Source organism: Primulina eburnea, unplaced genomic scaffold (assembly GCF_022965805.1).
Source record: "Primulina eburnea isolate SZY01 unplaced genomic scaffold, ASM2296580v1 ctg1459_ERROPOS7100000, whole genome shotgun sequence".
Classification (NCBI taxonomy): Eukaryota; Viridiplantae; Streptophyta; class Magnoliopsida; order Lamiales; family Gesneriaceae; genus Primulina; species Primulina eburnea.
Window position 1 is genome coordinate 151,662 of NW_027330988.1, and position 144,179 is coordinate 295,840.

General features: G+C 37.6%; 8 protein-coding genes and 2 long non-coding RNA genes across 14 annotated transcripts; 3 read left to right on the top strand and 7 right to left on the bottom strand.

The window, feature by feature from the left end:
- Positions 1-415: 415 nt before the first annotated feature.
- On the bottom strand, positions 416-60,363 carry LOC140820795 (callose synthase 10-like). Of its 2 annotated transcripts, XM_073181131.1 has the most exons (51): positions 59,926-60,359; positions 55,517-55,614; positions 55,126-55,289; positions 54,123-54,246; positions 53,842-53,952; positions 53,153-53,278; positions 49,267-49,356; positions 49,038-49,135; positions 48,836-48,953; positions 48,360-48,488; positions 47,014-47,090; positions 46,809-46,890; positions 46,583-46,675; positions 46,378-46,480; positions 46,141-46,264; positions 45,872-46,058; positions 45,741-45,793; positions 41,548-41,608; positions 41,371-41,452; positions 34,404-34,453; positions 32,678-32,764; positions 32,526-32,611; positions 32,404-32,431; positions 15,832-15,929; positions 15,658-15,739; positions 15,395-15,555; positions 15,185-15,305; positions 14,349-14,446; positions 14,187-14,277; positions 13,945-14,105; positions 13,747-13,856; positions 13,446-13,577; positions 13,251-13,319; positions 13,001-13,172; positions 12,260-12,377; positions 11,536-11,655; positions 10,956-11,071; positions 10,758-10,841; positions 7,989-8,101; positions 7,300-7,352; positions 7,045-7,221; positions 6,901-6,948; positions 3,920-4,078; positions 3,470-3,583; positions 3,303-3,391; positions 2,990-3,148; positions 2,729-2,831; positions 2,284-2,403; positions 1,657-1,707; positions 1,380-1,562; positions 416-846 (listed from the first exon to the last, which is right to left on the bottom strand). In XM_073181131.1, the coding sequence occupies exons 1-51, from the start codon at positions 60,131-60,133 to the stop codon at positions 601-603; spliced, it is 5,727 nt and encodes a 1,908-aa protein (XP_073037232.1). In that variant the 5' UTR covers positions 60,134-60,359; the 3' UTR covers positions 416-600. The 2 variants fall into 2 exon arrangements, 1 of the variants encoding a protein (XP_073037232.1); XR_012115586.1 differs by lacking the exons at positions 416-846; positions 1,380-1,562; positions 1,657-1,707; positions 2,284-2,403; positions 2,729-2,831 and having other exon boundaries at positions 3,009-3,148; positions 3,233-3,391; positions 59,926-60,363.
- Positions 60,364-64,365: 4,002 nt separating this feature from the next.
- On the top strand, positions 64,366-71,538 carry LOC140820796 (uncharacterized). The gene is made up of 13 exons (XM_073181133.1): positions 64,366-64,580; positions 64,759-64,787; positions 64,887-64,989; positions 65,332-65,503; positions 66,359-66,544; positions 66,976-67,136; positions 67,220-67,496; positions 67,824-68,038; positions 68,282-68,380; positions 68,465-68,988; positions 69,314-70,074; positions 70,242-70,440; positions 70,850-71,538. Exons 1-13 carry the CDS (start codon positions 64,409-64,411, stop codon positions 70,991-70,993), a joined length of 3,042 nt encoding a protein of 1,013 aa, XP_073037234.1. The 5' UTR covers positions 64,366-64,408; the 3' UTR covers positions 70,994-71,538.
- An 8,470-nt stretch (positions 71,539-80,008) lies between these two features.
- LOC140820790 (uncharacterized) lies at positions 80,009-80,368 on the bottom strand. The gene has a single exon (XM_073181126.1). The coding sequence runs from the start codon at positions 80,366-80,368 to the stop codon at positions 80,009-80,011; it is 360 nt and encodes a 119-aa protein (XP_073037227.1).
- A 297-nt stretch (positions 80,369-80,665) lies between these two features.
- LOC140820791 (uncharacterized) lies at positions 80,666-83,752 on the bottom strand. Its single transcript, XM_073181127.1, has one exon. The coding sequence runs from the start codon at positions 83,750-83,752 to the stop codon at positions 80,666-80,668; it is 3,087 nt and encodes a 1,028-aa protein (XP_073037228.1).
- Positions 83,753-84,853: 1,101 nt separating this feature from the next.
- On the bottom strand, positions 84,854-85,891 carry LOC140820805 (uncharacterized). Its single transcript, XR_012115588.1, has 3 exons — positions 85,831-85,891; positions 85,209-85,498; positions 84,854-84,918 (listed from the first exon to the last, which is right to left on the bottom strand). It is a non-coding gene; the product is annotated as an uncharacterized lncRNA (long non-coding RNA).
- Positions 85,892-105,649: 19,758 nt separating this feature from the next.
- Positions 105,650-111,203, top strand: LOC140820800 (uncharacterized). Of its 4 annotated transcripts, none has more exons than XM_073181140.1 (8): positions 105,650-106,464; positions 108,278-108,430; positions 108,638-108,745; positions 108,877-108,975; positions 109,090-109,203; positions 109,963-110,082; positions 110,173-110,505; positions 110,885-111,203. In XM_073181140.1, exons 1-8 carry the CDS (start codon positions 105,943-105,945, stop codon positions 111,134-111,136), a joined length of 1,701 nt encoding a protein of 566 aa, XP_073037241.1. In that variant the 5' UTR covers positions 105,650-105,942; the 3' UTR covers positions 111,137-111,203. The 4 variants fall into 4 exon arrangements, with proteins under 4 accessions (XP_073037241.1, XP_073037243.1, XP_073037239.1 ...); XM_073181142.1 differs by having other exon boundaries at positions 109,990-110,082; XM_073181138.1 differs by having other exon boundaries at positions 105,652-106,464; positions 109,945-110,082; positions 110,885-111,202.
- Positions 111,204-112,847: 1,644 nt separating this feature from the next.
- LOC140820801 (lysine histidine transporter 2-like) lies at positions 112,848-116,124 on the top strand. Its single transcript, XM_073181143.1, has 7 exons — positions 112,848-113,018; positions 114,139-114,519; positions 114,647-115,040; positions 115,120-115,225; positions 115,539-115,630; positions 115,831-115,899; positions 116,006-116,124. Exons 1-7 carry the CDS (start codon positions 112,855-112,857, stop codon positions 116,102-116,104), a joined length of 1,305 nt encoding a protein of 434 aa, XP_073037244.1. The 5' UTR covers positions 112,848-112,854; the 3' UTR covers positions 116,105-116,124.
- A 2,517-nt stretch (positions 116,125-118,641) lies between these two features.
- Positions 118,642-136,286, bottom strand: LOC140820802 (transcription factor GTE8-like). Its single transcript, XM_073181144.1, is given in 11 exon segments — positions 118,642-119,340; positions 119,431-119,561; positions 119,696-119,762; positions 119,851-119,966; positions 120,045-120,119; positions 120,202-120,250; positions 120,403-120,479; positions 134,166-134,288; positions 134,399-134,447; positions 134,562-134,857; positions 134,860-136,286. Coding segments are annotated over 11 exon segments (2,283 nt in total). The 5' UTR covers positions 135,890-136,286; the 3' UTR covers positions 118,642-119,070.
- Positions 118,642-143,891, bottom strand: LOC140820792 (uncharacterized). The gene is made up of 2 exons (XR_012115585.1): positions 143,434-143,891; positions 118,642-118,871 (listed from the first exon to the last, which is right to left on the bottom strand). It is a non-coding gene; the product is annotated as an uncharacterized lncRNA (long non-coding RNA).
- Positions 128,850-129,831, bottom strand: LOC140820788 (uncharacterized). Its single transcript, XM_073181124.1, has 3 exons — positions 129,795-129,831; positions 128,917-129,710; positions 128,850-128,858 (listed from the first exon to the last, which is right to left on the bottom strand). The coding sequence occupies exons 1-3, from the start codon at positions 129,829-129,831 to the stop codon at positions 128,850-128,852; spliced, it is 840 nt and encodes a 279-aa protein (XP_073037225.1).
- Positions 143,892-144,179: the final 288 nt, after the last annotated feature.

The window sequence follows — 144,179 nt, forward strand, 5'->3', positions numbered from 1 at the left end:
AGATAATAATAATTTTGGTTCAAGAATTTTCTTCTCATATTCATCTTGTCTCATTAATATTTTTGGAATGAAATGGAGACGAGATGGCGATTTGATCCTCGAGATTTCAAGTTCGGAGAATTCTCCAAATCCGAAAAACAGAGATCGGGACAGATATAGAGATAAAGACGAAATTTGAGAACGAGGCCATAGCCATCTCTAACCTCATTTGACAGAAAATATATAGTTTTAAATAAGGCAATATTTAAATTTGAAGAAGTCATATAAACAGTACTGTATAAATATTAAAAACATGCCCCATTTTGGAAATTGAAAGGGACCATCTACCAAATTATACAATGTCAAAAGAGGCTAATTTAGAGAAGGGGGCGTGCCAAATATTCCGGAAACATAAACTTAAAAAGAGACATGAGTATGAAACTAAAATAAATTATTTGCCTTAAAATCAACCAATAATATTTCGCAGGAATAGACTTGCTTACATGATCTGCTACAAAAATTTAATATCGAACAAACATTACTGACTATAAAAGCTTCCACAACATTCAACTGAGGAGCAAAATATGGAAAGGAAAAAAATTCAAATTTACAGTGCTCAAGTTAAAAAGAGGAGGCCTCGACATTAGCTTTGTTTCCAGCAAGAATGAGAGAAATCTCCAGACCACGACTGAACGCTTGGTTGAACAGAAGGCGAGATTGAAATGTTGACACGAATGGAAACCACGAAAGTATAGCGATAGGGGCAAAGATTATTATACCCATTCCAGCATCGTACATTCGAGCGAATTCCTTCACAAAATCCCAAAGGCCTAAACTCTTCACTACTCTCTTCCATGTAATGGCCAACTGCATACAATTTGTTGGAAAATGCAATTAGAGAGCAATCACAAGGAAAGTGCACTAAAATAGAGTAAAGAAGAAATAGAACAAGATGCTCAGGCAAAAAAAAGAAAGAAATAGAACACGAAAGCTATTCTTCCTGGTGTATATCTTTCCACGGCAACGCAACTGGGCTTGTTAGTGAAGTAGCAGAAATACTTGCACCAAGTTGAAGAATATGCACAAAACTTCATTAAATGTTGAAGGTGGAGTATTTTTGGGAATTGATCAAATAGCCAACCCTTATTGCATTTATTGGATTTTCATTTTTAAAATTTATAACAACACAAGGTGCCTATTTCAACAAGTAATAAAGAGTCAGAAAACCACAAATATGGTATAGAGAACTCATTGTGATCACCTTGAGATTCCTTTATATGTTTTTGTGTGAGAGTGTGTGTGTGAGAGAGGATACGGTTATGCATACAAGGAAAAGTGTATGCACGTTCAATTTCTTAAAAAAGCCGAAACACTAGCAGGAACTGATGATATTAACTTACACAAAGAATGAGCCATCCTGTAGGAATAAACGCTAGTATGCTAGCAAACAAATCTGGAACGGATAGCTCCGTGAATAGAACGACAAGGCAAAGGGCTATTATGAGTCCCAGAGCCGTAACTCCTTGCATAAACCGAAGCATCAACTGGAAATTGGTGGACCTTTTAGGACTAAATGTGAATATCTGAAAAAAGGAAGATTAAGAAATTGTTCTGAATTTAGTGAAAGTAACATTGTTTAGAAATCATGAATCAGTAAGCAATAGGACAAAGCCAAACCTTAAAGATCATAACTATACCAGCAAGTACAACCCAAGAGAAGCCGTAGATCTAAAGACAAATAATGGAACTGATCAAATGATAAACAATTGGAGTTTAAGAGAGATACGAAATGCCAATATCAAAGTACACCAGCAAAAATCAATGAATTTGATCTAGTCCAGACATATGTCAATTGTCACTCAAAAAATCAATAAACATCAAATGATGACAACTCTTGGTGGGACTTCCGGTCTATATTAAAGAACAAGAAGGTCTTTGATAAAATAAAATCCAACACCAAATAGTATCAAACTGTATTTTTCATAACACCAAGGCTTTAAGTTGGTAGAAGTGATTAAGAAGGGGCACACAATGTCGATCCAGAGTTATTTCCTATCCACCGTCTAAGTAAATAACTATCAGAAAGAAGAAATTTTTACTTTGGATAATGTCCCGTCTTTTCTGAAAAAACTTTCACCAAAACAGTAGGCTAATCAAAATTTGTAAGAGTTCTTGCATCATTTGTTTGAACTCATAGCTTAGGGGTTCATCCATGACTTACCAGATACAATGCATTGACTTATTATCTTGCAACTAGACATAAAACATACAGTCATAGCCCGAAAAATAGAGAAAAAAGTATACCGCCAGTGATGTATCCTTTCCAGTAAGATGGAGTTTGTAAACAATGCCATATTGAAATACTACAAATCTCAAGCTCAAAATTGTTTCAAGTATCCTGCCTCTCAAAGTCTGAATATGAATCTGCAGAAAGAAACAGGTTACTCTGAGAAGTGAAAAAATACAGATTGGAAATTTTCGATACAAAGAAAAACCATAGTCGTGTTTTGCATGGCAGCTAGCTTTGTTAAAATTCTCATTTTCAATAAATTAACATACTATAACAATACTTGAAGAAAGCGTGAAAGAGAAAAACACAATCCGAACTTTCAACTACTCAAGGCCTGTCAATTCGCTATTACACGCTGAGGTATCCTACCTCAACAGATAACAACAAAAAACTACATAGACCCATTAAAAATTTGAAGATAAAATATCCCTTCCACACTACTATATTCCTGCAACACACCTGTTCTTCATCCCACCAAGACTCCCAACTATTGTCTCCTTTGACACCAACTCCGCCTTTGTACATCAACCAATTGGTCCAATCATCAAAATCTTCCACAGTCCTGCACATCACAAATCCATTTTATAACAGAAAGAATAGGCACATCAACAGCATAGTTTCTTATCCTCAAGCATGAACCAAGTTCTTTAACTGAAAAAACAAGGCAAGGAGGCAAACCATCAAAATACAGTAAGTTTTGGAGGTAATACTGAAACGTACTTCTGCCATTCAAATCCAGAGGGATTGAAGATATAGGGAGCAAAAAGCCAAGAGATGACAAGAAACCAACTGCTCAGGGTTAGTAGAACAAAGGAAACAGCACCTCCCTTCGTGTAACCATAAGCAATGTAAACAATAAGTAGCACTGCCACTTCAAGCCTGAAAAATAGACTTAGAGCATGTGAACACGCCACATACACACCAACACAAAACAAACAAACCAACAAATATATATATTCAGACATTGCTGTTCATTTGGCACAAAGAGATGGATGCACCCCAACACCGCAGAATTTTTGGACAGGAAACTCACGCCTTAACAAAATGACTTCTTGAGTAAAGCCTATAATTCTCTGCAAACTTGATGTGACGAACAACAAAACCTCTTCCGGTTGCTCGGTACTGGAAAAAATATATTCAACAACAGATTTTAATAACTACATAAATATTTAGCCAATCAACCACCAGAAATTCAGATACCTTGGCACCTCCATGGAGTATAGTACGCCCAAAATAATGAGTTCTTGTCCCTAAAGAAAATGTGAAGAATACCGAACAAAGCTGAAGTTGCATCGTAATAAAACTGAAAACAGCCTGCATGAATTAAGTCCGGAAATCATCCACAAAACAAGTCATCCATGCACATATAGAATATTTTCCAACAGGGTAACACATGTTATAACTAATAAAGTAACAAGTCACATGTTCTCTAAAAATTTATGACAGTCCAAACTTAAGCAACACTGGCTGGTCTACGGGTCTTTATCCCAATTCAAAGAGCTATAAAATGTACAGACTCAGGATAAACAAGAATGCCATGGAAATAGATTTTGAATCCCAATCGACTATTAGAGCCTATAAGTGTCTCAACAATAATGGAGGCATCATATTGTGGAATCACGAGGTTAATGACTGAGAATCAAAACCAACCTGTAGCAATCCTAGTTCCAGTATAAAACCCATGATCATGGGGACTGCAGTAAAAATTCCAATTTGGACCAGAAACTGAGCATTGAGAACGGCGTTCAATGCAGTATTACCCAAAACATTAGCTTCCATTGAAATTCCTTCATCAAGTCCAGAGAATGCCTGAAAATTAAAGAATATTTAATCTGGAAGGTTAGCATCTAACATTCATAAAGATGGTTTATTAGCCAGGCAATAAATCGATGCTTTAAGAATAGGCATTCCTCAATGGAAGCATATCAGCAATTAATTTTGGTTTGCAATCTCTCAAAGATTAATGGAAATTTTGGCCGTCTCAAATTTTTCTTATCCGACTACGCACCTTTATATAAGGGGCGCGTTACAGGAGGAATAATACCTCGATTTTGACAATTACATTTCCGATGATTCTTCTGGCATCTAGTAATAATACTAAATCCATGCCATCTCGAGATATTTTGATCAATCAGCATTGACCCAAGTGAACGTGGAGTCAAGGACATCACCCGATAGAGATTCTAGGGGAGGTCATGGCCATAGTGTTTTTTGAATAAAGGATTTCGACATGGATGCATTGTGATCATGACAATTCCATATTGAAAAATAGTTAAGAGAAAAACTGGAAAGTCATATTAGACTAGCAAGCATAGACTAGTGGAATACACATTGGTTCATGATCAACTTATAGCCCAGATTTATAAGAGGAGTAAGGAAATCTATTTCCGTTCAATCCTTTACTGGCTATCAGGAAAAAACCTTCACACCAGTCATTAATTGCTTCTCATGCTAGGCCTCGACTGTAGCTTAGACAGTATCACCTCACATGATAGATAATAAGGAAAAACATTATACCTTATCTCTTTGTACGAATCTTCCCTGTTTTGCAATTGCTAAGAAGAGGATGTTCCTAAGGTTCTTCCCTCGTCCCTCAATTGCAAAACAAAAAAAAAACCTTTCAAGTCTTCGATTGAGTTGTGCAACTTGAGAAGCATACACATCCCATCCAAGATAGGTCAATACATGAAATTCAATTCCCTGTAAGTTCGTTATTTCTGTTTTTGGGGGTCTCTGTCTCGCTACTTTAGTCTAGGTTAAATTTCATTGTCACTTATACAAATACTTTTTATCTCATTTTCATATTTTCTACTGTCATCACTACTTACGGTACAACTTTTTATCATTTCTCAAAAGTACTCTATAATTATATTTTATTTTCATTAAATATTCTTAACATTAAATTTTAACCATATATATTATTAAAACAACTAAATACGATTGAAGCAATATCACTAACCCAATAAGCAGTAGCAGATCAATGAGGGATTTATTCTTAGCAGATCAATGAGGGATTTATTCTTAGCAGATCTTGGTCGCAACCTAAGCAGTAGCGATAGAATTTTCTGGGCAATAGTAGTTAATTGTATTTGTGTGTTAGTTTGGTTGGAGAGGAATAGGAAGATTTTTGACAAGAAGACTTGCTCGAAGATTGCTACAATTAAATTTTGGGCCCCAAGCTGGATTTGGAAGCATAAGGACTTCAAACAATTTTTGGTTTAGATTTATATAAGGATTGAAGTCTTATATGTTGTTATTATATGTTATTAATATGATTCCAGGTGTTTTACTTATCTTGCGCGGATCACTTACACGCTTTTTGTAATTAATAAGTTTTTATCAATATGATTTTGTTTCCTATCAAAAAAAAAACCACCCCTTTCCTAAAAATTACATTATCTTGCAACTCATCGTACTCAAACACGATTCCTAAAGATAACATTAGATGAGAAGCGGGAAAGATCTTGGAATTAAACATGTGGCTGAAATTAAATTGCAGTAAAAAAGGGGAAAAACCAGTGAATACTAATATATTTAAGTGCCATTAAAACAAAAGAAACAAGATTGGCTGCTAATATTTTTTTTTTTGAGAAGAAACTAATTATTATTGATAGAAATAGTATTACATATTAAGCGGATGAGTAATGCGCACTGTCATTACCAACGAAAAGAAGACATTACACTACTAATTTCATGCTAAAACAAATTTCCAATCCCTAATCAAATCTGAAACAGACAAATGATTGAATTCTTTAACATTAGCGACTACAATCAGAGTGGCGACTACAATCACAAGGGTTAAAGAATTTCATCATCTTTCGATTTCAGATGTTGTTGGGGATTGGAAGTTTGTAATGCTTTGAAGATTGTCTTATCTTAGTTGTTTTTGCGTTTCGCGGATCACTCATCCGCTTCTATTGTATTTCGAACATTCTTAAATTATATATATTTATGTTTCTGATAAAAAAAAAAGTATTCTATTCCTAGGCTTTATCAAGACTCAATAGGCAATGGCTTATTACTAACAGACAGGACCTATCGATGAAGAAATATATGCTTTATTATTCCAGGTAATAGAAACTCTTGTTGGTAGCAAGTGGGCAATGACCATCAAATATAAGCCTACCATTACAATAGATAGATATAACTCTACTGGTAGCAAAAGGAATCACAGCATGTCAGCAACATAAGATGTAGATCAAATGCAAACATCTTCTCCAACTGTCTCTAAATAGCTTCGCCGACATTTTCAATGGATTGTAGAAACTCTTTCAAGATATCTACATCAATAAACATGCAGTTTTTGCAAAATTTAATGCGAGAGGAGCATTTAGGTTGGGAATAGGCTTAGATATTGTAACAAAGTGCACTTAAACAAGTACAACTCTCACGCTTTCAAAATTTGTAGCATAAGTAAGCGCCTAAAGTTAGTATAAAGTAGATGGGTGCATACCCAAGGAAGAAATCCTTGTTCCTAGTATATTTACCAAATAATAAAAAAAGTTAACGCTCCGCAAGCAATCATTTGCCAGGATGCAGATGGCACATCACATAACAAATTCTAAAGCCACCTACTTTCTTGATCAATCAAACAAAAACAAAATAAAATTATATTTAAAGTGAGAAGTTACCAGATAAATTCTTCCGTACAGGAAAATATATACAGTAAGAACAGTCATCTGCAATAAGAAAACTTCTATTAGATGATTGAGTAAACTGTATGGCACCAAACACTAAGTAGTTTGGAACAATTGAAGAATGATATTCAATTTTACCATTGTGCACACATAGTAGCCAACAGTTGTGAAAAAGAAGGACAACATTCTGAAGAAATCAAAAAGCTGTCCAAGTCTATAAACATCCCGGCTCAGAACTTGCTCTCCATTTCCTCCAGCGACTTTGCCTTCAAATAAGGCTATTTGGTTTAACCCCACATCTCTTCCCTTCCCAACCTAGTCAAGAAGAAGGATGTCAGAATAATGGAAAAATGTAATCTTCCATTACAAGTAAACAAGAAAACCTGTACAGACCTGAATATATTCATGATGAGTGATGTTTCCCTGTCTCAATGTTGAATTGAAACCTGCATATTTCAGGAGACAGTGTACGGATGCAAGTGCGTAAAATAAATCTCATAGTCAAACAGACAGACACAGGTAAAACTAATTTAATAACAATGATATGACAGGACTGAAGCATCTATATACAAAACATTGATACAATGTTAATTGCTGAATTCTATTCTACAAATCCCAAAAAATGAATGGCATCAAGAGAAAAAGCGGTTTGAAAAAATCACTTTAACAAATGCAGATTACTTAAACAATATGTTGGCTGCCCAATATAACGGACCTTCAGTTTCTGCATTAAGAGTCTTATGCAATGTAAGTACAGAAACATTCAAACCTTTCCACCATTTTATTTATACTCCATCCTCAGGAGCATTTATTACCTCCTACATAATGTTAGCCATGCCATAAAATGATCTAACTAATAATATGTATCCGTAATCAAGAAAGAAGCATAGCAAGTTATATATACGAAGGTCCATCTGCTTAAGTCAAAGATATAATATCTTAATTTTGAAATGTGGGGCAAAGTATTGAACATGCATAGGCAGGAGGGCCATTATCAGAAATAGTAGAAATTTCACATCTGTACTTAGATGTAATAATGAAAGCACATTATCGTGCCCATAATGAAAATCGGCCAACATTACCTGCATAAATATCTTCACTGATATTAATGACACGCGATGCTTTACTGATACCACCACGAGTAATATGAAAAATTCGGTCAAAGACGTCTGGATGTCCATAATGCATACGGACTCTGCATGATTTCAAATGGGCAACCAGATAAATTGCCAAAAATGTAGATTAAGTAGTTTCAGGTAAATGGCAAGAAAAATATCAAATAACAAAGAATAACAAGAGAGATGTACATCTCTGGAACAAAATATAATTGCCATGTGCAGCCAAGATTTGGAAAATTCTCTCTAGGAAAAATTGAAAATGCTTCTCCCTCCTATACGTGACTAACGCTGGCATCCAACTCTTCTACCAACTACATCCTCCCTTCACCGGCCATCGCCGAACAACTCCGACCTCCTACGCCCTCTCAGGCCCTTTTATTCCACTTTTTTTTCCCAAAATGCTTATCCTGAATAACGTCCGCACCAACCTCCTGTGGTGACCATCGTCTACCCATTCCGAACACCACTGACCACAGCCGACCGCCGAACCTATCAGCCTTTCATTTCTTCTTCTTTATAATGTCTTGGCCCTCTAACCGCGACCCTAGCCAGTAGATAGCCTAGCCGTGCACTGACACCTACTTACTTGCAATCTGAATCTTAGCCAGCTATGAACTCTACCGCGACCCTAGCCAACCTTGTATCCTAATTGCGAACCTTGAACGCGCTGATTCCTAGCCACGATCTAAACCTAGCCGCGCACAGAAACCGGATTGCGACAAAAGTCATGTACGGGTGGGTGCACCGGGAACATTCCAGTAACAGAGCAGCATGCAAGGTTAAAATCGAGCAAAAGTTATTTCTAATTCAACATGGGTAGGAGGGATAATACTGTGAGTATGACAGAGAGAACCAGAAATGCTAGCTATCTGCTGGAAGTGGATTTGGAAAGCTTACATTGGCTTTGGTCGAAATTGTCGGAATATATTAACAAACGACAGACATGTTCAAAGTTTGACAGATTCAGAGGAAAGGAACCAATATTTACCATGCAAAAAATCTCCAATGCCCGGGCCAGCTATCTGGAAGTGTCTAAATTTGTTTGGATGGGCAAGAGGCAGCGCATCATCATACAATGTGGCAGGTATGATTGGTGGTGGAAACGTGTGGCAAACAACTTGTCCGAACTTATTCAGAAAATGAGGGACAATGGAATGCATACAAGAGAAGAAAGGAAGCTTTTGGGGCAATCACAAATAATGAGAAATTATGTCCGAATCCCACCGAATAGGGAACATAGACGCTTATGAACACTTTCGGTCATGCTTGGTTAAGAATTGGAGTAAAGCACTCATTATCATAATGGAGTGTGTCAATATATCGTGGGAATTGGTGCATGTGGGAATTGAACATCAGCCAAGACACTATTTTACTTAAAGATTTGTCGGCGGCCAAAATCAAAGTTGTGGGACTTGAAGGTGGATCCATCAATAGTATCATGCAGATCATAACTCGGAGAGAACCTATGGTTATGCGCATTGTTGTAGATTCGGTTAACATAGCAGCGTATGACATTTATGAAAAAAGATCTTATGCACAAGTGGTGGTCAATGGAGATACAGTGATGGCGGGATGGGGAAAAGCGAATGGTCTCATTGGTGTAGATAGTATCTCGTACCCAGAACTGATACTCATAATACAGATACAGCTGATCCCAAAAATCAGCAACCAAGAGACGACAGAAGGATTAACTGGGCACAATCAGAAATGTCAAGATTTGAATATGGAGATCAAATATCACTCGGATTAGTGAATAATAGAGCGATGAAAGTGGTACATTATCCCAATCAAGAGGAGGAGAGTAAGATGAATGGACGGAAGTTCGAAATTGTTTATAGTAGGAAAAAGTTTAAGGAGAAGGAGATGACGGTAATTGGGAGGATCAACTAACCAAGGGTGTGATGGATGATGTATCAGACGAAGGGTGTGACTCTAGTGAATTAGAGAGTCGTATTTCTGCAACTTCGGATAAGTCGACACCGCTTTTTGGGGTTCCAGGACCTAGGGGACTTTTTTGGATCATCTTCGAGCAAGGTATGCACTTTACCCAATCCTTCTTATTTTGATCACTCTTCATTCCCTTTTGTTCCTTTGCGGTCTCATCGGTGGGTATGGCGGGAGGGGTAGAGGTTAGAGGGGGGGTTGGGGAATACACTATTGGGTGAAGAGGAATAAATTTCAGCAAAGATCATCACAGACGGGTAATTGTTCACTTTGACCATTTGTTGTCTTCCCAATCATGGGATTTGCATTTTCAAAGGGTTGACTGAATTATTAGGTGTGCTGGATAGGATTAGGTTGATTGAAGTCTTCCCAATCATGGGATTTGCATTTTCGAAGGGTTGACTGAATTATTAGGTGTGTTGGATAGGATTAGATTAATTGAAGGGGTAGATGATAACCGAGTGTGAAGTGGGGATCCTTCTGGTATTTTCTCAGTCAAATTCTTCTTTGAGTCAATTTTTCCCGAAAATAGCTTTCCATTTTTCCATATTTCCATATTATATGGAAGGTTTTAGTTCCAACAAAGACCCGGGTATTTTCGCAAGTGGACCACTAGTCCACTCATTGTCATTAACATTTATTAAATTATCAATAAAATATCGTTTCTTAAAAAAATATAAATATATAATTGCCATGTGTACAGAGAAACCAAAAGGCAGGAACACAAGTATGCACCCGAAAAGTGAGTCTAAAATGCATCAATAAACCATTAAAATCTGATACACTTACTTCAAAGGTTTTGCCAAAACACGCTGACCCAAGGTCACGAAACTAGTCTCTTGGTTGGACATGAACCAGGCCAAGGAAGAGACACTGCATTGATTTCAAACACAAATTGTGGATCCTAGAGATTTCTCACCAAATGATTTGAATAGTAGCACGAGAGAGAGGAAGAGAGGGAGAAAAGACAGCAAGAGGTAATCCAACCTTCCAGTAAACACATGTTCTCTTACACCAAGAATTGTCGGGGGCCGAAGACCATGATTTCCCCGAAATTCCTCGAGGAGATTTCGCATTTTCATTGCCTCCTCAAGGTAGTTGTCCTAGATGAAATTGAAAAATTATTCAAAAAGAAAAATAAAATAATCTTGCAAAGAAATAAACAGGAATGAAGTAACATCTGAACAAGATCACAGTAAAAGAAAAATGACACTGAGCAAGCAGTGGTATAGTCACAGTCCCCATAAGGTTGTTATGCCTTGCAATGACTAAATGCAGTATTCTACAAAGCACGAAGCATGAACCATATAGATATGCACACAAATCACCATACAAAAATACACAAACTGAAAATCAAGCCTCACTAATAGAAAGTGCACAATTTTCCAAACATTCCGTAAAAGCTCAGTTTTTACTTATTGAGCCATCCAATTATCAAAAGCAAAATCAAGTTTCTTCGACAATGGCCACCCATTAAAGCAAATAAAAAATACAAAAAGCATGCATATCTTGTACTAAACATCTAGAAGGTAACTTGCTCAATTTCAAAAGAAAATCAATATATTACCTGATTCATGTCAATTGTTTGAACAGCTTCTCCACGTGTGAAAATTATTGCATGGTTTTGATTCTCAGGTTTCCCTTCTCCCAGCTTAGGATCCCCAGGAAGTTTAATTGAAAAAATTTCCTGTCCATCAGAAGGAGTGTTGAAACCAATAACAACATAAATCAAGGCTAAAACTAAGCCAGCGATAAAGCGAGCATCGTTGGTGTCAACCCATAGAAAGCATTGTATAACTAGTAATGTTTCTAAAATCAAGAGTTCAAACACAGAAAAGGCTGAAGATGTACATTAAATTCATCAACATGTGCAACATAATAAGATATAGTAGTTCTAAAATTTCAGGTCACACTGCAAACCGACTTGCTCATATGTCTTGAGCATAGGAGACAAGCATTTTATTCTTCTCCATTATGAATGCAATTTTGCTTTAACGTAAACACTTTCCTATATCTGGTTTAAACCACCACACACAAGAACGATTAAGAATAATTACGTTAACCTCCCCGAATACACGCTCAATCTTAAGGTCTCATCCAAGATATCACTCGGTGAGACCAACTTTCTGATAGATCAATTGTTTGATTGGTATTTTGTTCGAGGAATTGGGTACATGAATCTAAAAAATAGTGGCAATTCCATAACTCTCTCAACATCTCTCGTATAATGAAACTTTGAGACACAACAAAGAAAGATACATATTTGGAATATGAGTTCCTAAATGGAATACCTGATCCTTTCCGTTAGCATCAGCTTTGACAAGCTTAGAATAATATTCCTTTGCCGGCTTTCCATCCTCTCCAACACTCTCCTCCACATGTATAAAGGCAACACGAAGTGCCTCGTTCCTAATAAAACAAAGATATTGACAGTCTGCAATCAATAAAAAAAAGCTACATAAGAAAATTCCATGCATCTAAAGTAGATATTCCTTTTCAGTAATGTATTTAGTTTTGTTTCTTCCAGCTAACGATGGAAAAATATTGCAAGTCAACACCATGTTTTTTGAGAACCCCCAAATGTTTGTTGCCCAATGATACAACAGCAACAAAATGCAATGTGCCACATACGCGAATACCGTCAGTTATGCATTTTTCACTCAATGCTAAAGAAAATATCCAGTCAAATTTTCCATATTCCACTAGTCTCAGGAGTCAGGTTTTTCATTTCATCATCTTGCTCTTAGGAAAACTGAAGAATAAAGTTGGATCCAAAATTTTTACTCAGGTTTAAATGAAAGACAGTAGCATTCCAGGATCAGAGTTCAGAAAATTCTGCACAAGCAATGAACATAGGGTATTCAAGCATTTCTAATTTCTTTGACACCCCTCCCACGAGGAAGATAAAAACGAAGAAAGTACAGGACATGTTTGAACTCACAAAAAAATCAACAAAAACATTTTACAAAAACAAAAAGCAAATGAGATGAAACAGATATCCACATCGATTGAAACTAACTTCAAGAGCTTACCTCTGTAGAAGCAGTGCAATATCAGTTGCCTCAGGGGCTTTCCGCTGCTTTTGTTGCCCATAAATTTGGCATGAAACAACATAAGTGAATTTTATATCAGCTTGAGCACGTGCTTCATGTGACAACTCAAAGCCTTGAGTCACATAAGAACTTGTCTGAGAAGAGATGTCATCTGCACCAGAGGAAGCACATTACTAAGTACTGTTCTGCACAAAATTATTCAATACTAACCACTCAGGAATATATTAACCTCCTAGAGATCTCCTTTCCAAGAAGCTCTGCAGCATCAGCGCCCTTCTATAATACATCATACCGCGCACTGCATTAAACAAAAGTGGAACTCATAGAATTGAAGAAGCTACCAAAAGTCCACTGTCTTAAGAGGCTGTACTCCAGAAAAGTAGCCGAATAAGATTTAAGAGTGAAGATATGAATTTGCTTAAACCTGTCCTAGCTAAAGTTTGTCCCCTGTAAGATGCCCAAAACCGAAGTTCTAACGCATTAGCAGAACTTTCTTGTAGATCAGCATCACCACTGTCATTTTGGCCAATACGTTCCAAAAAGTTCTCCCATTCATCTAAAAAAAAGACAAAAAAAGTTGGAGATGATTAAAAAACTTAAGCTTTGGAAGACAAACTATAAGGAGAAGAAAAAAAAAAAAAAATATATATATATATATATTAACGCACAGATAGAGAAAAGAACTACCTTTATAATTAGAATACAAAACATTCAAGAAGAAAAACCTGGGAATATCTTTTGGAGATAGAAAAGAGTAGATATTCCATCTTCATTTTCAACCTTCAGCTCAGAGTTACTGTAAAGCACCGTTTCACTGTAATACGGCGTGAAGACACTATCCCAAGCCAATACAGATCAGGGAAAAAATCAGAACGAATCACCGGCCAAACATTAAAATCTTCCAAGACAATTTAGGATATTACCAGAATGGCATCATTTCAGAGACAGGCTTAGCTGGTGGCATGCCCATGAATAATGAATTTGTAAAGAACTCCAACCTTCTTTGTGCTTCAAGGTTCTTGGGTATATTAGCTGCAGAATCCTTCACAGTCAGAAGTAGGTGCAACCTTTTCACCTGCTCCTTCTGTTCCCGAGAAAGACTATTAAAGGCGACCTAAATTTATTAAAACCAACACCAAGTACAACGAGAACTTTGAAAACTTACAATGTCAGGATCCTTCGGCCATTCTATCCTAGAAAATAGACGGCCCTCGTTTCTAGCCCTCAACAATATATTCCATGTATCGAGCTGCTCCCTGAGGACAACAAAGGGAATTAAAAAAATTACATAAAAACTTATCAATAACAAAAGGAATATACAAATCACCTCAAATCAGGGGACAGCAGCTCATGGGTAACAATGTCATATAAATCATATAATGCCTTAGCAGCACCTTTTGCAAGTTCAGGAGTTTCGTTACGCATCTGAAAAATAAACAAATTAGAGAAATAGAAATCAAAAGAAGAAAAATAGCATAATAATCAACGTAATAACAAATATAAATGTCTTTCAAAATTACCAAGTTGCAATGAACGAGAATCTAAGAACACGATAATGTTCTTGAATAATAGATCATATTCAGAGAGACATACACCAGATGATTGGAATGAAGATGTGATACAAAATGACATAATAAAAAAATGAAAAAGAGCCAAAAAAAATGGAAATAATGAACCTAAGCATCGAATATATAAAAAAAAGTTATAAAAAATTATAAGACAAATTATGAGACTTTTCAAGGAGTTCAGTTATTGTAGCAGAAAATTATCAGAAAGTGATGCTCCAATGCCACGTTGCGTGGGTAAAGGTAGTCAATAAAAACATAAAGTAATAATAGAAATTATTAGAACAAAGCACCGAACTAGAATCCACAAATAATCTTTTTTCCACAGTAAGTAAAACATTTCTAGATGACAAAGAGAGTGTAAGACAGTTGTGATATTTCTCTCTTTTTCTTCCAGCTTTTCAATTACTTTTACAAAACTCTTTTAGTCTCTCGATAAGAATAGTAAGCTGGGCATAGCTCAGATGTTCATACATGAAACACCAAAGCCAAATCAGTTCACATGTGAAAGACGAAGCAGTCTCATCAATTCCTTGGAATATTCTCAGTTCCCGTAGTAAATAAGTTAAGTTTTTTACAACAGGGAAAAAGAAATTACCAGTAGCCCAGTCAATGCGGTAAACCTTGAGAGCACCAATGGAAGCTTTTGAAGAAACAAAGTTATGACAAGAGAACCTTCTGATATACTGCTGTTAATCTCACGAAATATCCTTTCAACCCTGGCAAGGAGTGAGACTTTCAGGGAATAGTTTAAAAAAGAAGAGAATAATAAATTTGTAGTCCCATCGAGGCAAAAAAAATACCCTACCAAAGTCTTCCCTCTCCATCAACCAAGGAGTGCAAAATTTTTTCAATACTGAAATAACACTCTTGGACAGCATAAGCCATGTACTCATCCTTGCATACTCTGTTCCAAAGATCCACTTGTGTGTCTTTGCAATCCAGAGCTAAATCAATTGCTAATAATATCTGAAAGAATAATTGTTCCAGTGTGATTATGATAGATTGACACAAACAAATCTTATCACAATGATGCCTATTAAGAGAGAAACTATGTTAAAAAGGCAGCACCTTACTACTAAGGAGAAAAAGCGGCCATTGAACTAATTTAAGACTTCCGGTGTTACTCGGCATAGAGAGTAAATCCATCTCCCTGAAATAATGCAACAGAGAATAAAAGGAGCAAAACTTTAGCAGCAAAGAAGTTGAGCAAGATATAACAGGAAGTAAATAATATAGTAATACCTATTACTCAAGTAATCTTCTTCACGCAGACTCTTAATAATTTCATTCCAAAATGGGGAAAATATAGCCGCATAGGTCTTGTAATAATCATGAGAAACCTGGGAAGCATATCAACATTCAACAAAGAAGTAGCATACTTTTTTTTATTAGAAACGAAATTTTATAAGAATAACAAAACAAAGTACAAGTAGGCGGATGAGAAATCCGCAAAAGTCACAAAGAATGAAAAGTACTACACTTTCGTTAATAGTATAGAAATTTCAAATCCTGCACTACGCATGATAAGTTAATGGTTAAAGTCTGTCAACTTTGTCGTCCAACTAGCGAGCCTTAATTTGATCGTCTCCAAAACCTCATCTATAGACTTTGTTATGTTATGCCGGTAAAAATTCTTTTTTCCGCTCCAACAAAATTTACCAGAATAAGGAATGAAGTACCACATACCAAAAACACCTACTTTTCATCCCGTCAAGTAAGCCTGGCTCCAAAAGAAACATGTCATGCGCCGTTCTTGGAAAAATCTAATCGAAAGCCAATTCCTGCAATACTTTGTTCCGTTCCACTCGTAAACGAACAATGCAAAAGTAAATGGTCTTGATCCTCCACATTGTTCCAGCATAGGCTACTCCAGGTCGGACATAAAGCACAATTAAGTCGTCGTTTTTGGAACGAAGGTGCACGACATTGACGAAATTGTTGCCAGGTTTGTTAAGAATCAAGGAGACCTGAAACAGAGATGGAACAATGATCCTGCCAAAAGCGAATGATATCCCCCCCTTTCAGCACCGCCTTAATTAAAAGATGAAAAGCCGGGTAAGAACCAGAGATAAATTTGACGGAGCTTCGAAAAGTCGTATTCCTTGTCAACCCCACGTCCCAGTCATTATCTTGTAGATCGTAAATGTTCTTAATAACTTTTTTCCACAAGCAATTCCTCCCCACAGAACATCTCCACTACCATTTCCCTAAAAGTGCCTTATTCCTCAAACAAATATTCCCCAAAACCCAAACCCCCTTTATTTTTTGGTTTACAAACTTGATCCCAAGCAAATACATGACAATCCACCTCACCATCCTCTCCGTCCCACAGAAAATCCCTCATAATTTTACCAAACTTTTTGCCACATGAAGTGGCACTTTAAAGAGAGACATGAAGTGCGATGCCATTGCACTCAACACCGACGCTATCAATGTTAGATGACCCCCTTGATAGGAACGTTTTTTTCTAGCTTGCTAGTTTCTTAGGCATCTTGGAAACTACAGGTTCCAGTTCCCAAAAGTCAAAGTTCCTAGGATTGTCTCTCAACAGTACCCCGAGATATTTAATTGGTACTCCTCTTTTTACGCCCAATCACTTCCAAACAATTTAATCCGAACAAAACGATTTTTCCCAAGTTAATCTTCAATCCCGATTTCTGATTGAAACAATTGAGTATGTCCACCAAAACCACGCGAATGATTCTTAGATTGGACAAAAAACAAAGTGTCATCCGCAAATTGGATGTGAAATATCTATATTTTATCTCTCCCAACTACCAACCCCCTTACTTCATTCAAAACCTTAGCCATATCCACCAATCACCCCAACTCATCGATCACAAAATTAAAAAGGAAAGGGATAGTGGATCCCCTTGCCTAAGACCTCGTTCCCTTTTTATTTTGCCATGTGGCCTTCTATTAATAAAAATCGAGAAAAAGACATTTGATACACAATCCTTAATCCACTTTCTCCATCTATCACCAAATTCTTTCTTTTTAAGCACAAAATCTAGAAACCTCCGGTCAACATTAGCATACACCTTTTCTTTAAGCACCCACCCTTTCTTCTTTTTTCGTCTACACTTCTCTACTATTTCATTCGCGATAAGACAACGATCTAGAATATGTCTCTCTTTCATAAATGCACACTGATTTTCCGCTATTGTATCGCTCAAGACTTTCTTCAACCTGTTAGTTAAGACTTTAGCCAAGATTTTATACATGCTCGTCATCAGACTAATATTTTCTTTTTTATAAGAAACGATATTTTATTAATAATGTAATAAGAGTTAATTACATCAGTAAATTACTGGTCCACTTTCAAAAGAAAATACATAATATCAATGTTGTATCAATGATACACATAAGCTTAATCTCTCAATATATCTGAGATCGACACGTTCTTAAAGTCATAATGAGTGCCGATCCACATAGCAACTTTGATCTTAATTTTATCCCAGCACTGTTCTCTAGTGTCTTCCGTATCTTAAAAAATTCTTTGATTTCTTTCCAGCCATACTGTCCAGCATATGCCTTGAACCACCCCTTGCAAAAAAGTTCTTCCCCTTGTACCAGTTAGTTGTCGTCTAAAGTCTTTAACATTGACCGCATCTTGTTTCTTCGGGATCAGACAAATGTAAGTCTCATTGGTAATATCATGAACAATACCTCCTTCGAAGAATTCGGCAAACTCCTTCATTAAATCCGCTTTGACTGTATCCCAGCAATTTTGATAAAAAGCCAAGGTAAACCGTCCGGCCCTGGAGCTTTCGATCCATTGCTTTCAAACACTATTTATTGATCTCGTCCTTAGAAAACTAGTAGAAAACCATGTGAAGCTTGTAATGCCAAGTATTACTGAAAAACAGAACTTTAGCGCCCTTCCAGAAAGTAGACTGAAATTAAACCCGAATCTCAAAACCTTTATCCACATTCCCAAGTATTACAATGAATAGCAGAGTGTCTCAAATTCGTATGAAATAGATACTTTAATGTGATTACAAAGCCTTTAGGAGAGCAGAAATATCTTTTTTTTTTTTTTTGATTACAAAGGTTCAAGTACAGTGGGGCGGATGAGTGATCCGCAATAGCAAAAACATATAGCTAATACTAACTTCACGTCATTAAAAACTTGAATTCCCTAACAACATCTGAAATAGATAGGTGAATGAACTCTCTAGTCCTTGTGATTGTAGTTGCCACTCTGAACTGGATGAGCTCCCATACATCAGTGTCTTCCGCTTTCTTGTCATTGAATATCCTGTTATTCCTCTCCAGCCAAATGCTCCAAAATAAGAAGTGAATCGTGACAAACCATAGGATGGTAGTTCTGTTTCCCCTAGGAATACCTGGATCGCTGGTGAACATATCTCTAGCAGTCATCGGGAACACCCACTGAAAATTCAGATCTTGCATAACCCTTGACCATAAGCTTCTTGCGTAAGAGCAGTGAATTAATAGATGATCTTGAGTTTCTTCGCTGCGTTCGCATAAGGAACACCAGTTTGGGCACAAGTCGCAGGTGGGCCATCTTCTTTGCACCAAGTCTGCCGTAGGTAATTTACCCAACGCGACAATCCACGAGAAAATTTGTAACTTTTGAGGGACAGGAACCTTCCAAATATGATTGTAGCTTGGAAAAGCAGGAAACAGTTGGGTAGGAAAAAAAGAGTCGTAAAATGATTTGACACTGAACACACCCGTAAACTCCCCCAACCAAACCCTGTAATCTTCGACGCCTAGCTGAATCCTAACTGTATCTAACACGTCCTGAAGAGTAACAAACTCTTCCAACTCTCGGTCGTTTAGGTTTCTCCTAAAACATACATCCCATCGATATGTTTGTCTATCCTGGTGACTGACAACTTCTAAGAAACTCAAAATAGGTTTGTTTGTCAAAGTACAAATGCGATACAAAGAAGCGAAACGAACATTGAATGGAGTTTCCCCGCCCCCCCACACGTCCTCCCAAAATCTTATGTAATTACCCCCTCTCAAAACCGAACCCCACATTAGTTGAATTGCCGGGAAGGTACGAGAAATGAATTTCCATGGGCATCTAAAAGTGGCATTCTTGGCCAAACCCAAATCCCACTCATTCTCTTGAAGGCCGTAAATGCTCTTTATCACCTTCCTCCACAAAGTCTCCTTCTCCTTTGTTCCTCTCCACCACCATTTTCCTAGCAATGCTCTATTCCTCACAACGATACTTCCCAAACCCAATCCTCCTCGGTCTTTTGGTTTACAAACCTGATCCCATCTCACAAGATGACACTGTTTTTCCCCGTCTAATCCATCCCAAAGGAAATCACGCATGATTTTTTCCATGATTTTTGCCACCTTTGTTGGGACCTTGAACAAAGACATGTAATAGGAAGGCAAAGCACAAAGAACTGATTTTATGAGTGTTAGGCGTCCCCCTCTTGACAAAAATGCTTTCTTCCAACTAGATAACTTTTTTGACATTTTTGATAGGACTGGTTCCCAAAAATCGAAAGGCGTAGGCCTACCTCCCAAAGGTACCCCTAGATACACGATGGGCCAGTCGTGAGGTTTGCAGCCAATGTTTTGAGCCAACTGTACCACTTTCTCTTTTTCAATATTAATGCCCAAAATGACACTTTTCTGAAAATTGATGTTGAGACCAGAATTTTTCGCAAATGATTTGAGTAATTCCACAAGTGCAATGACATGAGCCTTCGTTTGAACCATGAACAATGTGTCATCCGCAAATTGGATATGAGATATCTCAATTTTCCCTTTTCCCACTACTAGACCTCTCACCTCGTTTGAATCCTAAGCCTTGTCTACCATCCTTCCCAAAACATCCACAACCAAGTTAAAGAGAAAAGGCGATAATGGACAACCTTGACGGATTCCTCTTTCTCCTTTAATCTTCCCCCTCGGTCTGCCATTGATAAAAATTGAGAACGAGACATTTGACACACACCCACGAATCCACTTCCGCCATCTATCTCCGAATCCCTTTTTTTGTAGCACGAAGTCAAGAAAATGCCAGTCGATGTTATCATACGCCTTTTCGAAGTCCACCTTGAATACCCATCCCCTCATATTTCTTTTGCGGTACTCCTCCACCACCTCATTTGCTACAAGGCTGCAATCCAAAATCTGTCTCCCTTTTATAAATGCACATTGGTTCTCGGCGATCGTACTCCTCAAGACTTTCTTTAATCTATTAGTCAACACTTTTGCCAAAATCTTATACAAGCTTGTTATCAAACTTATCGGCCGGAAGTCTTTCACCCTAATCGCGTCTTGCTTTTTCGGTATGAGACAAATGTAAGTCTCATTCGTGATGCCATTTACCACGCCCCCCTCGAAAAACTCCTCAAAGACTTTCAACAAATCCCCCTTCAATAATTCCCAATTTTTTTGAAAGAAAGCTAACGTGAAACCGTCCGGACCCGGAGCTTTGTTCCCATCACTGTCAAATACGGCCTTTTTGATTTCAATCTCCGAGAAAGGATTCTCCAATTCCAGTGCCTCGGACCTATCCAAAGGGCTCCATTCCAATCCATCCAAGTGACCCTCAACCCCCTCTGATCGTTTGTAAAGATGGGTGTAGAATTTGATAATGTTATCCTCGATTTGATTCTCATCCACAATTACAGATTCGTCGTCCAATTCCAGCTTATCTATGACCGACTTGTTTATTCTATTTGTTAACAAGGAATGGAAAAATTTTGTATTCTGGTCACCTTCCCTCGCCCATCTCATTTTGGCTTTTTGGTTTTCCATTTGTAGTTTTTTAAAACTCACGTGTTCCAGTTCACATTTAAGATTTCTTCTTTCCAGCCTAGAGTTTTCGGACCATGTTCCACTGGCTTCTACCTCATCCAAAAGTTTTATCCTAGCAGTCAACTCTCCAATATTTGCATCCAAATTACCGAAAACATCTCTGTTCCATACGACCAAATCGCCTTTCAACTTTTTCAGCTTGCACATGAATTTGTATCCTTCCCAACCATGATAAGCCCTACCGTGCCACCAAACTTGAATTAGGTCTTTGAATTTGTTGTGAGATAGTCATACATTCTCGAATCTGAAAGGGGTTGGACCCCATTTCGCCTTAGTTGTGTCAAAAGACACCGGGCAATGATCCGATGTTATCCTTGGAAGCACCGTTTGTCTGAAATTAGGAAATAATTCCCTCCAACCGTTTGTGAATAGAATTCTGTCTAAACGGCAACATATTGGTGAAACTCTGAAATTTGACCATGTGTATTTACCGTTGAGAAGTGGCGGATCATGCAAGCCCAGTTCACCTATTAATTTATCAAAACAAAGCATACTCGTTGTTGTTGAAGTGCTGTTTTTTTCCTCTCCCGTGTTCCTTACTACATTGAAATCACCTCCCAAACACCAATTGTCCCCACAAATAGCACTCAAACCAGCCAACTCGTCCCAAAAATTCTCCCTGGCCGTTGGCTTCACCGGTCCGTAGATCGCCGAGAACCACCAACTGGTTGTGTCATTTACAAAAATCCGAATAGAAACCGAGAATTCACCTATCAAGTTATCATTAACCACCACTACCCTCGGATCCCACATTACTAAAATTCCTCCCGCCCGGCCTTCCGAAGGCAGGTAAACCCAATCAACAAACCTGTGCTTCCACAAACTTGCAACGAACCACCTATCGACTATTTCTTTTTTTGTTTCCTGAATTACGACAATTTCCGGCCTTTCTTTCCGTATCAAGCTGCGAACCATTTCCCTTTTTTTCGAGTCCCCCCCTCCCCTAATATTCCAAGTGATGATTTTCATGGAGGAACCTCTTTATCCCTCAAGGACGAAGCTGAGTCGTCTGCAACACCAGAACCCATTCTAGTTAGCTCCCTCTCCAACAGTACTGTGTGAACATTGTCCTGATCACCATGATTGATTCCCTCCAACTCAAACAGCACCTCCTTGTTATCACCCGCTGCCCTTACCGATAAACACCCATGGACGATTTCTTGTCCCTTGCCCGGCAATTCATCTAAAAACTTCCCATTACTTCCTAGAGGACCACTAGACAATCCCAAAACTGGAGAAGAGTGTAGAAGAGATTTGCGCATGGAGGATTGATTGGAAAAAGAATTAGAGGAGTTGGTTGATACCTGTCCCTCAGTAGAGATGTCATTGTCAGGTGAATTGGGCACTGCGTAATCCTCCAGCCTCTTCGGTGTTTTGAATAGATCCTTGATTGAAACTTCCTGATCTACGACTTGAAAGGCTTCATTGGGCTGCAACATTCCTTTGCAAGCGTCATCTTCTGAGTTTGATTCATTATCGAACAAGTCAGCTCCTGAGTCAACTAGCTTCAAATTTTCTCCGTCGTCTGAGTCGTAAAGCCCCTCATGCTCACTGTCAACACCTATTCCGTATGTTGAATCGCACTTTCTTTCAAAAGCGTGGCCCATTTCCGGCAGATCGTTCCTTCTTGATTTTTTCCTGCAGTACACTTTCCAAACTGGAGGCAGTAATTGATTGTTGATACCCTTGTTCTCCCCATTTTGCGCTTCCACAATGTTGTCAATCGTCATCGAATGGACCGGAGATTTTCTGAAAACTTCAGCAACCTTAGGAGTAATATTTGTTAATATTTTGTGCACTTTGGCTGCATTAGAAGCAGTTGCGTTGTCTTTGGAAGCCCCTGAGTTCTTGTGCTGAGCCTTAGATTTGAAAGAGCCGTTTGTTTCCACACTTTTGTACCCAGAATCATGACCCTGATGCCTTTCAACACTTGTTTCAGTCGTACTTGTATGATTTCCAGAGGCGTTCATCTCTTTGGCATCTATTGGTGGATTTTCCTTAGCCCCCTTGTTAATAACTTTCCACTGCAGAGTATTTTTGTTCCCCCATCCCGCCACCGTCCTCTTGCCTTTAACCACAACCTGTGCATATGTTTGTCTCTGATAATTCTCATAAGCCCCCAGATCAAAGGATTGCACTTGAATTCGAATCTGTCTTTCCTTCCCTTCCAGATGTAACAGCAATCTTTCCTTGATGAAACCTCCCTCAACACCTTTAACCTTAATCTTTGCCGCCTCCAAATTACGGAAGAGTCTAGTATCTTCATGGATATCCAGCAAGCCACCACAAAGCTCCCCTATGAGATTGAAGTTGTCATGATTCCAGCAATTCCACGGCAGCCCATGAATTAAGATCCAGCTGTTGCAACATTTGAAGTCCCTGTCTTCCGTGTTTATATCCATTCTCCAAGCTTCGAAATCCAAGACAATCCCGTGATCGAAAAAACCCCTTCTCAACTTAGTAAAAAAATCGAAATCTTCTGCATTTGATGGCCACCACACCGCCTTATTTGCTTGAAATGGGAAAACCTTGACCTTCTTCTTGGCTGTTTTCTGAATAACATTTTGAATCTTATCCCAAGAGACATTAGCCTCGCACTTCGTGATCACAACTGCTTCAAGCCATTTCAACTCCTTTATATTCATGTCAGGCATCTTCTTTGTATTACCATCCCTCGCTGATTCTCTGTCATCTTGAAAAAGGACCTTAGATCTCGGTGGTTGTATGACGCGATGTGACCTCGGATTAAGGCCATTACTCTGTGATTTTCCTGCCAAGAGTTTTTCCAACGTATGAGCTATCTTCAGCCATCCCCCTGAGCAGTATCCACTGGGCACAATTGTATATTGTTTTTTTCCTTGTGGCTTGAACTTAGAAATCTCAATAAAGCTACCCCTTTTGTTTTCAAATTTTTGCAACGTGAAAACCGAGTCGCGACCTCTGAAATGATGAGAGGCGGCCGAAGAAGAGGGGTACTTGCCCAGATCATGAAAGCGCTTGCTTAACCATCGTGCCTCCTCACGGTCAAAGTCCATCATATAACTCCTTTCTGGTTCGTTCTTCCCACCAAACGGAATTGCCCCCAAATCCCAGCCGCATCGTAAAAATTTTGTGTTCAATGAACACATTTTCATCACAGTCCTTACTTCCGAACGATGAAGCGAACGAACGATACATGTTTGACAACAATGAGAAAACCTCGGAGAAGAGAGAGGGTAATCTCGAGAAAGAAGCTAAAAGGCTCTCGGAAAAGAAGCTGGAGGAATGGAAAGAAACGAAAAGAGGAAAGGAAAAGAAAAAATTGGACGCCGGAGACCGGCGACCGGCGCCGGAAAATAAGAAACGAGACGATCAGCAGAAGTTAGGAGATAAAGAAGATGAAGGAAGATTGATCTGAGAAACCGAGGAAGGGGAAAGAGTGGGAGAGCATTTTGAAAAATTCTCTCACTAGGTTTTTTGATCCTGATCAGCAGAAATATCTTTTATCAAAAGTAAGATTTCAAAAAGATTGTATTGACAAAACTTATGAAGGAATGAGCAGAAAATTTTGTCCCAAGTCAAGGTAATGAAGTAGGAAACTTTCTCCAGAAATTGGGATTAAAGAAGAATCTTAGGAGAGAAGGAAAAAATGGATATATTTAGAAACCACACAAATGGAAGTATCTCTTTCTTATAGGAAGGAAGATCCAGCTTTCTGTGAAGCCATATTCTCACTCAAATTATGGCAAATTAGTCAAAATAGAATGAACAAAAACATTGGAGTATTTCACAAACATGAAACACGCTTTACTTTATTAAAGATGCTTGAAGTTCAAGCTCATTAACCTCCTCAGCGTCAACCAGTGTTGTCAAATACTCCGGTGACAATTCTCAATCTCCGTCGATCGCCGTCTGTCGGAAGGAGAATATTCCGACATCAGAGCTGTCGAATCGCTGAATTGAATCACAACTTCTTAATAGATGATTCAAACTTGGACAGTTACATCAGCACAATTAGTGTAGATCTTAAAATACGCATGGTGAAGCAAGATGGAAAGACTACTATTAAACTTCAGGATTTTGAAAATAAATTTGGTTAGGTCTTTAGTAAGAATTTTTTGAAATGTTCTCCCTCTCTCCTACCCTTCGCTCAACCGGGCTCCTTCTCAGGTCTATTATCAGTTTCCAAGCCTGAGATCAGTCGCTCGCATCGGATATCTTTCTCCGGCGCCGGCCGTCAGCCGTCGGCGAGTTAGCCTTTCATATCTTTCTTCACATTTTTTCGCGTTCATTTTGATGATGCTTCACTCCTTGCATTAATCAGCCAGTTTCTTTTCCTTCGGAGTTCGACGAGTTCAGATCGGACTGTTTAGAAGCTTTCTTTGCTTTCTCCATTTCGCGTCGTTGTGGGGTTAGTTTCGAAGATGTATCTCAGAAACCGTAAGGAATTTCCTATTGGGCCATCGGATTTTAGGTCTGGTTGTCGAGATGAAGTGATTAGGATTGAGATTGGCGAATGGAGGAGGATCGATTTGGTGGTCCGAAAGAATAAGGAACTTGTGTTACATGCTGGACTTTGGTCGAGAGGAGGCCCACTGGATTCAACTAAGATTCTTAGATGCCATTAATTCTTCACAGTCTGAACAGCCTTTCTTTAGATTAAGAGGTCGGCATGCGGTGTTCACGCTACAGCTTTTCTCTAATAAGCGTGGCAGATATCTGGAACTATCTAAATACAGTCAACAAGGTAGGAAGCTATCTACTATCGTGCCCAGTGGTATCAAATCTGTGGGATGGAGAAATATTGCTACTGTTTTGGGGAAGATGAGGACGGGGTATTATAACAGAGATAGCTCTACAGGGGTTCTTGGTCCAAACAAAAGGAAATTCGGCAGAGACAAGTATGAAGGTAGAATGGTTCAGAGGGAACAACGTCGACAGGGGAAGATGTATTCTGAAGACAGAGGAATTTCAAATGCAGGAAGAAAGTGGGAAGAAGCTCTTATAGTTACCAAAAGAAGGGTAATCACTTCATGGGGAGACATCCAAGAGGCTCTTGGGAAATGTACTAATGAGAAAGTAATTCTATTTCGAGCAGTCTGGTGGCCTTCTAATACAGCTGAGGTCTCCTTTTATCTGAAGTTGAAACGAGGATTTTTCGATAAAGGGATTTCGCTGGACTTTGAGGGATGGAGGAAAAATATTAACTCGGCTTATATTGTTGAGAATTGCTGCAATAGCTGGATTAGCATTTATGGGTTACCATGGAATTTATGGAGGCCGGATATCTTCAAAATTATTGGGGACAAATGTGGAGGGTTGATGGAAATCAATGATGAAACTTTATCAGTCAGTGATCTCGGTGCAGCTAGAATTAGGGTGAAAGGTACTGAAGGAGGGTTCATACAGAGCAGAATGCAAATTCCACTTCAAGGTGAAATGACAGTAATAAGCATAAGGGTAGAAACTTTTGACCATATAGCTTATCATCAGTATGAAAATCTTACGTATGCTCAAGTCGTGGTGAATGGTAAGAGAACATTGGCAGGGTGGGGTAATAATAATATACGCAGGGTACAATCCCTTGACCAAGGAATCAGAGGAGGCCACAGTCAAGGAAATCAAGAAAACATTTGTGCATCAGTTCAACCAGTAGTCAAAGAGTCAATGGAGATGCAACCTGATACGGCTATTATCTATGAGCAGATGGATGAAAAGAAGGCTGATTCAACTAGGGAGGAAAAACAAGTCTCACCCACAAAAAAGAGTGCTGAACCGTGTTCGAGCGCTAGTAACAAGGTTATCAAAATTCTTTCGCGAGTTGTTCCTAAAGATCAAATAAGATTCCAGAATGTGCAGATCAGTTCCATGAATATGTCGCCGACGAAGGGGCGGGAAAGTGTAGAAGGTGTTGCTAGTACTAAAAAATCTTTGCCTAAGTTTGGGAAAACGTACTACAGAAGATCTAAGAGATTACAGTCTGAGAATAGGCAACAATCTTGTACCCAGGAGATCCACATCCAAGGTATTAACAGTCCAACTAAATTTTTATGCGATTTGGATGGCAGTGAAGAAAACGATTTTGATGGTTCAATAGAGGATCTGTGGGAGGCCGAGATGATATCCTCAGAAACGGATAGCCAAAATTCGATTCGATCGGAGAAATCGGCTGCAACGGAAGAAGATTTTGAGGATTTGGCAGAATTGTTCTCACCAATGAAAAAACCTGTGGATTCCAACATGCAACAAGTAACGGTAAATATGAGTTCTGACGTGGGACAGGTATTTTCTGGATTTCACTCCTCTTTTTTAAATCATTCTTTCAATCTTCATTGTATCCTTCCAGCCTCTTTCTCTGCTTTGGGGCTGTCTAGTGGTTTATTAGGAGGGCGGTACAAAAGACCGATGATAGGCCGGGCACTGACAATGAAAAGTTCAATGGGCCGGCCTCCGATGGGTTACAGTTGCAAGTCGGGTTTTGCAGAAGAGGGGGAAGACATCAATGTAAGTCGTGGGAAAGGGGACAAGAAGCTGAATGGTAACTTGAGTAGAGAACTTCAAAGGCTTATTTGTGGTATCAACTATGAGAGAGGATCAACATCTAAGGGAACCATGGTTTCATTATGAAAATCTTATCCTGGAATATTCGTGGTGTAGGGGCAGCAGCTAGGAGAGAAGTAATCAGGAGTGTTCTACGCATTGAAAAACCAGATATTGTCGTGATATTGGAAACCAAAAGAGATAGGGTGGATAGGAAATTTGTGGCTAGTATATGGAAATCGAGATTTGTTGAATGGGTTTGTTTACCATCGGTGGGAAGAGCAGGGGGAATCCTGGTAATGTGGGATCCTAGAATTGTGGCAGTGGGAGATAATTTGATAGGAGAATTTTCGGTGTCCATTGAAATTTGTGGGAATGACGAAGTCAAATGGTGGTTCTCGGCAATTTACAGCCCTGTTAAGCCGAGAGAGAGAATTTCTGGGATGAACTAGCAGGGTTGAATTCGATATGTGGTGATAATTGGTGTTTGGGAGGAGACATTTTTTTTTTTTGATAAGAAACAAATTTTATTAATACATTAGTGTTTACAGTACATTATGCGGATAAGATATCCGCTAAGGGAAAGGTACTAGCCACCACTACTTCGATATTAATCAAAAACAAAATTCCAGTCCCTATATAATTCCGATACACTTAGGTGCTTATAATCTTTCTGTAAGTTCGCCCAACTTGCCACTCTAAATTTAATTTTGTCCCATAGCTCTTCGACCGTCTCCTCCGTGTCTTGGAAAACTCTGTTATTCCTCTCCATCCAAAGCGACCAGAAAATGCAATGAACGATAGTATACCAGAACCGAAGATTTTTACTTCCATTACGTAAACTTGGTTCAAGTGTGTACATCTCCTTAGACCTTGCCGGCATTACCCACATCATATTCAATTCCCTGAACGCCTTAGTCCAAATGTGTGAGCTGTAATTACAGTGTAGGAGCAAGTGATCTTGATTCTCTTCGGCACAACGACATAGACAACACCAAATAGGACGTAGGACACATATTGGCCATCTTCTTTGTATCATATCACAAGTCTGAAGTTTGGGAGGAGACTTTAATGTGGTAAGGAACATTGGCGAGAAACTGAATAGTCATTCCATGACCACGAGCATGAGATGTTTTGATAGATTGATAGAGGAATTACAACTAATCGATCCACCACTGTTAAATGCCAAATACACATGGTCCAATTTTAGAGCGGATCCGATTTGTTGTCGTCTTGACAGATTTCTCATTACAAAGGGCTGGAAAGAATTACCCCAAACTACAGACAACGGGTTTTGCCAAAAATCACATCTGATCACAGTCTGGTTTTGTTTGACACAAATAAATTGCGTTGGGGCCCGACACCTTTTAGGTTCGAAAATGTTTGGTTGACACATCCTAAGTTCAAAGAATTGGTTAAGGACTGGTGGAATACTGGGTTATATCTAGGGTGGGAGGGTTACAAATTCATGCAAAAACTAAAAAAGATCAAAGTTGAGATATCTACATGGAACAAAGAGGTGTTCGGTGATGTGGGGATTAAAATAAGGGACTTGACCAGGGACATTCAAAGGTTGGATGATATAGAGGGGTCGAGGAGGTGGTCTGATTCCCTTAAAGAGGAAAGAATAAAATTAAAAGGCCAGATGGAAACAATCATGCTTAGAAGAGCGCAAATGCAGTGTCAAAAAGGGAAACTCAATTGGATGAGGGCGGGGATTATAATTCGAAATTTTTCCATTCGTTATTGACGAACAGAAGAAACAAAACTTTGATTGAAATGGTGGAGTTGGAGGATGGATCGAGGGTCACTGACGAAAGAATTATTGAAGAGGAAATATTGGGATTCTACAGGAGATTGTATGAGGTGGAGGAAGTGGATATTGGGGTGTGTTTCGAGTGTTTCCTACTCGATTTTTATTAATGGAAGGCCGCGGGGTAAGATCAAAGGAGAGAGAGGACTTAGACAAGGCGATCCACTCTCACCATTTCTTTTTAACTTGGTAGTTGATGTCTTGGGAAGAATGGTTGACAAAGCTAAGGAGGATGATTTAATTCGAGGGCTCGAGGTGGGGAGACTAAAAGAACAAATCTCTCACCTACAATTTGCAAATGACACACTATTTTTCGCACAATCAAAACAGCATCTGTTGGAAATTGTAAATATCATTAAAAGGTTTGGTTTGTTGTCGGGCCTTAAGATTAATTTGGACAAAAGTTTGGTGGTGGGGCTGATGAGGATACAGATGATATGGCACTTAACATCGGGTGTAGCAAAGGTAATTTCCCATTTAAATATCTAGGAGTTCCCTTGGGAGGGAATCCTGTCTATGGAGTTCTAGGAACCTGTTTTATCCAAAATGGCTAAAAAAATTATCAAGCTGGAAAAAATCTTTCTTATCAAGGGGGGGTCGACTTACACTGATTAAGGCTGTTTTGAGTGCCTTGCCTTCTTACTTTATGTCGATTTTCAAAGTGCCGAATAAGGTGGGGACTATTATGGAAAGATTGATGAGAACTTCTTGTGGGATGGGGCTGATGGTGAGATGCATTGCCATGTAGTAGGATGGGATCAAGTGTGCAAACCTATGGACAAAGGGGCCTTGGGGTTGGGAAATATCCGTCTAAGAAATTTAGCACTTCTTGGTAAATGGTGGTGGAGACGTTCAGCGAATACGGAGAGTATGTGGAAGAAAGTTATTAAAAGCTTATATGGTTTGCATGATAATGGTTGGGATTTGGGGTTGGCGGGGTGTTCGACTTACAGAAGCCCATGGAAAGGTATTTCAAGATCGTTCCTGGCTCTTCATCGGTTGGTTAGGGGAGTGCTTAGAGAAGGTAATCTTATTCAGTTTTGGGAGGATGAGTGGGTTGGGGGTACTCTGTTTTTTCTACGTTTCCCTTCCTTATTTCAGATTTCCAGTTTAAGAAACAAACCTATAATGAGTTTTCTTGAGGTCGTCATTAGCAGTGGTAATTCTCTCCTTCAATGGGATGTCCGGTTTAGAAAGAATTTGTATGAGAGAGAAGAGAGTGAGTTCGCCGAACTATTCGGGTTCTACAGAATGTTCGTTTGGAGAGGGGTATAGAGGATTATAGAGTGTGGTTGGGGGATTCTTCGGGGCTGTTTATTGTTAAATCTTTCTATAATTCTTTCTTTTCTTCTACGACTCCTACTCCTTTCATTTATTTTTCAAAAATCTGGAAAATAGCTGTCCCGCCAAAGGTGCAAGTATTTTCGTGGATTGTGGCGTTGGAGAAGTTGCAGACTTGTGATGAGATGCAAAGAAGATGGCCATCGTGTGTATTATGCCTAACTGGTGTTGTTTATGTAGAAGGAATGGGGAGAGTCAAGATCATTTACTACTTCATTGTGATTTCTCCTCACAGATTTGGCACAAGGATTTCAAGGCTTTGGCTTTGGTTTGGGCTGTACCTGATAAGTCAAAGGATATGTTTGTTGTGGAACCGAGCTTGCCGAAAGGGAGGAAACATTTAAGATTCTGGTTTATAGTCGTACATTGCGTATTGTGGTCCATTTGGTTGGAGAGGAATTCAAGAATATTTGAAGAAAACGAGGTTTTGGTCCTAGAACTATGGGACAAAGTCAAATTCGAAGTTGCGAGCTGGATGATGTTACAGCCGAAATATAAACATCTCAGTGTGTCAGACTTAAACAGGGATTGGAATTTTGTTTTCGATTGAGTCGTGATGAAGATGGATTTTAATTTCGAGATTTCTAGTTAGATATTGCGGATTACTTATCCGCTGTTTGAAACTAACAGTTAATTCTTTAATATATTAAGTTTCTTATCAAAAAAAAAACTATTAAACTTCAGGTTGTACGATTCTTGACTTGATTCATCAATCTTATCCATCAAAATTTATATTGTTGTTTATCTCCGGTGGATTTCAGTTTATTTACTTGTGAGGAAGCGTGGAGCGATGTGGCGTAAGTGGATTCGGGGTTGTGTTTCTACCGTTTCATTCCCAATTCTTATTAATGGAAGGCCTAGAGGTAAATTTAAGGGTGAGAAAGGACTCGGGCAATACACTTCGTCTTATGTGGACCTCTGGTTCTCTTTTTGTAACTAAATTTATTAATCAATATAATATTGTTTCTTATCAAAAAAACTCATTATACAACTACTATCAGTTTCACTCAAATTCAGATAATAGGAAAACTGGTGCTTCAAAGGAACAAATATTTATAAAAAAATGTACTGTCATAGAGATACCATATAGAACTTTTCAGAACTGCTGTCAAATATTGAAATTTGTGGAGAAAGAAGACAGTATCAAGTCAACAACTGTAAACGGCCAAATTTGGTATTTCACATCTTCTGGATTCTAGACCAAAAGAAATACTTAAAGCCAGACAAAACAACAAAATCATTCATCGACATTAAAACTGGATCCAATTGAAACAAAGAACACATTAATATTTGGAAAAAAGGAAATAAAAAAGAACCCTAACCTGTGATGCTTGTCTCTCAAAAGGAATCCTGGAAACCATGATTTTCCTCATCATTAAAAAGTTATGAACAAAATATTAACCAGTTTAGCATTTTCAATTACAGATGAGATTGTTAAATTCACCTTTTGATTTGTTGAGATACCATATTCCTCACAAATACTTCTGGAAAACTTACAAATCGTTTGTGCATCATTTCAACTGAACGAATCTGCATATGAAACTCTCAATAAACATATATGACTCCACTAGAGTTGGCACATAATCAAATTTTTACCTCCCCTAATCGACCCCTTGCACCCATCACAGCACCATAAATTGCAGACAGTAGAGTATACCAGATATGAATATCCATGAGATAAATCTGCAGATTCAATGGTCATGGAAGAGAGAGACTGATCACAAGAAATATAACAAGTGATCATAACTACCATTAAAAAACATAAAAATGTCGTAAAAGTTGCGAAAAAGGCTTAGGACCAAGCACGTGCAAATGAATGGAATTTGACTTGCAACTAATAGTGAAATATTTATGTTGAGTGGAGAAAATGAAAATCAAAGGCCAAGGAAGTCAAACCTAACAGAAATATTAAGAATTCGTTTTTCAGACTAAACAGTATTGACAGGAGTTGACAGAAAGGACAATTTCAGTACACTTTACTGCTGGAGCTTCCATCAGAGATAATGCACCATGTAATGGTGATTGTGGCTAATAGTACGCTTGGAAATATATTTTTGGGCTGATTGTAGTGCCAAATTGAAGTAATGGGATGCCATCTTTCTACAGATTCAATGGTGTGCCAAATAGTTCTACCAAAAAGACACTTTCTAAGGTGTCTACACTAATGCTTCAAAGTGAACTACGGAACTGATTTGTCTTCTTCCTGTCGATGATAATTATGATGCAGTGGATTCATAACAAAGTGTGGAGTAATCTTGAGGCTAATTATTGGTAGAAGTGAGCAGCGAAAAAGCATATGCATGAGAAGATTTTAAACAAGGTAGATTTGGCGAATGTATATTTGTAAAAGAGCAGAATTCCCGTTGGCATTCAAAAAAAGCTCAAGGACGAGAAAATTAGTCCTTTCGGAATTCTCAAGATGAATGGTGATACTACTTACAAAATTGATCTTGCAGTGGACATGAAAATATTACTCTTCCAACATCACTGATATCTTAAGAGTACTTTACCACTAGTCCACTTCTTGTAATGTAAAATTTTAATATTAATAATATTGTTATGTTTCTTATCAAAAAAAAAAAAAAAGATTTATGCTCATTTAACAAGTTTCCCTTTCTTATAGATAGTTTTCTTTTTTGATATTTTTGAAAACTATTTTCTAAGTTACCTAGTTGTATCAGAACTATTCATAATATAAATGCATCCTATATCTATTTAGGTCACAATATTGGTTCACAATTATTTCGTTTGAAATACTTGTTCAGTTGTGCAAACATGTTTCGAGAATTTTTTAAACAAAGTTAAATTTATAAACAAAGATATTGTGCAGTGATTTGCTATGCTTGTTGAAAAAGATATTATAAAAAAAATAGTAGTTATTGTAAGAAAATGATTTCACGCATGAACAGCGTGGTTCATTGAATAAACAATATTCCAAAACGTGATGCCAAACAAATTTCTCAAAAGATGTTCACTAAGAATCAAAAGATGTCGTCTGAGAAGAACTTTATATCTCGAGGTATAAACTGAATAGTAAGCCTAAAATATTGGTTTTTTTCCCTCACACAATATATTTTCTTTGACTCAAATATGTATATAACAATGAATAATAGAGTTAACATTTACATATGCTCAACTCACATTGCAATCTCCACTATAGATACCAAGCAATAACAGTTTATCATATCGAAATGACTGGAACATATATATGTTTCTCATTAATTGAGCTGTCACATGTATGTTGCGAGGAATTCCTTCACAAAGTAAACAAATGAACTCTCTGAAAAATTTGAACATTTAAGAAAGAGGATGGAATACTCACAGCCATAACAGGTGCCCACAAACTAGCAACAGTCAACACATTATGGTTGTCTGCAACAAATATCAAAATAAGAGAGCATCGGAGACTACTAAATAAACTTTATTTCTAAAGGACCAAAAGGAAGCTTCAACTCAAAAAAGCATGTATAGGACATAAGTAGATTTAGGACTAGTCCATAAATTTAAGAAAATACTGATTACATATAAGAAGATTTAAAAAAGATAAACTAGACCGTCGTGCGACAAGAAAAAGCTCACACCAACCTATATTTTATCAACAAGAAATAAATGGAGTCCGGCCTACTATTTTAATAAATTTTAGTTTCATATCAAAAAAAAAACAAGAAATAAATGGAGAGTAGCTCCTACAAGTGAACAGAATATTAAGCCATAGAAAACAACATAAAAGGAAAAAAGTGCATGTGAGGAATTCAATGAATCAACAAGAAACTTGAGGGGTCAGTGAAACAGCCATTCCAGAAATCACTGGCATACAGATAAATCTTTTCCATGCAAAGCACATGCACTGCAAGCGTGCATAAAGCACAGCAGAACTATTGAAAAAAAGATTGGTTTCATGCTCCCTTGAGATTAAGGTTGCTGGAAACCTGATATATGAACGGGGCACCTATACAATGCCTCTGAAACTGTATTTTATTCCACAAAACGACACAGGTTTGATGAAGAACTGGATTAATTCAGCAACAAAACCAGAGGTACCGCTGTGGCGGAAGTGGTATGCAGCGGCCAGTACCAGAGACCCCTCAAAAGAGACTGGAGGAACAGCAGGTCAAGCTACCCCATTTCCTCAGGGGTGGTGGCATGGTGCTGCTAACACACACATTGGGCAACATAGTAATGAGGAGGCCAGCAGGTGGACTTTGGATGACTGCCAGAGGTCACTGGAGATTAACAGTATTGCGGTGGATACAGATAAAATTTGATGAACTGGATTAGCAAAAATAGGATGGTGAGGTACAATTTCTATTGGAAAATGAATGAAGAGGAATGAACAAGGATACCCATAAGAAAGTACTACAGCCAGCAGAAGTTGGGCAGCTGCAAAGGTAGTGGAACTACTTGGAAGCAAATGGGGTACCTGTGTGGACATTATTAAAAAAGCATCCAAAAGCCATAGGGGAGACAACACCGACTGAGGAATTGCCGAATTGCATAAGAAGATTGACGACGATTAGGTTTCTGAAAGTTGTTCGAAGAAGAATAGGCCTTGGAATGGCCTGCAGAGGCAAAAACTTGAAATTGATACCATGAAGACTTTTGCCTAAGAAGCTCACTGCTTCGCATTGCTAATTTTCTAGGGCGTGAAGGTAGTAAAAAGAAATTATCTGGATTGGATAAAGCTTTGGGCGAACGCAACAGCTGACTTCACAAAAAACATAGACCCTGGGTATGGGTATCGGCATGGGATGGAATCATAAAGTTTCTAAGCCAGGATGGCTGACTAGGATATAGCGGATTGGTTGCCCAGAGAGAGGCCCAATAATGATTCAAATGATGCTATCAACACCATAATCCATGGACAAATCAATGAAGGTCGGAACTGGAAATACTACACTTAAAAGTTCAGAAGGGATTAGATATGCATAAATAGTGGTCCAATTACAAGTCCATGTGTTGAGAGACATAAAGAGGCCTTAATTGAGTTAGTTGAAGACAAATGGGTCGAGTCTTAATTGTTGAATAATATATTGAATTATTATCTAATAAGTAGTTAATGGAATATTATCTACCATGTAGATAAGATAGTGATTTATCTTTATTTGTATTTTAAACTCTTTTAGATTAGGATATTTTGAATTCTTCTAGATTAGGATAGCTTATGATTACTTCTTCTTTAAATATCATGTACAGGACAATGTTGAACAATACAATGGAAAATGTATGTTTTCTCTCAAGCTTGATCCTCAAAAACCACAAGGTATCAGAACTATAACAGAAAATCCATTACAGAATGGCTTCCTCATCCAAATCTTCAGCTTCCAGCTCCGCAACTCCAGTAGCGCCCATCACTCTGACGGCCGCCGATGCTTCCTCCATCCCGATCTCTTGCCACAAATTAAATGGTCAAAACTACCTACAACGATCACAATCTATAATGATGTTTATCTGTGGAAGAAGAAAAGATGAATTCATCACTGGTACGTCGAATCACCTTGAAAAATCCGACTCCAAGTTCAGGGCCTAGAATTCTGAAAATTATATGGTAATGTCTTGGTTGATCAACTCCATGATGATTGAAATAAGTTAAATTTTCTCTATACCACCGCCAAAGAGATATGGGAGGCCGCCCATGATACGTATTCATCCAAGGATAATACATCATAATTGTTTGCTTTTGAAAGCAACCTTCAGGACCTCCATCAAGGTGACTCCACTACTACGGTGTATTTTAATTCCCTCACTCGGCTATGGCAACAGATTGACCTATTCGATACTCATGAATGGAAGTGCCCTGATGATGGCGGTCTATATCGTGTGATTGTGGAAAGGAAACGCATCTTCAAATTTTTATCGGGCCTCGACACTATACTAGATGAAGTGCACGGACGGATATTGAGCACAAAACCTCTCCTTGGTCTTCGGACTGCTTTTCCGAAGTGCGTCACGAGGAAAGTCGCAATAAGTCATGTTGGGTCTCTAGTTCCTCCATTGTCTATCAATGGTTCTGCACTAGCTACACAGAATAATTCGTTCTTCGCTGCCGATGATTTTGGTGTCGCATATGAAGACACGTCGTCCATGGTGCCCCAATGCCTGAAACCCACTCATAGGCTGGAAACATGTTGGAAAATCCATGGGAAGCCTGTGGATTGGAAGCCAACACGTGAAAGACGAGCCAATGCAGCAGTAACAGAAGAACAATATGTAAATCAACAACCTCAACAGCCTTTCACCAGAAAACAACTCAAACTACTCCAAAAACTATTTGGTCAGAATACTCTTGCCACTTCTCCTTCACTCACTGGCACTAGCAATATGGCTCATGTGGGTATTTTCTCATTTGCTTCATGTAATGACCCAAATATTTGTTTTGAATGAAGTATTAATTAAGACATAATTAATGAGTTTTTAATTAAGTATTATTAAGGAATTGATATTTCGGGATTAAGCTGTTAGTATCCACCGAATTTTAAATGGATAACCCGACCTATTTCGGATTACATTATCTCGAGAAATCCAACTAGACCAATGAGATTCTGACACGTGGCAGATAAGATCGGTTCGAATTTTCGGAAAATAGTGCGGATGCAGCCTATAAATGGAAGCTGATTCTTTTGTTTCCTTCACCGCATTCTTCAGAGAGAGTTCTAGTTGTACCTTAAGTTTTCTAGTCAGTTTCTAGGGCACTTTGGTGTCGGGAAATTTCGGAGCTAGTGTCGACTCGAGGAGGGTCAGTGAACTGAGATCGAGACATCATCAGCGGGCTAACGACGGACGCAGGTATAATCCTAAATCCTTAGATAGTGATTTAAGGATCATTAGGGAGAACTTGTAGCATGTTTGTTCTGGTTTGATAGTGATTTCATTATGTTGGTATTGTCTAGGTTCAGAGCTTTCTGTCATATTGTTTTAGTGAGGTACCTGATGTACTGACTGAGATATCCAAGCGTAGTATACACACTTATATGCTGCATATTTATCTGTTGCATGATACATGTTTTACTGCTTTGGCATATTATGCATGACATATCATGTTGAGCCTGATATCTTTTGAGATATACCTCGTTTGTTGGGGCCGCTCAGCCCTATTCTGTATTGTGGACGATGGGGCATCGAGAGCTACAGTGTCCGACGGGACCCGCGGGCTCTGATGACCTGGACATTGCAGGTCCACGTCTTGATGATGAGTGTGGGAGCCAAAACATGCCTAGGGCAGATCAGAGACTACACACTCAGGCGCCTCTAGACTGAGCATGAGATTCTTGACTTGATCCTTGATATCCGAGCATATTGCATTTCGCATGCATCATATCAGTTTGTATACTCGTACATTCTCTTATTGGGCGATTGTCGCTCACGTCCTTGTTTTCATCTTGGGCACCCCATTCCACGGGGCAGATCTTAGGTTGGACGGTTCGGACGACCAGGGCAGTGGCTAGAGCAGTTGGGTTTTCGGTGGTGATCCAGTGGAGGTTTTCTGTGGTTTATTGTTTTCTCGTTCAGAATCATGTATTTGTTATGGTTGTATTAATGTTTAACACTGCCGTTATTGTTTTGTTTTCATTTGGGTTGTAAAATGATTAAGTATTTGGTTTCCGCTGTTTAATTGTTGTTATTAAGTTTAATGTTGCATGTTTATTAGTCTGTTTAGTAGTGGCTCGGGTAAGGGCGCTACACTTCGACTGCTCAACATGAACTGTCACCATGGATAGTAGATTGTGTCTGACCACATGACTGGAAATATGAACTATTTTCAATCTTTTAGCCCATGTAATGCTTCGAATACAGTCCAAATTGCAAACGGATCATTATCTAGAGTTGCTGGTTATGAATCCATTCAATCGACTGATGATATTCACCTTCGTACAGTTTTATTTGTAGCACATCTTGCATGTAATTTGCTATTTGTAAGTAAGCTCGGTAATGAACTCAGATGCACAGCTAAGTTTTTCGTTGATTTGTGTGTTTTCCAAGATTCGGCATAGGGAGGAAGATTAGCAGTACTGATCTTTGTGCTGGACGGTATCTTCTCAAGATGAATGTTTCCAAGAGTTCCCCAACGCCAAGTCCTTCCCAGCCTTTTTGTTCTCATTCTGTTTCCACGTTGAACAGGGATAGTGATATCTTATTGTGGCATTATCGATTAGACCATCCAAATTTTTGGTATCTTGGCAAGTTGCTTCTTTTTTTGTTTAATAATAAAAATTTGCATTTTCTTAATTGCCATATTTGTTAATTATCTAAACATACTCGTACAACTTTCACACCTAATCGTTACAAACCATCATAATGGTTGGGACTGAATCATTCGGATGATGAAGTTGACGGTTTGGCGACAGCAGTTGGGTGCAAGAAAAAACAATGGCCGATTAACTACCTCGGGGCCCCGTTGGGAGGAAACCCCACGAAAGTGGAATTTTGGGCACCAGTGGTATCTAAGATGTCCACTAAACTGGCAAGTTGGAAAAAGTCATTCCTATCTCGAGGCGGTCGACTAACATTGATTCAATCTGTGTTAAGCGCACTACCTACTTACTTGATGTCCCTCTTTAAGGTCCCAAACCGAGTGGCGACGCAAATGGAAACATTGATGAGAAATTTTCTGTGGGACGGGACAGAGGGGGAGACGCATTGCCATATTGTTAATTGGACCCAGGTGTGCAAACCGAAAGATAGGGGAGGTTTAGGATTGGGAGTATCTGCCTGAGGAAAACGGCTCTGTTAGGGAAATGGTGGTGGAGATGTGCGGTGGAAAAAGATTCTCTGTGGAAAAGAGTTTGGGAAGCATTTATGGATTTCATCATAATGGTTGGGATATAAGGGTGGGAAGGAACTCCACTTTCAAAAGCCCTTGGAAGTTTATCTCTCGGTCTCATTCGTATTGTCAGCACTTGATTGGTACAGTGCTTAAGGGAGGGAATCTCATCCGGTTTTGGGAGGATAGGTAGGTGGGTTTGTGTTCTTTCCAAGAGTGTTTTCCTCATCTTTTTCTTCTCTCTTCGTCCCAAACAAACCAATTAACCATTTCTATTAAGTCTCTGTTAGTCAAGGTCTTTCAGCCATTCAGTGGGATGTGCGGTTCAGAATAGGGTTGAATATCATCGAGTTGGGAGAATTCACTTCTCTTATGGGGGTATTAGAGTCATCATCTTTGAGTGTGGGTTTGGTGGACGTCAGGGTTTGGTTAGGGGGTCCCTCGGGTGTTTTTTCTGTTAATTCTCTTTACTCTTCATTTTTTCCGAGTATTAATACTCCCTCTTTACACTTGGGATTCGAGTGGACTTTTCCTCAAAATACGAAAGACATGTTTCCTATGGAGCATGGATATCTCACTGGCAAGGGCCTTAGGAAATTCTGGAGCATTATTGTTCATCGTATATTTTGGTCGACATGGATGGAGCGCAATAACAGAATTTTCAACGACACAGAAGACTCTTGGGAGGATTTATGGGAGAAGATCAGATTCAGAGTAGCGAGATGGACACTTACCATACCCATGTTTCAGCATTTTCTTTTATCTGACCTAGTTAGGGATTGGTGTTTTATTTGCTTATGAAGATTTGTAGTCTTTATTTCATGAGGTGGATTGTGGATCGCTCATCCACTTGCTATGTAACCTAAATTATAATTATTATAATGAAATGATAGTTTCTGATAAAAAAAACAAAGACATAGTAGGAAAGATGTCATTTTCTTTATCTCACATTAGTTGAAAATGAAAATTTAAAATAATTTATATGGATTACAATGGACTCATGTACCAAAATGGGTTGACCATTTTTGTAAAAGCGATGACAAATATGAAATAATTGTTACACGAGCCCATTATGCAGTCACATTTACGCAGGCGAGGGCCCGACGCCTGACAAAGAAGTTTAATATGGAGAAGTGAAAACAAAAGTCTTGCATACAAGAGCAACTTGGGTTAGTCATCTTCGTAAAACAAGGACGAATACAGAGGTTCATTATACAGTCGCGCTTGCCCGAGCCTGGGCATGGAGCGTGACAAAAGTGTTGCTTACTCAACTACAATGAAAAGTAACGAAATGATATTTTCCTCGAAGGTAAACCATCCATTCTACCAAAAAATGGAAAAAAAGTAGAAAGTAAGGAAACTTGTTTTTTCATTTGCAACTCTAACGAGGGAATATTACTTATTTCATTCCTCGGAAGGCATAAACAAGTGACTTTTGAAAGACGGCAAAAAAATTCCCGGTTTAAGCAATCATCAACATATGATTAAAAGCAAGGATACTAGCAGAGGAAATTTAACAAAAAATACTTACTCTTCGATAAAAAATCATGCCATGAATACCGCAGTGATGGTAGATCTACAATTATGTTGGTTGGGTTGACTAGAGGTTTAATCTGCCATGATAAATATTTTTACTGATTCTCACAATGAACAAAATCCAGCAAATTCCATTAGTCATAAATACAAACGAGAGAATGTAATGACTTGCCTGAAGAAAGTAAGTAAATGTAAATTTGCACAAGAAGATCACCAACCAGAAGAACACGTAGCTGTGTAGTTGAAAAACGAAAACGTATAACTAGATGTATTAATAACATTCATGGTGATAAGGCATGAGCAAAATAACATGTGAGAGTACAAGTAGGGCAATAATACAAAAAAGTATTAACTTAAAACCGCTTCAAATTTAAGAGAATGCATTACTCAACTAGTCAACCCAGCCAACAGGACTAAGCATTTCTCCATCTCACTACTCAACTAGTCAACCCAGCTAACAGGACTAAGCATTTCTCCAACTCTTCATGGAGCCAATAACAAATCAAATTAAAATATATAGCTGGTAAACTGACTACGGACATAAATCTCCATGAAAATCCATACCTCTAAAGACAAGAAACCTGCAGCATCGGCCAAACTTAATTCTGAAAAAGTAACAGCAAGGGTGGGATCTACTCGGGCTTTGGTTCATCCCATGTCCTATGGGGGTATGGCGGGAGTATTTAATTACACAGCACAAGTCCCTCTTTCCAGTGCAGGAAACATGTAGGCCAGCGGTAAAATCGACTTTTTCCTTTAGATTCTAGACATGACGTAATAATTAGGTGGTTACAAATAGCCTATGTATCAATTCGATAATTTATCAATAGCTCATCTACCGATCAATAGTTATTCCATAAATTAGCTACTTATCTTTGCATGCTATCAAACTCCCATTAAAGTTTATGCAGGCTAGAATCTTGTAGTGAAAAGTAACACAAATAGGGTGGTAGATGACTACATATTAGCCAATAGTAGATGCAAAAGGACTTTCTTAACAGCGACAGATACTATGTTCCTACAAACTTCGTCCCTCTTCACTTTAACAGCCCCAGTTTACAAGACAACAGAAAAGTTAGATAAAAGGGATTCAGAGAGAGAAAATTAGCTTCATTTATTGATCTTGAAGGCGGTGGTGAAATGCCATTTTGTCGGAGATTAAAAAATAAGAGATCATGTTGCTGATCAAGTCCCATGCGTAAACTGAAGCACCAAAGACTGGAAATGGTTGAACGATGGTGGAATATGGAGAGGAATAATATATGCCTCCTCGGATTATCTCTATCTGGGAATGGTCAGAGAATTAGAAGGGAATCATTAAAAGAAATTGCTAGTCAAAACTTGTGACGAATTTTGTAAAGGCTTTCCGAATCCCATGGGTAGAAGCGTAAGTTTGTTTTCCATCAAAAGTGGTTCAAAGTAAACCCCAAATTTGGTTGCTATTTGACTTGGCAAGCAGCTAGTGAGGCTCTTTTCACATATAATACATACTATTGGGACCAGGAAGACTAAGTTTGTGCTTTACTGTTCACCATCAAGCATTTTAACAATCTGTTACTTCATTAAATGTGGTTTTTTTTATAAGAAAAAATATTTTATTAAATATTTAATAGCTTTTTTAATTAAAATAAGTGGACTAGTAATTCATTCACAACAAAATACTATACAATGTATCTTTTTCAGTCATGATTAATGGGCGAGTTGATAGCAACTTATCTGTGCTTTATCCAATGGGCGAGTTGATAGCTACAAGATAAGTATTCCATAAATTAGCTACTTATCTGTGCTTTATCCAATGTATCTTTTTCAGTCATGATTAATGGGCGACCGAGGGGGAAATTTAAGGGACATAAGGGGATTAGACAGGGAGATCCTTTATCACCATTCCTTTTTAATATGGTAGTGGATGTGTTGGGAAGTTTGATTGACAAAGCAAAAGAATCAAGTTTAATCAGCGGTATTGAGGTGGGACGAGATAAGGTGGTAGTCTCACATATACAATTTGCGGATGACACCTTGTTTTTCGTCAAAACAGAAGAGGACATTAATTTTCTGGTGCAAGTGGTCAAACTATTTTGTGACATGTCAGGGTTAAGGATCAATTGGGAAAAGAGCGCTTTATTGGGTTTAAATCAAGATGAGGCTTTTGAGGTGGACATAGCACACACGATCGGCTGTAGAAGGGAACAATGGCCGATAAAATACTTGGGGGTTCCTTTGGGGGGAAACCCACTCAAATCAACTTTCTGGGAACCCATTACTGTTAAATTAAAGAAGAAATTGGCAACTTGGAAAAAGGCTTTCTTGTCAAAGGGTGGGAGACTAACATTGATCGCTGCAGTCTTAACAGCTCTTCCAATTTATTTCATGTCTCTTTTCAAAGTACCAAAAGGAGTGGCGGCGGGGTGGGAAAAGACAATGCGGGATTTTTTCTGGGATGGCAATGAAGGCGAAACGCACTATCATATGGTTGGATGGAAACAGGTTTGTAGACCGAAAGAGAGAGGTGGGTTAGGTGTGGGGAATATATGCTTGAGAAACATAGCTTTATTGGGAAAATGGTGGTGGAGGTTTAGTGTTGAAAACGACACGTTGTGGAGAAGAGTAATTAAGAGCAAGTATGGATTGCAAGAAAACGGTTGGGATGCGGGGTTGGCGAAAAATGTTACGTTTAAATGTCCGTGGAAATTCATTTCTAGAACTTACCCGGCTTATCACCGAAGGTTGCGTTTAGAGGTTCGGGGTGGGACTAAAATCAGATTTTGGGAGGACATTTGGTGGGGGGAGTCATCTTTTCGGGACATGTTTCCTTCTTTGTATATCATTTCAAATTGTCATAACTTGCCAATTTCCTTTTTTGTTTCTTTCCATAATCCATCAGCTGCTATATCATGGAATCTGCATTTCCGTAGATCACTTCGAGATGAGGAGATAAACCAATTGTCTACGTTTTTAGGTATTTTAGAGAGGGTAAGATTGGTGGAAGGGGTTGATGATTTTCGGGTATGGGAAGGGGATCCGTCGGGGAAGTTTTCTGTCAAATCCATGTTCCAATCTTTCTTCCAATCCAATAACAATTCACTGAATTTCAGTTTCTTCAATTTTATTTGGAAAACACCTATCCCTACAAAAATTCAAATTCTCTCTTGGACAACTACTCTTGGAAAACTACCTACAGCCGAGGTGATTCAAAAAAGATGGCCTAATTGTGCTCTTTCTCCAAACTGGTGTGTGTTGTGTCGTAAGGAGGCGGAGACACAGGATCATTTGCTTGTTCACTGCAATTTCAGTAATGCGTTGTGGGTTAGGGCACTGGAAGAATTGAGACTTGTTTGGGTTATTCCAAAAACAGCAAAGGATTTGTTCGACACGGACCTAGGACAGCTTCTCGGAAAAAAAGGAAAGATCTTTTGGCGAATGGTTGTTCATGGAATATGTTGGGCCATATGGCTAGAGAGAAACAGACGAATCTTTCAAGATACTCAAGGAACAAAAGAAGATTGTTGGGAGATTATCAAGATCAACATCGCCAATTGGATTCGATCAGTAAAAGAGTTCCAGGGATTAGCGATTTCAGATTTAATTAGAGATTGGTCTTACATTTATTGGTAGAAGTCTTATTTTATTTCGTTCGGTGGATTTCTAGTCCACTTTCTGTAATAGACTCTAAGATATTTTATCAATAAAAAGTTTGTTTCTTATCAAAAAAAAAAAATACTATACAATACCCTAGTTCTATCAATAATACACAAGATCCCAATGCCATGAACCACCACTCCAAAAAATTACGTCTCTCTTGCCAAGAAACTATCCAAGATCAAATAAAGAAGATTTCGGCAACACCAAAACAAATCTCAGTTCTTCTAAAGAACTCGCCCACAACCCACTCGTGAATGGACAATGAAGCAACATATGATCCTGCGTCTCCCTATCAATCCGACACAACACACCAATTTGGGCACTGAGCATACGTGGGCTATCTCTTTTGCATAATCTCCAAAGTCGGCAACTTATCTAAAACCGCTATCCATGAGAATACTTGAATCTTTGTTGGAACTAGAGCTTTTCATATAACATTGTAAAATGGAAAAGCGTGAAAACTTATGCTCGAAAAGAACGACTCAAAGAAAGATTCGACTGAAAAGAGAGTCAGAGACTTACGGATCCCACCCCACACACGGACATCTTCTACCCCTTCAATCAACATGATCCTATTCAACTCTCGTAATAATGCACTCAACATAATGGAAACCATTGAATCTAGGTTCGAATCCCTCCCCGACGACCCCTCCATGCAAACACAATCTAAGGGAACCCACACACCAATTTAAATAATAATATAATAAATAAATAAACAAGGCATACCTTAGGTAATCGGTTGTCTTTTCTACAAGTCCTCGACCAACAAAATAGCGTTCCTGAGGTTGCTATAGGAGTTATAAAGCAGAAGACTGATGATCATTACAAGATCAAACTACAAAGGAAACAGTAAATACCTCATAAATCCACTTGAAAAATTGGAAAAAGGACTGATCAGACATTTCAGAGAGTCTGTGACATGAAGGCAGTTTGAGCAGCATTGCAAAAAGGATGCGCAGACCAGCATATACACCCAATACAAGTACATAAATACGAAAATATGGTGAATCTGACATGTTTTTATTTCTTTCCTCCAAAAGTTTCCTGAAAATTAACATTACTATATCAGTTGCTGGTGAAGGAAGCAGTAAAAACCTGACAACAAAAATCAAGAGTATTCACTCACAGGTACATATATAGCACAAATACAGAGCTGAAGCCACACCAAAAGAATCTGATAACAAGCCTTGATATAGCCATGCCTCTGGCAGAAGTATAAGCCCCAAACATTAAGACAACATCCAAACAACCTAAATGTCAAAAAACAAAGTCTGTTTAGAAATCAAAGTATATGTAAGCTGAGGAAGAGAAATGCAAGTTCAGAATATCAAAGACAATGAAATTGCAAAATATAATTGCTTACTCTCAAAAAAATTCATGAAAGCAAATGTCGGCCCAATGCTAAGCAAAGTTTTGAAGGTATTGAGATTAACTTTCCCATTATTGAAACCTATAATAGCAAGGGCCTGAAAAAAAATAAGGCGAAAAAAACCAAAGAAGATGTGGGTTGTATATCAAGCATCAGTGTGTCATTTGATGGAGAGTAATGAATAAACTTAGAGAATTACCTGAAACATTATGATCAAAAATATCCACAAACGATGAAAACTCCGATAAAGATGAAGAAAAGTTCGATGCTCGACAAATGAACTTTTACCCGTCTGATTTTAAAAAAGTATCTAAATTAAAAACAGAGTACAGGAAAAGCAGAAACAAATGTTCGATTTACATTTCACACATCAACATATAATCAAGCAAAGAGAGAGAACAGAAAAAATATTAATCAAAACCAACCCTTTTTCCTTTTTTAGTCGGCTTCAAAAGAAATGGTGAATCCTTATTCATAGGCCAACCCAACTCAAAGCATGTAGGTGACCTACATAAGCAATATGAATGACATAAACAAGATAAAAGAAAATCCAAGAAGCATTCTGAGATACATAATGTACATATATATATTCACACACACACACACATATGTATACACACACACACACACCAAAAGTATTCATTGAAGTCATCATAATTCCGCCATTTTGAATGTGCAGCTTTCCCATTATTGTTCCTGTCAGCTTCCTGTAAAAGAAAAAGTCATTTTGAGAGGCACGCGAAAGAAAAAAGAAAATTATAGAAAGAAATTTCGAGAATTAAATTTTCTTTGATAAAATCAGGAATCATCGTGAGTGGTTAGCCAATCAAATCGACCACTGAGATTAGTGGTTAGAAGGGGTACAAAAATCAGGTTTTGGGAGGACATTTGGTGGGGGAAATTAGCCTTCCGGGATTTATTCCCTTCTTTATTTCGTATTAGTTCGGTTCGTAATTTGCCTATATCTTTTTTTGTTGCATTAGATACTGTGTCACATGAGCATTCTTGGGATCTGCATTTCCGTAGGTCTCTCAGAGAGGAGGAGGTCGTTCAGTTGTCTTCGTTTTTAGGCATTTTGGATAGGGTTAGTTTGGTCGAAGGGGTCGATGATTTTCGAGTGTGGGAAGGAGATCCGTCTGGGAAGTTCACAGTCAAGCCTTTTTTCCATTCATTCTTCTCTGCAAATATTTGTGTCAAAAATTTTGAATTTTACCATATCATTTGGAAAACTCCTATTCCTTCAAAGATTCAATTATTCTCGTGGACGGCAATCCTTGGAAAATTACCTACATCCGAAATGATGCAAAAGAGATGGCCTAAATGTGCTCTTTCTCCCAGTTGGTGCGTGTTGTGTCGTAATGATTTGGAAGCTTGCTAATGAATTGTTGTCTAGGGCTTTGGAAGAATTGAAATTGGTTTAGGTCATACCGAAAACAACACAAGATTTGTTTATTACGGATCTTGGACAGTGGGTCGGCAAAAGAGGAAGAATTTTTTGGAGGGTGGTAATCCATGGCATTTGTTGGGGTATCTGGTTAGAGAGAAATAGAATAACCTTTGAAGATTTGGAAGATAGCGCAGAAGAGTGTTGGGAAAAATCAAGATTAGGATAGCAAACTGGATTGGAAATATTAAAGAGTTTCAGAGTTTATCCATACTTGATCTTTTAAGAGACTGGAGTTATGTTTATTGCTAGTTGCATGATTTTATCTTTCTTGGTAGTGGACCACTTCATGTAGAAGAAACAATCTTTCTTTTTTAATAATATTATCAAGTTTCTTATAAAAAAAACTAACCACCAAAATTTTACTGAAGGTTGAGAAATCAGTATCATTCAAGAACTGAGGTAGATATAAATATTATGATTTCGAGAAAAACACCCCTCGGCTTTTATGTTCTGGTGCAATAGCTACATGTCAGGCAAGCCATGTGGGATAAAATTATTAACGCATATACCAAACACTAAATATACTTACTGCAAGCATTGTCTGATATATGGGAAGGATACACCGTTGTAGAAAGGAAATTGAGCCACTTTCACTTGTACAACTTGCAGCATTAGTTGCATCCCCGAGATCCAAGATTGTATCCAATTCCCTCGCCATCTAAATAAACCAAGTACAGATATGAAGATTGAATTAACAATTTTAAATTCATAGCCAGTATTTTTAATATAATGTTTAGCCAACATAAACCAAAAAATGCATCAATAAGTTTAATATAATAGCAAATAAAACAAAATTTGAATTCGTAAACTATAAAAATAATTATTTCATTTCCTATATACTTAACAACAACAACAACAACAAAAAGTTGGACACTGCTAATTTAAAAATAATCAAATTGACAAACATAACCAACAAAAGGAGGAGACACTTCGCAACACAGAACATAAGAATACAAGATCACTGTTACTCATAAAATTTGCTAACCATGGACATCAACGACATACATGGTGGAATATATAGCAGATGCATTCAGGCAGAAAGCGGACGTTTGCAGCTTCACCCCATATGCAGAAGTAGAGGGAAATCAGGAAAAGCTTCTTGTCCCTGTTAATAGCCTCCAAACTGTACCAAGTAAATTGAGCAGAAATTAAATTGTATCAGATATTTGTAAATTATTATAAGATATCAGGATGTCGTAGTAACAACCTATTCCATACGAGGCGAATCCTCAGGTATCTACACCATTTGATATAATTATCCAGAACTTTCAGGAAGACATCTCTTACAGCTTTTTCATCTAGTTTCTGAAGGCAAATCATACACACACAGAGATATTAATATTTGTCATCCACGACATGATACATCATTGATCAAATTATGAATGAGTTCGTACAGAACACCATAACAACCAGTAAAAACTAATGGTGCAACTCACTGGATCAGTCTCAACTGGGATGCCTAGTCGGGACTGAGCATTTACTAAAGCAAGAACAACATGCTCACGCTGGTTCCTTACGTTGTCTTTCTGGAATAAGCAAGGTCAAGGACTTAAATTAATTAAAGGAAGAATAAAATATGAATATCATCATGAAACATGAAGTCATAGGCAATCATATTAGTCAATAAGTCACATATCTAGTTAGCTGCCTGCGTGGAGCGCATTCACAGGAAAATATTCTAAATAACTAAGACCACATAAATTTTTACATTTTGATTTCGTCAATAAAGGGCTAAAAAAGTAATTCGAAAAAAACTATGGGAAAATTACTAAAACCCCATTTCACCAACTTTCTTATCCAGAAGAAAAGGTGCCAATTTAAAAACCTATTCCCCCAAATTTTCATACCAAAAAAGTAAAAACATTTGATCAAAATCTATAATTTTCTTCCTACATCACCCTTGATAGATATGCTTGCAAATTAAATTTTATCCAAAAAAACAATAATTTTATAAACAAATATTTTAATTGTAATCATGATAAAAACACTGTAAATATATATTTAAATATTTATCAATTATCAATTTTAATTACAACATAAAACTTTTGATATAAAACTTAATAATGACATTAAAGTGTAACTAAATTAAATCATACTTATAAGTAATAAGACATTAACTTATTTTCTTAATTATATTTTTTACCAAAACACATAAAAAGTTAATCAGAAATGTCTTAGGTAATATGTTGAATGGGTAGATGATGTCCGAGTGTGGGTTAATGATCCGTCGGGTTTCTTTTCAGTCAAATCTTTCTTTTCGAGCGGCAGCTATCCCACTTTTCCATTTCACAATATTATTTGGAAAGCTCCAGTTCCAACAAAGATTCAAGTATTCTCGTGGACAATAATTCTAGCCAAGTTACTAACCTCGGAGATTATGCAAATGAGACGGTCCACGTGTTCTCTATGCCCAAATTGACGTGTGTTGTGTTGAAATGATAGGGAGACGCATTGAAATGATAGGGAGACGCAGGATTATATGTTGATTCATTGCACATTCACGAGTGGGTTGTGGGCGAGAGCTTTAGAAGAACTGAGATTGGTTTGGGTGGTGCCGAAATCAACGGAACATTTATTCGATTCAAATCTTGGACAGTTTCTTGGCAAGAGAGGCGGAATTTTTTGGAAAGTGGTGGATCAAGGCATATGTTGGTCTGTGGATAAAGAGAAATAGAAGAATTTTTGACAACGTGGAATATATGATGGAAGATTGCTAGAAAAAGATCAAGATCAAAATATCTACTAGGATTGAATATCATGTAAACTCTCAGAATATCTCAATCTCATATTTAATGAGAGGTTGAGCTCTTGTGTATTATTGATAGGGCTAGGGTCTTGTCTAGCATTTTGTCGTAAGTGGATTTCTAGTCCACTTATTGTAATTAAAAGCTATTAAATATTTAATAAAATATCGTTTCTTATCAAAAGTAAAGTCTTAGATAAAACAATTATCCCAATAGACATATTTTTTTATTTGAAACAGTTAACAATTTTTATGAGGTTGACGGATGACACTTTGTTCCTCTTCCAATCTGAGAGACATATGATGGCCGTCGTCGAACTGCTTAAATTCTTTTGTACTAAATCGGGACTGAAAATCAACTTTGAGAAAAGTGTTGAGTTGGGACTGAACTATTCGGATGATGAGGTTGACGGATTAGCGGTAGCAGTTGGGTGCAAGAAAGAACAGTGGCCGATTAAATACCTGGGGGCACCGTTGGGAGGAAACCCCACAAAAGTGGAATTTTGGGCACCAGTGGTTTCTAAGATGTCCACTAAACTGGCAAGTTGGAAAAAAGCATTCCTATCTCGAGGCGGTCGACTAACATTGATTAGATCGGTGTTAAGCGCGCTGCCTACTTACTTTATGTCCCTATTTAAGGTCCCGAACCGAGTGGCGAAGCAATTGGAAACATTGATGAGGAATTTTCTATGGAACGGAGCAGATGGGGAGACGCATTGCCATGTTAATTGGACACAGGTGAGCAAACCGAAAGATAGAGGAGGTTTAGGATTGGGGAGTATACGTCTAAAGAATAGGGCTCGGTTAGGGAAATGGTGGTGGAGATGCGCGGTAGAAACAAGTTCTCCGTGGAAAAAAGTTTTGGGAAGCATATATGGATTTCATGATAACGGCTGGGATGTAAAGGAGGCAAGAAACTCGACTTTCAGAAGCCCTTGGAAGTTTATCTCTCGGTCTCATTCGACTTGTCATCACTTGATTGGTATGGAGAGGGGAATCTCATTCGGTTTTGGGAGGATAGGTTGGTGGGTGAGTTGTCTTTCCAAGAGTGCTTTCCTCGTCTTTTTCTTTTCTCATCGTTCACCAATAAACCAATTAACCATTTCTATTCCATCTTTGTTAGTCAAAGTAAGTCAGCCGTTGGACGATCGACTTGCAAGAGTACAATCATTTACGTATCTCAGATCTAGTTAGGGACTGGAAATTTGTATGGTTGTGAGAAGTTTGTTATGATGACGTAGAGCTGCACTTATTTTTTTCTTGTTTGTAACGTTGTTGCGGATTACTCATCCGCGGAAATGGTGTAACCTCTAAATATTATAATAAAGTTAGTTTCTATCAAAAAAAAAAGGTAATTCAGTCGTTCAGTGGGATGTGCGGTTCAGAAGAGGGTTGAATAACATCGAGTTGCGAGAGTACACCACTCTTCTAGGGGTATTAGACTCAGTATCATTGTGTGTGGGTACGGTGGACGTCCGGGTTTGGTTAGGGGACCCCTTTGGTGCTTTTTCTTTCGGTTCTCTTTACTCTTCATTCTTTCCGAGTACTAATTTTCCTTTTTTCCCTTCTCAACATCTGGCAAGTACCAATCCCACAAAAGGTGAAGGTTTTTTCTTGGATAGTGGCTATGGGGAAATTGCAGACTTGTGACAATTTGCAGAAAAGACGGCCGGGCCATGTATTAAGTCCACATTGGTGTTGCTTGTGCAAGGAAAATGAGGAGAACCAAGATCATCTTTTGCTACACTGTTTTTTTACGAGACGTATTTGGATCAAGGTTATGCAACACTTGGGATTCGAGTGGATTTTTCCATCCACATCGAAAGACATGTTTGTCACGGAGCAAGGATTTCTCATTGGGAAGGGCCTTAGGAATTTCTGGTGCATCATTGTTCATTGTGTTTTTTGGTCGACATGGATCGAACGCAATAACAGAATTTTCAACGACAAAGTTGACTCGTGGGAGGAATTATGGGAGAAGATCAGATTCAGAGTAGCGAGATGGACGATTAACATACCAATGTTTCAGCATCTACTATTATCGAACTTAGTTAGGGATTGGTGTTTTATTTGCTAATGAAGAGTTTGTAGTTTTTAATTGTTGTGGTGGATTGTGGATTGCTCATCCACTAGCTCTGTAATCTAAATTATTATTATTATAATAAAGTGATAGTTTCCAATCAAAAAAAATTAATAATTTTTATGAATATTTACTTTTACATATATTTATACATAATCGTCCCATAAACTTTATTTGGAATAAAAAATAAATAAAAATTGAATTATACTTTAAATAATAATAAAAAATTTAAGTAATATATTAAATGTTGATGGAAATTTAGGAAAAGATAATAGTAGATTTTGAATAAATGGGCTTCTTGGCATAAAAATTGAGTAAAATAAGTTTTTCAAACAAAACTTCTATTTCATGCTTTTTTTAACATGAAATTCTGTAGAGTCTTTGCTAGTAGTTTTGCAAAAATTGATCGGATCGCCAAACTTTTAACTTACACTCAAAAATTGCAAGATTTTAGTATCATATACACCCTAGACAAAGGGACTCAGAAGAGAGACAAAACCTGAAAACCGAACGCATATTCCAACAGGTCGAACATGTCCAAATCTCGCTGTCCAGGAACATCAAAATCAGCTGGAAGTCGAGGAAAGTGGTCAGAATATCTGATTGCTGACATGGCAGCCCTGACCTGCACAGATTATCAGCAAAACCAAATCTGAATAAATCAAGAATACTCTTAGAAGTCGCAAATGAATTTCGTGGAAGCAAAATTAAAAACACAAAAAAGTAAGATTGTGAGTAATCGATAAATATTCACTTCACAGAAACACAAGGTCTTAGCTTATGATATCAGTTGTGAAACCAAAAGAGCACAAAATCATTCTATAAATTTCAAAGAGCACTTTTGACTTCATGTATAGAAATGCTGATTAAATCAGGTAGGTGGCAGATTTATCTATCTCTATCTCTATTCTATATTAAGACTGAGTGCCTTAGACCGACATTTTGGTAGGATGGTGAGTCTTTTCTTTCCCCTTTTTTGTATTTTTTCCCCAATTTATGTATTTACTATATTGCCCCAACCATTTTACCTTATTTGACAATTTTGATAATTATCATGTTCCCTCTTATGATAATTTTTATATAAAAGTTGAATAAACCGAAAGATGATTTTGTTACAAAAAAGAGACTACAGAAGCATGCAACGCGTGCACTGGGGTGGTAGCTTATATAATCAGGGTATTAACTTACCTCTGGAAAGTATCCAATAGCATTGGTTAGAGATTGTGCTTCCAGAGGAACAATATTGTATGGGATGAGTTCTGCTGACATAGTTGCATCTGACATTTTTATCCTTCTCAACTGGAACAACAATTCCAAGAAAGCAAGTTTAGAGAAAATAAATTGTCTATGAAGGAGTGCTTTACCAAAAAATAAATACTCGATAGCGCCAAACAATTAAAGAAGCAAAGCAGTCAGAAACATATATCAAGATGAAGTTTAAGAAACAGGGGGAAGAGGCAAGGGAATACCTCATCCGTGATCAGCCTTCCCACTCCATCTGCAGGCACATCTTTGCTAAGTGACTCCATCACCTCAACCAAAGCCCTCAGAGTAGCAAATACTCTTTTCATTTCCGAGAATCTAAGTTCCAAACTACAACAGGTAGAGAAACCAGAGAAGCTGTAAGGACGCTTCGTAACGGCACCATCTTCTGATAAATATCAAGTAGCAGAAAGGAGGTAAATGGACGGTGTCTGCCCTTGCAAAACTATGATTTAGAAAAAGTATGTTGAAAATTGAAATAGATTTGATTTAATCGAAAAGGCTACACACAGAGAAGATACAGAAAATTTTAATCAGTGCCAGGAGTGCACAAAAGTTTTGGCGACTGCGTTGCAAATGTCAGGTGAAGTAACTGAGCAAAAATCAAAATGAGACAAAGGTGTAAGAAACCAAATTTCATCTTTCACAAAGCACGCAGAATATTTATAAATATATATTCCAACATGTTGTGCATCTATAGTTTCACCAAAGACAGCACATTGACATTGCAAGGGGAATTCCAAGAGAAGAAACATGAAGAAATACAAAGAATTCAGAGAACGCACATGTACAGTGGTAAAACGATGGTATCTAGAGAATTTCACCTTTTGAAAGGAGAAAAATGCTATAAAGAAGACGTCTTTTATTGTACAATATCATCTCATACAGAAATATACTGAATTAATTATATCACGCAATAGATAAATATTTTTCAATACGGGCATTTAAAATGTGAAAATTGGGAAGTGGTTATAGTTAAAAAGAAGAAATAATAAATGCATGGGAGATGCAGAATAGGCAAAAATGAGTTCCTGGGAAAATTGAAAAGGAGACTACGATATTTGTCTTCATTTTCGGGAGCGGAAAAGAGAAATTAGGGATAGAATCCACGTTTGTCCTACGTAACTTTTGGAATGTCATTGATCACATGTTAACGACATGGCCAAGGATAAACAAGCAATAATGAAACAAATCAGAAAAGAAACGCACTGTCCAATGTTAGCACTAAAATTTCCAGATTCGCGCCATCTTTTTTCCTCATTCTGGATGTCGTCCACTCTGTGACGCCTCTTATACTGCTGATAAAAGTCCCACAAGAGTTCAACATCACGATTACGATCTATTCGAGCACCATCCTTTTTGGCAAGCTTTTGCTGCAGCCAATGTTGAAGAACAAAGTTAAAACTCTACTTCTCAAAGAAGAGTGCCAAGTACAACATGAAACTGAAGTCCTCATAATCACATGCGACTATCAAAATAAATTATAGCGGTGTTTAGCATAAAACAAATACAATATACTCCTATGACATGATTTCTAATACTCAAAACTTGCAACCGAGGCTATCAAAGACACAAGTTATAAACGAATATGCTATTGTACCTTGATGACAGACATTAAACCGGTCTTGAACTGAAGAACACCCCTACCTTCACTGTCAGGGTCCAATTTCTGAGCCATACTGTATGCCTGCTCACATACTTCAGCACAGAAAGTCAAGGCATGATTAAATAAACTTTAGATTGTTGAAGCAGATACCTGAACTTAACATAAAAATAAAAAAGAATGAAAGAAATAGATATCACAGAAAATAAATCGATTTCACAAAAAATCGCATTCGTGGAAGAATATCTGAAACCATTTTGGAACATCTTTTTTTTTAATAAGAAACATATTTGATTAAAATATTAAAGGTTTACAATACAATTGGCGGATAAGAAATCCGCTATGCAACAAAACTCCGATCCACTACAACTTCGAATTTAATCAAAAATAAACTTCCAATCCCTATACAACTCCGAGACACTTATGTGACTATAATCTTTATGTAAGTTCGCCCAACTTGCCACTCCGAGAAACCATTTTGGAACATCTCATCAAGCAAAGTCAGGCAGGACATCAAGTATGAGATATTGACAGCAAATCAAGAACTCGTCGGCAAAGTACATTTCACGTTTTTGCAATAATATCTTGCAGTAGAAATTATGCAGGACTACGTAGAAACACTTAGACAAAAAGGTGATTTTTTCTATAATTTATGGTTGGAACTAGGACATTTAAAAACATCGAAAAGATATCTCCAAGAAAATCACAAAAACAATATAGGATCACCGATCACCATCAGACCAAGACATCAAATTAGACCATAAACCTGTAGGTGTAGAAGTGGATCATTTGGAACCAATCTTCATTTTGTATTTAACTGTTTGATGTTTGGAAGAAGGACATCAAAAAATCGCCTTAAAGATTTTTTGCTCTCTACTCGATTTTTCGTCATATATCTTAAATTTTCTAGCAAGTTTCTAGGGCAGTTTAGTGCGGGAAGCTTCGGAGCTAGTGTCAACTCGAGGAAGGGTCGGTAAACATTCTCACTTTTGATATATCCAAGTCTTGTCACCAGACATCATCAGTGGGCTGACGACGAACGAATATATAATCTTAAAATCTTAAATAGTGATTTAAGGATCATTAGCAAGAATTATGAAGCATGTTTGGAAATTCAAGATATGACTTAATAGCGATTTCATTATGTTGGTATTGTCTAGGTTCAGACAAGTAAATTTTCTGTCAGATTGTTTTAGTAAGGTACGTGATGTGTTGACTGAGACATCCAAGCGTAATATACACACTTATATGCTACATATTTATCTATTGCATGATACATGTTTTAGATTTGTCATATTATGCATGACATATCACGTTGGACCTGATATCTTTTGAGATATACCTCGTTCGTCGAGGCCGCTCAGCCATGTTCTTTGTTGTGGACGGTTGGGCATCGAGAGCTACAATGTCCAACGGGACCTACGCGCTCTTATGACCATGGACATTGTAGGTCCACGTCTTGATGATGAGTATGGAAGCCAAAAGATGCCTAGGGCAGATCAGAGACTACACACACAGGCGCCTCTAGACTAAGCATGAGATTCTTAACTTGATCTTTGATATCCGGGCATATTGCATTTCACAAGCATCATATCAGGTTGTAAACTCGTACATTCTCGTATTGGGCGATTGTCACTAACGTCCTTGTTTTCATCTTGGGCACCCAATTCCACGGAACAGGTCTTAGGTTGAACAGTTCAGACGGCAGGACAGTGGCTAGAGCAAATGGGTTTTAGGTGGTGATCCAATGGAAGTTTTATTTGGTTACTCGTATTCTCATGCAGGATTATGTTTTCGATATGGTTGTATCAACGTTTAAGAGTGGTGATCGAGTTATTTGATTTGTGTTATTTAATTGTTGTTATCAAGTTTAAATTTTGCATGCTTATTAGTCTGTTTCAATGTTGTACAGCGGGAGGCAGTGGCGGGCTGGTCTACCGCCTCAACCGCCTAGGCGTTGAATTTTTTAAATAATTTTTATAGATAATCATATATAATCATGCAATATAATCACAAATTAATCATCATTTTTTCATGTAAGATGTGTAATTAAATAATGTTTGAACATAAAGAAACTTCATACAATATAATATCATGTAGATAATGTGCAAATAAATATATAAACTCCTCAACGGATGCTATAGGACATGCTTCAACTTGTTCTACGATACACGCAATATAATGTTTCATCCTATAAACTCCTCTTTTAATAAGCATCTTACACAATTTCCATGTGATCCAAAATCTTTTCTGTTTATGATACAACACCTCATATTCCAAAACAATAACATTAGACTTTGGCTTAAATTCCAACTCCAGTTGTTTATCCTTTTCCGTCGTTCATCTTCAACAATAAATCAATAGTAATAGGAAACAAAAAAATTGATTTTCGAAATCACAAAATCTGAAATATTATAAAAAAATATATGTTAAATAATAAATGCACAATGTCTAACCTAAAGCTTCTTGCTACCGGCGGCGGCGACGGACAATTTGTGGGCTCACTGGTTGATAATGACAAAGAGTAGGAACCAAAAGTTAAAAAAAAAAAGTGGGGTGTGATTTAAAATTTAAATAGCTAGGATTTTGAGTTTTAAAATTACTTGATTTGAGTTTTAAAATTACTTGATTTTGACTAGGTTTTTAAAAATTGTTGACTACAACTTAAAATGTTGACTGCCACATCTGAATCGCCTGCTCGCCGCCTCCACCGCCCTCGACCACCTGCCCACCGCCGTATAGCTTGGACCGCCTAAAACAGTTGCCTCATGCGTAGGCGGGGCGATCAAGCAGCTGCCTCGACCGCCATTTAGAACACTTATATGTTTAGTAGTGGCTCGGATAAGGGCGCTACAGTTGATGATGATGGGTGGACTAAATAATAACAGTGATGGCGAAAATGATCTCGTGTTTGATTATGATAGTTTGACTTGGGATAAAGTTCGACGAGCTTCTGGGGTTGATGAAGATGCCTGTGATTTTAGATCTCGGGGTCTATCCTCTACAAAAGAAGCAAGAACCGGTACGAGTGAGTTAAATACGTATAAAAGAATATCTAATATCCATCATTATAATAATGAAGAGGAAGAAATTAATTCTGGTGAAACCGATGAGGATTCAGAAGCACACAAATCTGGAGCTTCAGATTCTGGAGATGATCATGATGATGATACAGTTGAGTATGATGAATTTGATGATTTAAATTTCTGAAGTTTTTTCCTTAAAATACTATGATGCATTATCACTTCCTAATGAATTTTACATTATGGGAGTTTTTTTCTTTGTTATGATTTATGTTACAATATCCATTAATGGATTTTTATTTATATATATGGTTTGTTATCTTTGTGAAAAATATTTTATTTAAATTGCATAAATTCATTTATATATTTTGAATTTTAAAATTTGTGTCAGATGCATTTTACTTCGATAAAACGTGCGGTTCGCCATGCGTCTCATGACCCAAGACCCCATAGCGCTTTAGTGCGCCTTGCGCCTAAAATAACTATGATTCCAGTGACGTAATGGCTAGGGATTTAATCATTCCAACTATAAGATCAAATAAAGAAAATAATATTAATTTCAGCTTTCAAACGTAAACCGTAATCTTCTCGAATTTTCTCCATTTGGCTGCTTCCATCTCCTTTCTACCCTCATAATTTGGAATGCACTCCAATTAATCCACCTATACACTCGAACTTAACTATTGTAACACTGCTATTATCTCATCAAATTTAGTGGAAATATCAAGAATGTGGGTCATGGCTGCCAACACACATCATGCTCCAATTAGCAACAATTTGCTATTCTGAGGACCCCATGAAAAAAAAATATTTGATTATTCTAGAACAGAAACTAATGTTGAGACCATCTACATCTCTACCACTCAATAATTCATGAAATGTATTCGGTTTTTTCCCATACTTTGGCTAAAATGCATCTATGTATGTTATGTTCCATTGAAAATTTATTGGGGTGATATTTTTCACAATGAAAATTTTGACACGAGTTTGAATTACTTGTTTGGGACAGAGTTTGATAAAGTCGATCTCCAGCTAAGGCCCCAGACTAAAGTACAATTGGGGTACTTGAACTCGAACATTTGACCGTGGCAAAGCACCAGGTCCAATCCAACTAAAAAAAATTGAAATAGTGGCTGCTGGCATAGACAGTTTGAACCCCTATTAACATAACAAAAAACAGAAACAAAAACAAAATCAAAAAAACAAGTGTTTTACTTAGCATAATAGCAGGTCTAGATGCAAATAAAAACAATATTTCAGCTCCTCGAACAATTTATCACGCACATACGCTGCTTCAACAAAGGATATTACAGCACCTTAGTTGAAACAATAAGTATATAAAGAAACTAGCAGCTAATAGTTGCTAACTACATTTTAACTTACTTATTCTTGCAACATTAGGATCCTGAGATTGAATCTCATCAGCCGCCTGCAGAATTGCATCAATATTAGTGGTCCGCTGAAGCGAATCGGGAACGGAGCCTGCAATTCCACTGGAGGTCCGCTCGTGGCCATGCCCTGTAGTCCGCAGCTGCTCTCTGCGCAGCGCAGCAGTGACCAATCTGTTCCAGTTATCAAAAACCCTAGCCATAATCTACGATATGCGAAGAAAACAATTCGAAAATCACGTCAGATCTAGTTGAATTTGGGGTATTGAGAGGTTTGGGGCTTCCCCATTTCAGGATTTGAACGAAATATTCCACGCGTAGTGTAAGTTTCGTTTTGCAACTCGCAAAGACGTGAAGCCGGGAAGGGTGGTTTTCAATTTCTGTATCGTGGACTTGAATATGACGGTTCCAGGAAGGTTTATTTCTTCCAGGGCAAGGTACAATATTAACAGCGTGCAGCACCACGCGTTCTATTGGAACTGGGAATTTGGACTTTTACTTAATGCTTAATTAATTAATCAATTATTATATATGAATATGAGAAGACTTTGGTCGAGTTAACGTGATATTTAGCTTTGATCTTTTCAAGGTAGGGGGTTCAATCGGTCCAAACCAAACCGACTGAATTGGAAAAATCGAAATTTAACCGATTCGAATTTTTTTAGACCAATCGAACTGACCAATTTTTCTGATAAATTTTTAAAGTCTGAGACAAAAAAAATAGTAAAATCTCGGTCCAATAATAATTATATATGTGAAAATATCGATTTAATTGTTTAACTGATTTTTTACATTCAAAATCGAAAGAGAACCGATTTGACCAATATTTTTTTAAAAAAAAAAAAGAATGATTGAACTGACCAAACCGAAATTCCGATTTTGATCTATTTAGTCAATTTTCTCAGTTTAACCAAGAATTTACAGAACTCTATCTTTTTTTATTTACTCGTTACTCTTGAAAATATTTGGGTTGTAAGACAAAAAATTGAAAATTATAAAACTCTATAACTTTTTATGATTATTATTACAACGTTAGTGTTATTTTAACCCTTCTTATGACTGGGGTTTTGTTTCATACTCAAATATTTAAATTTAATGATGTATTTTAATGACACTCTCATATTAAATTTACGGGAAATTGGCCTTCAGTCCCCAGTCGTCGATATTTTTGTGTTCAGTCTCTGGGTACTTTTTTAGTACCAAATTTTCACATGAAGTGTACCACATTTCTACATGAAGTGTACCACATTTTGTATGACATAATACCACAATTTTATTGATAGGGAGTGAACCCAAAGAAATGTTTTGATTGGGATTTTTCACCAACTTTCCCAATTTATGGTCTTTGATATTTTTTCACATGATTTGCATATGAGAATTTTTTTTTTTCAAAAAAATTAAAATATATTAAAATCAACCAGCTGCACTATCTTTGATCATGTATACACATAAAAACAGTGGCATTGAATCAAAAAATTTTATGCCCTTGTTGGCATTGAGTGCAATTTTTGCAAGAGCATGAACTATCTCATTAACCGATCTTGAGCAATGTTTAACTGCTTTTCCATTCCAGAATTCACACAAAATTTGTATTAGTTCCAAATTTGGATCTTCAGATGATCTTAATACAATGTGGTTATCTGTTGTATGGACGATATTAACATGTTTTTGTGGTGAGCCATTGGTTAATTGCATCACCGAACCCTCCAATTTTACGGAAGACGTATCTAAGGATGTTTAATATGAACCTTTGTGATGTCATTTCTGAAGTCAATTTGGTTGGGTCGAATCCAAGAGAGTGGTGGAATAATAATGTTTTCACATGCCATGTTTGCTATGACAAGTACAAATTTGCAACTCTGGATGAATCAGATAATGGTGAGAAATTGTTTATGGGGAACTATGTGACCTCAAATATCAAGGGACAAGGGAAGTGATCTTGAAGATGATGTACGAGAAATAGATGACTCAACAATGTGCTATATGTGTCAGAGGTTCGAAAAAATACAGTATATGGTTCGCTTCAAACAAGCATGATTTTCTTATTGTCTTTGATTCACATAAGGTTTTTTTTTATTTAAGATTGAAATATTTGTTAGTAAAGGTTATGTAAGCGATTGTCTATTCAAACTCAATGTGATGACTCTTAAGCTCGTGATTGATACAATGAATTCTTTTGTTTACTTGATTGAGTCTTCCAATTTGTGTCATGGTAGAGCAGGACATGTTAATTTTGATATTATCCGTAGATTATTTAACTTGAAAAGCATTCCTACATTTTGAAATCAATAAACGACACGAACGTGAAACTTGTGTGGATGAAAAACTAACAAATATCATCTTTTCAAATCATTGAAAGAAATGATGAACCTCTTGATCTAATTCACAAAGATATATGTGACTTAAAGGAGTGCAACCATTTTATATAGTACAAAATTTTGTTACGTGTATTTTCTCGAAAGAAAAGATAAAGCCATAGAAAAATTTTCAGATACAAAAGTAAAGTCGAGAATTAACTTAGCAAGAAAATTATGGTGTTAAAAAGTGATTGCGGAGGTGAAAATGAATCATCGTTTACTGATTTTTGTGTTCAACGTGATATCAGAGACGAAAGAAACACACCTTATTCTCCTCAGCTAAATGACATTGAAGAGAGAAATAATCACACTTTGAAAGAAACGGTGAATGCATTGCTATTAAATTTTGGTTTACCTCAAAATATGCGGAGGAAGCTGTTCTAAAAGCAAAGTCAAGTGTCCTAAAAGAAGTAAAAAAAAAGTTTATATGAGTTATGGAAAGGAAGAACTATTTCCTTCCAATACTTACTAGTGTGAGGGTCTCTTGTGGAAGCAGCAGTGACCACTCCGAATAAGGTAAAGATACGTCCAAAAACTATTGATTGTATTTTCGTTGGATATGCAAAAAACAATAAAGCTTATCATTTCCTTGTACTTAAATCTCAAATATCTGATATTTACAAAAATACGATGATGGAATCAAGAAACGCTACGTTAATACGTGTTTTCGTGCAAATTTAATGAAAAAGATTTTAGATTTACGTGAAAAGCACGCTAGGGCGGTATGTTGTACCTACCCTAGCGCACCCTTTTTGAACATGCATGCTGCAGCACCGAGGAGCTCGAGCTAGGACGGTAAAATTTGATCGTCTTAGAATGACCAGATTTGTTTTTTAAAAAAGGTTGGTTCATACATGTACCCGATGGTTAACTGGACCCAGACTTGAACCGTCGGGTTCACAACATGGCCCGTAACCATCTTAGACGTTTACAGTTAAGGTTAAAGAAAATTCTGACCCCGACCTAGCCCATAGGCCATGTCTGCTAGTAGACCTGCTTATCAAAATTGATGATATATAGGTTTTGTAGTTTAGTTTGATAGTGCATGCAGTTTCAACTCAAAACGCAACATATTTAATAAGTTACGTTTCCATTGGTTTAGAAAGCAAAATTATGCAATTGGGTTTCAATTTTGACTTGCTAAGTTATTTGTTTATCTATTTCATTTGAGAAGAGGTATATAATATACAAGACCATGGTTCAACAAGTCGGTTTAAAAAAGTTTGATCCTTAATCATAGCATTCTTTAACGATTACGTTTCATGAATCTTCGGTTACAGTTATAGTTCGAACCTCCATTTTTAAAGAAATTTAAAATATCGATAAAATTTTTGAAAAAAAATGTAGAAAGTGCTCAAATGTGTTTTTTCCATAAATTGATAATTAGAAAACACACCTATTGTTTTTCACTAAAACTAACAATATAGGAATTGTAGAACTAAAAATTTTAAGAGCATTGCCCACTTTCCCAAATTCTTTCATCATGTTCATTTCTTAACCACCGATCTTATAGTAAATGAAATCAAATCATATTAATAAAAAAATTATATAACTATTATTACTGTATTCTATCACACACTCACTGTGTGTGCTTTCTCGCTGATATATTATTAAGCACAAAGATTGTATAGCTCACTTGTAAAGAATTCATTAATTACCAAACTAAAGAGTTCCACTTTCATGTTAGGACTACACATTTTTTTTCTTAAATAAAGAACCAAACTAAATAAAATAAATAAAAACTTCATGAACCACAACCGACCCACCAATCGGTTATCCGGTTTAGATTTGGACTTGACAAGTTAAAATTGAACCAATCTGGAACGTAAAAACTCTCCGTTCAAACGTAATTTTGGTTGCATTTGGTGTTATGAATCCATGACGTTCAATTATCTAAATTGCTCACTAAAAAATTTATCTAACTTGGACCAAAAAACATTAGAATCTAGGCAAATCACAATTTTGTGAAAATCTTGTATCGTAATATATATTTATATTAATTTTTTTTTAAATATTCTCAAAAAGAATAATTAACTATTGTTTTTTTTGGTAGATTCTAATTTTGGAATTTATAATTCTAAGGCCTTGGCCTCTGTCAAACTCTTTAGCTGGCCTTTGGAAATGGAGGAGCCCTCGGCAGAGAAGAAACGGAGAGAACTGGAGAGAAGACAACTGGAGAAGGTCGGTGACGTCATCGCCGCAATCAATGGCGCCAGCCAAGTCGATCAAGTTGTTGTCGCTCTTTGTTCTCTCGCCGCTTCCCTCTTTCCTCTTGATACCAATTCATTTTCAGGTTTCCCCATTGATTAATACTGCCGCTTTGCTCTTAGTTACATGCATGTTCAGTGTATCTGATTTCAAACTTTTGGCGAAATTTGTTTGATTCCGTTGCGTATTAACAGCATGTCATGTGATTGTTTAGCTTATGGTACTGTTTTTTTTTTTTTTTTTTTTTTTTTTTTGATATGTAGGTTGTCTTGACGAGAAATTCCGACACGAGGTCCGTATAGATTTAAATTTGCCTAAATTTAGTTGTGGGGAATTTTCAGAAAATTTGAAAAGAAACGATTTTGATTTGTTCTTGAACTTTTTTGGGCAGTTGTTGGCTATGGAGTTTCCCAGTGAAGATGAGAGAATTGTGTGGTGGAATATTTTCTACAAGGGCTCCGCATTTCGAGCATTTGCCAGATTTTTGTTGTATGGTAAGGTTTTTTATCCTTGATAATTTTTTTTTGATTTGTAAAGGGTTGGTTGGCCCCATAATACTTTTTGTGGCTTTATTATGTCCTTATATTTTCATTTTATCACGCATTCTGAGTCCTGCTACTGGTTTTGCTCTTTTTTTTTATCTTTATGCTCATGGTTGAATGGATAGATGAATGCATTTTCATATGAACTAACTTAGGTGTATTTAGCAATTGAGAGCATGTATACACAAGATTTTTTTTATCTGTATTGCTTCACTTCTTGATTTCTGCTATACTTCATTTTGCCCTATAATGTGGCTTTAGTTGATCTCTAAAAGATATTGTGATTTCATAAAGATGTTGCTTCCAATTGGCTGGCATGCTTCCCAACTTCTGCAAGGAAACAGTCATATGATGTGTTTTTCGTTAACGGCTGTGCTGCTGAGATGGTTTATGAGGTGGTTCCTTGTCTACAGCAGATTGGAAGTGGTAGTCATGATTCAAATGCTGTGTGCTCAAATGCTGAGAGGTAATAAGTAAATAATTTTTTAGTCACATCCTTTCTAATCTTTTAATGTGATCTTTTATTCACATTTTATTGTATCTTGCCTTGCTTTTCATTCATTCTTATCTTAGCTTAAAATCATCAAACAAGTTTCATAAGAACTTTGTTTTATAATTCTATTTTATATGTCTCTAATCCATACTTATGAGTGATGAAGTCATTGATTTTTTTCAGATTTATCTGGAATTCAGTCAATTAATTGAGTTATACTAACAAAATAAAAAAAAAATTGTTGATCGAGGAACTTTTATATTAAGGGTTGCCTTGTTTTGATATTTTTTTAATGTATTTTGTTCTGTGGTAAGTATGGTAGATAACTCATTCACTTCAGCAATTTCATTTGGTTGGTTCACAGAGTGAGTGATTAAGCTCTAAATTCCACCACTGACTTGTGTGGATTCTGGGCCGCTGATTAGTTAGTTTCTAACGCTGAGCATTTATTATTGGATTTGGCTTGATATGTGTTGCATAGGGCTAATAATCTTTACTGGTATGCTATGATTTGCAACCTTTGATTTGTGAGACATAAATTGGAATTTTTCTATCTATTTGTTTAGAAGGGGTGAACTGCAATTTGGTCTAGAGAAAGTTGAACCTTTTGACTATTAAATCAAGGGCAAACATTTTTTAAAAGAGCAATTATGTCGGGGCTTTTGTTTCACCTTGTTTGTATATTAGCTACCAGTTAAGTATGTCTTACGAGTTACTTGTGTAGATTACACCACACTACTTGTTTTTTTCATTCATAAGTATGTTTAGGTGATGGAATTCTCTCTAGAAAGCATGTACTGATATTCTTGCTAACATATTGTGAAATAGATTGCTTGTTCTTTGCTTGCTGGAGAATAATGGGGTGCTTCAGATGGTTAGAGATTTCTGTGGTGGTTGTCAATTTGAAGATCTTGGCCAAGAACAACTCAAGCAGGTTATTTCTAGGGTCTCACAGCTAATTACATCTATTCCTGATAAAGCAAGACAAGGCGCTCCAACTTCACTTTCACCTCGGTATCCTCATCATTACAAACTTAAGACGGGTTCTTGTTTGTTTATCCACAAAATATGTGTCCTGTGTTCATATGGACTGAAGTTTGCCTTCATGAATAGGGATTTTTTGAGATGATTTTCGATGAAGCACATGGAACACGTGTCTGCATTGTGCTTCACCTATAATCGAGCATCACTTTAGACCTTTTTTGTCCACAAGGGAAAATCACTTGTTACAAAGGAGCATGAGAGCACCTGAATGTGTTTGATAAATTTTGGGTTTTTCCTTCCCATTGCAAAGCTCATTAAACTTTGAGTGGTGGCACTGGTGGAACATCAATGAGAATACAATTGTTTTTCTTCTTTAATGGATAATTTCTTATCTTTATGACCATATATTAACTTGTCCATGCTCTTCTTGTTCTGTTTTTATCCTTTACTTTATATTCCAGTTTGTTCTTTAAAAGAATCACGACTCAGCTTTTCCATGGAATGACGGAGTGGGATGATAAGTTAGTTCAGGAGTCATCTTTAACAAATGACTTCCAGAAGAATAGTGGTATTCTTTTTGTTGCAGAAGCAATTGTCCGTATTTGTCGTCGAGGGTATACTGGTATTTTGAAATTCCTAGATCCTGAAGCTAAAATAATATGGAATGCTTATGCTCATTAAATAGCTAGCTTTTACACTTTTCAGGTGAGCTATTACGTGATGTTATTCCATTGATCCTTGGAAATGTTCGCAGCATCTTAAAAACAGGCTCTGGGGTGGCCATCGATGAAATTTTTGTGTCACAACCAGGTGTCCGTTTCTGGTTGAAACTCATGGAGGCGGTGAATGATTCCCATTCTGTTGAAAGAATAGCTGAAGAACTCTTGCATCAACTAGCTGATCAAAATGTCAACAATGTTGAGGGTTATTGGTTTTTGTGGATACTTTTTGGTCGCCTCTATAAGCGCCAACCTTCAATCAGGTAATAAAGATTTATATAGCATGCACGATCCTTGTAACAACGAAGTCTCTTTCTATCGTTCTTCCATAATTTGGCACTGTTATACTAACATAAAGGAACAAGGAAAGGTCAATTACTAATCTGTGTGGACATCACTTTTACAAAACCTGAATGAAATTTGGATGATCAATCAATAAGAAACAATGTGCAAGGGCATGCTTAACACAGCTCAACATTCTACAATTTATTCAAATAGAATTCGGAAGTAGTTTTCATTTTCTCAGCGACTCTGTGATTTCTGCTTATCCATGAAGGTGTGATTATGTTTCTACGTTTTGCTGCTCTCAGGTTTGCTTTTCGAGAGAAGTTCTTACTCTGGAAAATGTTTCCTACCTGTTGCTTAAGATGGATTCTTCACTTTGCTGTACTTGAATGCAACCCCGAAAATGCTTTATCAGTAAAATCTCTTAATACTCGGGGTCTCTCGGAGACGGTGCAGCGCCTTGTGGCAGCATGGTCAAAAAGTGAGTTTGTGCAATCAGCCCCAATTGAGCGACAAGTTTGTATCCTTGTAATAAGTTATTGAGTACTAACCAAAAGGTTGATAGTTATTGAGTCTATGATTTGTAAAGACCTGAATTCTTCATAGAATCAGCCACTCTTGTCTTCAGCTCAATACCCACTTTGATAGTTCGATTATTGAATTGCGTGTGCTTCAGTGCCATTTTCTTCTAAACAATGTTAAACCGTACTTTTTATTTACTGTCATGACATCATTCATGTTATTTCCTTAACATGAGATACAGATGTAACCGCTGCTTTAGGCCTTTGCCTGGAGAAGATGAGTAAAGAAGATCTAGACGCTACAAAGGATGCACTGCCATCAATTCTACAGGGGATCAGCCGTAGGTTTTGGATCTTTTTCTCTCCATTGAAATGCTTGTGAATTGGTGACCTATTGTGATCCACTAAATTCATGTTGCTGACAGGTAGGCTGGAGAGCCCTGAATATTTGGTTCGTAAAATGGCAAGCAGTATTGCTTATGTATTTTCTAAGATCATAGACCCCAAAAATCCTCTGTATCTTGATGATAGTTGCCAGGAAGAGACAATAGATTGGGAGTTTGGGAAAGCAACCCCAATCAAAGGGCCTCCGACAGCAACAATGCTCAAAGTGAATGAAAATTCTGATAGAGAAATTCCTCATGCTATGATCCCTGGAAATGAAATTCAAAGGAATGAAGATAATGGGATCAGTAAAGACTCAACAGCTATAAAAAACAATGTGCAATTTAATTTATTTGACCCTGATGAAGTTATTGATCCGGCAACTTTAAATAATGATTCAGCCTTTGATGAAGATGACAGTGACGATGGAAGTGAGGATTCTGGTACCTCAAGTGACTCTTTGAAACCATATGACTTAACAGATGATGACACTGATTTGACTAGAAAGTTCTCGCAGTTGACTGATGTGATCGGAGCACTAAGAAAATCGGATGATGCAGAGGGAGTAAGTTCAAGGATATTTGTAACATCCTTCAGTGTTTTATTTCTTCAGTATATAACCACATGGAAAAATATGGTTTTCTATCTGAAGATAAATAAGGTTGTGCTGTTAGTTGTCACACACAGGAAATACAAAGTATCTCATCGTGTGTTACTACTGCCTTTTATTTTGTTACTAATGCTCACCCCCTGATATATCAGAAATGGTTTATCATTTGCAAAGTCTGATGTACATTATTCAAAGTACCATATATCTAATTATTTATGGGGTTAATCGCGAAGTGTTCCATGAGCACATTCCTTAATGAGGAATTTTTACCAATATGCAGGTTGAGAATGCCCTTGATGTCGCTGAGAAGCTGGTTCGAGCATCACCGGACGAGCTAAAATATATGGCTGGTGATTTGGCTCGAACACTTCTAATGGTCCGTTGCTCTGACTTCACTGTGGAAGGAGAAGAAGCATCAGCTGAAGGAAAAAGACAAAGGGCACTGGTTGCATTGATTGTCATCTGTCCTATTGAATCTCTTGATAGTCTTAACAAGCTGCTGTATTCACCTAACATTGACATCAGTCAGCGGATAATCATCTTGGATGTCATGACAGATGCCGCTCAGGAGCTTGCAAGTGCAAGAATCCTGAAATCTGAACAACCGAAGTCCCTTATAACACAAACTTCAGATCAACCATGGTATGTACCAAGAAATGGAGGTCCTCCAATAGCAGGGTCCTGGAAGGAAATTCCGTCAGCAGGAACTCCATTGAACTGGTCTTACTCATATGAAAGAGAACTTCCATCCAAAGCAGGTCAGATCAAGAGAGGGAAGACCCGCCGATGGAGCCTTCGATCAGCAGTTCAAGATATCCAGACAGAGCACACGCAGAACAGGTTTCCACCATATGCAGCTGCATTTATGCTTCCAGCAATGCGGGGGTTTGACAAAAAGAGGCATGGTGTTGATTTATTGGGGAGGGATTTTATTGTCTTGGGGAAACTCATCCACATGCTTGGTGTATGTATGAAGTGTGCAGCAATGCACCCAGAAGCTTCTGTTTTGGCATCCCCTCTTTTGGATATGTTACGATCCAGGTATTGACATTTAACAAATGCCATGAGTGTTAGGTAGAATTTTTTTCTTGCACTGTTGTTATTAAATTTAAAAAGAATTTGGCAATCTCATTTTTTATAAAATTATTTAAATCAGCAATCTTTTAGGTGGATGTTCATGATTCAGATCTTTCGCTTACTTTAAACAGGGAGGTATCCTATCATGCAGAATCGTATGTGAGGAGATCTGTCCTTTTTACCGCTTCGTGTGTATTGTTGGCCCTGCATCCATCATTTGTTGCATCTGCTCTGGTTGATGGAAATATTGAGATCTCTGGAGGGCTTGAGTGGGTTCGCACATGGGCAGTTGAGGTGGCTGAATCAGACACAGACAAAGAATGCTACACGGTACGTGAATAAGACCATTTACATAGAAGCTGAATTTTCATATCCTCATTCTTCTCATCTACCTTCTGTGCTCGATTAATAGACCAGTACAATTATGAGATGGTCCTGTTAATCCCTACAATTTTTGTTTCACAAAAATTGCAAGAAAATAAAAATGTTGTAGTTGATCGTTCTAATGGGAGTTCTTGAAGCTTGTTTTTGTATTTTTGACTGATCTGGGGTCCACTTTCATCTAACCTCTGGCTCTGTCAGGTTTTTTACTTATTTGCTGTCTTTATACCTTCAATCTCTTACACGGTCAACCTTGTTTTCTTGGATTTTATCTGAATGTGGCTGCCTTTATTGGATTTATTTTTTTGGTTCCTTTGGCCACAGTGAATGTAATCATATTTTTCATTTTAAAATGCAGCTAGCAATGGCGTGTCTGCAACTCCATGCAGAGATGGCACTGCAAGCTTCTCGAGCTCTTGAATCCACAAAAGATGCATCAAAGCAGAAGAGCATTAGTATATTCCCTACTTCATCAAGTGGATCGATCAAACTCCCTTTCTAGACTCCGGAGATCGGTGTTTTTGCCATTCCTGTACATTCTTTTCAGATGTAGCCATTTATTTTTAGAGAAACTTGACAAATATAGCCATGTCATCTTTTTCCCCCGTGCGTGCAGGTGCTTGCACTCTTCTATTTATTAATTACAGATACAGATACCGTGGTGCCAATCCAATATTACACTCGTTCGATTTCTTAGGATCCGAAGAGGAATTCATCATGCCTAAATTGTATTAAAAGATGGATGCAAATTTAATACTTGAAGTGCAATAAAATGAATCACGTTAATGATCACCATGGATTCCTTTTTGGATTTTAAACAAGGCTTTTGGAAATATGGCCGCGTGTACAGACCTCAAGTTGCTAACGAGATGTTAAATTTGGATCAAGGTGCTCGACTCGATGCATGCCAGATTCAAGGAGAATAGAAGAAGCTTGACGAAATGTAAGATGTATTCTGCATATTTGAGTTTATTTTTCAGCTTTCACTTAGTTTTTTGTGGTTGGCATTATGAGAATTGTGTGATTTAAGGATTTATTGATGTGAGAACACATTAGATGCATGTGGCATGATTTCGGTCTTATATTAGATAAGACGATAAACATGAATAATAGGGACAAACCATATGTGTGGTATAAAATAATTTTATTTTGAATAAATAATACAAAACTTATCTCTATGTTACATTCATAATCCAACCTTAATTAGTTGCAAACCGTAATGATAAAATATCAATCAAATTATTTGACATTAACTGCAATATTTTTTCTTTTTTTTCCATTTTTTACACACTCTCAAGTTAGAGCAAATGTATTTATCATGCCCAATTTACAGTTGAAATATTCAAACTTTTGTTTGAAATGACTCTTCAACAATCTGTTGGTCAGATGTGACAAAGGACGTACACATTATTCCTCCTTCAAGCTTTTCTTTGATGAAGTGTATCAACTTCTATATGTTTTGTGCAAGCATGTTGTGCTTGTTTATTCACGATGCTAATTGTTGACTTGTCGCATAATAGCATAATTGGCACTTCCCATTCAACTTCAATTTTTCAAGAACTAGCTTTAACCATAGTAACTCACACACTCCATTTGCCATAGCCCTAAGCTCAGCCTATGCATTATCACAAACCACAACATTTTGTTTTTTTGTTTTTACCTTTCCATGACACGAGATTACTCTTAATCTATTATCCAAGGACATATAGGTAGTGTGAAAACATTTAAAACAATAGATTGCGAGTTAGTACCTTTCTGGGCGATGGAACAAGCCACTGGAGTAGATTGTGAAAAAGGTGTGGATTGAAAAAGCTTATACAGTTGCTCTAATTGTTCTTTACTACTGAAAGAGGCAGTTCCCGGAGATTTTCAACATTGTTTTGTTCCTCCAGTCCAATTTGATAAGCCTTTGGACCCCCAACTACCTGTTTGTTTGAAAGACTTTGGTTTCCAGTTGGGTGGTTTGCCGTGTAATTCCCGACAGGTTTTTGTAGTATGCTAGGGCTTTTTACAGTGTTCACACACTTCTCCCTTCCTTGGCTGAACAATATATTGTCGGTTTTGAGGTGCAGTAGGAAATTTTTTGCTAAACAGGCTGAAGTTTCTGAAACTGATGATGTTTTCTCGCTCAACATGATTTTCCTACTACCTTCTTCTTTCCTTACTTCAACAAACATTTCACTTAATGAAGACTGATAAGATCTCGTTGAAATGGGCGAGCCGGGTAAGGAGCTCCAACGGATCAAATCAACAATTTATAATGTTTGGGAGTTTTGAACAAAGACAATGGCCTAAACAACACCTACGAACAATGAAAAGAACTCATGAATGGGCGCCGGAGGGATATCCGACGTAGCCACTCCGATGATAAAGTCAGCATGTTATAAGATGATGAATTCGATTCCCGCGTCATCTACTAAGTCGGTTTACCATACTAGCTTCTGATGACTTCTCGGACACTCCAAGCCCAAGTTGTTCTGAAGGATTGGACTGCTTGTAATGCTCACACTCGAGTGCGGTTCACTTATCGAGGCAGCGCCATTCTCGAGGTTGCCCAAGTGGTTGTGCAACCGGGAACTATACCCGGAAAGGTGAGAAGCACCCGGCCAACTCTATGAGGACCCGGGCTATTTGGAAAAGGACTGCGGATAAAGCCATCACACCCGGGAAGGGAAGATTTACCCGGGCTTTCACAAAACGACCCGGTACCCCGGGTTGTATAAACGGGTATCAGGTGATCGAACCCATATCCTTATAGGGGTATCACCACTCATCCCTAAAATAGTCGGACTAGAGCTTGACTCGCTGTCCCGATTCGATCCTTTCTGTTCACTCTCGGATTGCAATTGCGAATAAATACCAAGCGAGGGAACTTTTTCTAAGTGTCTTGTATCCCATATTCCCGATTCCTCGATATCTGACAATTACTATTTCCGAGAAAACTAATCAAACACATCATTACGCCTGCATTAGTAAGGATGCCGCCGAAAAATCTCTTCATATTCTGAGGTAATGATGAGCATGCTTCCTCGATATCCGTACATGTCTTTTCATCTGCTTGCCCAGTTTCCCAGACTTTTTCTGATCGTTCGATTGGATTCGAATCCACGGTAGAGATTGATTACCTTTTATGTATATAATGGATGGCTTGCCTATTCTATTTCAACCCAACAATTTCATATTCAGGGCATACAATGGCAGGGTCCAGTAGTTCAAAAGCTCCTGACATGGCAGCAGAGTTTATGCAAGCCGCCCTTGAGAAGCGCAAGTCTGAGTTGGAAGATGAGGTCTTCCACCAAATCCTTCATTACTGGGAGGAACTGCAAAGGTTTGAACTGATACACGAATGGGAGGAGGCTATCACTCCTCAACTGGTGGCCAAACTGGCCAAATATCGGGAACGCTTGCAGCTTCCTGATACGGAAAATCTCTTCGAAGACCGCTACATCCTTCAACTGATGCTCTACAAGGAGAGGAGGATCCTGCAGAAGCTTCTCTCCTCGGATGGTTTTGTCAAGGCGTTTACCGGTAGCTCGGTAAAGACCTTTCTTGCCAAATGGATGATTTCGGTTGAAAAGGAATTTTGTAATGTAACGGGTGGACCCTTCCCCGAATAAATGAAATCTTATTTTATTTTATCGCTTGCACTTTACTATCACCTTCTTTTACTTAACTGCCCCAACTGATAAACAATTTACATAAATGAAATCTAAAACTTTCCGCATTTAGGATGGGGTATCCCGGCCTCGAATCTCTCGGGTGATAAAACCAAATACCGGGCTCAGGGTACCTCAGCTGTACAACGGAATATCATAGTAATATAATTCTGAACATTAAAATGCTCATATGGGGAGAATACCCACCCCTCCTAGGTTATGATGATGCCGTGACATTGATAATTGTGCCCACCTTTTCGGCTACCTGGAACAATTTACGAGGGGCATCCTGATCGTCCACCTGTCTAGATTGGACGGTTTCGATCAACTCTTGCCTTTGAATAATAAAGGAGACTATTCGACTGGCTGAGACCCTTGGACTTCCTCCACATTTAAGTACGTTTTCCTATAAATAAGAGGGTATAGATGCAGAGTGACCCTCAATCCAAAATGTCGAGTTCAAGTGGTTCCAGTGCCTGCAGCAGTACACATGTCCTGGTGACTCCGGGAATGCGTCCTCATGTGGAAGAGCTGAAGAAGAGAATTGAACAGCGCATATGGGCGAAGGTCATGGCCGTGCGGGACAAGGTTTACGACCTGGATTATACCTATCGCAATCGTCTCGCCACTACTCGAGCACAAAGAGCAAGAGCGAGGAAGTATACCCGAAAATTTGTAGTAAATCGGGTGACAGATCTGGTTGATGACGAAGTTCTGCTGCACATGATGCTGTGGAAAGAGTGGCATGCTTTGAACAAGATAATGAAGGATGAATCCTTCGTCAACCTCCGCATTCATGAGTTAACTAATTGGATAACGGAGTGGCAGGATTCTGTATCTTATATAATGGATCCCATAACTTTCCGCCGTTATTTTATGTAATGGAAGTTTTATCGATTTTTATTTCTTCACTATTCTTCTGCAAACAAATCTTGTACAAATTTATGCGGACTGAAACAACAGACGTACCATAAATTGTAATAACCCAATCTTTAAAAACTGAAACTACCCTTGGGACATACCTGATGAAAATATGGTTCCAGGATCTAGTGTTTACTTCATTCAGAACATACTCCCGGGCTGGTCAAATCTTTGAATTTGTAACAAAATACCAGGGTCTCGGACTACCCGGACTTAGAAATCACCATCCCGGGTTTCTAGGTTTCCCGAGCTACGAGACAAACCCGCCGGGGTTTCCAAATCCTCCCGGCTTACCCACACAGCATCATAATGACACGTGTTCCTCCATTCCAACGGTCAGTAATGTTTCGTATTTCGAGGAACAGTAGGCCTGACGCTAATCATGGCGTGTGTCCCTTCGCCTATCCTCACGGATTCCTAGGTTCATTTCACCCGTTCGATCTGCTTTCAATCAACGATGCAGATCCACTTTCTCTTTTATAAATTCTAACCGCCTCTTTTCTGGAGAATCATTTTCAAATTCGAAACTCCGGCGAAGCCCTTACGAAAAATCCTCTCAAAGCTCCTTTACGAAGTTTCTCCCGTCTCCGGTGCGCCTCTGATATTGCCATTTTCCCCGACCACCTGTCTTCAAAGTTTGTAAGTCTTTCTCTATAAAATGTCTAACTCTACTTCTTCTACTTCTGGGGCCAATGCGCGAGGCTCGCCTAGTGACGAATTCGCTGCGTTACGCTCCGATGCTTCTCAATCTCCCCCACCCCGTCGCTCTATTACCAAACCCGCTAAGAAACCAGTAGCCCCTCAAATCAGGCCTTCTTCTTCTTCTCAACCCTCCATTCCTAGTCACTCCCGAGCTCTTGCCCAAAAGAAAGGTAAGGGTAAAGCTCGGGCCGCGGGCCCTCCTCCTGCCGAGGCCCCAGGAGTACCCTGGTTCTCCTCTCTGAGTAGCACCCTACGTTCGGAGGCCGGTGCGGAACTTAGGGCCTTAGCCCGTATTCCTCCTACTTTTTCTATTCTGATACCCGGGCCTTCTGATAGAGCCAACAACCCCCCTCTCGGGTATACCACTTTTTTTCGAGACCAAATTAAGAATGGTCTCCGATTTCCTGTTCATCCTTTCTTCATCGCAGTCGCCAATTTTTTTGGTGTACCAGTTAACCAATTTCACCCTAACTCCTTTAGAATAATGGCTGCCACCTTCGTCCTTTTCCGCATGAATGATTTTCTCATCAATCCTCTCATCCTTCACTACTATTTTTCTTGCCGGTTTGGGGATAATGCCTTTTCCTTGACCGCCCGGCAAAACACCTGTTTCCTTGATGACATACCCTCTTCGCAGAAGGGGTGGAAAGGAAGATACTTCTTCATTCGACTCTCAGGGGATCTTCCCTGTCTAACGGGCTTTCTCTCCTCTCTTCCCACACAACCTTCCCTTCCCGGGACCTATAAATTTGAGGAGCCCTTCCTTATCAGTCAAGATTTGGTAGAGGGGCATAAATATTCGTCCTCCACTCTCATCTCGGATGAAAATCTGACTACTTACGGGTTGAGTCCCCAGCCTGAGGATCTCGAAGACCGCATAATCGATGAGGTGGCGGGCTCGGGCTCTCAACCCGGTAATTCACCCTTCCGCCTTATTGCTCTTTTTCTCGTTTCCCTCTCCGTTTACTTACCGTCATTTCTTCTTTGTGCAGATAATTCCGAGATGCAGGCAGCTTTTGCTAAGAGAAGGGCAGCTGAGAAAATCGCCCGGGAGAAAGATCTGGCAAGTCGTCGTGCTGCTATTGAAGCGGAAAAGAAAAGAGCTGCCGAGAATGCGTCTCAGAGAGGCGAAGTTACCCGGGAAGATCCTCACCGGGATGACACCCTCTGGGGGATGGCTGAGACTTCAGAGGAAACTGAGGATCTTATCCCTCTAAGTCAGAGGAAAAGAAGAGCTGTGGCAGAGCCCGAGCTGGTCATTCTTGAAAACCCGCCTGAAGGGGATCCAAGTGCTTCCCAGTCTACCCAATCCCGACCTTCCCAACAGCCTGCTGAGGTCCCAACTCCCGAGCTTCCTTTGAATAATATTTTTTTCGAGGGAGCTACTTCCAGTGGTGCAAAGCGCTTTAGGCAGATGCTTCGCCCTGCCGAAGCAATTTTTCTGAAGAGTATCCCTGCTAGCAGCAGGTTTCTTGAAGGATCAAACCGGCTTTTCTCTGTAAGCCCTTCTTCCTTTCGTCTAACATATTCACCGGTCTATTATTTCTGAACTTTGTTTTTCGTTCAGGCTGCTCAAATGATAATCTCGGCCTTCGAAGAGGTGGCTTCCGTGGCTACTAAGACGAACAGGCAAGCTCGAGCGACTCAAGAAGTCCACGACCAACTTCGAGGGGAGATCGCTTAGGATGAAAAGGTGCATGAGGAGAAGGTCGCCGGTCTCCTCACTTCCTTGGAAAGAGCCAATCAACAATTGGCCTCAACTCAGCGGGCCCGGGACGAAAGTTTGGCTCGAGAAGATGCCTCTCAACGGCAAATTGCTTTTCTGGAATCTCGGGCTCGATTTCTCGAAGAAGAAGCCACTCTTCAACAACATCGGGTTGTGGCTGCTGAAGATAGGCTCAAGCTCCTCCAACTTACTCACGAGGAATGGAAGACTGTCTTCCTTCAATCTTCGGATTTCCAAGCAGCTGTTGAAGATAGATCGTACAACTACTTCAACGTTGGCTTTGAGAAGTGCCATGAACAATTTGAGGAGGATGGCTTAATTCTGGCAGACAAGGAGGGCTTTCCGGACATAGACCGAGCCATCGACTCCCTTCCTAAGGACGATGCTGCTGACAAGGAGGCCGAGAAGGCTTCCGAAGAGGCCGGGGAGAAATCTGCTGCAGTATTTTTAGTCTAGGATCGTTTCTTTATATTTCCACACTTTCTTGTGTAATTCTCGCCCCCGGGCTTTGGTTTTGAAAATTATTTTCCTTTTCGCAATATCTTAAACTCTGGCGAACCAAATATTTTATATTCGATAGGAAGTTAAAGAATGCGAACCTTGCTAAATACAGAGCCCCGAGCTCGGGTGTAACTCCCTGGGCTTTTTAGATAACCAAGGTACGGAGCCTTGTGCCGGGGAGCATGTCCCGGGACTTGGGAATGGTCGAGGTGTGTTGCCCCGAGCCAGGGTGTAGTGCCCTGGGCTTTTTAGATAACCAAGGTATGGAGCCTTGGGCCGGGGAGCATGTCCCGGGACTTGGGAATGGTCGATGTGTGTTGCCCCGAGCCAGGATGTAGTGCCCTGGGCTTTTTAGATAACCAAGGTACGGAGCCTTGGGCCAGGGAGCATGTCCCGGGACTTGGGAATGGTCGAGGTGTGTTGCCTCGAGCCAGGGTGTAGTGCCCTGGGTTTTTTAGATAACCAAGGTACGGAGCCTTGGGCCGGGGAGCATGTCCCGGGACTTGGGAATGGTCGAGGTGTGTTGCCCCGAGCCAGGGTGTAGTGCCCTGGGCTTTTAATTGTTTTCTTCCGGAATGTGGGAGATAATAATACAACACCTCTGGGAAAAGCAAATCTTTCATTTATATCCTTAGCGAATCGATTACATCTGTCATATATAATATTGCTTTAAATTAAATACATTCCAAGGTCTTTTGAGAGAGCGTCCTTGCGCATCCTCTAGATAAAAAGACCCTGAGCTGACCCTCCGAGTAATTTTGTAGGGCCCTTCCCATTTTGCTTCTAATTTTCCCACCTCTCCAGCTGGGTTGACCTTTTTCATGACTAAGTCTCCGATTTGAAAATCTCGGACTCGGACCTTCTTATTGTAAGATTTCATAACTCGACCTCTGTATGCTTCCATGCGGATAAATGTCCGGTCTCTCTTTTCTTCGACTAAATCCAATTCCCTGGCCCGGCTTTCATCATTATCGTGTGGGTAAGATTCTACCCGAGGAGAAGTCTCTCCAATTTCAACTGGGAGAACTGCTTCAGAACCATATACAAGGCTGAAAGGGGTTTCTTGAGTAGGCAAACGAGGAGTAGTTCTGTAGGCCCAAAGAACACTAGGTAATTCTTCAACCCAATCCTTCCTTTTGCCTTGAAGTCTCGTCTTTAATGCCTGTACAATAATCCTATTAACAGCTTCTGTTTGGCCATTTGCCTGAGGATAAGCCACAGAGGTGAAGGATTGAGTGATCTTCATTTCTTGGCACCACGAAACGATTCCCCTGCCTTGAAATTGTCTGCCATTATCTGAGATTAGTCTCCGGGGCACTCCAAATCGGCAGACAATATTTTTCCACAGGAATTTCAATACTTCTGTCTCGGTAATTCTTGCCAAGGGCTCAGCTTCTACCCACTTGGAAAAGTAATCGACTACTACTAATAAGAATTTCTTCTGAGCTCGGGCAATCGGGAAAGGACCTACAATGTCCATGCCCCATTGATCAAAAGGACAAGACGCCCAAATAGGCTTCATAAGAGTAGCTGGGCTATGCTTGAAGTTTGCATGATGTTGACATCCTTCGCAGGTTTGAACCACCCGGGCGGCATCTCGGTTAAGAGTTGGCCACCAAAATCCTGCAAGCATGGTTTTTCGAGCCAGAGACATTCCCCCAAGGTGCTCCGCACAACATCCTTCATGAATTTCTCGGAGTACATAATCTACCTCTTTTTCAGGTAAGCATTTTAAAAGAGGTCCCTGGAATGATCTCTTATATAAGATTGTGTTTAAGAGAACAAACCTGGGAGTTTGTCTCTTAATCTTCTGAGCTTGACTTCTGTCCTCGGATAGTGCACCCTTCTCAATAAATCTTATTAAGGGCTTCATCCAGGAGCTTTCTAGATCGAGTGTTCCTTCTTCGTCCGTTGAGAGGATCAAACGGGAAACGTGCAATACTTCCCGGGTGCTTACTTCATTTAGGGATGCTGCCATTTTTTCCAGAATATCTGCCTCGTCGTTCTCTTCTCAGGGTATTTGCTCGATACTCCAATCCGCAAAGCCTTCTGCTCGAGTTTTGATAAGCTGTAGATATTTCAGCATCCTATCATCTTTAGCTTCATATACACCCTTTATCTGCTGAGTGACGAGTTGTGAATCAGAATATATAATTATCCGGGAAGCCCCGACTTCTCGAGCAGCTCGAATTCCAGCTAGCACGGCCTCGTACTCGGCCTCGTTGTTAGTTACTCGGGAATCAATCCTTATTGCCAATTTAATTTTTTCTCCCGGGGGAGATATCATCACAACTCCTACTCCGCACCCCGCAAGGCTAGATGCCCCATCTACAAATACTCTCCATACTTCTTCTTCACTGGGCTGGATCATCTCAGATAAGAAATCTTATAAAGCTTGTGCCTTGATAGCCACCCGTGGCTTGTATTCGATATCATACTCCCCTAATTCCACCGTCCATTTAATCATTCGCCCGGATACCTCAGAATGAGTCATGATCCTACCAAGAGGGCTGTTGGTAAGAACCACTATTTGATGCGATAAAAAGTAAGGTCTCAGCTTCCGGGCGGTCACGATTAAAGCCAATGCAATCTTCTCTACTTCCGTAAACCGGAGTTCAAGCCCTCTCAGAGCGTGACTGACATAATAGACAGGCTTCTGGTCAGAGCCTTATTCTTTGATCAAAACTGAGCTGACAGCGTGCTCTGTAGAGGACAAATATAGGAATAATTTCTCTCCGGCCTCGGGCTTTACTAATATAGGGAGCTCTGCCAGATGGGCTTCCAAGTCCTGGAAGGCTTGCTCACATTTATCATTCCACCCGAATTGCCGGGCCTTTCTCAAGACTTGAAAGAAAGGATAACTTCTGTGTGCTGATCGGGATATAAATCGAGAAAGGGAAGCAATCATTCCTGTCAGCTTTTGCACCTCTTTTACAGATTGCGGAGTGGGCATACATAAGACATACTTGACTTTCTCTGGATTTACCTCGATCCCCCGATCTGTAACCATGAATCCCAAGAATTTGCCACTTTTTACACCAAAAATACATTTGGCCGGGTTAAGCTTGATCCCATATTGCATGAGGGTGGCAAAAGTTTCCTCCAGATCATTAATGAAAGTGGTGACCTCCCGGGTCTTGCCCAGGATATCATCCACATAGACCTCCACATTCCGCCCCAGCTGCTTCTCGAATACTTTGTCCATAAGACGCTGGTAAGTAGCACCTGCATTCTTCAACCCGAAAGGCATTACAATATAACAAAATGTACCTCCCGAGGTGACGAAACTGGCTTTATCTTGATCATTTTTGGCCAGGGGAATCTGATGATATCCCTGGTACGCATCCATAAAACTCAGCAGCTCATAGCCTGAAGTGGAATCTACCAGCTGGTCAATCCGGGGCAGCGGATAATGATCTTTGGGGCACGCCTTGTTCAGATCGCGGAAGTCTACGCACATACGCCATTTGCCAGTGGATTTAGGTACTAAAACCACATTGGAAAGCCACGTAGGAAATTGAATTTGCCGAATATGCCCCGCCTTTAGGAGCTCCTTTACTTGTTCTGATATGACTTTGTCCTTTTCAGGACCAAAGTGCCTCTTTTTCTGCTTTATGGGGTGAGACCCCGAGAGGATGTTTAAATGATGCTCCGATATAAAGGGAGAAATCCCCGTAAGCTCCTGCTGGGACCAGGCAAACACATGGATGTTAGTTTTTAAACATTTAATTAAACTTACCCGGGTGGTCATGCTGAGATCCCGAGCCACCCGAATTTGCTGGCCTGGCCCAATTTCCACCGCCTCCTGCTCTTCCTCTGCCACAAAGTGTATCTCCCTTTTCTCCACTCTCCTTCCTCCTGTCTCACCTATCTTAGCCCTCTTCCCCTCCTTCTTAGATCTGCTCTGATCCCCCCGGACTGCCTCTACATAACACTTCCGAGAAGAAGGTTGATCTCCCCGGACTTCTCCTACGCTGACTCCCACAGGAAATTTTATTTTCTGGTGGTAAGTAGACGCTACAGCCCTCAACTCATTCATGGCTGGCCTCCCAAGGATGATGTTATACGATGATGGGGAGTCCACCATAGTGAAAGAAGTCATCACTGTTCTCTTGAGATCGTGAGAACCCAAAGTCAGAGGTAAAATAATTTCCCCCTCCGGATAAACCACGTGCCCGGCGAAGCCAAAAAGAGCAGTTTCCACGGTTTCCAGGTGATAGCCCTGCAAATCCATCTGCTCAAAAGCATCTTTGAAAATTACATTCACAGAAGTGCCTGAGTCCACGAAGACCTGCAGAATATCATAATTCGTCACTCGGGCTTGGATCACCAAGGCATCGTTATGGGGTAGATTCACCCCTCTGAGGTCCTCCGGGCCGAAACTGATGACTGCCTCACTCTTCCTCAATCCTTCCACCTCCAAACATTCTCTCCTACTCCTTGACTTCCTCGCCCGGTTAGAATCTCCATCAGTAGAGCCTCCGGATATCATTTTAATCGTCCCTACAACCGGGGGCGACTTTTTTCTTTGCTCAATCTCAGACCCCCTTCTCCTTCCGGGCTCGATCCTAGGATTGCTTCTGACACCTCCTCCCCGAGAACTAGATCCGGGCTGCCGGGATGTCCATGGCGGCAGCCTAGACACCTGCGTTTTGATAATGGGCTTTGGGAGGGAAGGCGCAACATAATTTCCCTTCAGAACTTTGCAATCTTCAGTGTTATGGTAGCCCAACTTGTGAAGATCACAAAATCCCTTTTTCTCTGGCCGGGACAGCTGATGGTCCGGGGCCAAATCTCTACTACACTCATGCACCTCCCTCTCTCGGGCAATCTTCAGAGGCACATGATGGGAGAAATGCTCTGGATTGCCCCTCTTTTGCCCCCTCTCCTCGGGCTTAGATGTCCGGTCTCCTCTTTCTTTCCTCACGGCTTCCCTCTTCTGCTTCTGGGCTTCCTCCATATTTATGTATTTTTCTGCCCGGGATAACAGGTCCTCAAAATCCCTGGGTACCTTTTTCGTTAGTGACTTGAAGAATTCTCCCTCCCTCAAACCCTGAGTGAAGGTTGTAGTCTTAGTCTCGCCGGCACAAGATGGGACGTCTAGGGCTACCCTGTTAAACCTTTTGATATAAGCCCTCAAACTCTCTTCCGGGCTCTGCTTCACCTCAAAAAGACTAAAAACAGTCTTTTTGTATTTCTTGCTGCTACTGAAGTGGTGTAGGAATACTTTTTGGAAATCTCTCACACTTTGAGGGGGCAAACCCTCAAACCATCTCTGGGCGGAGTCCACCAGAGTTGTCAAGAATACCTTGCAGTTGATTCGGTCAGTGTAGCAGTGCAGCATGTCCATGTTTTCGAATCTGGCGAGATGCTCCTCCGGGTCCGCATTGCCATCGTAATCTTTTACTTTGGCAGACTTGAAATTCCCGGGAAGAGGCTCCCGGACAATAATATCAGCAAACAGGCACCCTTTGGCAACGACCCGGGCAGCGCTACGGCTCTCCAACTGTCCCTCTAGGATCCTCATCTTTTGCTTTAACTCTCTCAACTCCTCTGCTGTAGTCGGAGCTTTTGACCCGACACTATAATCCATGTTACCTCCACTCACTTCCTCCTCATCCCTCCGTTCCTGCTCCTGCTCCTGCTCCTGCTCTTGCTCTTGCTCGGGCGGCGTGTTGTGTCGAGAAACCTCTTTCCTGACCATGGCTTGAGCTATTGCGTCGGCCATCATTTTTTTCAACTCTTCACGGGTCATGGTTACGAGATTCTGTTCGGTGTTATTAACACCCACCTGTCTTGAAGATTGTCCACCGTCCCCCTGGGCCCGGGAGTTATTTTGGTCTGTTCTCCTAGTTCGAGCCATATCAACGTCTCGAGCTCAATATTTTTCCCACAGACGGCGCCAATGATAAGATCTCGTTGAAATGAGCGAGCCGGGTAAGGAGCTCCAACGGATCAAATCAACAATTTATAATGTTTGAGAGTTTTGAACGAAGAAAATGGCCTAAACAACACCTGGGAACAATGAAAAGAACTCGTGAATGGGCGCCGGAGGGATATCCGACGTAGCCACTCCGATGATAAAGTCAGCAGGTTATAAGATGATGAATTCGAGCAATATTTGAGGAAAAATACGTAGAGTGCTTAAAGTTCAAAGGTTTTTCAGGATCATTTAATGACATTAATACCTGCTATTTATAGGAGAGGAATGGGTAGTTACCTCGATTCTCGCGTCATCTACTAAGTCGGTTTACCATACTAGCTTCTGATGACTTCTCGGACACTCCAAGCCCAAGTTGTTCTGAAGGATTGGACTGCTTGCAATGCTCACACTCGAGTGCGGTTCACTTATCGAGGCAGCGCCATTCTCGAGGTTGCCCAAGTGGTTGTGCAACCGGGAACTATACCCGGAAAGGTGAGAAGCACCCGGCCAACTCTATGAGGACCCGGGCTATTTGGAAAAGGACTGCGGATAAAGCCATCACACCCGGGAAGGGAAGATTTACCCGGGCTTTCACAAAACGACCCGGTACCCCGGGTTGTATAAACGGGTATCAGGTGATCGAACCCATATCCTTATAGGGGTATCACCAAAGACAAAGGATTTCTGCCTAGAATTCTTCCTCTAACTTCATCCAAGTCACGATAAAGCCCTACTCGTTCACCTTCCACAAGTTTGTGATATTTCATGATATCATTTTTGCACTCCCATTTATAATCATAGCATAGATCCAGTTATTGTCACAGAACTTTCATCTCATTATAGTATTCAATGACATTTTTTTTCTCCTTGTCCAAACTTCTGGAGTCTAATCTCGAAGTCAAATATCTGAGATGAATTTTCCAAATCAGAGTAAGTCTAATCTTGAAGTCTTTCATCTGAGATGAATTTTCCAAATCAGAGTAAGTCTCCCGAACAGCCTCCCAAACATCATTTTTTTATAGGAAAAAATATTTTATTAATGATAAAGTATTTAAGAATACATCAGTGGAATATTAGTTCATTGTCGTAATAAAACACACAATATTAAAACTAATTTAATGATACACATATTATCCATCTCTCATTAAATCTAATAGACATTCTTGAAATCTTTATGAGTGCCAATCCACATAGCAATGTTAATCTTGATTTTTTCCCAGCACTTTTCTGTATTAGCCTTGATGTCTTCGAAAATTCTTCGATTATTTCCAGCCATATCATCCAACGCCTCCCAAACATCATTTGTGGTGGGTAAGAATAAATATGTCCTCCTAATGGAAGGTCCCATTGAGTTAACGAGCCACACGATTACCATAAAGTCAGTATCCAGCCTGTCCACTTTGGGTCGTCTTCGGCAGGCTCTGCGATTTCTCCCGCCAGGTAACCTAAATGCCTGAGAAAAGCTTGATTGACTGAGCCCACTCCAAATAATTTTGTCATTCAACTTATAGATGGTCGATTGAATGGAGCCTTCGAACCTAGTAAGATTCACATGGTATACGTTCGGTGCTTTAGTACCTTTCGTACCACCATTGTCACGCCCCGAACCCGAGCCCGCGCCTGCGTGACTGCACAATGGGTCCCCATAGCAACTACTTCGTATTCGTCCTCGCTGTACGAAAATGATTAACCCAAGTTGCTATAGAAGTCCATTGTAAGCCATTATAAACTCATTTTAAATCTTTCATCCTCGCTGTACGAAAATAATTAAACCAAGTTGCTATAGAAATCCATTATAATGGCTTACAATGGACTTCTATAGCAACTTGGGTTAATTATTTTCGTACAGCGAGGACGAATTGTGCAGTCACGCATGCGCAGGCTCGGACCCGGACTCGGGGCATGGCAACCACTCTCGCCCGAAGACATTGTACTTTGGTCTTCGTTCGATTTTGACATGCTAGCCTCTTTTTCCTGTCAAATCTGTAGCAGATGTGCAAAGACTAGGTTCTGATACCATTAAGATAAACAAGAACAATAGAGATAGTCATATGGGTGGTATAAAACAATTTTATTCTGAATAAATCACAATACAACCTTACACTATACATACAAAACTTATTTCCATATTACATTCACAATCTAACCTTAATTAGTAGACAAACCATAAGGAATAAATATCAATCAAATATTATATATGATCCTGATTACAATATTTTCTTTCTACAATTATATTTTACCCTACACTATAATTTATTCGTTTCATAGATCATACGCAGGGTGCTATGAGTGTTGTAGAACTTAGACTCTTTAGAGCTGCAGAAATCAGTGATAAAAAAAGCTTGGATTAGCCATTTGACCATAAATAAGCTCGTGCAAAACTGCAAACTGCTTCCAGAAGAATAATATCCAGTCTTCGGTCCTAGTTACCGATTGTTGGTTGACCGACGAATTCGGTTGGGATTAGTTCTAGCAAGCGTACTAGGTCAAGTTATAGTAAATGGACGAAAAGTCCAAGTTTCGATCCCAAAGAGACTATTATTTAATTGCTAAGATTCAATTATTTTATTAAATCTAGGCAAACATTAACGAGCGATTTGATTATTATTTCAACTAAGTGGCTTTTAAACTAATTTATACTAATTTAATGACTAAATCAAATATCAGAGACGATCGGAACGTGGGATTTTCAAATTTAAATAGAACGATCGGGAACACACGACGGTAACAAACTCTGATTAAATTCAAGCACTGGAATTATTCGACTAGCAATTATTAGAAGTCACGATGTAATCCTCTAATTTAATTATAAATCTATTTCTAGAATTTATAACCCTATTTTCATTTAACAGTCCAATTATTTCTAATTGAATTTAATTAAACGAGAACGCATGCATCAACGATAGAATTACAGCTGTCGCCTAAAATCGCACACTGAAACCGAATACTATTTCTAGTCGGTTTAACCGTGTGTTGATTAATATTTTTGAAGCTAAATTCAATCTATTCCCTTTCGAGTCAAGATCGAACGACGAACATGCAAATAATTGGCCAAATTAAAAGCACGAAAATTATGCAAATATTAATCAATAACATAAATTAATTTATGACTCAAACGATCCAACGAATAAATAAAATCAATCGTTTGTCCCTATCGTGGTCCCGATCACAAGAAAACTACTCCATAAATTCAAAACTAAAAAAAAAATTTAATGTTTGAATTCATGTCTAAAAATAAGAAAATAAAAGAGAAGAGAAATCTCAATGACGGGCGCGGATCTTGCGTGTAAAGTGTGATGATTTTCCCCTCGTTTTTCTCAGTCGTCGCCGTCTTCAAAAGTCTCAAAGCTTGCGCCTTTTTCCTCCAAAAGTCGGCTGTCTCTCGAATATTCAACAACCTAATTGTTTGGTCTGTTTTTCCTTTTATTCTTTTCCAAATCACGAGCAAATCTTCGCCAAGATCTCGATCTGATATTGCGCACACGGACCCCGTGCCTGCATCCGGAGAGGGGTCCGTGTAGACTCTGGATTTTTTTCTTTCTCGAGAATGGCTGACACGGACCCCGTGCAGGGGTCCGTCTGGAGATCCGTCCACACACTGTAAGTTGGGTTCTCGGGTGATGAGGGACACAGACCCCGTGTAGGGGTCCGTCAACAGGTCCGTGTAGCCTCGGTTTTTGTCTTCTTTGGGGTTGATGTACACGGACCCTTTGACGGGGTCCTTCTCTGGGTCCGGGTGCTCTCTTGTGAAGCCTTCCTATTTTTCCGGGTATTTCGTGACATGGCACTGCGGGCTTGACTTTTCTTTCATTCCTTTGGCTTTCACCATCTTTTGGTCAAACCTGCAAATAACCATAATGAGACGAATTAAGCGCGAAACTCGGAATAAAAAATGCCAGATAAGCACGAATACGACAAAATAAAATCCCTAAAATGCTATATAATTCGTGCTTATCAACTCCCCCACACTTAACCTTTGTTCGTCCTCGAACAAATCAGATAAAAATAAAGATGAAAATATTTCAGATTCAGAACTCAAGTACCACAATCAAAACTTCTCAATTCGTCGACTCTTTCACCCCCGGTCAAAAGATCACGCTTCGCATATCACAAAATTCGTTTTCGTCGCAATTTAAGATTCAAACATTTACCCAGTCAGGCTCAACAGAACAAAATATGTGTAGTGTGTAGGTCAGACTCGTACTCATCTCCAGCTACTTAGTTTCATGATCACTTATTTTCATTTGTAATCGAAATGCCCCATATGCTTGACTTTCATACCCCTCTCTACTAAATGTTGAACGACGATGACTTGGTTAATAGGTCTTTTCAAGCTTATAACGTAAGGCCAAGGCTCACGGCTACAATAAAGATATGTGAATCAAAAGTGAGAGAATATAAAAATTATTCCTGCAGCACATTCATTCAACTTTCGACTCGTCAACAATTACTGTATTTTCATCATTTTCAGAGCTCTAGCGTCTCCTTTTCTTTCTCAATGTCCACCAACTTTCACCCACAGATTTGTTTCGGGTGTTTTCAATATTATACATTTTCCTCCTTTTTCTTTTTTTTTTTTTATAAGTTCACATTTCGCCAATTCACTATGAATGAGTAAAAGTTTGACTACGTGCATTGAAAGGAATGCTGATATCGAACTGGTTCATGTCTGGCCCTCTCCTTGAAACTACGACTCTTCTCATTCAATACTAGGCATGAAACAATTTTTCGGGTGATACAAAATCTAACAAATTAATCTTACGTTAAAAGTGTGTTAAGTGTGTGTGCAACGACGTGAAACAAAACTGACCCACCCCCACACTTTGACAACGACACTGCCCTCAGTGTAACATGATATAATATGAAGTAGCAAGAATGCGAAAACAAATACACTTCCCTGGTTACATGTCGATTAGTGGTGGGAAGGGGTAGAAATCAGCAAATCCTGAAAGAATGACATCGAGTACACCAAAAACCGTAAAATGGAATAGATAAAGCATGCAAGCACTCCAATAAAGTCCAAATGATAATAAACGTGAAGAGTATGTTCCAACATATCAATAAAAGCATACGAACAAACTGACGAAGTTCAGAAAAATAAATACAGTCCTCCACACAGTCTAAAGTAAAGCTACTCTTCGTCGTCTGACCCCAGCTCTAAGTCCATGAATGCATCGAGAGTAGCTCTTTCCCAGGGTGGGGCATAGGCGTCGGGAGACGGTTTCTCGACTCGAGCTAAGCGGTTGCGGATGTCGTCCATGCAGTCCAGTAAGGATGAGTAAAAACGGCGCCTGGCTTGCGAGTTGCGCGGTCTAGGGGGTACACCAGCTTGAGGGCCAGCTCGAGCATCCAATGCCGCTTCTTCCTCCACACGGTCATCCCAGGCGCGGTCATCGATGGCAGGGGGAGGCACCGGTGGGTCACGGTACCGGGATTGCGGTACCAAGTGTCCTGTCGGCAGATGAAGTACATGCCTTGCATGGCTTGAGCGGTGAGCATATGTGTAGAGGTAGGCATAAAGGAAGTCTCGCCTGTGAAATCGATGCCATGGGCCGCCAAAATGCGATAGATGATGATAGGGAAAGGGGCGTAGGGCGTCTTATTCTTTGTTGGGTCAGTATGAGCGACTGAGCGCATATGGGAAATGATGATCGACGCCACCGGAATGGCAGTGATCGCTCCTAATCCATTCAACATCTTATCTATGATATAAAGGTCCATAAGGCGCACTTCATTGTTACTGGCCTTCCTCGGGATAATGTTTGCTCCCGTGAAATAGCAAATCAAACGATCAAGTAGCGGGAAGGTAGTCGGGAGGACACTGGAGCGGGAGCCTGTATGAGAGGTACGGTACTGAAGGCGGCGCCGGGCTTCCGGGATCCGAAAGGTGATGTCCGAAAAGAATATATCTAGCTGATTAAAGGACACCGGCGGCCCTTCATTTGGGACATTTAAAAACGTAGCCAAGTATGAGCTGTTCACCTCGATAAGAACCCCCTTCATGAATGTACGCACATGTGACAGACCGGTGATCTCTTTTTCTTCGACATTGGCAAAGAATTGCCATACCAGGTCGGGATAATATGGGCCGGAGATGTCCAAGATAGGGCCCCATCCAAATTTATCGAACTCGGCGCGGAGTGGCACCTCGGCATCAATACGGGGATGAAGACCGCTCCACAATGACAGAATTCCCGTGAAGTGCCGAGTACCATTCAAAATTCTCGAAGGATGTGAATTTAGAAGCATCAAATGATCTCCTGGCTGACCCAGAGGACGAAGAAGCACCGGTTCGGGCGCGCTTACCAGTAATACGACGGGGAGGCATGATGATAGAGACGGCTAGACTCAAAGAAGCAATCAAAGAAGTACAGCAATCCCAAGGTAGAACCACAATCCAAGTGATCCCGAGCAACCAAATTAATACACAAGGCAACACTAACGCAAGGAAAACAACACCCCCAGTCGACGGACAATAATCTACGATCACAATTCAATCCCAACTAATCCACAATGACGCTATGACAGGCCTCAGACAAGCTAAACCAACAAATCAACACACGACGAACGAAATTCAAGCGATAATCGAACTAATTTGTGAGAAATTTGTCTCTTCTACAATACACACACTCCCCAACACTGATAATTGGCAAATGGAGACAAGGTGTAGCCACTCTTACCAGAAAAAGACGATGACGATGATATCACGGCGAAGGAGTGTGGTCCGGCGGTGGTTGGTGCTGTTCGGGTGGAGGAGGCGACAGAGGAGGTGGGAGTGTGAGAGATTGCAACGGGAGAGGTGCAAGGACGGTGGTGGTGCGGCGGCGTGAGGTGCGGCGGTGGGTTGTGGAGTGAAACGATTTGGGGTTTTAGGGATTTTGGGTAGGGTCTGCGCGATCTTATTCTGAGAATTGCCGAAATTTGAGGGCACGGACCCCGTGTAGGGGTCCGTGTACATACTGGATTTCGGCTATTTTGGAGGTGACAGACACGGACCCCGTGTAGTGGTCCGGGGCGGGGTCCGTGGAGACTCGGTATCGGAAAACGAATTTGCCCAAATTTTTTTTATTTTTATTTTTTTTGAAAAAAATATACGTCCCAAACCCAAATGTTATGCCATGCATGTACAATTCTATAAATCTAAAGAAAAAATTGATACTCAATAAAGCACACAAGATGCAAGAATTGTACAGAAACTCCCCTGGTCAATTTGAGGTTTTGAAACCGATCGCCCCGATAGATTCTTCCACACTTGAGAAATTCCACCACTAGTGAATGAATTACCTGCATCACCATTAACTGAGATTAGCACACTAAACAAATGCATAAAACAAAAAAGAAAGAAAACTAAAATAAAACACTGGGTTGCCTCCCAGTAAGCGCTAAATTTAGAGTCGATAGCCTGACTGTACTCCCTTGATTCAGTTTGGATCCTGCAGATCCACTGTGGTCGGCTCATCGGGTATGGTCCCACCATGATAAACCTTCAGCCTATGCCCATTAACTTTGAACACTCCAGTAGCTTCACTAGTGATCTCTACGGTCCCATAAGGGAAAACTTGTGTGATAGTATATGGACCTGACCACCGTGAACGCAACTTACCTGGCATCAATTTCAGGCGAGAATTATATAACAGGACCAGTTGTCCCACCACAAATTCTCGATGGAATATGTTCTGATCATGCCAACGTTTGGTTTTCTCTTTGTAAAGCTTGGCATTCTCGTAGGCTTCCAACCTAAACACATCCAGTTCATTCAGTTGCAGAACTCTCTCGTCACCTGTGGCTTTAGCATCAAAATTTAAAAATTTAGTAGCCCAGTAAGCCTTGTGCTCAAGTTCGACAGGTAAGTGACACGACTTCCCATACAGCAATTTAAAAGGAGACATGCCAATGGGAGTTTTAAAAGCAGTGCGGTATGCCCACAGTGCATCGTCGAGTTTCCTAGACCATTCTTTCCTCGAAGCACCGACGGTCTTCTCAAGAATACGTTTCAGTTCTCTGTTTGAAACCTCGACTTGGCCACTAGTTTGGGGGTGATAAGGTGTTGCCACCTTATGTCGGACCCCATACTTAGCCAACAGACTATCAAACTGACGATTACAAAAGTGAGTGCCTCCATCGCTAATAATGGCTCTAGGTGTGCCAAAACGTGAAAAAATATTTTTCATAAGAAATTGAACGACAACCCTAGAATCATTTGTTTTGCATGCAATTGCTTCCACCCACTTAGAGACATAGTCTACAGCCACCAATATATACTTGTTCCCAAAAGAAACCGGGAATGGACCCATGAAATCGATAGTCCATACATCAAATAATTCACATACAAGAATATTATTGAGAGGTAATTCATGTCTCTTGGAGATATTACCTGTGCGCTGACAATTTGAACATTTTGTGACATATTCATGTGCATCCTTAAAAAGAGTAGGCCAATAAAAACAGGACTGGAGGACTTTGGATGCAGTTCTAGTTGCCCCAAAGTGGCCTCCAGCCGGACCAGCATGACAATGAAACAAAATTTCACTTACCTCTTCTTGGGGAACACATCTACGGATTATACCGTCTGCACATATTCTAAACAAATAAGGATCCTCCCACAAATAATATTTCAAATTGGAAAAAAATTTCTTCTTTTGCTGATAAGTAAAGTGGGGAGGAATGAACTTACTTGATAGATAATTAACAAAATCGGCATACCATGGTAAACTGTTGATTTCAAAGAGTTGTTCATCCGGAAAATCGTCTCGAATAAAGTCATTTACTTGAATAGGATTTTCCAAACGAGAGAGATGGTCTGCAACTTGATTTTCTGTGCCCTTCCTATCGATTATTTCCAAGTCAAATTCTTGCAAAAGAAGAATCCAGCGAATTAGTCTTGGTTTTCCATCCTTCTTGGACATCAAATATTTCAATGCTGAATGGTCGGTGTGCACGACAACTTTACTCCCTATCAAATATGATCTAAACTTGTCCAAAGCAAACACCACGGCGAGGAGCTCTTTTTCTGTAGTGGCATAGTTCAGTTGGGCAGCTGACAGTGTCATGCTAGCGTAATAGATGACATGGATACATTTTTCTCACTTTTGCCCCAACACTGCCCCTAGCACTGTGTCGCTTGCATCACACATCACCTCAAATGGCGACCCCCAGTCAGGTGCTATCATCACAGGTGTTGTGATCAATTTCTCTTTCAGGATCTGAAATGCCTGCACACACTCGACAAAAAAATCAAAAGGCACCTCTTTTATCAGTAAATTAGTCATAGGCTTGGCAATGCTAGAAAAATCTTTTGTAAAACGTCTGTAGAATCCCGCATGCCCAAGAAAACTACGCACTCCTCTAATGTTGGTTGGGGCTGGGAGTTTCTCAATCACTTCTATCTTTGCCTTATCAACCTCAATCCCATTTTCAGAAATTTTATGCCCCAACACTATTCCCTCTCTCACCATAAAATGACATTTTTCCCAATTAAGACCAAATTCGACTCCTCACATCTCTCCAAAACCTTAGACAGGTTAATTAAACAAGTATCAAACGAGGAGCCGAATACAGAAAAGTCATCCATGAATATCTCAATGAAATCCTCAATCATATCATGAAAAATTGCCATCATCCATCGTTGGAAAGTCGCTGGTGCATTACATAAACCGAATGGCATTCGTTTATATGCAAATGTCCCATAAGGACAAGTAAAAATGGTTTTCTCCTGATCTTCAGGGTCAATGGGAATTTGCATATAACCAGAATAACCATCCAGAAAACAATAAAAAGAATGGCCAGCTAGCCTTTCCAACATTTGATCAATAAACGGGAGGGGGAAATGATCTTTACGGGTGGCGTCGTTAAGTTTTCTATAGTCGATGCAAACACGCCACCCAGTAACAGTTCTCGTGGGAATTAACTCATTATTATCATTTTTTACAACAGTGATCCCACCTTTCTTTGGAACAACTTGTACTGGACTGACCCACCTACTATCAGAAATCGAGTAGATAATACCTGCGTCCAGTAGCTTAATCACCTCTTTCTTCACCACCTCTTGCATGGCTGGGTTTAGACGCCTTTGGGGTTGAGTAGACGTCTTGTGATCGGCCTCCATTAGAATCTTGTGCATACACATAGAAGAGCTGATCCCCTTAATGTCTGCGATGCTCCAGCCGATGGCTTTGATGTTGTCTCTTAGCACTCGCAACAACTTTTCTTCCTCCTTACCTGTCAAAGTAGATGAAACAATCACGGGCAATTTATCATTATCAAGCAGAAACAGATATTTTAAGTGCGAAGGAAGAGGTTTAATCTCTAGGATCGGGGCTTCTTCGATGGATGATTTTAAAGGTCGTGGGACATGCCCAAGCTCCCCAATTCTAGAGTTTACCGTTTTCGACAGCGGTCTGCCTGCCTCCAAATAGGAGATACATTCATCAAGCTCTTGATTTCCCAATTCTTGTGGAGACGAATGAGTTAAGCAAACCTCCAAAGGGTCCTCACATATCATTCCCTGCAAATCACACTCAACAAACTCATCAGTAGCATCAATTCGAAAACAATCAGAAGTATCATTAGGATATTTGATGGACTGAAAAACATTGAATATGACACTCTCTTCATTAAACCTCAAGATTAGCTCGCCCTTTTGCACATCTATCAACGCTTTCCCAGTGGCTAAGAATGGTCTCCCTAAAATAAGAGGGATCTCTCGATCCTCCTCCATGTCTAGCACAACGAAATCCACCGGAAAGATAAACTTATCGACTTTCACCAACACATCTTCTACAATTCCCCTAGGATATTTAATTGATCTATCAGCTAACTGTAAGGAAATTGTAGTTGGTTTCACCTCACCTATCTCTAATTTCTCAAAAAAAGAGTATGGCATTAGATTAATGCTTGCACCTAGGTCACATAGAGCTTTTCTGAAAAATGAAGTTCCTATGGTACAAGGGATAGAGAAGCTACCTGGGTCTTTAAGCTTCGGAGGTAGTTTATTTTGTAAGATTGCAGAACATTCCTCCGAAAGCTTAACTGTCTCAAAGTCCACCAATTTTCTTTTGTTTGATAAAATCTCCTTAAGAAATTTAGCATACGAGGGCATTTGAGCTAAAGCCTCTGCAAATGGGATATTTATGTGCAGCTTTTTGAAGATCTCAAGAAATTTTGAAAATTGGGTATCCAGTTGCAGTTGCTTTGCTCTTTGGGGAAATGGGAGTGACTTAATATCAATATTGGAGTTTGAGTTTAGAGACTTACCTTTCTCCCTTGTGTCATTGGACTCTTGCTTGGATAATTTCTCCTCCTTCTCATCTCCTTCAACATCGATCACTTCCTGCTTTATGGGAGACGTTGTCGTGACAGCATTGACACCTTTTGGATTCTTTTCCGTGTCACTAGGTAGTGTACCCGGAGCTCGTGTAGACATTTGTGTCGCTAACTGCCCTAGTTGCGTCTCCACTCTTTGCATCATGGCATCATGGTTTTGCCATCTCATCTCATTCCCAGCTATGTACTTGGCAAGCATATCCTCAAGATTCGACTTGCTATCCTGTGGCTTGAAACCAGGTGGCATAGAAGGTCCTGCACCTTGTGGCGGTTTAGGTGGTTGTTGAGGAGGTCTTTGCTGTGTAGGATGTTGTGGAGGATTAAACTGTAGTTGCTCAACAGAAGTTTCAGGTTGCTTCCATCCAAAATTCGGATGATTCCTCCAGCCCGGGTTATATGAAAAACTGTATGGATTGTATTGTGGACGACCTTTCCCACATAATTCACCGAGTCCCCTCCAAAGCACTGTATCCCCTCACAAGACATATCTGGCGCGAAGGGCATATCACTAGATGATCCAACAACTGTCTCAGCACTTCCCTGAATATGATGCACTGGTTTGACTGGTATTGATTTATTTGCATGTAACTGTGCCATCTGATGTGTCAACCCATCAAGTTTCGTTGTGATTGTTGTCAAAGCGTCCATCTCTAGAAATCCGACTTTCTTCTCCCTGCGGTTGTCTTGCCAACCCACATTGCTTTCTGCCATATTAGATATGATTTCGAGCGCTGCGGTTGGCGTCTTCCTATACAAGCTTCCGTTTGCTGCCGCATTGAGCATAGATCTCACAGAAGGATCTACCCCATAATAGAATGTCTCAACCTGTTGGCCTATTGAAAAGCCATGTCTCGGGCACATCCTCTACATCTTCTTGAATCTCGCCCATGTTGAATTCAGTGATTCCCCATCTCTCTGTCTAAATGATGTGATTTCATTTCTTAACTGTGTAATCTTAGTTGGGGGAAAATACATGTGCATAAAGAACTCGACCAATCCTTCCCATGTCGTGATAGAACCAGCTGGAAGGTCTCGAAGACACTCCATAGCCTCTCCTTGTAGGGAAAATGGAAATAATCTGAGTCGAATGGCATCAGTACTCACCCCATTGCACTTGATTGTGTCACAGATTGACAGAAAGTTCTCCAGATGTGCATTAGGGTCTTCAGACGGTGATCCTCCAAACTTGACTTGGAGTTGAATCATCTGGATGATGTCTGGCTTGAGTTCGAATGTATTCGCTTGAATCGTAGGGCGGATGATACTAGACTCATAACCTTCAAATGCTGGTCGATGAAGCTCCATCAACGTACGATTATCTTCTTCTCCGGCCATTTCTGTAACTTCTGATTTACGGTCTATTTCAGATTCTGCTTCAGATTCCAAAGACGAGTTGGTGTTTCTTCTATTTCTACGGATGCTGCGGAGAGTGCTTTCAATCTCTAGATCAAGTGGCACTAGATCTTCGACGTCTTGAGCACGACTCATATAACACAAGTTGACTCCTGAAATCAAAAATTTAGGTGCACGATTTAAGCTCCACAAGAGTATAAAAGCTGAAACAAAATTAATTGAAATGCTAAAGAAAGAATGAAAAATTTAAAGTTAAGAATAAAAGCCTAGTCTCAAACAAATAATTTATCCTAATATCAAATGAATAGTCCCCGGCAACAGCGCCGAAAACTTGACCTAGTATGCTTGTTAGAACTAATCCCAACCGAATTCGTCGGTCAAGTTTTTCAAAAACTTGACCGACGAATTCGGTTGGGATTAATTCTAGCAAGCGTACTAGGTCAAGTTATAGTAAATGGACGAACAGTCCAAGTGTCGATCCCACAGAGACTATTATTTAATTACTAAGATTCAATTATTTTATTTAATCTAGACAAACATTAACGAGCGATTTGATTATTATTTCAACTAAGTGGCTTTTTAAACTAATTTATACTAATTTAATGACTAAATCAAATATCAGAGACGATCGGAACGTGGGATTTTCAAATTTAAATAGAACGATTGGGAACACACGACGGTAACAAACTCTGATTAAATTCAAGCACTGGAATTATTCGACTAGCAATTATTCGAAGTCACGATGTGATCCTCTAATTTAATTAAAAATCTATTTCTAGAATTTATAACCCTATTTTCATTTAACAGTCCAATTATTTCTAATTGAATTTAATTAAACGAGAACGCATGCATCAACGATAGAATTACAGCTGTCGCCTAAAATCGCACACTGAAACCGAATACTATTTCTAGTCGGTTTAACCGTGTGTTGATTAATATTTTTGAAGCTAAATTCAATCTATTCCCTTTCGAGTCAAGATCGAACGACGAACATGCAAATAATTGGCCAAATTAAAAGCACGAAAATTATGCAAACATTAATCAATAACATAAATTAATTTATGACTCAAACGATCCAACGAATAAATAAAATCAATCGTTTGTCCCTATCGTGGTCCCGATCACAAGAAAACTACTCCATAAATTCAAAACTAAAATAAAATTTAATGTTTGAATTCATGTCTAAAAATAAGAAAATAAAAGAGAAGAGAAATCTCAATGACGGGCGCGGATCTTGCGTGTAAAGTGTGATGATTTTCCTCTCGTTTTTCCCAGTCGTCGCCGTCTTCAAAAGTCTCAAAGCTTGCGCCTTTTTCCTCCAAAAGTCGGCTGTCTCTCGAATATTCAACAACCTAATTGTTTGGTCTGTTTTTCCTTTTATTCTTTTCCAAATCACGAGCAAATATTCGCCAAGATCTCGATCTGATATTGCGCACACGAACCCCGTGCCTGCATTCGGAGAGGGGTCCGTGTAGACTCTGGATTTTTTTCTTTCTCGAGAATGGCTGACACGGACCCCGTGCAGGGGTCCGTCTGGAGATCCGTCCACACACTGTAAGTTGGGTTCTCGGGTGATGAGGGACACGGACCCCGTGTAGGGGTCCGTCAAAAGGTCCGTGTAGCCTCGGTTTTTGTCTTCTTTGGGGTTGATGTACACGGACCTTTTGACGGGGTCCTTCTCTGGGTCCGGGTGCTCTCTTGTGAAGCCTTCCTATTTTTCCGGGTATTTCGTGACATGGCACTGCGGGCTTGACTTTTCTTTCATTCCTTTGGCTTTCACCATCTTTTGGTCAAACCTGCAAATAACCATAATGAGACGAATTAAGCGCGAAACTCGGAATAAAAAATGCCAGATAAGCACGAATACGACAAAATAAAATCTCTAAAATGCTATATAATTCGTGATTATCATTGGTCGATTGAAGTTTGGTTCGGATGTCGATTAAAGGGTAGTTACTGTTTCTAGTTACTGTCTTCGGAATGGAACAGCAGGCCGACGGCGGTATAAACCAGAAATCACAAGTTGGATCGTGCCGTTTTATATTTTGCACCGATGAGTCTGTGATCAACATTTATTGGATAAGAAGTTCAAAAAAATCTTGCTGTGTGAGCGTGGCATTAAAATGCAAGGTATTGTATTGGCTATAGAAGAATTCAAAAGCCTTGTCTTATATTGAATTTATAATTATAGTTCGTTCATATATCTATATTATTATATTATTAAGTTTGAGACATTTAAAGTAACTAACTTTTGGTTTGATGGTCTGTTTTAATAATTTTATATATTAATAAAGTGTTAAAACTTTGATGCAAGTCACATCAAGTTGTAGGTTCAATTCTTGCTTGAGTCTTTTTCTTATTTATTTTTTAATTTATATATAAAAAATTGGAGTGTACGTCTTCATTATTTCTTATAATTACATTTTAATTCTCATTTAAATATAGATCAAATGAATTATAAAAAATATTATACATCGATGTACTAGTCTAATTGAAAAATGCTATGTTTTTGGCCTTTGCTTGTGTCTCTCTTCTTTTCTGTGTACTTGTGGTGATGGACATGTATCGCTGGACTCATTGGTTGGGAGCGACTCAATGAATTTTGAAGTGTTAAATATATAAATAAGTATATAAAGTTTTTTTAGTGGGAAAAAGTCTGCCCAACATTGGATCTTTGTGGAGATATGAGTTCATGTCGTCTTATTCTAATGCATTTTTGACGTATTGTGATGTATGGATTTAATCACATGAGATTTATTTTGTTAAATCTACAACAAAAAAATCATAAATGAAAATAATACACATCTCACAAAACTAAGAACGGAAATTACCTTTAACATAACAAAAAATTAAGAAAAAAAACGTAGTTATAAAATAAAAAATACAGATTCATTTTTAATATAACCAAAAATGAAAAATATAAATTATAGGATAAAATGTAATTTGTTCTTTTTTCAGGGTTATAAGTTTTGTGAGTCGTGAAGAATTTCTATGCACCGGTTGCTAAAGTGCTTCATTATGGCAGTCGTTGGTTTCATTTGACTCGGTTGTCATCTTATGTGTACCTTAAATAAATAAAATGCATAATTATTTTAATACAAAACTCATATGAGATTGTCCAACGTGTCAACTGTATGAGACACACATTATATTCGACTATGAAAAACATTATTTTTAATCATAAAAATATTATTTTTATGATAACTTATTATATATATAAATCTGTGATATCGTCTCAAAAAAAATCTATTCTTTTAATGTATCGAGACAAAATTGACTAAAACACAATTTAACTTTTTGTTTCTAGTAAACCATGCGTCTTGATGCCAATTTTTGCGGTGCATAAAATTTAAATTATGATAATGATAAAAATAAATTATGATTACTATTTGGAAAAGAAAGAGTAGTATTATGTAAGACGCTATCACGAATCTTTATCTGTGATACGAGTCAACCCTACCTATATTCACAATAAAAAATAATACTCTTAGCATAAAAAGTAATACTTTTTCATGAATGACTCAAATAAGATATATGTCTCACAAAATACGATCCGCGAGACCGTATCACAAAAGTTTTTGCCGAAAAGAAATATTTCTTGCCTTGGTTAATCATCTCAAATTAATTGAAGTATAGTTTTTTAATCCCTTAAAAAGATCTTGATTTCAACAACATTGAAAAGTAAATCACGTTAGTCAACAATATCCAATAGTCTTGTCTCATATGAGCTCATGGTATGAATAGTATTTGCACAATATTCTCTTAAATAAATGATTTTTTTTGTTGAACTCTCGAAAATTTAATGTGTCTGAAAACTATAATTTAATAAAGCTTGAAACTTTTTACCAATAAATTCAACTCAATTTAATTTAATAGTTTTGTTGTAGCCTTTAATTTAATGCTCGTATTTTAGTAGTTCCCTATTGCATTGCAAACAGTCAAAAACTAAATTTCGTCTCATTATAGAAACATGTTTCTTTTTTCACAAAAATTATTAAAATTATTGAAAATATCATTTAAACAAATAATTTTAAAATTTTAATATTACTTAATGAATATCTATATTATATATTATTATATTATATAAAAAAATCTGTCAACTAGAGAACATCTTTTATTTCTCAAATTGACCTTACACCAACATTTTTTCTCAATGTCGCCGCAACTTATTTTCAATATTACTTCTCTCAAATTGCACTATGAAACAAAAGTCGACGACTTCTGGGCAAATTGCCCTTACATCAACATTTTTTTTCTCAAAATTACCACAAAATATTTTCAAATATTACTTCTCTCGAATTACATTATGGTACCTCACTAATTTCTATCGATTATTATTAAATTAAACACGAAATCAAACATTTAATAAAAATAAAAAAATTATATAAATTATGATTATAAATTTACACACAAAATGTGGATGCATAATTTACTAGTTTATGTAAATAGTTTGTTATCTTTCGAATATTTACTTGATTATAATTGATTATAAAATCTTAAATTAAGTAGAGGTATATTATGAAAAGAAAAAAAAAATATTGTTAAATATACATACATACATATATACATATATCCTACTTTTTTTCATCAGTTAATCATATCGAATTTAATTGAACTTTAAATATAGCTTTAAATCCCTTTAAGAAATCTTAATTTCCGCAACATTGAACAGTAAATGGTAAAAACTTGTGTGAGATGGGCTCACGGGTCGTATTTGTGAGACGGATATCTTATTTCGATCCCCCATGAAAAAGTATTACTTTTTATACTAAGAGCATTACTTTTTATTGTGAATATGGGTAGGGTTGACCCGTCACACGGATTATGACCCGTGAGACGGTTTCACATGAGACTCACTCAAAGTAAATCACGTCTCTATTTTCATAAAAAATATAATAAATCACGTCAGTCCACAATATCAAATAGTCTTATCCGTGAGACGGTTTCACATGAGACTCACTCAAAGTAAATCACGTCTCTATTTTCATAAAAAATATAATAAATCACATCAGTCAACAATATCAAATAGTCTTATATAAGCTGCTGATTGCACAATATTCTCTCAAATAAATGATTTTTGTTGTTGTTGTCTTCAACTCTCGTTTTAATAAATGCTCGAAAATTTGATCAATAAATTCAACTCGTTTTTTTATGACTAAGTCGTATTTGAAGTCTTTAATGCTCATGTTTTATTAGTTTTCAGATTTTTTTATATAAAAAAAGACAAAAACTTGTATGAGACGGTTTCATGGGTGGTGTTTTATGAGACGTATATTTTATTTGGGTCATCAATGAAAAATATTACTTTTTATGCTAAGAATATTACTTTTTATTGTGAATATCGGTAGAATTGACACGTCTCACAAGAGATATACTATTTGAAATATGAATCTCAAACTTCGCTGAAGATGGGATCTACTAAATTTTATTTATTGTATTTATCAATAGAATATACTCCACTAGTTGGAAGAGTAAATTTTAGAAATAAATTTCTGATTTTACTTATTTAATGAATGTTTTATTTGAAAAAAAAGTTAGTGAAAGTAGTTAATCTATTTAATGATGAGGTGCCCGCATGGGCTTAGCTCAGTTGGTCAGCAGCAGTAAATCTTGGAGCAATGACCAGGGATCGAGTCTCGCAAGCGGCAGTGTGGGAGTTAAATTCCCTCCAATGAGGGGGAGCTCCTTGTGCGCAGCGTAGCATAAGGTCTAGCTGCTGCTGGTTGGCTGAGTCACCATGATTTACCTCCTCTCACATTCCTGTCGGGCCAGGGGGTGAGGGGCGCCTAAGGTGAGCGATTTCACCTTTTGGAGCAATTTAATGATGAGGTAAATTGGTAAAATAATATCAAACATGAAAACTGGACTATGTATTTCAGGGCAAAAATTTGTGTGAGACGGATCTTTTATTTGAGTCATTCATGAAAATATATTATTTTTTATGTTAAGAGTATTTCTTTTTATTGTGAATATGAGTAGGATTGACCCGTCTCACATATTAAGATCCGTGAGATGGTCTCACATGAGACCCACTCGTATTTCAGACGGATAAAAAAGGAAGTGTGATATTTATATTTGGAATTGATAGAGTAAAAATTTTAGTTTGTGTGTGGATCCAACGATTTAAAATCTATAATTTCAAATGTATTTAAAATCGTTTTGGCAAATTTAATTAAGATTGCATTTTGAATTAAAGGATTTGAATTTATTTGATTTCAAATCCATTGAGCTCAAAATTAGATCAAAGGATTTGAAATATCTTGTATTAATTTGAAATTAATGCACTTCGAATAATTTGATTTGAAATCCTCCCACAAATTCAAATTATACGATTTCAAATTTATATTCTCGATATGATATTAATTATAATGGTTTTCAAAAAATAAATGGAGTGCTTGTATTGTTCGAAACATGTAATTCGAATAACTTAGTACAGTTATATCCCTTTGTCCGAACCGAATCATTCCATCCAAATCCACACATAACCCAAGTGTTTGGCTGTCGGCAAGTCATTTAATGATAGGATCGGCAAATTGGAAAAATTGCGCAGACAAGTATCAAATAATTGTGAGGAAAAGTTAGGCTCTGCAGATGGAAAGAAATTTCTTACACACGGTTTCATACTTACGGAGAGATCTATTTAGTTATGTCTTTTCATTCTGAAATCATCACTTCTTCAAGTTTTTTCTCATCTTATAGTATTTGAGTGTTTAGTTCTATAATATTTGTGAGATGTTTGTTATCATGTATTAAGAGAGTGTGTGTTTTTTGGAAACACAGTGAGTGAGTTGTACACCATAAAATATTATAGTAGAATTCTTTTCATCTTGATGTGGTTTTTACCCTAATAATTTTTAGAGATTTTCCACGTAAATCTCGGTGTCCAATTTATTCTTTATTCTCAAATTTATCATCTCAAGTTACCGCACACGAGACTAACATTGGCAAACAGAAGGAAGAAAGTACTCGATCATATTATTTCCGATTCTCAAAGTGATTTTACTCAAAGAAGTTGTATTACAAATAATGTTCAAATTGCTTTTGAAATTGGTCATTACATAAAGGGGAAAAGACAAGGTAAATGTGGAGAGACAACATTAAAGATTGACATGTCAAAAACCTATGCTCGTGTTGAATGGACTTTTCTAAAAGAAATGATGCTTTAGTTAGGGTTCCTTAAGAAGTGGGTGGAGATGATAATGCTTTGTGTTACTATGTCCAAGTAATCCGTGATTCATAATGGTTATGAGATTGGTCTTATTGTGCCTCAACGTGGTTTGAGTTAAGGCGATCTTTGATGAAATCAATTGGATTTCAAATCTCGACACAGAAAAAAAATCCATAAATTCTATCTAATTCTCAAGAAATCACTCAAATAATAATCAGAATTGCGGAAGCGTACCAGAATCCATAACTTGTAGACGATTATTGGAAATGATCTTCAATCTTGCAGTTTTCTTCCAAAATCAGAGATGTTCTGTTGATGGGAAACAAAACAATGCGTCGTACTGCAAAATTGGGACCATAACCTCATTTTATAATTAAACAAATTTCACTATTTCTAATTTGGCCTCTCAACAAACCAGAAATATCATATATGGTATCCACACAATAATATCATGACAATTAAGACATTAAGTCAATTCTTATTCTAAATTAGACCACATAAATTAATGACTTAATTAATTGATGACATTAAACATTTATAATTACAATCATGGTCCTTAAAATTCTAACAATCCTCTCTCACCTTATTTACTTCTTAAATTTGCTGAAGGTTTTACTTCCATTTTTCTGTCCGAAGTTCTCTAAGGTAGTCTTGATGGCATTATTCGAAATTCTCATTTCATCGTATTAGCACCAATCTATGGTCTTTTTGCTGGTAGCTTCACTCCAACCATTCAGATTCTTTGTGCATTCAAGAAGCATTAAGTTGGCTTAAAAATTTGAACGTCGATAATGTCATAGTTGAATATGATGCCTAGGTAGTTAACGAGTTGTTGAATACGTCGGAGTTGGATTCTTGGTGTTTAACACTAATCGTCGAAGATTTTAAAACTTTTGTCAAGGATATATCATCTTTTATGTTTAACTTTTCGTATAGATCAACGAACCAGGCCGTCCATCCTTTGGCTAAAGAGACTGTTTTTGTGTCTGGTCTAGTAGGTCGGGTTACTCTTTAGCCTACTTTGATCTCTGGTGTAATTATTCAGGATTTGATTTAATAATATTTCTTCTTGTTAAAAAAAATGTTGAAGCTATCCTTTTGAACTTTGTTTGAGTTGTATCATTATCAAATCCACTCATCACAATATTGTGCTAATTTCCTTTTGATTTTAATGTAGATATACGAGAATCCAAAATTTGATGGAGATTAAAATTCAAATTACTTAATGATTTATTTGAGGGAGAAGAGTTTGAAATCCATGGATTTCGATTACAATTTTATTTTTTTGCAATAAAACAATAAATCAAATATTAAATTCACATTTTACTTATTCACACATTTAATAATACCAAGTAGAATGTATTTTAAATGACATATTATTGAAATCTATCATATTTTCAAGTGATATTATTATTGATGTCCATCATAATTAATATGAAATATTATATAAATATATAATTGATAGATTTGAAAGTGTAGTCTTATTTTACTAAAAAAATAAAAAAATACATATGAAAATATAAATTATATATTTGTATTAATACATAGATTTGAAATAATTGAAAACATAATCGAAAAATGAAATGCATAATATATAAATTGTGCACAAAAACAATTATGAGACGGTCTAATGAGTCAATTTTATGAGACATATTTTTATTTAGATCTTCCATGAACAAATATTTTTTATGTTAAAAATATTTTTTTTATTATAAATATTAATATGATTGACTTTCTTATTAATAATGATCCACGAGATCGTCTCGTAACATAACTACTTTAACGAAGATGATTAAGTAATAGATACGATGAAAATTTGAATATAAAATAGAATACGTGTCCGCTAAAGTTTTTTTTTTTTAAATTATTTTATCCGAATTTTAGAATCCTTTCAAATTTTTTAAAAATCAATGAAAATTCAAATATAATAAAATAAAATAATTTTATAATTACAACTTTAAATTCAAATGTTTCCCAGTTTTCGATCCCTCCGCCCAAGTTTCCTCTGGGAACCCATTTTCCAGAAATCACTCTCCGTCTCACACATTCGAGTTCTGTACCAAATTATACTCAAAATTCAAAGCAATTTCCTGAAAGCCCTTGAATTCCGCTGATGGGATTTGTCTGAGGATCATGGCAGCTGAACTTTTTGGTCAATGAATCATTTTCACAAGAAACAATGGCGACTTCGGCGTTCAAATCAACGACCAAGAGAACCCCAATAAGAGGTAGCTCCAGCTCCGAAGACTCCAGCTGCGCTAGCCGCTCTCTCCGCCGTTCCCGGAGTCTCAGCCAATTTTCCCGGCCGGTCCATCCGGAGTGTGATACTGAACAGCCCGTGCTTGATTATAACAAGACCGGGCCGAGGGGGAAGTTCGTCAACACTGTGAGGGGATCGGCGACGTTCCCGGAGATCAGCTTAGATGATCTCGCGCTTGAGTTCTTCGGTTCGAGGACTGAAAATGAGAGAGATGGAGGGGTGGTGAGGGAGAGAAAGGAGAGGGAGGGCCGTTCAGTTGGACGATGGGCGAGTGATACGGTGTCATCCAGAAGAAGGGGGCGTTCGGTATCCAGGAGCCGTTGGGATAGTATTTCGAATAGCTCTGCTTTCGAGGGGAACAAAGTTGTTTCTTCCTCCGATGCTGGTTCGCGTCGTCGGAGGTCTTTGTCTGTGGCTCGCCATCAGATTAGCGATTCAGAGGTGACTTTGCATTTCCGTGTTTTTTGTTTTTTTTTTTCTCGTGGTTACAACTTAGAATTGCATGAGATATTGCTTCTGCACTGGTTGCTCAATTTTGAATATTAGCTGAAGTGATATGATATACTAGGAATTCACTTTGAGAGCTGATTTTTTTTTAAAAAGTTACTGATGCCTGTGTAACGAATAATTGAATTAAATGTAAATTCAAAAACTTTAGCTAAACATAACAAAGGAATCATCATCGAAAGAAACCAAGTGTGAGATGCTTAAGAAGTTGAATTTCATTGTGCTTTATAATTCTATTTGTTATAAAAATATATTTCAATCGAATTTTCTAATGTTCGTCTTTCATTTTTATTACGAGTTTGTCTAATTTTTCCAAGTCAAAGTCACCCTTTCGTGTTTGATTAATTAATTATCTCCGAGGTCTAGTCTAAATGTTTGAATTACCAAAAACAAATAAACAACTATAGTTTAATGTCTGTGTTGAAATTTGACTCCTTTATTTAAAAAGGCTAGCATTGCTTAGCAATCGATGTCTACTACAACCATGTCTCGAATAATCAATCAACCAATCAATCAATGTTAGAGGTGGCTGATCAATAATATAAAATGTATTTAACTAAGAAAATGAACCTAAAAATCAAATTAATTGAGCCATCAATTCAAAAAATATAGTGTTGCATGTGTTACATCGATTTATTTGTAAACAGATTAGCCTATGGGTGTAATGAAAGGAGCAATTGAGAGATAAAATCATGTCGAAAGTAGTAGTAAACCCATTCCCAGGATTCCTCTGCACACTTAAATGTGATCTCTTAAAGAATATTGAAGAACGGAAAAAGAAATTATATATCTTAATAATTTAATTTTTTTGTTACTATGAGTAATATCTGTGATTCGAAATCCTCTTTATTGGCATAAACCTCGTCCTAATTTGTTTAGTAGGAACTATGTCGAATGGAACTGTTGCATTTTTTAAATTGCATCACCAGTTCATGACATATTCAAAATTTCAGCTGCTATTTCTGGTCTCCAGTTGAGCATATCCCTGAACACGAGATTGTTACTCAATTTTGAGTGGCTTCAATTTTTGTGTGACATGCTTAATCCTTAGACATGGGGTCTATCCAGCATGCTACTCTCTATCGGACCAATCCAAGATTTTGATCCTCTTGTTCAGCGCTCCTGACGAGTGCACAATTTGTTTTCTTTATACCGTGTCTGCCCTTTTCATTTTTTTTTGCCTCTGTATTGATAAGTGATAACAAATGCAAAAAGGTTTAATGCACTAAACAAAATATAATATTATTTCACGTGTTAAACATGGATTGCATCCACTTCATGAAGGGTTTGGGAGTGGATTTAGGCAAATAATGAGAACTCAAAATCGGCGACTTTTACTGTTCTCCTTCCTCCTCCAGTGATCAGGTCCAGTCCATGATCTTGGCTCAACTTGAACAAAAGACGCCGAAACTCAAGCGAATGGATAATGATTTTGGTATACCGTATACATCACGTACCTATATCAACAGTCAACACCATGTCAATCATGATTAACAACATTTCCACCATCAACAGTCCACATTCAAAAGATTGTTATAAAAATACTGAGATGAGAGCTAAGATCAACATCTACCAGAAGGTATGGCACCAGTGTTGCCTGGCTTGTTTAACAATTTGCTCAGCCGCTTCATATTGTGGGTTAAGGCATTGATGCAAGATATTCTTTTGAATTTTCATACCTGAAATGTGTAACAAGCTTATTTTTCTCAAAAGGGATACATAAGTTGCCGTTAAATTTGAATTGCAGACTGAGGTTGATTATACTCCGAGTTCAAGAAAACATTCTAATATGAAGGCTCCAGCTGATGGGAACAACCAAATGCATTTAAGTTCAAGCAACAGGCGACTTGGAAGATCTCGGAGCCACAAAGATCTTTCTCTATCACACGATGGTTACTCTGTAAGGTCTTTATCCCTTGTATGTATGTTGTTTGCTATTGTGCTTCCGGCTCGTATGTAATTGTGATGGCTACTATACATCATTTCTTTCTCGGGTATTTCTCAGTGAGCATTTCTTTAATTGTCAATCTTGACCTCTTTTTCCCTTTATTGTGATTGCATTTCAAATTGAGCTTTGTTAAATTTATTAAATCGAACTGGCACTGAGATCTGTCAGAGTCAATCTTCTGTCCTCACTGATGATGAATCAAAAGACACTCATTTTGGGAGAAACAGAACTGAGAAGATAATCCGTGCAGTTTATGCTCAGAAGAAGGTCGATTTAACCTTCTTTGTTTGATTTAATTGCTATACTTTATGATATATATTTTGTTAGTAAGATGGTAGTCCATTAAATTTCTATATCATATATTTTCAAATTATCCTGTATATTTGTTCTTGCTTCAGGCTGAGCACCCTACAAAGGATGTTCCAAATGGACTATATGAGGCAATGCGAAAAGAACTTAGACATGCTGTTCAAGAAATCCGAACAGAACTAAATCAAGTGGGCTATAAGAAATACGTTTGCTGAAATAATTCAAATACCTGTTCTTAGATAGTCTTTTGATGGTAATACACAGATTGGTTATTCTTATTTAATTATTTGTACTATGTACAGGCAATGGGAAGAAATCAAGTGGCTTTAATTGGTGACTCTTTACAATCAGACAATTCCGAGAGACTTCCAGATTTGTCTGTTATCAGAAAAAAATACGCCACGAAATTTGAGCAGGTGATAGCTCTCGTTTTTTACTTTAGACTATATCTGGTTAGGTTCCTGTTAAATCAGTGTCTTGTAAAGTATGGGTAGGCAGAAGTTGGTTCTGGAAACTATTGAACACAAATCTTGAAGTGGTTTGGCTCGTATAACATTGAAATGATTTATACTGTGAATGGTAGTTTCTTAAAAGCAGACTGGCCGTACATTTGTGTTCTGTCTTAGCACTCCACTGACTTGTTTGGATGTAGGCCTCCAAGGAGAGCCCCCAAACCCAAAAAACTGGGTGGAATTGTAATATTAAAATATTTGGTTCAGTCTGACAGTTTAAAATGAAATCCTTGGAGCATTTTATTCAAATACCCAGGTTGTGTGATTAGATTCTGGGAGAATCAAATTACAAAAGAATAATAAAGATTTCTGTTCAAATGGATGAATAATGCTTGGAAAACTTGTGGATAAATTTGGCAATCTATGTTGTTGGAACTAACTACTTTAAAATTCTGAAAAAAAAACAAAGTTCACCACTAGTTTGGTAATCTAGGTCGTGTCCTGGAATCAGCTTTTCTGATGAATCATTGAATTGTAAACAAACCTGAAGAACTAGAGTTCAAAATTCTCTTTGTTTTTACATTAAATCATTTTTATCTGTGGGGTGTTTTAGAGTAGTAGATTTAATAACTCATTATTGCGAGACATAATTTCTTTGTACTGAAATTCTCAAAAAGTGAATGAAGCATTCTCTGAAATTTGTAGTTGGAAAAACGTAAACAGAATTCTTCGCCTGAAATCTTGTTTGAGGAGCAACGAGGTCGAGATGCCCATAAGATAGTCAAAGAACTTTCTGTTACAAGGAGTTCAGCTGTAGAAGAGCAGCATTCACAAGCCAGAAAGGTATATCCATCTCTCAGTTTTAGTCCTATAAACTGTTTGGTTTTAGTCTAATTGTATTGTTCTAACTGTTATGCTTTCTTGGTGTTAAAGAGAAGTAGCGACAGAAATTGTATGTCAAAACGATTAAGCGAGGAAGCAGAAAGATATTTCGAGGGCTTCACTTCTAATGTCGATACAGACATATCTTCGCTGGATGGAGAACAAAGCGACGGAAGTTCGACTTTAGGAGGGAAGGACAGAGGCACTGCAATAAATAGGAATGGACCTTACAGTACCGTATCATCTATTTCTAGTCCTATTATAATTGATGATGTTAGTTTGCCTTGGTTGCTGTGGGAAACCAGTCACGATGCTTCTCTTACAGGCAAGAACAAGGCACAGACTCCTGTTACTCCAAAAATTCTGAATTTGGATTCAGAAAAGGTTAATTTTTATGTCTTGCTACTAATTGTTTTGATAAGGTTCAAATTGATTTCAATTTTTCCATCTCACTGTTGTACTTTCGTAATTTCATTAACCATATCTCAGTCATTCAAAATACCTATGTTACTGTAGTGTCATGTATTATGGAATTCCTTAGTTGTTGGAAGATTTTGATTTTGTATGTTGTGAAACAGAGATTTTCCCTTTTGACATTTTGGTCCTAAGCTTTAAAAAATGAATGGTTATAAAGTTTTCAATGTTTTAGCTTAATTATTCAATCTGCTGAGGTAACTTTCTGTTTTTTCCCCTTTTTATTTTTGGATATAGATATGTTTTTTACATCCACGATTAATTTTAATGAAATCAGTGTTTCCTGCAGGACGTTGTCTCAAATGATACAGGTAGTCATTCTGCTAGCAGTCAAGGAAGCTGGAGCCCAGGTCGTCTTTCCGGTAGCCTGACGAATAAAAGAGGCGACAAAGGCAAAACTAGAAAAGTCGGTGACACGCCCTTTGATATGACGGAGTATCATAAACTTCCCAATAATGAAGAAGTTCTGTTTGAAATGTATAGGCAGCAAAATAGAATCAACTCTGGTTGTCTATTTATTTGTTCTACTCAACTTCTGTAAACACTTGACTTCTGGATTGGGATATTTCCTTTCTCATCTTTTGCAACAGAATTTCTTCTCTTTGTTTCTGGAAAGATTAGTTCTTATTTTTTGTTTTTAATTATCAAGTAATTAGGTGTTCGCTTAAAGATATCGTGATTCCGAGTATTAATAGAGAAGTAGTTGCTTGCAAAAATATTTTGAAATATTTTCTCATCGTAAATAGTAAGGTGTAAGTAAAATTTAAGAGTTTGAGCCTAACTGGAACAAAAAATTTTTTTTAAAAAAATTTTGTTCGAGTTTACTTGAAATTTTCAAACCTATTCAAACTATTGTTCAGTTAGAAAACGCAGTTTTTGAAAGTCAAAATATCCGAAAAAGCTCGAAATTTTTTAAAAAAATTTGTTCGAGTTCGACTTGAACAAAATTTTGTTCGAGTTTACTTGAAATTTTCAAACCTATTCAAACTATTGTTCAGTTAGAAAACGCAGTTTTTGAAAGTCAAAATATCCGAAAAAGCTCGAAATTTTTTAAAAAAATTTGTTCGAGTTCGACTTGAAATTTTCAAACCTATTCAAACTATTGTTCAGTTCGAAAACGCAGTTTTGAAAGTCAAAATATCCGAAAAAGCTCGAAATGTATATATATTTAATATATAATTATATTATATTAATAAAATATTCAAGCTCGCGAGTTATCGGACAAAATAATTTCAACTCGAGCTTGGTTTGAAAAATATTCAAACATATTTGAATTTGGCTCGAGTTCGATAAATTAAAATACAAATAAAATATTTACCAAATCAGCTCGATTCGTTTACGACCCTAATAAATAGTGTTGGTATATACGACTTTTTTCTCACATAAAATAATAGTAATTTATTTAAATTAGTAATAGGATATTATTATATCCAAAATCCTACCTTACAAGGCAAATCATTAGGGATCACAAAGTATTTAATACAATTTATCTATATTAACAAATTGATTTATGAATAAGATGATAAGATAAGAGAGTTAGATAGATAATCATAATATCACAAATATTGCACCATAAATTTTCCTAATTTTTTGGATAGTTAATGAATAAATTATCCAAACAAATATTTTTATGACTTGCCCATTTTGACAAATGCATATATATATTATCTTATCTTGCCCCAAAAAACCGTAGGAAACAATGAATAATTTTTGTTTTTGTTTTTGTTTTTGTCGATTCATTCGCTAAATATTCAAAACTTAGGATGCAATATTGTTAATATTATTTACATAGAGATTTAGAAATCTAACTCACTTATCTTATCTTCTTATTCATAAATCTACTAAAAACAAAATTCTAGTGTTGATCGAACTCTTATCCCTATAGAGATATTGTTAATATAAAAAAATTGATTAAATACTTCGTGCTCTAATGTTTTGGATTATGAGATAAAATTTAATTTGGATATGGAAATATTTTATTAATTTATTTAAATAAATTACTAATAATTTTATGTGAAAAAATGTCATGTACACTAGCACTATTTAGTTGGAAAAACTGTTTTTATTTTTTTTTCACAAGCTCTATTAATACTCACCTAATTTCCAAAAAACAGAAAAAGAGATTCTGTTGGAAAAGATTTCCCAATCCAAAAAGTGTAGGAGAGAGATTACTTAACAAAATTCTCTTATATATACGAAGGTACATACCTATTGGAGATAGTTAGCCCCATTATTCATAACATTTGCCAAAACCAAAAAATGGCTGCCGTAGAATCCCGTGAACAAAAGAAAGATTTGAATGAATGGCTTCCGGTAACGTCGTCGAGGAACGGGAAGTGGTGGTACTCTGCTTTTCACAATGTCACGGCCATGGTTGGAGCCGGTGTGCTCGGTCTCCCCTACGCCATGTCCGAACTCGGATGGTAAGTTCCTGAAAATTACTTGATTTAAACAAATATTGTGTTTGAGATTATGAAATTTTTTTTGAATATATTTTTGTATGAAATTGGATTTTTATGAAGTTTATTTTTAAGTTTTTGACGTGCAAATACTTTTTATTCGAGTATGGTAATTATCTCTTAATTCGTAGTAGATGCATGTTTAATTTTTACGGATTTGATTACGGTTTTGTCTTTTGATTCTCTCTTTTTTTAGCAGATGCATGTTTAATTTTACGGATTTGGTTACGGTTTTGTCTTTTGTTTCTTTTTTTCTTTTTCTTTTTTTAAAAAAACTTTGTTAATTAATGTTAGGAAAAATTGCTTGATTCTCGCTGTTAATTAATGCTATATTTCTTGAAGTATAGTCCCTTCAATAAACAATTAAATTTGATGTAGACAGTAATGGGAAAAAAATTCCCGTTACATTGGATTTGATATAAATTGTATGGTCGAACGCTTTACGTTTTATATTTGGTTACGTATTTTTTCAATAAATAAATTTTACCATTCTCACGGCATATTGGAAAACATACATTAAAGAATTTGTCCACGAAATAGCACCGAGTTATTTTATGAATGAATTATTAATTGTATTTTATCTTGACACTATAATGTATTTCGAATTATTATTAAATATAAACGAGTCTTATCAGAATATATGCCACATGAGCGAGCACACTGTATACACAAAATAAATAATATATTCAATTGAAGTTATATCATATAGACCCAAAAATTTATTAATTGATACTGTTTCACAAATTTTAATTAATTTCTTTTTTGTGATATCAACCTAATAAATATTAAATTTCAATCCCATTAATTTTATTGTAATATCACTAAATAATTTACAATAAATATCATCTTAATATTTTAAGACATATCAATAAGTTATCAAGTATGTGTATAATTATTTTTTAATCAAGTTGAATATATTAAGAAACAAAAGTAATCAACTGTTGTTATGAATTTTAGGGTAAGGAAAATTTGATATGAATTTTTTTTTTATAATTTTTTAATATCAATATTCGCATACATGCAATTTTATATTAACTTTGTTATTTTTATTATTTATATTTACACAATAAATATTATACTACAGGGGACCAGGGGTTACCGTGATGGTTTTGTCTTGGATCATCACTCTTTACACTCTATGGCAAATGGTAGAAATGCATGAAATGGTTCCCGGCAAGCGTTTTGACCGGTATCACGAGCTAGGCCAGCACGCTTTTGGTGAGAAGCTTGGCTTGTGGGTGGTAGTGCCGCAACAGCTCATGGTGGAAGTCGGTGTCAACATTGTTTACATGATCACCGGTGGCAAGTCCCTCAAGAAAATACATGACATTGTCCGCCCTCACCAATCCATTCGACTCACCTATTTCATCATGATGTTTGGCTCTGTCCATTTCTTCCTTTCTCATCTCCCTAATTTCAACTCTATCAGCGGCATTTCCTTAGCTGCTGCCATCATGTCTGTCAGGTATCACTTCTACTCTAATCTAGATTGTTTTTAAGTTTAGTTATTTGTGTTTGTTTGGAGTATCAAAAAATCAATTTCATGATTTTTCTAATATGATTTTCACTAAGACATGAAATATTTATTGCAGCTATTCAACTATAGCTTGGGTAGCTTCGGTGCATAAAGGGGTTAACGAAGATGTAAAATATGTGCCTCGGGTATCGAACGACTCAGAAAAGTTCTTCGGATTTCTTAGTGCATTAGGGGACGTAGCTTTTGCCTTCGCTGGGCACAATGTTGTGTTGGAAATCCAGGCCACGATTCCTTCTACTCCCGAAAAGCCATCCAAGAAACCCATGATGAAAGGAGTTATTATCGCCTATGTCGTTGTGGCTCTGTGCTATTTTCCAGTTGCATTTATCGGCTATGCCATTTTCGGAAGCAGCGTAGAGGACAACATCCTTGTATCACTAGAAAAACCTGCATGGCTTATCATTGCCGCCAATTTATTCGTTGTTATCCATGTTATTGGAAGTTATCAGGTAAAAAATTTTGGATTTTTTTTTTTCAAATGTTGTTTCTTGGACACAATATCAAGTATTTATCTTCATGAGTTCGTAGGTTTTTGCTATGGGTGTATTTGACATGGTCGAATCATTCTTGGTGAAGAAAATGAAGTTCAACCCGACACGACTTCTACGCATTGTCACTCGTACAACCTATGTAGGTGAGTGATAAATTTAAATTACATTTTGATAGTAAAATGAACTTTGTTAGAGTTTATGACTTCCATTCTTTTGGTCCTAATCCAAAAAGCTCACTCCTCGCATTTCTATGTTGCCCACTTGGCTATGAACGTTTTATTATTTTTGCGTCACATGTTTACTATACATAAGAAAATAAGGTTTTAAAATACATGCAATATATATATATATATATATATATATATATATATATATATATATATATATATATATTTATATATAATTTTGTTGTATTATTTCGTAATTATTATTTCATTTGTGCGTGCTACCTTGCAGCTCTCACCATGGGTTTGGGAATTTCATTCCCTTTTTTTGGTGGACTTCTAGGATTCTTTGGAGGTTTTGCTTTTGCTCCAACTACATACTATGTGAGCAATTCAAATCTTGCTCTTATTCTGTCAAAAAAAAAATATTGTTACTATCAATTATAATTAAAAAATTATGTGAAATTTATCTAATCATATACACTTTCGATCACTAAAACAATACTCTCCAATTCTGATATCGATTAAATAAAGTAAACTAAAGTTAAAAAATATCAAGACTTGATTGTGATATTGTCTTGCAGCTTCCTTGTATTATGTGGCTTGCAATACACAAACCTGAAAGATTTAGCATGTCTTGGTGCATCAATTGGGTATGCCTCTAATCGTTTATATTTAAAATTTCCACTATTTAGTACCATTTTAAATATTGGTGTGAAGTTCAGACTAATTTATGACAATTTTAAATTAAATTTTCAGGTATGTATTGTGATCGGTGTTCTCTTGATGATTTTAGCTCCAATCGGTGCGCTGAGACAGATCATATTGCAAGCCAGAGACTACAAATTCTTCTCATAAACTGGACAAGTTTTATAAATTTCATATCAACTTCTCTAAAGTCAATTTTTTTTTTTTTTTTCAATTCTAAGATTTTCCTTAAAACTATTTCAATTTTTTTAATTATTATCTCATTTTATTTGTTAAGTTGTTCATTTGGACAAGAGCGGATCGAGCATTTAATTATTTAATACATTAATTTGTTTCCTCCAGTTTTCTGGACCCTCCCATATACCACCTGTTCAACTCTTCAATATATAATTCCGCCTATTATCTTTGATTATTTTTCGGATGAATTATAATTATATTTTTTCTCTAATCATCAAATTAATTAATTATTATCATATTTTTTCATATTGATATTTACCTTTACAAATCAATTGCTCGCTACTTGTATGGTTGAGCACGGGTGGGTAACTGAGCCTATTGGGCGAGAGAAGCTATCGATATACTTTTGTTGACTGAAATTTCAATTGTTGGGGTGTATTGCAAATTAATCTACAACCCTATATATACATATGTACAAGTTGCCTCCAAGAATGGATGACTTGGATCATCCTAATCTAATGGTGGAAGTTAACTCCCTAAAATATTTCACACCACTCTACGCAATAAAATATTTTAGAAGTTTTTAATATTTACATTCTACAAAAAAAATTAGAAGAAAATCTTAGAATAGTCTAGATAATTCCCAAATCTCTCCGTTTTTGCTAGATTGTTTCGGAACCTTCTGGACTTAGTCTTCTCTACAACATTCTAGTAGAATATTCAAGTTTTGTCCCCCATATTCTAGATCATTTCATATGAACTTAGAAGAACTTTCAAGTTTTTCTCACTTATCAATTAGTATAAAAATTAATTTTTCTTTGAGAGAATCTAGATCGCTCGAGAAATTTTTGGATGTGAAAAGAATAAAATTTATTCCTTAATCATGTTTTTCTTTTTGATAATATTGTGTTTATTAAATTATAATGTTTTGTCTTTCTAGACCATGTATATTTATGATAAGAATTCCAGATATGATATTATTATTTAAAAGAGTTTAATTGATAATAAAACTCTTGTTTTCATATCTTGTAGGATTTTTTTATGGAATAAACTTTAGGGCAAATTAAGCTTATAAATAAGAGAGAAGTCAAGAGAGAGACGTCGCAAGAGAGCAAGCGCGAGAATTAGTGATTTACATCGAATAGATCAAGTGGTCAAGCCAATGCATATTGTTGTGTTGTTGTGAAGTGTTGAAGACACGGAGACACAACATCTAATCACAGTGCTGATTAATATGATGTTCATCAAAGAGATTTTCGACTTCAAAAACGTTTCATCCGTAGTTTTGGTTACTTGATTTGATAAATGTTTTGCATGCGCTTTGCTTCCTCACGATGCTAAGAGAGTTATTTTGCGCGCTCACTTGTGCATAATTCTTTGTGTCTGATTTAATTACATAAAGTTTTGTATGTTGAGATATTACGCTGCATGTTTTGTTAGGTGTTACAACAACACTTAACTGAAACGCACATTCACGTTATTACATAGTACTTTTATATCATCCAATCAATCACCTTGCAAGTGATATCAGAGCAGACACTTGACGTTACTAATGGAGATTTTGGTTAGTTTTGTTTGAATATGAAAAAGTACTATGAACGCGTTGCTTGTCAACATGGCACTACGTACACTAGTTCTGGATGGATCCAACTATGTTCTTTTGAAAGTCAAGATAATGGTTTACATCAAATCCAGTGAAAAAAATGTATGAAAACGTGTTATAGATGTTTGGACTCCACCAAAGACTGTTGATGAAGATGGCGACAGTTTGGTTAAATCAGAAAACTCATGAACGATTGATGAAGTCCAGATTTTGAACTTCAATTCAAAGACACTCAATGTCATCTTCACTTCTGTTGACATAAACATGTTAAGTTTAATTACTAACCGTTTCTCTTCCAAGAATGCATGAGATATCCTTCAAATACACTGTGAAGGATCTGAAAATCTACGAATAACCAAGCTAAGGATGTTAGCCTCAAAATTTGAAAATATCAGAATGAAAGGAATAGAGTTTATCACTGCTTATGATATCCGACTGTGAGACGTTGCCAACGAAGCTTTTAGTTTTGGTGACCTGATCTCTAATGAGAGATTGGTCATCAAGATGTTAAGATCACTTCTAGAATAATTTAACATAAAGATATGTGCAATCGACGAATACAAAGACACTGTGACAGGATATGATATAAACTAAAAATGAGCAGAAGTCGAACCGAACCGAATTCCAAATTCTAGATTTGGTTGGGGTTTGTTTTCAAAAAAGAAAAACAATGGTTTTTAATCATGAACGCTTTGGTACGTATGGTCTACCACTTAGCAAAACTGATATAATATATTTTAACTCGAAATTTTATCTAAAGTAAGCCAATCCAGTTTGCTCACCTCTCACATAAGCGATCATGAATCGCATTTGTAAATACTACCAACAGAATTTAATACATCCAATTTTAAAGACTGGAAATAATAGAGCTACAAAGTAATTTTTCTTTACTAAAGAAAGAGTATGGTGATTCTTTCACATGTTGATGCCGAAAATAATTTTACTTAGAAGCATATTTTAATGCTCCACATAAGCATACACTGCCACAAATTTGCACCTAGAACCAGAAGCAACCTTTTGTACCTTGCATTCGCTGATAAATTTATAAACCCTCTCTACATTACCAATCGTGCATGAAGACGACGTCCCAATCAACAATGGTGATCTCTCATGAAAAAAAATTGCGAGAGATGGACCCTATAACAAATCATGTGATGTAGAAAAATAAGCCCCAACTTCTATCCTATACGGAAAGAAATAGAAACGAGGACACACATTTGCCTTATATGCATACCAACACGAATTTTCATCAAACCCAATGAAGATGGTTTTCATGTATATCGAGCTTAGTTCAAATTCACTTCTTGAGTGAACCCTGAAAATTCGAAAAATTTGATCAATCAATCTCCCCTTCTTCTGGATCGTTTGGAATATCAGCAAAGCTGTGTGGTTCAACTTCTTCATCCTCTTCATCGTTCTTCATGTACAATCCTAGTTGTTACAATGGATTACAACTTGCCTGAAATTTGAAACTACCATGACAGTTTTCAGAATTTTCAGGGCTCTCCTCCGATAAGTTCTGCAGGTGCTCATCAGGGGCAGCCCTTAACATTTCGAGATCTTCCATGAACCGGCAATTCTCATTGATTTCAACAGTCTGCTCCATTTGTTGAGAGCTTGAGGATTAAATAAAGAATATGGAATAGTGGATTTTCCTTACTTTTTCATATCAAGAGGAAATCTCTGCATTATTTACCTTCTGCAAAGCCTGGCGCGCAGCTTCCCTCTCAAGTTCTATTTTCTTTCTAGCTTCAGCAGCAGCTTCTGCTTCAGCTTTTCTTCGAGCCAATTCTACAGCCTTAGCTTCAGCTTGCAAGCGAGCTTTCTCTGGTAATATAAAAACTCCACAACACCATTTCATGAACAAATTTAATGATAACATTTCAATTTCAAGCCCAAGCAAGAATACAATACAACTCAATCACATAAATTCATTCACATAATTGCTTTTTGACTCAGACCTTCTCTTCTACGCCTCTCAAGCTCCTCCCTCTCAAGCTTTAGCTTCTCTGGATCTGGTCTCTCTCCCTGAAATTTTTTAGCTGTTACTATTAGTAATACTACATGGAATGCAGCAAGCTGCTATTTCAGAAATCTATGAAATTTGCATGCGTACTTTTTCGATGGAATTCTCTTGGGCTTTAATGATAATGTCAGCAAATCGGCTTCTCAATATAGCTGCACGATAAAGCTTATCAGGGGAGACCTGCCTCTCTGGTGGAGCGCTCTCCCCTAAAATTATACAGCTTGTTGGTGAGATGATGATGCAATGTAATAGCATACATTTCCTCATGGTTTTTCATTGCTTACCCTCTTGCAAACATATAGTCTCAGTAGGGGGAGATCTTAAAAGTAAGTTATGCTCGGTTTTCCTGTCCGAAAGATCTACAGATAACCCAAAATAAATGTTAAACTCAGAATGAAAACATAACTTATTGAAAATTCTTCAAAACCCAAAGGTGACTACCTCCATTGTTTGGAAAGCCAGCATTATTTTCCTTCTCATCTACATTTTCCTGGCGTCACGAATGGAAAGAAAGAAAATAAGAGTTACAGGCCAATGAAAGTTCAAAAGGTAACAACATCATAATGGCAGTTAAAAGAAACGATCAAACAAAAGGAGAACGGGAGGAGAAGGAAGCTAAGGAATACATAGGTAACTGAAAACTAACATTAGCAGGACTTGAGGAACCACTTCCTTGGCAACATGTAATTCACCAGGAGCAGAACTTTCAGAATCTGTATCTGAATGAATAGAAAACCAAAAGATATTAGATTAAAACGTAGTAGATTGTTGCGTGTTTTCTTTAATGCTCGCAAGCGCACGGCGTCAAGTTATAGTAAAATGTAATTTTTAAGTACAAGTATCGATCCCACGAGGAATGTCTTTCTGAATTTATATTAATGCTTGTAATTAGAATAGTCTCGATTTTATTTAGAATAATCAACTAACAGGTTTGTTCGTATCAATGACTGAATTGTAAATAAATTTAATTTTAGTAACACCAAACAGAGTTGAACAACAATGGAATAAAAGATCTAGAGGTTTGACTTCACGCAACTATCCACCATGTGATATGTTTGTGTAGCTATATTATAATTGTCCTTCTTATTCATTAGCCAAGAATTCTATGATTATCTACTCCCTCTCTCGAGTGCTAAGTAGATACTAATTATCTAACAAAAGATTGCAACGTCTCCGTCAACAATCAACAATTAAATAACACAACAAACACTCAATTCTTTTAATGGCTTCCATAGCAATATATGTCCTCTCGAACTATATAAATACCATCGATGTATTTTTCCCTTTCTTGATTATAAATTTCTTTTTCAAGTGATAATTTATAACATACAAATCATTCAAGATATGGCCAGTAAAATGAAAGCATTAAGATTAGAAAAACACAAATGAACAATAAAGATAATTTATATAGCATAAATCCTGAATCTCAACACATTGGTTTCTAGTTTTGTTCCATCATTCCTCTAGAATTAAGATTTAGTTCATAATAATGAAAATAAAACAACAACACATGAATCTTAAACAAGACATATCAAAATAAAAGTAAAAATAAAGAAAGAAAGAACTTAGAACAAGAGTTTTGGAGTGTATGAAGTTTTTGTTCCAAGATGTGCAAGAACTTGTTGAAGATGATGATCTTGATCTTCAACTCTTTTCCTTGTAGCCTCCACCCTTTTCCTAGCTTCTCTCCATACCCTAGATGATGAAAAAGAGACCTTTTATAGTCTAGACAAGATATCTCACGTAGCACACCATTTTCCCCTTCTTTTCTTCAAAGTCCACAAAGTTTCACAATTTCCGGAGGGATGTTTGTGCATGACCGCGGGTGCGGTAGTCTAAGGACCGCGGGTGCGGTGAAATTTCGTAAAAAACTCTCCTGCTCAGCAAGTGGCACCGCGGGTGCGGCGCTTGCATGACCGCGGGTGCGGTCATGCCTCGGCGAACAGCGCGGGTGCGGCGGTGTATGCAGCACGGGTGCACTGTTGCTTCGTGTCTCATTGTCCTTTGCACCTTCTAATTCATCACTATATCATTCCAAACTCTCATTTCTAAGCTTCCAAACTACGATAACAAAAACAACAACATATCAAATAAAACCTGCTCAAGAATCACAAAATTCCAAGTTAAAAACAAGTAATAAAAGTACAATAAATTGCACTTATCAAACTCCCCCAAACTTAAGATTTTGCTAGTCCCGAGCAAATCAAAACAACAAAAAAAACAAACAAACAAACAAGTCATGAAATATTTTACAAGAACTTGGCCTCAATATAAATTCAAAATCCACCATGCATTTACAATTCAAATCAATTCAACCACTTGTTCATCCAGATAAAATCATATGATTGGTTCGTTCTCTAACTTCAAATCTCTCAACCATGTTTCAAATCATTATCAATTGATTTCAAATTTTTACAAACACATATCACAAGGTCTTTTTCGGTAAAAATTGGGTTCAAAGCAATATTCATTCAAGAAATGGATACCCAATAAATATTTGATGCAATGAGGTGTGTGAAAAATTGATCAAAATTCTTATTCAATGACAGTGTTTATCGATTGTCCATAGGCTAGATCCTCCCAATCACTCTCCACTAGTATATTGGACAACTATGACTAGGTTAATAGGATTTTCAATGGTTATAATGTTAGGCCTCGGTTCATGGCTACAAATAAAGTTTAGGAGTTCAAATAAGGGAGTTCTTTTGATCTCCATTTTTTTCTTTTTCTTTTTCTTTATTCATCTCATCTCTTTTTCTCCCCTTTTTCTCCAATCTTCAACAATGTATCATTATTCATTTTTTCTTTTGTAGGAGAAAATCAATTTCTTTCGAATTCTTACTCCCTTGAGAAGGTAGGAATTAATTGTATAAGATATTCAAAAGGTTGGTAATTGTGGGATTCTTGAAAAAAATATTTGAATGGGGGTCTTTTACACATATTTACGTGTGCCATTCAAATTCATATAAGCTCAAAGAGGTGACAAATGATAAATTAATTTATTTGGTAGCTTGAAAGGCTCAATCGATCCAAAAATCACCTAAATCATTCCTAAATCATAATTTGTCCGTATTTCGCCTCGAGTGATGTTTGGATAGTTCTAGACAAAATCTCAATTCACCATCAAAAATTAGAATCTAATCATCGTGAAAATGGTGTCTCAATGCATCAACCAAATACATATATATTCAAAAAGAAATGTGCTTGGCTTCCAAGGAATTTCAAAAACACAACTCTTTTCTCTTATAGGCTCAAAAGGGCTTCAAATGAATGTTTATGAATAATATACATGGCCCAAATAAATTCAAAGATTGCCTCAATCATTTATGTGTTTGCAAAAATTTTATTTCAATGTCAAATAAAAATCACAAAGTTTTATAGAAATTTTAAGTATCAAACTCACCAAATCTCATTATTATTCTCTAAATTTTTCAAAGTTGGTCAATTACATGAATTTAATGCATGACATTTCTTTTTCATAAAAATATTTTCATCATTGGCCAATTCATTAAAAATTTCATGACTAAAATACTACAAACACACAAAACAAACCAAAAAATTAAACACACAAAAATACACTCAATAAATAAACACACAAAAGCAAATAAACACTCTAAATAAAATAAAATAAAGCACACAAAATAAAATAAAACAAAATAAAATAAAATAACTCTCCCCCAAACTTAAACATGTGCATCGTCCTCGATGTGAATAAGCATGATAAATAGGAAAATGCACATACACTGGGCAACGACCGTCAGTGGTCATTGCCATCATCCTCGTCGTCGTCATCATGGTGGGGTGGTTGAAACTCTGGCGGGTGGTAGACAGGTGGCCACTGTGGAGGAGGTGGAAATGGATGTCCAGAAGTGGAAGCAGATGGAAATTGCTGAGCCAAGGCCGATGTGAAATCCATCATGTACCCCATGAATGTATCGGTCCTATACCGAAAAGCATCCATCTCTTGGCGTTGTACCCGCATATCCTCTTCCAACTGATTCAACCTATTTCTCCTATGCCTTTGCTGCGGCTGTGGCTCTTGAGCTTGGGCTTGGTCACGTCTCTCTGCAGCTCTCCGATTGAATTCCCTTTCAGCTCTACGTGCTGCAGCTTGGTCATTTCTGACTCCCATAAATGCCTGAGCTATCACAATAGGATTTTTCGGCTTCAGAACTTCTTCATTCGGAGCCCAAGTCACTCCCGCATGTTGGCACAATATGGTGATGAGAGAGGGGTGGAGAAGTCCACTCGGAGAGTTACCACTTGCATAATCGAAAATTGAATTCTGAAGCAATCGACCTAGATCAATTGTCTTCCCTGTCATAATGCAAAATGTGAGAATGGCTCTCTCCTTGATCACGGTAGTGGTGTGTTCGGTAGGCTTGATCCTAGCAGAAATGAATGAATACCAATATTTGGCCATTTCCTTGAGGTCAGACTTTGCTAGGCTCAAGTGCACATTGTCTCTCATTCGCCATTCGGCTCCCTGTGTACAAATAGTCTGAAGAATACTGTCATAATCAACATGCTCATTTCTGTATTCTTCGTACTCGTCGTGCATGATTTCAGGAAAGCCATATATCGTGTTGATTGTACGTGCATCAAAGGCTACCTCTTTTCCTCTCACAAACACCGTTAACCGATCATGTCTAACCTTTAAGTTAGCGTAGAACTCTCTCACCAGTGATATGACAGCATCCTGTGGCTGTCTTCCAAACTCCTCCCACTGTCGAACCCTAAGCATTTGTTCAATTTGAGTATCAGGGAAGCTCATATCAAATCCTCTCTCCTTGATAATGCTTCTATTCAAAATCTTCCCATATTGTTCTTCCGCCCTCTCATCATAAAACCGACTCGCATCATAGTTCACCCTTGATGATGATGAAGCACCCTTTGATGACTTTCTTTTTAGTGGCATTTTGTCGAACACCTTCTCAACACAACTTTAATTCAACCCACTTCTCAAAATACAAGATTATTGCAATCCACCAAACTACTACTTCACAATATTCACACTTCAACAATGTACACAATAATCAATCAACAATATTCCCAAAATCAACAGTATGCTTCACAAAATGAATAATTTCCTTCCTTAACAACAAATTTCGAATTTAGCAACAAATTTGCTAGAATTTGCTCACCTTGGGTGTGTTGAATTGTTTCTTGAAGAACAAAAACAAAGTTGTGTTCAAATTCTTGAATAAATTTTGAATCCCCTTTTTCAACCCTAGGTTGGATTTTTGAATTTGATGGAAAGAAATGAGGTATTTGATGGAATGTGTGAAGATTTGTAAGTTGTAGTGATGAATTTGTTGAAAGAAGAACAAAGATTTGGTGTATGAGTTGTGTTTGGAGTAGGGATTTTCGAAAATATGGAAGTGGGTGTTCTTGAGAGTGTGTTTCGGTAATGGAAGAGAATGCCCGATTGTTTCTTAAAAAGGTGTTACCGCGGGTGCGGTAGTGTAAGCACCGCGGGTGCGGTGTCATTTCGAACAAGCAGCGCGGGTGCGGTAGTGTAGGCAGCGCGGGTGCGCTCTTGTCTCGGCAGTTTAGCGCAGGGGCGGTAGCATAGGCAGCGCGGGTGCGCTGTGTGTTCGGCAGCTACGCGCATTTCTCCATAATGCACGACCGCGGGTGCGCTAGTGTAAGCACCGCGGGTGCGGTAGTGCTTCGGCACTCCTAGCGCGGGGGCGCTTTATTTGTGCTGCGGGTGCACTCCTGCTTCGAATTTTCTTGAATTTGTAATGCACCTCAAGCATAGGTGCAGTGCACATGAGACTGTAAGGGCGCTCCTGTTTTATCAAAATATTTTCTTCTCAACTTTTCAGTCCTGAAAAGAAAACAATTGAAAATCATTAATTTGGGAAGATAAAATCACACATTATATCTAAAAAATACAAAAACACAAATAACATGATACAAAAATAAAATCAACCCCAAAATCAAAATGCAAAATAAACAAAAAATTTGGGTTGCCTCCCAATAAGCGCTTGGTTTAACGTCATCAGCCTGACTTTCATCAGTCTACTTTGGTTCTCGCAGTGGGATGTTGTCCATGTGTCGCACTTCATTGCCAAAGTAATGCTTGACCCTCTGACCATTGACTTTGAATGTCTCGCCATTTTTGCATTTTAGTTCAATTGCACCATGTGGGTACACTTTTTCTACTGTGAATGGGCCAGACCATCTGGATTTTAACTTACCAGGAAACAACCTCAGTCGAGAATTGAATAATAACACCTGTTGTCCTGCTTCAAATTCTCGTCGAAGAATCTGCTTGTCGTGCCATCTCTTGGTATTTTCTTTGTATATCTTGGCATTCTCGTATGCATCATTCCTGAATTCTTCCATCTCATTCAACTGCAACAGTCGTTGCTCGCTCGATGCTCCCATATCAAAATTTAGCTTTTTGATAGCCCAAAATGCCTTGTGCTCCAGTTCCAAAGGTAAATGACAAGCTTTCCCAAAGACCAACCTATAAGGTGACATCCCGATAGGTGTCTTGTATGCAGTCCTGTATGCCCATAAAGCGTCATCTAGCTTGATTGCCCAGTCCTTTCGGTTTGTCTTCACTGTCTTTTCTAATATTTGCTTTATCTCCCGGTTGGATATCTCTGCTTGCCCATTAGCTTGCGGGTGGTATGCCAGTGTCACCCTGTGCTTCACATCATACTTGGCCAATAGTGAGTTAAAAATTTTGTTACAGAAATGTGTACCTTCATCACTGATAATGGCCCTAGGCGTTCCAAATCTCGTGAAGATGTTCCTGTGGACAAACTTAACAACAACTCGAGCATCATTAGTACTGGTGGCGATTGCTTCCACCCATTTTGACACATAATCGACAGCAAGTAAAATGTATGATTGACCAAACGAAGATGGGAAGGGACCCATAAAATCAATACCCCAGACATCGAAGAGTTCCACCTCCAAAATATTTGTTAGTGGAAATTCATGTCGTCTAGAAATATTGCCAACTCTTTGGCATTTATCACATGACTTTACTAAGGTATAGCTGTCTTTAAACAAACTGGGCCAATAAAAACCGGATTGCAATACCTTAGCCGCTGTTCGTGACGCTCCAAAGTGTCCACCATAAAGTGAGGAATGACACTGCTCTAGAATTATACCCGCTTCTTCCTCAGCTACACATCGTCTGATTATCTGATCAGCGCATCTCTTAAACAAGAACGGATCAGTCCCACAGGTAAAACTTAGCATCATGAAGAAATTTCTTCTTTTGATGATACGTTAAATCTGAAGGCAATTCTCCTGCAGCAAGAAAATTAGCTATATCTGCAAACCACGGATATGTAACACTTACCTTGAAAAGTTGCTCATCTGGGAATGACTCGTTGATAGCTCCACCTTCAGTTCGTTCTTCCAGCTCTAGTCGTGACAGGTGATCAGCCACCTGGTTCTCACAACCTTTCTTATCTTTGACTTCAAAGTCAAATTCTTGAAGTAGGAGTATCCATCGTATCAATCTGGGCTTTGCATCCTTTTTTGCAAACAAGTAACGAAGAGCTGCATGGATCAGTGAAAACCGTTACCTTTGTGCCAATGAGATATGTTCTGAACTTGTCGAATGCAAACACCACTGCTAGCATTTCTTTCTCAGTAGTTGTGTAATTCTGTTGGGCTGCATTGAGTGTACGACTTGCATAGTAGATGGCTTTAAACATCTTGTCTCTTCTTTGTCCCAATGCTGCTCCACAGCATAGTCGCTAGCATCACACATGAGCTCAAAGGGCTCCTTCCAATCAGGTACTATCATGATGGGTGCAGAAATCAGTGCTTTCTTGATCCTGTTAAATGCCTGCAAGCAATCATCGTCGAAAATAAATGTTGAATCTTTCTCTAACAAATTACATAAAGGTCTAGTAATTTTAGAGAAATCTTTAATATAACGACGATAAAACCCGGCATGTCCCAAGAAACTTCTTATTCCTTTCACGTTCTTCGGCGGTGGAAGATTTTCAATTGCCACAACTTTGGCCCTGTCAACTTCTATTCCTTTAGCTGAAATTTTGTGGCCAAGCACAATACCTTCGGGAACCATGAAGTGACATTTTTCCCAATTCAGAACTAGATTCTTAGCTTGACATCTCTGCAAAACAAGCATTAGATTTTGCAAGCAATGATCAAAAGATGAACCAAATACAGAGATGTCATCCATAAAAACCTCCATTATTTCCTCGACCATGTCAGAAAATATGGCCATCATACACCTCTGAAAAGTAGCAGGTGCATTGCACAGTCCAAATGGCATTCTCCTGAAAGCAAATGTACCGTAAGGGCAAGTGAAGGTAGTCTTCTCCTGATCCTCCGGTGCTATGACAATCTGATTGTAACCTGAATAACCATCTAGAAAGCAATAATAATGATAACCACCAACTCTATCAAGCATCTGGTCAATAAATGGAAGTGGGAAATGATCTTTCCTAGTAGCATCATTCAATTTCCTGTAGTCTATGCATACTCGCCAACCAGTCACTGGACGAGTTGAAATCAATTCATTGTTCTCATTTTTCACTACAGTTATTCCTCCCTTCTTAGGCACTACTTGTACTGGTGAAACCCATGAGCTATCAGATATAGCATAAATAACACCAGCATTTAACAATTTTAATACCTCAGCCCTCACAACCTCTTTCATTGCAGGATTAAGCCTTCTCTGATGATCAACATAAGGTGAATATGACTCCTGCATCAAAATTTTATGCATACAAACAGTAGGGCTAATTCCCCTTATATCAGCAATTGTCCATCCCAGAGCAGATTTAAATTCTCTCAACACCCTCAACAATTTTTCTTTTTCAGTACAAGTAAGAAAAGAAGAGATGATTACTGGATATGTTGAATTTTCACCTAAAAATGCATAACAGAGGTGACTTGGAAGTTCCTTCAATTCGGGGATACTTTTGGTACCTCTATACTTGCATCTTCAAGTAGTTCTACATTATGCACATCAATCTTTTCTTTAGGCAATGTATCGAGAGCAAGTAACTCCTCTTGCACGTCCCAATCATCTTCATCCAGTATAGACGCCGATTCCAACAAGCATCTCTCCAAAGAATCTTTCGTCAATCTACCTGCACCAACATGAGATACACATGAGTCAATTACATCAATGCTATTACAAGTACTTACCTCATTTGGTTCTTTGATTGTGTTGTAGATGTTGAACATAACTTCTTCTCCACCTACTCTCAATGTAAGCTCACCCTTGTGCACATCAATCAAAGCTTTTCCGGTGGCCAAGAATGGCCTTCCAAAGATAAGTGGGGTGTCCTGATCTTCTTCCATATCTAGAATGACAAAATCAGCAGGAAATATAAATTTGTCTACCTTTACCAGAACATCCTCCACTATACCCCGTGGATATGTAAGTGATCTATCCGCCAGCTGCAAGGTAATAGAGCTAGGCTTCACCTCGCCAAGCTCCAAAGTCCTGTAAATAGAAAAAGGCATTAAATTAATACTGGCACCTAAATCACATAAAGCTTTATTTATTCTAGAACCACCAATAACACAAGGAATAGTAAAACTCCCTGGATCTTTGAGTTTCTGTGGTAGTTTCCTTTGAAGTATGGCGCTACACTCTTCTGTCAACTTCACTGTCTCAAACTCATGCAACTTCCTCTTCTTTGACATCACATCTTTGATAAACTTTGCATAGTTTGGCATTTGTTCTAACGCATCAGCAAATGGAATGTTGATGTGAATCTTCTTGAAAATTTCCAAAAATTTGGCAAATTGCTCATCCAATTTCTTCTTTTTGAACCTCTGCGGATATGGAAGAATTGGCTTGAATACCGGCGGTTGTTCAACTTCAACTTCAACTTTGGATTCCTCAGTTTCGACTTCTTCAAGAATCACCTCCTTTTCATCCTTCTCATTGGAATTTTTACCATCAAGTTCTTTTCCACTTCTCAAAGTCACAGCTTTGCATTGCTCCTTTGGATTCACTTCAGTGTTACTCGGGAACTGACCTTTATTTTGATCTTTCAATGCATTAGCTAATTGACCAATCTGTGTCTCCAATGACTTCATTGTAGCTCCCATATTTCCCATGTGAGTTTCCATGCCATCAAGACGAGATTCAGTCCTAGCCATTCTTTTACTCGATTCTACAACAAATGTCCCAACTAAATCCTCAAGCGAAGGTTTTCCTTCCCCCTTTGATGCATTGAACCCCGGTGGAGGATTCAAAACATTCTTATTATTAGCATATGAAAAATTCTCGTGATTTCTCAAACCCGGATGATAAGTGTTAGGGGGAGGGTTACTTCGATATCCTCCATAACCACCAAAATTCCTATTGTTGATATAATGAGCCTCATCAGGAATATGTGGTTCCTCAGTGACAACAGATGCATTTTCAACCTCTGATGTACTAGCCTTGTTCATTGCTGCAATTTGAGTTGTTAAAGCTGAAACTTGAGCTGTGAGTGATGTAATAGGATCTATGGCATAAATCCCAGCTTGCTTCTTCACTCCTGATCTTTCAGTCGGCCACTGATAACTGTTAATGGTCATCTGTTCAAGCAAATCATATGCTTGATCGGGTGATTTGGCAAATATTGTGCCACCAGCTGCTGCATCAACAGTACCTCTTGTTTGTCCATTCAAACCATTGTAAAATAATTCAATCTGTACCCAATCTTCAAAACCATGGTTTGGACATCTCCTCAACAATTCCTTATACCGTTCCCATGCCTCATATAGTTGCTCAAAATCAGTCTGCCTAAAAGTACTTATCTCGATTTTCAACTGTGCAGACTTCGCAGGTGGGAAATATTTTGCAAGAAACTTAGTTGCTAAATCCTGCCAGGTAGTGATACTCCCCAAAGGAAGCGATTGGAGCCATCCTCTTGCTTGGTCCCTAAGAGAAAAAGGAAACAAACGCAATCGAATTATATCATCAGAAACACCATTTATTTTTACCGTATCAGTAATTTCAAGGAATGTTCTGAGATGTAAATGAGGATCTGCAGTAGCGGCTCCCCCAAACTGATTCTGTTGAACCATGTTTATCAACGCAGGCTTGAGCTCAAAGTTGTTTGCATTAATCGTTCCTCGTGCTATACCAGAATAATGAGCATTCAATACCGGCCTAAAATGATCTCGGATGGGTATTGCAGGGGGTGGATTTTCATTATCTCTGTTTTCAGCCATTGCTCGAATCTCTTCTCTTCTTGCCTTTCTTAATCTTCTTGCGGTTCTTTCGATTTCAGGATCTAAGATAAGCAAGTCAGGATTTTGCGATCTTCGCATGCACTGTCAAACAAAGACAATAAACAAATCAATGTTCAATGTAATACAATAAAAACAGCTCTAAATTAAAATCTAGACTAATTGGTAACAATACTAATATAAATTCAAATTTTACACTCCCCGGCAACGGCGCCAAAAACTTGTTGCGTGTTTTCTTTAATGCTCGCAAGCGCACGGCGTCAAGTTATAGTAAAATGTAATTATTAAGTACAAGTATCGATCCCACGAGGAATGTCATTTCTGAATTTATACTAATGCTTGTAATTAGAATAGTCTCGATTTTATTTAGAATAATCAACTAACAGATTTGTTCGTATCAATAACTGAATTGAAAATAAATTTAATTTTAGTAACACCAAACAGAGTTGAACAACAATGGAATAAAAGATCTAGAGGTTTGACTTCACGCAACTATCCACCATGTGATATGTTTGTGTAGCTATATTATAATTGTCCTTCTTATTCATTAGCCAAGAATTCTATAATTATCTACTCCCTCTCTCGAGTGCTAAGTAGATACTAATTATCTAACAAAAGATTGCAACGTCTCCGTCAACAATCAACAATTAAATAACACAACAAGCACTAAATTCTTTTAATGGCTTCCATAGCAATATATGTCCTCTCGAACTATATAAATACCATCGATGTATTTTTCCCTTTCTTGATTATAAATTTCCTTTTTCAAGTGATAATTTATAACATACAAATCATTCAAGATATGGCCAGTAAAATGAAAGCATTAAGATTAGAAAAACACAAATGAACAATAAAGATAATTTATATAGCATAAATCATGAATCTCAACACATGGTTTCTAGTTTTGTTCCATCATCCCTCTAGAATTAAGATTTAGTTCATAATAATGAAAATAAAACAACAACACATGAATCTTAAACAAGACATATCAAAATAAAAGTAGAAATAAAGAAAGAAAGAACTTAGAACAAGAGTTTTGGAGTGTATGAAGTTTTTGTTCCAAGATGTGCAAGAACTTGTTGAAGATGATGATCTTGATCTTCAACTCTTTTCCTTGTAGCCTCCACCCTTTTCCTAGCTTCTCTCCATACCCTAGATGATGAAAAAGAGACCCTTTTATAGTCTAGACAAGATATCCCACGTAGCACACCATTTTCCCCTTCTTTTCTTCAAAGTCCACAAAGTTTCACAATTTCCGGAGGGATGTTTGTGCATGACCGCGGGTGCGGTAGTCTAAGGACCGCGGGTGCAGTGAAATTTCGTCAAAAACTCTCCTGCTCAGCAAGTGGCACCGCGGGTGCGGCGCTTGCATGACCGCGGGTGCGGTCATGCCTCGGCGAACAGCGCGGGTGCGGCGGTGTATGCAGCGCGGGTGCACTGTTGCTTCGTGTCTCATTGTCCTTTGCACCTTCTAATTCATCACTATATCATTCCAAACTCTCATTTCTAAGCTTCCAAACTACGATAACAAAAACAACAACATATCAAATAAAACCTGCTCAAGAATCACAAAATTCCAAGTTAAAAACAAGTAATAAAAGTACAATAAATTGCACTTATCATAGATTCACATCATCTTTTTATTCTCTACCTTTCATTGCATGTGTCACTACGAGTAAACTGCCTCCACAGAGAACAGTAGTACCTCTAACAATTAAGTTTGATGTAGACAGTAAAAACATCAAACTTCTGTGAAGTATTTAGCGTGTAACACCACATGGTTACACGATGTAAGATCATAACATATCATGGTTCTTCAAATTGTGAACTAATTCAGTAATTGTTTATAAACAAAAGTTAAACAGATTGTAACATTAAGTCGTACTGAGAACAACTTTGGGGTTTAGATGAAACCAGGGGTGAAGGATATAAACGCGGAATGTCAAACATTCTTGATCATACTTGAATTCACATCCCAAAACATGCATAGTATTTTTCTTCCCATTCTAGGTTATCAAGAAAAACCACAATGTATTTCATATGGTTTTAAGATGAGTACAACGTTATGGTCCTTCAAATAAGAAAAGTAACAATTAGAAAGCATTAGAATGGAAACAAAGGGAATATCCACCCATCTCCGAACAGAACATTGTTATATGAAAAATCAGGAAACTTTCAATAGGATAGATTCATATGCTGTTCCATTCAAAATCATTTTCCATTACATGTCTCGATGAGATACAAAATCAAAAAGTTACTTGACAGTTGCAAGTAAGCTACGAATACCTCAATAGCATATATCAAACAACTACTCTTCTCAACATGATAAGGGTCATATATCTTTTAAATAATTAGAAAGCAATGGAATGGAAACAAAGGAAATATCCACCATCTCCAAACAGAACATTGTTAATACGAAAAATCGGGAAACTTTCAATAGGATAGATTTATATGCTGTTCCATTCAAAATCATTTTCCATTGCATGTCTCAATCAGATACTAAATAAAAAGTTACTTGACAGTTGCTAGTAAATATATGAATACCTCAATAGCATATATAAAACAACTCAACAGGATGAGGGTCGTATATCTTTTTAACATTGTAAAAGAAAATCGGAAGTGTCAAAATTCAGCATTCCACAAGTCTGGTGATCTGGTCAAAAATATCTTGAAGGTGGTTAACACACGTGCGGATTAAAGTTGAAAGATCCTGGCACCCATAATATGCAATATGATTAGCAAATAAAAGTCCAACAAATTCACTCGTGATGCTTTATACTCTTCTCATATTTAACTGGTTTTACTTCTTTCTTCCACCTACTAGTCTATGATCAAAGCCTTTGATATCATTAACAAAATTCTCCCTTGCAATGCTAGGGATGTAACAGTGTTTATCAAATTAAAAGGCCTTTGAGCAATTGGATAGAAGAGAGAGAGTGTGTTCTTCTCGAAACTCTCAATTCAAGTTCCTAGCATGAAGGTATGGTAAAATGCCGCAGATGTTAATTTCAAATTACAGATACACCAATAGCCAGTGCTATAAAAGATCTCCGGTCTGAAAGGAAATTATGATATCTATCATTCATGATACATCCAAACATAGTAGGGAAAACATTGAAATTTCATGTGATACTGAACAAGATAGAAAAACTTATAAACTGATGAGATAAGAAAGTGCATAAAGGGTTCATTATAGCACAAACCATTGGATGAGGAGCCTAGCTCACTACTGGAGCTTCTCGAATTACTATATCTACTGACATCACTTCGGGCAGCATCCTTATCAATCCCCATTGCAGGAGAACCGGACAAAGGTGGCCCAATGTCTGATATTTGTTAGGGAAAGCAAAGGAAAAAAAACAATTATGTTATACCAAGAATATATGACAGCTGCACTCCACAATCAAATGCAAAATTGTCCCAGAAGGAAAATTACCCTTGCACGGCTGTACAGATAAATCACTAAATCCTGAATGGTTGCACATCTGTAATGATAAACTAAAGAGTGGTCAAGAACAAAGCATAAGCATTCATTGTGGAGATAAGTGCATGAGATTATAAAACATGTAATCATATGCAAAGCACTTGAACATAAGCACCTCGATTTCACATGGCTCTACTTTTGCCTGATTTTTCTGTTTCTGTAGTAGATAAGCGTCCAGAAGCTTCCTCAACATGAATAGGGTCTCATCACTAAGAGTGTCAATGTCAATTTCAATCTCGTCCTCAATCACTTGATTCCCATTCATTGTACTCTCTTTCAAGAAGTCAATTATATTGTCAGGCAGTTCTGCCAACAAGTCCTCCAACTCTGCACCCAGTTTTTGTTTCCCAAGATTACTCATTAATGGCCTATCAATCTCCTGATTGACCTGGTTTTTTAACAAAGTAGTTTCTGCTTCTTAGAAGGTGGCACGTGCGGTTCAATGATAACACTGGATTTTGAAGCCCTGGATTCAGTTGCAGAGGCTGAAATTTTCTTCTCAATTGCTTTCCACCTCATTTCAAAGAATCTACTCAGTGCCTCAGACATACAATGGACTTCAGTCCCGCGTGAATTATAAGTCAAAGCATTTTCGAAGGTAAGCCTCACATCTGCCGCAAACTCCATTGTACTGGAATAATGATTAGCACGTAACTTGTCTTTTATTGTACCCAAATCCATAGGATGCTTGATAATACTGCGATAATCCGGTATATTCAGTTTTACAACATCAACTGACTCATTGAAGACCCATGCATGCTTTTGTGACATTAAACTATTTAACAATGTCTCACACTGTTTCATCAACATAATGCATTTACTATTCTGTGTTACGCCCTGCTTCGTTATCTCATTTCTTCCAGATGCCACAGCTCCAACTTTTGCACGAAAACCGTTTTCACCAGAAGGGGCCTTTCTCTTCCCTGATGGTACAACCATTTCATTCATAGACAATGGCTTTTTTCCCTCCACAGCGGTTCTAACTGACCCACATTGATAAATATAGTTATCAGTTTTGGGTTCATACACCATGGCAGCTATTCCATACGAACCTATTTTCATCTGAAGCATCCTAACTTTTTTGAGATCATTTTTCAACTTCACCTCCAAATCCTTCCTTTCCGAACTTGACATCTTAGACACCGACAACACCTGCATCTGCAGACCAAACCTATCACAAGTATCCACATTCAAGCTAATGCATCTTCGTTTTGGAGCAGAAGAGTCCTCTGAAGCAGTGAATTCCACAGGAACCTGGCGTGAGCTACCAAACCCTTCTGATTCAGCCATTGCCTCCACTGCTTGCCGATATTCTGACACAGACCTGGAGGAATAACCTTTGGAAAATTTCCATATATTCCCATTCATGTCAGCTGACAGATTCTTTGGACACTTCTTTGATTCCCTCAGCCCAGTGCAATCTACTGGAAGAGTAGGTGCCATAAATTTCAACCCCAAATACCCCAAACATCAGCTCTTCGAAACAACACATACGTCGCGACCAAGCCCTAAATCCAACTATCTTAGTTCGACCCCCGGACACAAAACATCACAACGAAGCCCTAGAAAGGAAAACCCACGAACCTAATCGCAAAAGCTGCGGGGGAATAGAGATCAAACAACACAGTCGGGTCTGAAACAATGTACGTGAAAAGTGCTTGGTGGGTCCGACAAATTTTCGTGAAACAAATAAACGAAACCAAAAACAAAACAAAAAATATACAAAAAAAATTGACCTAGAAATGACGAAATCTATAGATACAAAACAATTTCTATAGAGAGGAGGGAGGAGGGAGAGTGCTTACGATTTTGGAGTTGGGATCTGTGATGCGCTCAGGCTTCGCCACAACATTACAGCCGATGTTGCATTGAATCTGGCCGTTAATCTGATTGCGGCTGAATCCAACGGATAGTGTTGATTGCGTATAATGATTCGTTTCATAAATTTGTTAACTTTTTTAAATAATTGATTTTTGTGCAATAGATTTCTACTCACTTTTACATAATCTCAAATATTTTTTCCATATAATTTTGTAGCTTTATTTTGCATAAAGTTTATTGATATTTGTAAACTTTTTTATATCATCTTATGTATTTTGTATTTTATGATTGTGTTCTTTTACTAACACCTGAACGATAATAACTTTTATTTATTTAAATATTTTTATCTCTCAATATAATTTATTCAATTAAATATTTAAAAAACATAACAATCATTTAAATATTAATAAATTATCAAAATTAAAATGATTTCATTCATTTTAAATAAATTTTAGTATAAAAAATATATTAATTTTGTTTTAGATAATATTTCAAACAAAAAATAAATAAATAAGACAATTATTTGTACCTGAAAATGAATAATAATTATGTTAAAATAATTGTACTTAGTGTAAATTTATAAAATTTTAATATATTTAATTTATTATAGTTATTTTTATATATGTGTGTTGACAGAGTTTTTGTAACGTACCGTATTTCGAACTACTTAAAATTTGCGGAAAATAAATTTTTTTCTTAAATAAGAAATTATCATTCAAAATGCTACATAATAAAAATGTTTGAACAAATATTTGAAATTGTAAACAGCTTGCAACAGGTACTTATTTAAAACATCATAAAGTAAATTCCTTAAAAACCAGAGTAAATGAAACAACATACATAAAAATCCTTAAAACTAAGGTGGTCCTTGGGTTAGTCCAATGCGCAGTATGATCCAGCTCACTGATCACCACCTCTAGTCTCCTCATACTCATCTTCACCTGCATCGATCAAGTCTAGTGAGTTTAAAGACTCAACATGTATAAACTGAGAATAACAAATAACATATAATAAAACTACATGCATTTTAAAGTAGCGCATATGTAACTTAACTTTGAACATACTTACATAAACATACTTACATAAGCATAGACGCGCCATCATATCGTAAAACTTTTCATAACCATACTTGTATCATACATACTTAAACATGCATAGTCATCATCATTTTGTGTAGAGATATGTTTCAAAACAAGTGACTCATACATAAATGCGTCTGTCAGACTAAACACAGTACTGGGCTGGCACGGATGTCCACTACCACACACATAATATCTCCGGTCATACTTTACCGGGTGAATTGATCCATGGTCATACTTTACTGCTTTCCAATCCTGATCAAAACCCAGTCATACTTTATCGGGGTGAAGAGGTCATCGGCCACGTTCACCGACTTCCAAATTCGTTCATAATTTGGTCACAAGACAATTAGCATACCTCAAAATATAAAATATTTTCTTTGCAAGTCGAGCATACTAATTAATACATTTATGAATGCTTGTCCAAGACAAAATTTTAAAAAAAAATTCCAGAATGCTTGGCGCTCGGGCAGTAAAATCTTGTTGCTCGAGCGTCGCCCTGCGCGAAAAACTTTGAAAACCAACACAATTGAGCAGTCACACGAGAATGATCATAACTCACTCATCTCTTGTCCAAAAATTACGAATTTACTGTCAAATCGAATATATCAAAAAGTACTACGTTTTATATGTTGAAAGTTTTTCCAAAAATTCGCAGGATTCAAAATGACAGCAGATTCAGTTTTTGAGATCTAAAAAAATCGTTTAAACATCACAGTTTGAGCAGTCACACGAAAATGATCATAACTCTCTCATTTCTTGTCCAAAAAATTCGGGTTTACTGTCAAATCGAAGGTATCGAAAAATACTACGTTTCATATGTTGAAAGTGTTTCCAGAAAACCAACCGAAAATTCATAGTAATCAAAATAACATCAAACTCGGTTTTTTAGATCTAAAAAGCGTTTCAAGATCGATCCAACTATTTTTGCTCAAACTTTGCATATCCCACATGAATTTTTGTTCACAATAAACATCAAGACATATAAAATGATAAGATCAATGCAAAAACGAAAGAATATACATGCATTTGTGTTTAAACGCTCGAAGATGACGGCTACCGATGCGGTAAATCATAGGGGGATGACCGGGAGACGACGATGCACGATTTTTTTGCTTTAAAATGAGCAGAATTCTTCAGAAATTTTGCAAGGAGATGAGGCTTCTGAAAGAACCTATGAACCCTAGCTTTCTCTCAAAAACAAACTGAAATGAGATGTGTATGTGTGTGTTGTGTGCCGTGTATGTGTGTGTGAGTTTAATTAAATTAAGGGAATAAAATTTAATCAGAACCTATGTGTGTGTGTGAGTTTAATTAAATTAAAGGAATAAAATTTACTTAATTAATAATTAACAAGCTAATTAAAATACCAATTCTCTACTAACTATACTAAAATCCCTTAGTTTAAAATAGAATACACAAGTGATAAAATCTAAAAGTTTAAAATTCTCAACTAGAATAATAGTATTCCTAAATTTGAAATAAATATACATGTGTTAAACTTTAAATGTTTAAAATCTTAAAAATCGTATAATAAATAAATTAGGTTTTAAAATGTTTAAAACTTAATAAATCATTTAAAATGACACTTTCATGACTTGAAAGAAAATACCATGTATTACAAATTGCCCAAATCGTCGTCGGTCTCATTTCGAAGGTAAAACGATGTGGGGACTCGGATGCTAATTCATTCCTTAATTGTCTTTAGTAATATTTAATCATTTATAATAAACAGGGTCTAATTTTTTTTTAAAAAATGCAAAGCGGAAACGTAATGTAATTTCAAACTACATATTAAACATAACCATACAATTATTGTATTATCTACAATAATCGGACTAGGTTCAACTACAAGTCAGTGCTGAATCTTAAGTTGCTTCTGAGCCCGGATTGTCACGCCCCGAGCCCGGGCCCGCGTCTGCGTGACTGCACAATGGGCTTCTATAGCAACTACTTCGTATTCGTCATCGCTTTACGAAAATGATTAACCCAAGTTTTTATAGAAGTCCATTGTAAGTCATTATAAACTCAATTTAAATCTTGATTTTTTTCGATGTGGGACAAGGGTATCACAATCACCCCTCCTTCAGAACGCGACGTCCTCGTCGCGGCCTAACCCCTCGATCCACCAGCACCGAGAATCTAGAGATGGCTCCTACAGGTTCAAGAGGTGGCTCCCGTCATGTAGCACTTTGCCCCGCAGGTTTAAGAGGTGGCTCCCATCCACGTAGCACTTTGCGCCGCATAGCACTTATTTCTCGGTGTTCCATGCCGGTGACCGGCTCTGATACCATTCTGTCACGCCCCGAGCTCGGGCCCGCGTCTGCGTGACTGCACAATGGGCTTCTATAGCAACTATGTCGTATTCGTCCTCGCTTTACGAAAATGATTAACCCAAGTTTTTATAGAAGTCCATTGTAAGCCATTATAAACTCAATTTAAATCTTGATTTTTTTCGATGTGGGACAAGGGTATCACACGGATCTCCACGCTATCTAGTCCAGCCTCGTTCTATTCTTGACCCTGATCATATCCCACCTGTTGCCATGCACACATACAAACAAGACAACAGCCGGATAACTCCGGTGAGATATAAATATCCCAGTATAAATCATGTATACATGCAATCATATAAACAATATAAAAGCATATAACAGAAAGTCATATATCAAAATCATGACATGAATCAATAACATGAATAAATTATATTCTAAACATGTACCCTAATCCGGAACATCATCGACATGTACCATATTCAGGAACATAATTAACATAAACTGTCAATCAGACTCTTGATTCTACGTTTTAGACTAGACTCAATCCTAGCCTAGGGATCCCGGTTCCCAGACGTTGGCATTTCATATGGATCACCAGTAATAGAAGAAAGACCAATTCTACCCACATCAATATGGTATCGATCACCAGTAATAGAAGAAGTTTTGATTCTATCCACATCGATACAAAATCGATCACCAGTAATAGAACAAGCTATGATTCTATCCACATCGATATAATATCGATCACCAGTAATAGAAACAGTTCTAATCTATCCACATCGATATAAAATCGATCACCAGAAATAGAAGAAGCTCTGAATCTATCTACATCGATATAATATCGATCACCAGTAATAGAATAAGCTATAATTCTATCCACATCGATATAATATCGACCACCAGTAATAGAAACAGTTCTAACTCTATTCACATCGTTAGCCAAACATCCAGTGACAGACTTAGGCACTATCGCTAATACACTATCTTGTGACATCGTGCAATGTGCCCGAGGCGATCCCGCCACGATCAGGCACTTCTGTCCCAAGATTACTCTTCTAATATCTGCTGTCTATATATCAAGAGAACAAGTAATCTGATACCTGCTATCTATATATCAAGAGAACAAGTATAGTAATTCATTCATTGCAAATATCTATGCAATAAAATAAAGTATGTGATTTAGGAAAACTCGAGTCAAACCACACTCGAGTTGTGCAATCCCAACTCAACATTAATTTATACATGTATCTTCTCGCTCGGAAGAAGAAGAAGTCCCGAATCTACCTCGGTCCATTCCCAATCTGGTAATAACAATACCGAACAGACACAATATCAATATATAACTCAATTCGGAACATGTTCTGATCAATATTCAAATCACAACACAATCTGATCAATGTCAATCGACATACGGTACCATAATACAATCTAAATCAATCCCGAGTCTGATCAATATCACTCAACCGATGTTTCGACGGCATAACAATACTGTCTCGATAACCCCGTCAGTCTAAACATTACAGATATAATACCAGAACTCATAATCAGTATCGGTACAACTCGTAATCTCAATAACAATACAAATATGATATGAAATCTCAGTCAAATCGAATTCAAAAATCATAACAATTCCATAATCAGTCCGTTTCTCAATCTGACTTCGATTCTATGATGTCTAACATAACAAGAACATCATATATGAATCCTATTCAATTCTGACAATAATCAAATTCCAAAACATGTAAAATCATACGTGGCGTCTCCAACTTTTGCCACCAAACTACTCGCGCATATGCGCGCATCTACCCGCGCATATGCGCCGAAGGTTCTGGGCATGTCGCGCATATGCGCGTCTTTACTCGCGCATATGCGCCAAAGCTTCTGTAATTTTCGTGCATATGCGTCGCTACCTGTCGCGCATGTGCGCCAAGCCTTTCTGAGATGTTCGGCCGAACATCTTGAGATGTTCGGTTGAACATCTTGGCTTATAATGTAACAATGCCCGGCTTCTTAATTCAAGTTTGTATAACCTCAATCATGTCAATTGATCAATAAATCATTCCAGATTAATCTTAAATTACGGTAATTATACCCAAATCATTTCAGATTACGGTAATTAAATTCTTGGGCCTTACAAACGATGTACTTAAAAATCAAGTATTTGAAAATTCAAATTAAATTAGGTATTTCGAAGGTAAAACGATGTACTTAAAAATACTTTATGATGGGAACTTGTATTTTTACAAAAAAAATAAATGACATAAATAAGTCATTTAAATGCTTCTTCTATGGAAACGCAAAAAGTAACCGAATTTGTGGTTAATGCAAAAAATTGAGAATTAAAATTATAATATAAATTAAAAACATAATTGGTTATCATTTTAGGAAAATTAAGTACTGACAGCTTAAAAATGAGTATTTTTTCAAACTATTCTTGGTAAAAAATTGTGAGGGTTTATTTGTAATTGTAAGAAATCACAACATTCATAAAACTATCATGGGATTTGTTTCTTTAACAGCATGAGAATACCATCACAATTTATCATACGACCTCTTATAAGTTCCATGAATATCATGCATTGTCATCTCTTTACCTGCCCAAACTTTATAATATTCAAGTTCTACTCCATAATCTTTTTGAATGCCCTTCATCATTGGCGATATGATGACTCTCCCCTTAACTTCTCATTCACAATGTTAGCTACTCATGATGAATCAGCTTTAAGTTGACCTCTAGTCCGCAAATTGTCATCTCCACAACTATGGCTTCGGTTGCACTTTCTTATGGCAAATGAATTGTCCGATTTATGTTTGAAGGCATAAATTTTTCATTTACAATTCGCTTTGTTGCAAACAACTAAGATCTTATTACTATCATTTTTCCTGTAAGTAAAAGATCTTCTAGTAGCAATGACACAGTTTTGAATACAAATCCTGAATTATGCATCATCTTTAAATGTTTGGCTAACACCGCGTATGCAATGAATCCAAAATCAATAGAATTGCTTAAAGTTCCAACTTCAAGGGGAGAACCTCATATCGCTCATGTGTGCTAAATCATTATTGAAGTATAAACTCAAATTATTCATATTATATTTCAACAAAATCATCAAATATTTTGGTACTGGTTTTTAGAAATTGTTTATTGCAAAATCATCATAATATTTCATCAATTATTTTCAAAATTGTTTGACAAAAGATAAGTAAAATCACAAAAAAAATCGTGAAAAAACTAAATTAAATGAGAAGCATAAAAAAGATAAAAGATCATTCAAATTAACTCAAAACAAACTCATAATCAATAAAAGAGGTATAGTCACCACTGTCAACCGCGACTGATTTTTTTGTGACTAATCGAAAATCCAGTATTTTCATATATATTTTAGTATTCAAAAGACAAAAAGCAAGTATATGGAAATTCAAATTAGGTACTTTGTAGGTCAAATAAGTACTTACTCGAAACAAACTGATAACAATAAACACAGTTCAGTTGATTTGCTTGTTACGACTAAAACAAATAATCAAACACATAAAATGCATGACATGTGACCAACAATATACTCGTATTCATGAAAACACATAGGTTGAACACAAATCTCTCTAAGACTTCTAAAATAAGTATGTAGGTTGAACATCAACAATCTCATATGCATTAATCATAGATAAAAATGATAAAAGTGAAAAAAAAAAATCATAATATCATTTTTCTATAAATTGAATTTCATATATATTTAAATTTGACTTGCAAATTTTTTTTATTTTTTTTATATTTAACTTGCAAAATTACTAAAACACAAGGACAACAATTGACCTTGACCTTGAATCACCTTTTTTGAAACTAGAAGAGAGGATGATAGATCAGGCATATGGATTTGCTTGCGGTAAGGGACGGTGGATTTGGTCGAGGGGAGGAGACAATTATTTGGGTCGATGGATTTGGTTGAAGAGGAGTAGATTTATATATTTATGTAAATAACAAAGGGTAAAAATGTAAATTTGGTTTTTAGGAGGTTAAAATTATATTTGGTGATTGTCAAGTATCAATTCTCAAATTATATTTCACGTAGAATTTTAAACAAAGATTGACAAAGAGATTTTACTTTAATTTACCCCTATATCTCTCTGATTATATTTAAGTTCGTAAAAAAATCTCATGAAATACATAATATCCGAAATATTGATATAGCCCACACTCAAAATTTTATAAGTACAAAGAAAAACAAAATTTATTTATCGTAAACTTTATTAATATAAATATCGTCAGGCTAGCCCGCCCGCCTCGCATTAAAAAATTGACAGATTGAATTATTATTTTAGCGACACGTTTTGTAATAGCCAAGCTTGGTGAACGATACAGTTTAAGATTTCGTATGATTATTGACTCCTTGGTTAAGATTAAGTATAGTTTTGATGTTAAGAGTTGTGATTTATGATTTATAGTATTGTTGGTTATACTTGTTATGTGGTTTTATTGTAGCGTTGTTGCGATTTAATTCATGGTAATTCGTAGGTTGAGCCAATTGGTATGAGGCCAATTGAGGTGGTTAGATAAGTTAT

Bases quoted from the DNA above. Each gene is read 5' to 3' on its own strand.
- LOC140820795 (XM_073181131.1), bottom strand. From the start codon at position 60,133: ATGGCTAGGGTTTTTGATAACTGGAACAGATTGGTCACTGCTGCGCTG. The intron at 41,609-45,740 runs GTATGCCTTGTT...TCAACTACACAG, and splicing joins AAGACAACCGATTACCTAAG to CTACGTGTTCTTCTGGTTGG. The intron at 7,222-7,299 runs GTCTGTACAGGT...CTTCTTGACTAG, and splicing joins CTCATCATGAATATATTCAG to GTTGGGAAGGGAAGAGATGT.
- LOC140820796 (XM_073181133.1), top strand. From the start codon at position 64,409: ATGGAGGAGCCCTCGGCAGAGAAGAAACGGAGAGAACTGGAGAGAAGA. The intron at 64,788-64,886 runs GTCCGTATAGAT...TTTTTTGGGCAG, and splicing joins ACGAGAAATTCCGACACGAG to TTGTTGGCTATGGAGTTTCC. The intron at 68,381-68,464 runs GTAGGTTTTGGA...TGTTGCTGACAG, and splicing joins AATTCTACAGGGGATCAGCC to GTAGGCTGGAGAGCCCTGAA.
- LOC140820790 (XM_073181126.1), bottom strand. From the start codon at position 80,368: ATGATCCAGCCCAGTGAAGAAGAAGTATGGAGAGTATTTGTAGATGGG.
- LOC140820791 (XM_073181127.1), bottom strand. From the start codon at position 83,752: ATGACCCGTGAAGAGTTGAAAAAAATGATGGCCGACGCAATAGCTCAA.
- LOC140820800 (XM_073181138.1), top strand. From the start codon at position 105,943: ATGGCGACTTCGGCGTTCAAATCAACGACCAAGAGAACCCCAATAAGA. The intron at 106,465-108,277 runs GTGACTTTGCAT...TTTGAATTGCAG, and splicing joins ATCAGATTAGCGATTCAGAG to ACTGAGGTTGATTATACTCC. The intron at 109,204-109,944 runs GTGATAGCTCTC...TGAAATTTGTAG, and splicing joins ACGCCACGAAATTTGAGCAG to TTGGAAAAACGTAAACAGAA.
- LOC140820801 (XM_073181143.1), top strand. From the start codon at position 112,855: ATGGCTGCCGTAGAATCCCGTGAACAAAAGAAAGATTTGAATGAATGG. The intron at 115,226-115,538 runs GTGAGTGATAAA...GCTACCTTGCAG, and splicing joins CACTCGTACAACCTATGTAG to CTCTCACCATGGGTTTGGGA. The intron at 115,900-116,005 runs GTATGCCTCTAA...TTAAATTTTCAG, and splicing joins TGTCTTGGTGCATCAATTGG to GTATGTATTGTGATCGGTGT.
- LOC140820788 (XM_073181124.1), bottom strand. From the start codon at position 129,831: ATGGGAGCTACAATGAAGTCATTGGAGACACAGATTG. The intron at 129,711-129,794 runs GTCAATTAGCTA...AGCAATGCAAAG, and splicing joins GTCATTGGAGACACAGATTG to CTGTGACTTTGAGAAGTGGA.